We start from the raw sequence: 109,807 nt of genomic DNA, 5'->3' as shown, positions 1-109,807 counted from the left end.
TCTGGGACAAAAGGATATCCACATGCCAAAAAAAAAAAAAGAAAAGAAAAGAAAAAGAAAAGAATTTGGACCCCACTCACTCCATATTAAAAAAAAAACAAACAAAACTCAAAAGTGAATCATGTACCTAAATTTGGGAGCTAAAACTATAAAATTCTTTTTTTAAAATATTTTATTTATTTATTTGACAGAGAGAGAGAATACAAGCAGTCAGAGCAGCAGACAGAGGGAGAGGGATAAGCAGGCTCTCCATGGAGCAAGGAGCCTAATGCGGGGCTCAATCCCAGGACCCCAGGATCATGACCCGAGGTGAAGACAGCCGCTCTACCAACTAAGCCACCCGGGCACCCCTAAAATGAAAAAATTCTTAAAAGGGGATATATGAGTAAATCTTTCTATCTTTTTTAAAGATTATATTTATTATTTGAGAGAAGGAGAATGAGAGAGAGAGAGAGAGCACGCACCAGCAGAGGGAGAAGGAGGAGCAGTATCCCTGTCAAGCATGGAGCCAGACATGGACATGGGGCTTGATCCCGGGGCTCTGGGACCATAACCCAAGCCGAAGGCAGATGCTTAACCCACTGAGCCACCCAAGGGTCTTACAAGTAAATCTTCTTGACTTTGTATTAGGCAATGGTTTTTAAGACATCGGGGTGCCTGGAAGTCCTAGTCAGAAGAGTGTGTGACTCTGATCTTGGGGTTGTTAAGTTTAAGCTACCCACATGGCTTGTGGATTACTTTAGAGATTACTTTAAAAGAAGAAGAAGAAGAAGGGGGAGGAGGAAGGGGAAGGGAAAGGGAGGAGAAAGACAAGGATATAACAAAAGTAGGAGTGAGAGAAAAAACAAAAGATAAATTAGACTGTCAAAATTTAAAGCTTTTGGACTTTAGGAGACACTGTCAGGCAAGTGAGAAGAAAAGCCACAGAAGGGGAGAAAGTATTTGCAGATCATATATCTGATAAGAGACTTGTATCCAGAACATAAGTAACCTTGGCAAATTAAAAAGACAACCTGAAGTGCCTGGGTGGCTCAGTGGGTTAAGCCTCTGCCTTTGGCTCAGGTCATGATCTCAGGGTCCTAGGGTCGAGCCCTGCATCAGGCTCTCTGCTTGGCGGGGAGCCTGCTTTCCCCTCTGTCTCTCTGCCTGCTGCTCTAACTGCTTGTGATCTCTCTCTCTGTAAAATAAATAAATAAATAAATTTTAAAAATTAAAAAAAATAAAGACAACCCAAGGGTGGGGTACCTGGGTAGCTCAGTCAGTTAAGTGTCTGCCTTCAGCTCAGGTCACAATCCCAGGGTCCTGGGATTGAGCCCCGTATCGGGCTCCTTGCTCAGTGGGGAGCCTGCTTCTCTCTCTTGCTCTCCCCCATCTGCTCCCCTGCATGTGCTCTCTCACTCTCTCTGTCAAATAAATAAATAAAATTCTTAAAAAAAAAAAAAAAAAAAAAGATAACCCAAGGGTTCCTGGAGGGTCCAGTGGGTTCAGCATGTGACTCTTGATCTCAAAGTCCTGAGTTCAAGCCCCATGTTAGGTGTATAGCTTACATAAAATGAAGTGAAATGAAATGAAATGAAACAGACCACCCAATTCTAAACTGGGCAAACGATTTGAATATGCATTTTTCCAGAGAAGCTATAGGAATGGCCAATAAGCACGTGAAAAGATGCTCAACATTTTTAGTCATTAGGGAAATGCAAATCAAAACTACAATGAGATACCATTTCACCCCCTACTAGGATAGCTAAAATTAAAAAAAAAAAAAAGACAATAGTATGTATTGTTGAGGATGTAGAGTAACTAGAAGTCTTAGACATTGCTAGTAGGAATTTAATATGGCTCATTCAGCTACTCTGAAAAAATACTTTAGCAATTCCTCAAAAAGTTAAACATGAAGTTACTATATGGTTCAGCAATTCCATTCCTGGCTGTGTACCCAAGAGAACTGAAACATACATCCACGCAAAAACTTGTACATAAATGTTCATAGCAGCATAATTCATAATAACCCCAAAGTAGAAACAACACAAATGTATCATCATTGGTGAATGTATAAGCAAAACATGATGTATCCATAGCATGAAATATTATTTATCCATAAAAGGAATAAAGCACTGGTTCATGCTTCGACATGCATGAAGCTTGAAAACATTATGCTAAGTGAAAGAGGTCATTCACAAAAGGTCACATATTGTATGATTTCATTTATGTTAAATGTCTAGAATAGGCACGTTTGTAGAGACAGAAAATAGGTGAGTGATCAGTAGGGGTTGAAGGAATGTTGGGAGGTGGGTGTTGGGGACTCATTGCTAATGGATACAGTTTCTTTTGGGAGTGATGAAAATATTCTAAAATATAATTTTAGAAGTTGCACAACTCTGTGATTATACTAGAAATCATTGGATTGTATACTTTAATAGGTGGGTTTTATGGTATGTGAATTATTTCTCAGTAAAGTAGTTATAAAAATAATGTTGCATACACAATCTGATCATACAAAAATTCTATAAAGCACAACCTTTTAGGGGCACCTGAGTGGCTCAGTCAGTTGAGCATCTGACTCTTGATCTCAGTTCAGGTCTTTTTTTTTTTTTTTTTTTTTAAAGATTTTATTTATTTATTTGACAGAGAGAGAGGGATCACAAGACAGAGAGGCAGGCAGAGAGAGAAAGGGGGAAGCAGGCTTCCCGCAGAGCAGAGAGCCCTGTGCAGTGGCTCAATCCCAGGACCCTGAGATCATGACCTGAGCCAAAGGCAGAGGCTTAACCCACTGAGCCACCCAGGCACCCCTCAGCTCAGGTCTTGATCTCAGGGTTATGAGTTCAAGCCCTGTGTTGGGCTCCATGCTAGGTGTGGAGCCTATTAAAAAAAAATTAAGAACTTTAAAACACAACATTTTAGATGATATATTCTATTGCTCAACCAATGACACTCATACTGTATTAGTCAGGACTTCTTTTGCAAGCAACAGAAATCCAGCTTAAACCAGTTTATAAAAAGAATACAGTGTACTGGCTCACATAGCTAAAAATTACAGGGGTTGGTTGGCTTTAGGCAAAGCTAAGTCTAGAGGCTCAAATGATGTCATCCAAGAACCCCTTTCTTTCCATCTCTGTGTTGGTTTCATTCTCAGGCAGACTCTCCCTAAGTGGTGTCAAATGGCCACCAATTTCTACAGAATTACAACCTTCCAAGTTAGCAAGTTTTGCCTTTCCAACTAAAATTCAGAATTAGATTTTGACTGTCACGGCCTGAGTCACTTGTGTGGCCATGGAGTGTGATTGGCCCAGCTTTCTGGTAGGGGACAGACTATAGTGAGTTATTGCTGATGCTATATATTTTTAAATTGGGTTATTTAAATTAAATGACCATTGGGTATTTGGAGAAAAAGAAGATGATTCCTTGAAACCAACATTAATTGACATGGACAAGTGGATCAAAACTCTTAATTTAAGAAAATAATGCTCGGAATTTTGCATTTTGGTGATCAGAAACAGCTGGCCTATGTGGGAATCCATGGGAAGGTAGGTGTAAATGTCCAGAAGGAAGACAGGAGAGCAGTGCTTGATCTTGGGCCTGAAACCTTTGCTATTGGTCCAACTTGAGCAGGAAAGGCAAGGGGAAGGCAATCTCAGGGCTGGGTGAAGGAAACCAGTGTGTGCTGTGTACCTACTAAATGCTTTACACACTCTACTTTGTTTGACCTTCATAACGAAACTGCAAGGTAGGTATTGTATTCCTATTTTACTGCTGACAAAAACTGAGGCTCAGAGAGGTGAGCCATTATCCTAGGGTCACACATGCCTAAGTGGCAGGGCCAGGATTCAGAGCAGGCTGGCCTGGAGGCCTGAGGTATGGAGCTGACATCAGGGAGAAGGCCAACTCTGGTGACTTAGTGGGGTTGGTGTCCGCATTGTCCAGTCGCCCAGTGCCAGGCATAATGAGCAACGCCACCAGTGGAGTGTGTCCTGTGAGCACTTACCATGCCTTTATATCTCGACCAAGAAAAGGGAGTGATGAGAGGACCCACTGAAGTTTCTGCACAGAAACACAGATCAAAAACTACAGTCTCCGTATTTCCCCAGACCCAGTTTCTTCTGGGCTTTAGCCTAGGGGTGGAATCCTCCTCTACAGGAGAGAATCAGTGTCTTTATTTATTTATTGTTTTTGCCTTTCTCCTGAAGCTAATCCTAAGAATCACTCCGAGGAGGAAGACTTGCTTTGCAGATGCTGGCTCTGGGTTCATTTTTTTCTGTCCAAGGACAAATTCCAGGGTCCTGTCCTTGTCCCCAACATCTGGGAGGTGGTCTTTTGGCTCACTTGGGGGGAATTCAAGTTTCAGGCATGAGTTTGCTGCTTTGGATGACAAGAGAGGTGCAGAGGTGGGAACCCCAGGAGAGAGGAAGGGAGGAAGAAGCCACCCAGTGAGGAGGATCCTGGGACAGGGCAGGGCTGGCTGGCTCAACCGGTTCAGGAAAGGGCAAGTCAGATCTGGCTCAGCAGTGGCGGGCTGGGCTGGGGGAGTGGCGCTGACTCAGGGCCTGGCAAGTCAGGTGACAGTCCAAGGACAGCTGTTGCCTGGGTGTTTTTAGAAAACTTTGGCTGCCAAAGACTCATGGGCTGCTTCTGCATCTCTTCAGAAACAGGCAGAGGAAATGAGGACATCTTCTTCATAATAAACTCCAGGCATGGGGAATTAATATCTGGCCGTACTCTGTTGATCCTTGCCAAAATTTGCCTGGAAGACAGGGCAGATATTAGCCAAGAGGCCTCCGAATCCCCTTTGGATCCTCTGAAAATCACTAAGCTTTTCATCTTAGATCTTTTTAGGTACTTGTCAAGAATCCAGTGCAGAGGTTAAGAGAGCAGGTGTTGGAAGTCTGGAGGGTCTGGAATCAAAACCCAACTTTCTCACTTATTATTTTATAACTTTGATCAAGTTTCTTAACTTAAAACAACATATATTAAAATTTCCAATATAGAGAAATTAGACATAATACTATGACGAATTCCTGTATATCTGTTATCCAGCTTCAACAATTACCAACCCGTGGCCAATCTTGTTTCATCTCTCCTTGCTTCATCTCCCCTCCCTCCAATTATTTTGAAGGAGATCCCAGGCATCATCTATTACATCCCTCTTCTTCAGACTTTTTTTCTCTAAGTAAGCTCTACACCCAACGTGGGTCTCAAACTTAAGACCCCATGATCGAGAGTCTCACACTTCACCCAATGAGTCAGACAGGTGCCCCAACTTCTTCAAATTCTTGTTTTCTGTTCTGAAAATGGGCATTATAATAGTCCCTATCTTAATGTATTAATGTGAGAACATGCCTGTAAAGGGCCAGCATGGTGCAGGAACTGAATAAATGACAACTTGTATTTTTAAACCAAATAATAAAAACAGGAAAACTCTTGCTACCCTCCCATCTCTCTGCCTGCGCCCCTCTTTCTTCCTAGAGGCCCCTCCTTGTAGCATCCAAGGACTCTGTCCCCTGTCAGCACTAGGTCCAGTGATGACATTGCAACAGGGTTAGGATGATCGCCCAGCTATCCAGGCCTCAGGATGCCTGAGTCCTGGGGAGAGGGTTTAGAGGGAGTCCATGGAGTCCTGGGAAAGATACAGCTACAGCAGCCGTATGAGGGAGACTGGCAGACGGGGGCCAAGTGTGAGCAGAGGTACGGCAGGTCCACGCAGCAAGGTCAGCAGAAAATGAGAACGGCAAAGTGAACGTGGTGGGAACGTCAGGCGTAATGGGAGTCTCTGTAGGAGTTCTACCAGAAGTAAGTGTGATAGTCAGGGATCTCGGTCGCAACACAAACTGATTTTGGCAAAAAGAAGCAGAAAATAATGTCTATTGAGAGGTTATTGGGATGCTCTCAGAATTACTGAGGCTGGAGAAGCAGATGAGGAATTTCGGCACAAGCAGGCCGCATGTGCAGAGGTTGCGTGAGGCCCTCGCCACCCCTCGCACACCACAGACATGCAGCCTGCCGCGCCAGGGGGGCAGCACTGGGTCTGGGATGCCATCCAGCTCTGGGGCTCACAGGTGCCCTGGGAACCACGTACTGCTGCTGTACCCCACTGCCTCCTCGGGACGTGCTCCACGGTGCCTGCTGCTCTGTGTGGTCAGCGCCTGTACTGAAGCTTTAGGCTGGTGCTTCGGGCTGGTAGAGCCCGGCTCACGTGGCCACAGCCTGGATGTGTGTTTGGAGGAGGAGGGCAGGTGCCGGGGAAGGGAAATACAGTGGGAGGAGGGCTGTGCATCCTGGCAGCTTGCAAGGGAGCATTTGCTTGTCAAAGGAAGGGGATTCAACCAGGCAACCCATCTGCTCCACAAGGAAGGGAGTGTGCTATGGGTGAGGGCTGGGGGACGGCTGTGGTGCGAATCCACGTAGGACTTCCACGGGGCTGGCATGGACACCATGGCCTGGAGCAGGGAAAAAGGTAGTGGAATGCTGGATGAACAAGCTACGTGGCAAAGACTGGTGTCCTCTCCGAGTAGTTTGGACAGTCAGCATGGCTGCCCTCAGATAACATCTCAGCAGTGTCTGACTCAACTGGTTTGTAGCGTGGAGGCTTCTGGTACCCCATGCTTCCGCCCTCTTTTGGGCTCCAGGAAAGAGGTGGGATAGCCTGCAAGTAACTGGGCGCTTAGTCCAAAGTGCTGGAAGCAGGACTGGGTGAGGGCTGACAGGTGACAGCTGAGCGCTGAGCTCCCGGCTTCACGAACGGACACGTCTAGGACGTCTGCGTTTCTGTAATCAATCAATGTGATCAAATAAATCTGTCCTAAATTTTAAAATTTGCACAACTATTGTTATGTTATGTGGTAATTAGGCATAAAAAAACACCCAGAATCTATTCTTTTTTTCAAGCCAAACTAAATACTTAGGTTTTTTTTCCCTCCCTTTGCTATCACTCATATCTACGAGGATTATCAGTACTGATTTCCTCTATCTTCAGGTACGATTTTTTTTTGAGATTTTATTTATTTTTTTGAGAGAGAGAGAGAGAGAGAGAGTGCAAGCATGTGAGCACAAGCAGGGGGAAGGGCAGAGGGCAGAGCACATTCCCCGCTGAGCAGGGAGCCGGTTGTAGGGCTCTATCTAAGGACCGCAGGATCATGACCTGAGCCGAAGGCAGGCGCTTAACCGACTGAGCCACCCAGGCAATCCTATCGTCAGGTACAAATGAATCCCCTCCTCACTTGTTTTGTTTAAAAATTTAGATCTGGTTCTCTACTTCCCTCTTCTTCAGTTTCCCCCTCTCTAAAAATAGGTAAATAAAAATAAAAATTTAGATCTGGGAGGCAGAGTACTGAGTTAACCATCTTCCCCACTTATTTGCCCACTGACTAATGACATTTTTTTTTAAAAGATTTTATTTATTTATTTGACAGATCACAAGTAGGCAGAGAGGCAGGCAGAGAGAGAGAGGGAAGCAGGTTCCCCATGGAGCGGAGAGCCTGACGCCGGGCTCGATCCCAGGATCCTGGGATCATGACCTGAGCTGAAGGCAGAGGCATTAACTCACTGAGCCACCCAGGCGCCCCGACTAATGACATTTTTAATCTGTGCATGGTCCTTCTCATTTTATTTTATTTCATATTTTTCCCTTCTTCCCCCTCATTGCTCATTCTTCCCGCAGGTTCCCACTGTAATGTGGTAATGATATACATTATTAAATATGTGCGAAACCTCATGCAATATAATTTTGTATGTTTTTAATTTATAGGAATGGTTTTGTACTAGAAATCATTTTGTTTCCTTTGTTCCAGTTGCTGAACATGCAGCTTGTTACTAGCTTAATATTGCTACACAGTATTCTATAGTGTGTGGGATAGGCCATGGACAGACCTGCTATTGGCCCAATAGTACAATGAAGAATTTTCTTACATGGTAGATGATAGGCCTTTGAATGCTGGCCTAGCCTCTCACCAAGCCTAATTCTGTAAAAACTTAGTCCGCACTCTGAACTCATGAGAACCCTCTTTCTCCTAAATGGTCTGCATTGATCATCAGAATTTGGGCATGTGTATGCGAGGAACTTGGAAGGCCTATGTTCTTTGCTTTACTTGGTTGTTAGTGATAAACAACACTTGATTGTTAGTGGTAACAAGGTAGCCTTTGGTCTGAATTGTCATGTTAGTCAATTTTCTTTCTTTCTTATTTTTAAGATTTTATTTATTTAGAGAGCGTGTGAGCACGGGCAGGAGCAGAGGGAAGGTATAAGCAGATCTGTGCTGAGCCTGGAGCCCAATGAGGGGCTCGATTCCATGACACTGAGATCATGACCTGAGTCAAAATGAAGAGTCAGATGCTTAACTTATTGAGCCACTCAGCACCCTAATATTAGCCAATTAAAAAAATTATGTATTTATTTGAGAGAGAGCATGAAAGAGAGAGAGCATAAGCTGGGGGAGGGGCAGAGAGCGAGAGAGAGGAGCAGACTCTCCGCTGAGCAGGGAGCCCGATAGTGGGGCTCGATCCCAGAACCCTGGGATCATGACCTGAGCTGAAGGTGGACACTTAACCAACTGAGCTACCCAGGTGCCCAGTATTAGCCCATTTTCAACCCCAAGCCAACCCTCTATGGTCTGAACTAACTCAATATGCATCCTTAACATTTTATTTACTCATTCCACTAGTAACAGATGCTTAGATTGATTCCATCTAGCTGCCACAAATAAGGAACCTTTGTGAGGATTTCTTATGCACATACCCTGCATGGTACTATTTTGTCATAGGCATGTACATCGTTTATTATACATTGCCTCATTGCTTTCCAGAACGGCTGGACCGGACTGCACTCCTACCAGGTATGGATGAGAATTCATGTCCCTCCATATCCTCACCAACACTTGGTATTATCCATCTTTTTAATTTTTGTCATCCTGATGGGCAGAAAATACTATCTTGTTTGAATTTCTCTGATTAAAAGTGAATTTGAACATTTCTTCATGAATTCTTTTTTTTAAAAAGATTTTATTTATTTATTTGACAGACAGAGATCACAAGTAGGCAGAGAGGCAGGCAGAGAGAGAGGAAGGGGAGCAGACTCCCTGCTGAGCAGGGAGCCCGATGCAGGGCTCGATCCCAGGACCCTGAGAATCATGACCTGAGCCGAAGGCAGAGGCTTTAACCCACTGAGCCACCCAGGTGCCCCATTCATGCATTCTTCTTATACTCCTGTGACTTACCATTTCTTTCCTTCATTTATTTAAAATTTGCATACATAAGAGGTAATTTTTATGTAATTTACTGAATAGGTTTGGTAATTTAAAGAATGGTTATAAGGCAAGGTTCATCTGGAAGGGGGTTTCTTCTTAATCAAGTACCAAATCACTTCAGTCTTAGGGAGCATCTCAGATGGTCCTGATTTCTTTTTTTTTTTTTTTTTTTTAAAGATTTTATTTATTTATTTGATAGAGATCACAAGTAGGCACAGAGGCAGGCAGAGAGAGAGAGGAGGAAGGAGGCTCCCCGCTAAGCAGAGAGCCCAATGCTGGGCTTGATCCCAGGACTCTGGGATTATGACCTGAGCCAAAGGCAGAGGCTTTAACCCACTGAGCCACTCAAGCACCCCTAGATGGTCCTGATTTCTATAACCTGCCAGTGGTAGCCTGATCTGGGCATTTCCATAGGGTTAGATCCTCAACTCAAATAGTGTTCTGTTATAGGTGCCACATTCCATTGGAGGGACGTATGCAAACCAAAATGGTAGCACTGATAGTTATCTGAGAGTCATCTTACTGAAGAGAGTTAGTTTGGAACAGCTTCAAGGAAAGTACCAATGCTATATCTTCAAAGAGCTGAAGAGCCGTCCCATGAATGTGAGGAAAAGTTCAATTTCATTCTGTGTTGCTCCAGGGCACAGAACTAAACAAATGGATGATGTTCCAGGAGAGCACACTTAGATTCAGTACATGGAACCCTTTTCTGTTAGAAATACTCAGCACTGGAGTCAGTCCTCTTGGCATCAGCAAACTCACTGGAAGTATTCAGAGACTGGGCAGGTGGTTGGTTCTTTAGGGCATTGCTGCATGGAGCAGGAAATTAGTTTAGATGCCTTCCAAGATTTCCTCTAATGCAGATGTGATTCAGTCTCATTTATATGTATTGAGCTCATACTGCATGCAAGACGCTGGTCTAGGTATTCTAGGAGTTAGAACAGTTGTTGCTTAGATGGTATACATCTTTTAGGGGGAGAGTATCATGTTTAAGGGACTGCTAGTCCCACCGCAGGTTCTTTACATGGATTATTTTAATCTTCACAATTGCTTGGTTTGGCAGCTGATAACCCCATTTTCCAGGTGAAGAAACTAAAGTTTAGGATGACTAGTAATTGTCTAAGATGACCCAGCTAAATGAGATGGAACAGGAATTCAGTATCAGATCTCTGTATTTCCATTGTATTATGCCATGAATCTATGAATTTGTAAGTCACAAGTGTAGCTTCAAATGTCTTGGCTTGGAAAAGGGTTAAAACATTCCTGCACACTGGCTCTGCCACTCAAAAGTGCCTTTTCTCTCTAAATGTTCTCTTCTGATTTTTCGTGCTTCTGTGAGTTTTCCAACCATCTCATGCAGGCCAAGTTACCATACCCAGTGCTCTCCCTTCCTGTCTCTGGGTTTATCTAAAGCCTTCTTTGCTTTTCAGAGCTTTGACTTTTGGTGCTGTAAAAATTCTAGTTCCTGTGATGGACCAAGTGTGCATTATAGCCCTGTTTTGCACTGATACCCACAGGGGGTTTTGCTGCACATCTTCATGTTAAAAGAGAACCACTATGTTTGTTTATTTCTTGCTGCTCTCATTTTCTAAGTAGTGTTAATTGAGCAGTTACTACCTTTTTTTTTTTTTTTTTTTAAGATTTTTATTCATTTATTTGACAGACAGAAATCACAAGTAGGCAGAGAGAGAGATTGGAGGAATCAGGCTCCCCCTGAGCAGAGAGCCCGATACGGGCCTCGACCCCAGGACCCTGAGATCATGACCTGAGCCGAAGGCAGAGGCTTTAACCCACCGAACCACCCAGGCGCCCCACTGAGCAGTTACTACTTTAATACCTAGTTGAATAGCCAATTATTTGAAAATCATCATTTGTCTTGGATTTTTTTTTGTTTTCTTTAAATATTTAAAAAAGGTTAACTTACATATTCACATTTTTATATGTAAATATACAACCCCTAGGCTGGTTAGGGTTCCCACTCCATCCATAATCACATTGGAATGGCATAAAGTTGCAAAGATGGATTTAGGGGAAGTTCCTTCCCATCTAGGATGTCCCCATGGATTAACAGAACTCATTTTATGTCTCAAAATATGTGATTTGTTAAGATTTATTTTCCTCTAGGTTTGCTTTTTTCTTCAAGGCAATGGTCCTTAAATGAAAAAAGCTTTCTCAGTTCTTGTGGTAATAACATTGCTGAGGCTTAACTGAGGGCGGAACACTGCGTCATTTAATCCTCACACAACCTTATGGTAGTTTCTGTCTTATTTTCACTTTATACATGAGACAACAGGTTTAAAGATGATAAATAACTTACCCAAGGTCTTTTTAAATTTTTAAAAAAGATTTTATTTTATTTATTTATTTGATAGAGACAGGCACAGTGAGAGAGGGAACAGAAGCAGGGGGAATGGGAGAGGGAGAAGCAGGCTTCCCGCCAAGCAGGGAACCTGATGCGGAGCTCCATCCCAGGACCCTGGGATCATGACCTGAGCTAAAGGCAGCCGCTTAAGGACTTAGCCATCCAGGTGCCCCACAAGGTCTCTTTTTAACAAAGGGACAGATATAGAACCTTTGATTTACCAACTCAGGGTCCATTTTTAATTTTTATTTACTTATTTTCTTAAAGATTTTTATTTATTTGACAGAGAGAGGCAGTGAGAGAGGGAACACAAGCAGAGGGAATAGGAAAGGGAGAAGCAGGCTTCTGGCTGAACAGGGAGCCTGATGCGGGGCTGGATCCAATCACCCTGGGATCCTGATCTGAGCCTAAGGGAGACAACCTAATGACTGAGCCCTCCAGGCGCCCCTCAAGGTCCATGTAAAAATTTTTATTTTATTTCATTTTTTAAAAAAGATTTTATTTATTTATTTGACAGAGAGAGAGAGAGAGAGAGAGATTACGAGTAGGCAGAGAAGCAGTCAGAGAGAGGGGGAAGCAGGCTCCTTGCTGAGCAGAGAGCCTGATTCAGGGCTCCATCCCAGGACCCTGAGATCATGACCTAAGCTGAAGGTAGAGGCTTAACCCACTGAGCCACCCAAGCGCCCCAATGTCTATTTTTAAAAATCACCATGCAGGACCAATTGTTCCAGCACAGATGGGTTTGCGTTCATCTCCTGGAATCGATGGTGTGTTTTTTTTAGCTGGGGTGGAGAGAGAGGGGAATCTGCTGCCTGCAGCCATTAGATTTTCTTTCTTTCTTCCTTCCTTTCTCCCCCCTTCCTTTCCCTGCCCTTCCTTTTGATCCCATTATTCCTTTTGATGATATCATTAAAACTTCGCAAGTCTAGTCATTTCTGATTCTTGCTTCTTCCAATTTTAATCCTTCATTTTCCTCTCTTCTGATCAACTTCTGTTCTTAGTTCAGTTTCTTTTCGCACCATGTTTCTCCCATGATGGCTTATTTGCTTTGCTCATTTCTAAGTATTTGAACCTTACCTGTAATTTTTCTTTCTTTTTCCTTATTGTGCAATTCATTACCCCAGCTCTTATGAATAATAGTAATAATTACATTTACAGAGTGTTTTACACCATACAAAGTGCATTTACTTGCATTCTCTTATTTAATTTTTGAAACAATCTCATGAAGTACCACACCCTTTTGACCTATGGGGAAAATAGGCATGAGGTTAAATGAATCCATTGTCACAGAGCTAGCTAGTCGGTAGCTGAGCTGCCTGAGTGTACATTATCTAACTCCAAGGTTAGTGTTCATTCCACTGTTCACATTACAGTTGCTCTATTAGCCTTAATAGCATTTGTTTACTGAAATAAGTTCTGTAATGGAGTTAGATGAGTTTTTCGTGTATTTCCTAATATTGATAAAATCTGCCACAAAGGTATTATCTTCGCATTTGCTTCTTTTGAGTATTCAATTTTTTCCCAACACTGAAAATTTCTCTAAAATAGTATTGTTTTCTAGGGGGAAAAAAAAGTGAACCTCTGAGTTTCATTTTCTTTTTCCTTCAATAAACATGATTTGACTTTCTGATATATTTAAGACTATAGGCAAAATGATGTATATAATAGTCACAGCTCTCAAGGAGAGTTTAATTGAGGAAAATAAGATATGTACATAAATACCCCTATGAAATGTGGAAAATGTATCATAAATGTTTAAATTAAGAGCTATGGGAAGAAGACATGGTTATTCACCAAAATACTAATAGTGGTGATCTCTGGGGGTAGATTTTTTTTTTTTTTTAATTTTAAAGATGTTTATTTTTAACTAATCTCCATACGGAATGTGGGACTTGAACTTACAGTCCTGAAATCAAGGGTCACATGTTCTACCGACTGAGCCAGACAAGCATTCCAGATTTTTTTCTTTTTAAGTAAACTTTATGCCCTATATGGGGCTCAAGCTCACAACCGTGAGATCAAGAGTCACATGTTCTATGAATGGAGCCATCCAGGCACCCCTGGAGGCAGAATTTTAAATGATTAATATTTTTTGTTTTGCTTACCTGCAGGTTCTAAGTTTCTAAAAATAAATATATACTACTTGTGAAATAAGAAAGGGGAAACAACTGATTTTTAAAAGTGCTATGGGAGGGATGCCTGGATGGCTCTGTGGGTTAAGCATCTGCCTTCAGCTCCGGTCAGGATCCCAGGGTCCTGGGACTGCTCCTTGCTTAGCAGGGAGCCTGCTTCTCCCTCTGCCTGCTGCTTCCCCTGCTTGTACTTTCTCTCTCCCTCTCTCTTTCTCTGGCAAATAAATAAAATATAAAAAAGAATAAAAGTGCTATGGGAGTTCAAAAGCGAAACAAATTCCTCCCAGCAAGACTGTTGGGGAAGACAGGCTATGGTGAGGACATTTAAGCTGAATCCTGAAGTGATACTGGTGGGCCGGTGGTGAGGAGGGGGTGCATTTCACATGGAGAGAACCACATTAAACCAAGCATGAAATCAAGAAGATGCGTAGGAACTGCAGGAAAGATGACTTGTTCAGTTTGTCTTGAGACCAGTCCTTGGAAGCTGGGATAGGAAATAAAGTTCACTGGCTAGGGCTGAGGTATTCCCAGAGAAGATTAGAACAAACACACCTAGTGGGCTGGGGAAGGCTCATGGGGCAGTCATTCTCTAACATGAAGTAGGGCTAAGTCAAGATATGTAGGCAGGGCAGAATATTGGCAGGTGATGATAAGACAGCTGCAGCCTCTGGGCAACCCGTGCTCAGCATCAAGGATGTTTAACAAAGACCTTCCTCATGGATGTCCCTGCTGAAAATTGGGAGTGTGAACAAAGGAAACAGGCAGTAGCAAATGGACAAAATCCCTGAGACTGGAGTGGTAGGTTTGACAGCAAGGTGATGATAGGACTGCCATTCAAGGGAAGAACTCCCACTTTTCAGGAGAACAGAGGGAGCAAGGGACAGAGAAATTAGAGGAACTAATCAGGTATAGAGAATGGAAAATAAATGCAGGAAGAGGAGTAAAGATGATCCGGAGTAAGTATCTTTGGAAGCAGAGATTTTTTTCCTTAAGTTTATGTATTTAGTATTCAAGTAATCTCTACCTTCAACATGGGGCTCAAACTCATGATTCCAAGACAAAGAGTCGCACGTTCCTTAGACTGAACGAGCCTGGTGCCCCAAGGTTGGTCCTGAAAGTTGAAGCTGAAGACTGGAAACATGCTTTCGGTCAGCTCTGTGTTCTCTAAATAAATATACCTGTTTTCTTTCTTGGCTTTGCAAATATTTGGACTAGAGTCTTTACAGAGCAATGCTTTAAAAGGCATAAATTCTGAGCTGGTGCTAAATTGGCATTTTCTTTCAATAGGTTTTAGCATTTATCAAATATTATTTCATGATATCAATAGTAACAAATATTATTACCTTTTAGGCCTACATAGACCCCCATTTTATTCTTTTTTTAAAAAAAAAAAGATTTTATTTATTTATTTATTTGACAGAGATCAGAAGTAGGCAGAGAAGCAGGCAGAGAGAGAGGGGAGGAAGTAAGCTCCCTGCTGAGCAGAGAGCTCGATGTGGGGCTCTATCCCAAGACCCTAGGATTATGATCTGAGCTGAAGGCAGAGGCTTTAACCCATGAGCCACCCAGGCACCCCCCGCCCCCATTTTATTCTTTCTTTTTTTCTAGAGTCAGAGATCTTTCATGCCTTGATCATTCCAGCCACCTTCAGTGGTAGATACAGCTTGATGCTTATGTCTTACTCCAGCAAAAGTTTTAATTAACTTCAGGGAAGCCAAACATTAAGTACTGGCTGAGCCTCTCAATTCCCACCTCCATGCAGTGTGATGTCCTGTGGAGGTTTCCTTCCCTTTTCCCTTGCACATAGTGCTAGCTGTATTAACGGTGTGACTTCTGGCCAAGTCCCTAACCTCTCTAAGCGTTAGACTTATCTGTAAATTACATGCAGGAGTTGAATTATGATTTAAAGATATGAAAGCTTGGGGCACCTGGATGGCACAGCTGGTTGGGTATTTCACTCTTGGTTTGAGGTCAGATCATGATCTCAGGGTTGTGGGATCCTGTTGGGCTGTGCTCTGAGCTCAGCGCAGGGTCTGTCTGGGATTTTCTCCACGCACACCCCACCCCCCAATGTGCTCTCTTTTTCTCTCTCAAATAAATCTTCCAAAAAAAAAAAAAAAAAAAAAAGATGAGGGGCGCCTGGGTGGCTAAGTGGGTTAAGCTGCTGCCTTTGGCTCAGGTCATGATCTCAGGGTCCTGGGATTGAGTCCTGCATCGGGCTCTCTGCTCAGCAGGGAGCCTGCTTCCCTTTCTCTCTGCCTGCCTCTATGTCTACTTGTGATCTCTGTCAAATAAAAAAATAAAATCTTTAAAAAAAAAGATGATAGCTCTAAAATTCTATGATTCTGACCCAATAATAAATAAAATTTGTTAATAGGTGTAATTAACTCCTAAGTTTTCAGAATATGGAGCACATGAAGGAAAGGTTCTAATTGATAGAACTGCTGGAAACAATTGGGATAAAGCATAGTTTTTAAAATTTATTTTCCATATTTAGCTGCCCTAATTCCCAAAATTTATGTAGTAGAATTAATCAGGCTTCCTACATTTAAAAATCATGACATCTGAAAATGCTTTACCATATTGGGGCTTGAGTTAACAAACTTCTTTTTTTTTTTTGCTTTAAATTTTTTTTTTTTTTTTTTTAAACTTGAGGGGCGCCTGAATGGCTCAGTGGGTTAAGGCCTCTGTCTTCAGCTCAGGTCATGATCCCAAGGACCTAGGATCGAGCTCCACATCGGGCTCTCTGCTTGGCAGGGAGCCTGCTTCCTCCTCTCTCTCTGCCTACTTGTGATCTCTCTCTCTCTGTCAAATAAATAAAATCTTAATTTTTTTTTTTTTTTTAAATTTGAGAGAGAGTGAGCAAGAGAGAGCAGGAGCAGGGGCAGAGGACGAGGGAGAAGCAGACCTGGGGCTCCACCGTAGGACTGTGGGATCATGACCTGAGCTGAAGGCAGACACTTAAACATTGAGCTACCCAGGTGCCCCACAAACTTATTTCGAAAGGAAAAATCACGCTAACACTGAGGATTCCCTGAGGTACTCAATGTAATGCCTCAACTGATGACAAACCTGTGTAGCACTGACCATAGCTCATTTTGATTTGCATAGCTAGCTTGTATTAAAGTTGCTGGTGTTAAGACACTCCCAACTGGGGCGCCTGGGTGGCTCAGTGGATTAAGCCGCTGCCTTTGGCTTAGGTCATGATCTCAGTGTCCTGGGATCAAGCCCCGAATAGGGCTCTCTGCTCAGCAGGGAGCCTGCTTCCCCCCTCTGTCTCTGCCTGCCTCTCTGTCTACTTGTGATCAATCTCCCTTGTCAAATAAAATAAATAAAACCTTAAAAAAAAAAAAAAAAAGACACTCCCAACTGGAGGAAGAATGATCCACAGAGGTTAAGGATTAAGAGACCAGAGCAATCATAGAAACAAACTGAAGGGAGAAGTGTATTAGCGAAGACAAGCATTTTCAGTAGGGAAGCTTAGGGGGTGGTTGGGGAGGAAGAACATAAGCCAAGGCTTTAAAAAAATGGAAGACTGAAGGCGCCTGGGTGGCTCAGTGGGTTGTTAAAGCCCCTGCGTTTGGCTCAAGTCATGATCCTGGAGCCTGCTTCCCCTTCTCTCTCTGCCTGCCTCTCTGCCTACTTGTGATCTCTGTCTGTCAAATAAATAAATAAAATCTTAAAAAAAAAAAAAAGACTGAAATATGATTACCCTATCTCAAAGGTCTATTTTAATCACATATTACATACCCAAACATTTTGGGTGTGGTGATGGCAGGGTGTAAAAATGTAATTTTTACTTCTCTCTCCATCCCTGTTTCCAGATGTCTCAGAGTTTTCTCCTGTATTAGGTTGAACCAGTCTACCAACTATTCAGCCATGACATCCTAGGTGTGCTTTGCCGCGGTGAAACACACTGAGAATGGCAAGGCAGGAGGAGGACTACTTCACTACAGAAAAGGAGAGTGAGAGGGAAGTATAAAGACTGATGGGGAGTCACAGAAGGAAAGGTGTAAGGCATACGAAAAGAAAGTGCAAAGAACAGGCAGTGTAGGGCTGGGGTTGGCTTCACTGTCCTTCAATTTTGGACATGGGTGGTTTGATTTTGGCGGCAGCAGGGGCCCTGCTTCTGCATGGAGCTCTGGGCTCTCCCGTATTCCAAAAGGATCGCAAGGCCTGCAGTGGATTCTCGCTGTAGAGCACAGCCCCGAAGCTTCCACTTTGCGGGGGGATTCTCCCTGCGCCCAGGTGTTCCTCAATCCTCTCCTCGCCCTGAAAGGCGGATTACATCATCTCAACCTGAGCAGCACAGCCAGTTTTTCCATGTCAAACTCCTGTTCTCTGGAACGTCAACTCTCGCTCCTTAAGTAAACCGGGATGGAGCTCTAATGTTTCTCCTGACACGATTAGCCAGGGCACTCCAGGATGCGAGTCATTTTAGCAAAGAGCCTATTAATGACCCCAGGGCGCCACTTTTTCTCGCATTTACGAGCTACAGCTATACAGGAACACACGGCCATCCAAGCCTGTCACTGCGCCAAGACCTTCAGCTCGACGCACGCGACAAACGCGACCGAGGACAGCCTCAGCGCAGCTCGGAGGGCTACCCCGGAACGAAAGGAGGGGGTGCCAAGAGCCTACTCCAGCGTGCGGCGCCTGCGCAGTCACCAGGCTGCGCCTCCCCGCGGGGCGTGCTCGTAAAGCTGTGCACCCTATCAGACGGCCGCAGGGAGCGCGCCCGCGGCCTCGCCCTCTCCCGCCCCTCCCCTCTCTCGTCTCCACCCGGCCTTAGACTGGGGCTCGGAGACCAGGCACTTCACTCTCCACCCCCGCTTGCCCCCACACCCTCTGATGCGCGTGCGCAGAGGCGATCCGCAGGGCGAGGGCGCGAGGGAAGGGCGGGCGTACGTCCTTGCGTGCGTCTCAGGCAGCGCGCACGCCGGCGTGAGAGGGCACGGGGAAAAGGTGGCTCTGGCCGGGGCGGCTCGGCTTCCTGTGGCTATGTAGCTGAGCTCGTCGGCTCCGAGTCCTCCTTCGCTGCCACCGCCGCGTCCTGGCGCGGAGTTCCTGCTCGGGAGAGAGACTGTCCTCACGTCCGTCGCGCTCCCTCGACGGCAGAGCTTGCTCGGTCGCCCGTGGGAGCGTCCCGGCCGAGCAGCCCTGAAGGGGGAGGGGAGGCCATTTTGTCCCGACCGACTCCCCGGAACCGGGCGGAGCGGCTGGGAGAGGCTGCGGAGCCGCCGTCGCCGCCCTCGGAGGCACCGGACGCCGCCACCGTCGGGGCTTCCTCGACGAGGCCGTTCGTAGGTCTCCCCCGCCCTCTCGAGCCCTCGTTTTTCCCACGCTTCCCCGGTACTCCGGCCTGAGAACGCCCAAGTGAGGAGTTGGCCGTAGTGAGAGGGACCGATCCCTTGGGGCCGCCGGCGGCGAGAGCCTGAGCCGCTCCTCCCAATGGCGAAGAAGACGTACGACCTGCTTTTCAAGCTGCTCCTGATCGGAGACTCGGGAGTAGGGAAGACCTGCGTCCTTTTTCGTTTTTCGGATGATGCCTTTAATACCACCTTTATTTCCACCATAGGTAAGACCTGTGGGAAGATGGTGTACGGTGTGGGTAGCTGCAAACTGTTTTTTTTTTTTTTTTTTTTTTCTCCAGACATCTTGCTTCCCGTAATAAACGCCTTTGTTTCAGTGATTCCGATTCCAAGCGACAGACCCAAGTTAGTGTTTGAATCGACATCGAGCTTACTGGGGCGGGGTCTTCCCATGCTTTCCATCCGGTCTTTTGCTTTCAAGTCTCCTACTCTGTTCATTGCCTCTGTTGCAAAATATGCAGCATTAACCGCGTCCCAGAATGCTGTTTCTTTCAGCGACTGGACTGGCTTTTTCCATATCTGTGTGGCGTTACTAGATGTACGATACTTGTAAGGGCTTTATTTTAGTGGTTGGGATTGAAGCCGTGGTAGTCCTTTGGTAAAGGCCCGAATTTATACTTCAGGGCAAGGAGAAGATTCCATATGGTCATAACTTAGAGTAAACTTGAGGGTTTGTGTGAGGAATAATTAAAGCAAATTAGAGGGGAAAAGTGAGTTCCCCCGCGTTGACTAATCCATTGATGTGTCAAACAATCGGAGGCTCTTCGTGCTTGGGGTGGGACTCAATGGCATGTTTGCCTCACAGTGCTTTTCCAGACATCAACAGAAGCAGTAATCTAAAAGGGATGATCAGTTTCTGTCCTCAAACCCGAAAGAATGAAGTTCTCGCTTCTATTTGACTTTGCGCTACAATTTACAGGAAAACATTTGGCCAGCCCTAGCCCTAGAACTTCTCATGTACTTTCACCTCATGTTTCAGAATTACTTACTGTGGAAGTTAAGAACCGAAGATTGACCTTTTTAGTCGGTTTCCCATTTTGGAAAAGAAAAGGGAAGGCTCTAGGAAAGTCCCTTTGGACTCTGGTTAGAAAATTTAGTGGAACTAACACGACTTGGTTAAATGAATTCTATGTGAACTCCCCCCTTCCCCCACCCCGTAAATATCTTAAAGGACACATGGTTGCTCCTGTCATTTGGAGCCCAGCACTGAGCATTGGAGGAGTGCAGTGAAACCCAATTGTAAGTGTAACCAGTTTTTTTTTCTTTTCTTTCTTTCTGTTTTTTTTTTTTTTTTAAGATTTTATTTATTTGTTTGATAGGCAGAGATCACAAGTAGGCAGAGAGGCAGGCAGAGAGAAAGAGAGGAGGAAGCAGGCTCCCGGCCCAACAGAGAGCCCGATGTGGGGCTCAATCCCAGGACGCTGGGATCATGACCTGAGCCACCCAGGCGCCCCTAAGTGTAACTAGTTTTATGTTTGAGATGATTTTAGAAAGCAACTGCAGTCTTTTCTGAACTCTTGAGAATTGTCAAAATTAAGCTGATTTCAATTGATATCATTACTGGAATGGTTGATTTGGATTTCTTATGACAGAATTTTTGTCAGCTACTTAATTCTTACAAATTGTGCAGAAACTAAATTGGGCAAATATTCATTTCAAATAGATTTTAATTTTACTCTTACTTTTTTTGGGAGTGGGTAAGAGTCATCGCAATCATTATTTCATGTGTATGATCCTATTCTTTTGACTTGTCATAAATTTTATGAAATTTAGGATTTGTTCTCTGCTCGTGGATTAGCCCCTCCTATTCCCAAGTTTGCTTTTAATATTCCACTTTTAGCTGTAGCTGGGTGGGTCAGGTGATTAGATAGTTCAGCAAATATTTATTGAGCACCTAATGTTAGGCACGGTTTTAGGTAAGTGGTGAGTGAACACAGTAGATCCCTTGAGCCATTTAGTGAGGACAGAGTGTGGGAGACACTACAATAGGGATGAGCAGAGGGAGGAGGAGTGACTAGCCTAAATCATGGGGAATCTTGAGTAGTTTTGCATGGAGATGATGTCTGAAATGAAGTCTGAAGGACATAGGAATTGGACCAGAGAGGTGAGATAGGATCTAGAAATTCTGGAAAAGGGAGCACAGTATAAACTTGTAGTCAGATCAAGGATTTAGGGGTGCCTGGGTGGCTCAATGGGTTAAAGCCTCTGCCTTCGACTCAGGTCATGATCCCAGGGTCCTGGGATCGAGCCCCACATCAGGCTGTCTGCTCAGCAGGGAGCCTGCTTCCTCCTCTCTCTGCCCGCCTCTCTGCCTACTTGTAATCTCTGTCTGTGAAATAAATGAATAAATAAAATCTTTAAAAAAAAAAAGATCAAGGATTTAATTCGTGTGGGCAGCTTTAACCCGCCATTGAGAAGGGTGGAGTAGAGAGTGGGACGCAATGTGTTAAGCCCCATCTATTACAGTTTTTTTTAAATGGGTACATAACACACAACTAGAACTCAGTCCTATAAGGTAATGACAGTCTTGTGTAGTCCTTTTTTTTTTTTTTTTTTTTAAGTTTTATTTTTTTTTAGTAATCTTTACACCCATCATGGGGCTTGAACTCAAAAATCCTGAGATCAGGAGTCTCATGCTCTTCCAGCTGAGCCAGCCAGACACCCCTTGTGTAGTCCTTTTATTAGGGAAAAGTGCGTGGTGGTTTTGGTTTGAACCTGCGGGTTAGAATCCTACTTCCACAGGCTGTGGACTTTGGCAAGTTACTTAATTTCTGTATGCTTCAGTTTCCTCTTTAAATAGGACCTACTACATAGGGTAGTTGTGAGAATTTTATGGGTCAGTGAAAGTAAAGTATCAAGCATGGTACTAGGCGCACTGTAGAAGCAGAATGCATGTTAGCTAGATACAGAAGAACCACTTGCAGCAGAACAAGTTACTGTATGGATTGAATGCCCTGTGCACAGTGGGTACTTGTCTGTGCTCTGCTAAACAATTTCATGTTAGACTCCGAAACTTTCATATTTTGATATAAAAATATTTGATGTTTGCCATTTTGATATAGAAGACAGGTTGAAGAATGTGAACTGAGAAATGAATAAATATCTAAGTATAAAATTCTGAGCATAGTTTCAATATATATAGCATGTATTATTCTGTATGCAGCTTTAGAAGTCTGTTCTCTTAACCAGTGCTGTTTAAAACAAATACAACGTGAGCCAAATGGGTGATATTTTTTGGTATTAAAAAATGGGGCGCCTGGGTGGCTCAGTGGGTTAAGCCTCTGCCTTGGCTCAGGTCATGATCTCAGGGTCCTGGGATCAAACCCTGAATCATTGGGTTCTCTGCTGAGCGGGGAGCCTGCTTCCCCCTCTCTGCCTGTCTCTCTGCCTACTTGTGATTTCTGTTAAATAAATAAAATCTTTTAAAATAAAAAGTAAAAAATACGTTTTACATTAACAAAATTAAAAGAATGGGGCACCAGGGTGGCTTAGTTGGTTGAGCCTGAGTCTTGATTTTAGCTCAGGTCATGATCTTGGGGTTGTGGGATTGAACCCTACTTTGGACTCTGCTTAGCGGGAAGTCAGCTTGAGATCTTCTCCCTCTGCTGCAACCCCCCACCCCCACCCCCCGTGTGTGCCTGCGTGTGCTTTCTCTTTATATATGAATAAATAAATAAATAAGTCAGTCTTGGGGTGCCTGGGTGGCTCAGTCGTTTAAGCATTTGACTCTTGGTTTTGACTCAGGTTGGTTGTGAGATTGGGTGGTGTTAGGCTCTGAGCACCACCCCCCAACATGGAATTTACTTGAGATTCTCTCTCTCCTTCTGCCCCTCCCTCTGTGGTCTCAGCGTTTGTGCATGCTCTCTCTCAAAATCATAAATTTTTTTTCTTAAAAGATTCTATTTTTGTAGAGGGGCATAGAATAAGGGGTGGAGAAGGGAGGGGCAGAGGGAGAAGCAGACTCCATGCTGAGCTGGGAGCCTGATGCAGGGCTTGATCCCAGGACTCTGGGATTATGACCTGAGCTGAAGATAGGTGCTTAACCCAGGTGCCCAAAATAAATAAAATCTTTAAGAAAAATAAATATATATTTTTAAGATTTTATTTATTTATTTGAGGGAAGGAGGCAGGGGGAGGGCAGAGGGTGAGGAAGAAGCAGATTCCTCACTAACAGGAAGCCTGATGCAGGGCTTGATCCCAGGACCCTGAGATCATGGCCTGAGAAAAAGGTAGACACCCAGCTGACTGAGCCACCGAGGTGCCCCAGACAAAATAAATTAAAAAAAAAAAAGTTAAAGAAGAATTTTTTAAAAAATATTATATATATTTATTGGACAGAGAAATCACAAGTAGGCAGAGATGGGGGGCGGGAAGCAGGCTTCCTGTTGAGCAGAGAGCCTGCTGTGGGGCTCAGACCCAGGACCCTGAGATCATGACTTGAGCCAAAGGCAGAGGCTTAAACCACTGAGCCATCCAGGTGCCCCATGTTTTTAATTTTTTTTTTAAAGATTTATATTTTAGAGAGAGCATGTGTATGTGGGGAGGGGTAGAGGGTGAGAGGGAATCTGAAACAGACTCCTTGCCGAGGGTGGGGATCAATCTCACAAACCTGAGATCAGACCCTGAGCTGAAATCAGGAGTCAGACTCACACTTACATGACTGAGCCACCTAGGCACCCCAAAGATTGATTGATTGATTGATTTCAAAGATTTAAAAAAAAAATTATTTGACAGAGACCTAGCAAGAGCGGGAACACAGCAGGGGGAGTGGGAGAGGGAGAAGCAGGCTTCCTGCTGAGTTGGGAGCCTGATGTGGGGCTCAGTCCCAGGTCCCTGGGATCATGACCTGTACTGAAGGCAGATGCTTAGCAACCGAGCCACCCATCCACCTCCAAAGAAGAATTTAATGATAAATTTTAACTCATTTTTATCCCAAATGTTATCATTTTAATATGTAATCAAAATTAAAATGACATTTTATATTTTTTTTCAGTGTGTATGTTATACTTACAGCTAATTTCGATTTGTATTGGGCATGTTTAAAGTGCTCAATAGTCATATGTTGGTTACCATATTGGACAGTGCATGTCTAAACAGTCTGAACTAGCTAGTCGTCTAACGAACAGATGACTAGAAGTGCCTTTGGATGTGTACTCTTTACTTTTTAAAAAAATTTTAAAAGTATTTTTTTTCTTTGGTGTTTTAAAAAATCTGGAGCATTCTCTAATTATGAATGATAGTAAAATTTGAGTTGTTACTTGATTGTTAAAACCTCCTGAGGTTTGAATAGTTACCTTGCTAGGTGAGTATTCAGAAATAAATAGAAGTGGTACTCAGAAGGGCCAAACTCTGGGTACTAGGTAGGCCCTTATTATTTCAGGCAGAATCATTTTAGTTGCTCATTGGTCATTGATTCTTTGAAGAGTTTTTATAGGCTTATTGTGCTTATAGTACCCTCAAAGACTGCTGTATTTACATTTTTCTGTGTACTTTTAATTCCCACACATTTATACTAGAAATTATGTATGATATTTATAGTCAGGTTTATTGCAGATAGAATTGCAAAAATAAATTACTGGTATGTTTCACACTCAACATTCTCAAAGAGGATCCAGGGGCACTAGTCTATAAGCTACACAAGGGCAGAGGTGGGCTGTTTTTTTGTTTTTTTGTTTTGCTGATAGATGCTAAGTATCTAGAAGAATATCTTCCTTTAATGGGTACATGATAAATAATGAATGAAGGAGGAGAGGCAGACAAGTAGTACAGAGTCAGGAGCCTCTAACATAGAATAGGGCTCAGTTTTATTTTAATATTTCCCTTTCTACCTCCTTTCTGAGCATAATATATGTGAAGTAGATTGAGATCTCTCCTTAAGAATATTAGCTGGTTTGGGTGCCTGCCTGGCTCAAGCGACTGCGTTCAGCTCATGTCATGATTCTGGAGTCCTGCATCCAGCTCCCAGCTCCCTGCTTAGTGGAAAGTCTGCTTCTCCCTCTACCCACCCCACCCCGCCCCCGCCCCGTCATGCTCTCTCGCTCTATCTCTCAAAGAAATAAAATCTTAAAAAAAAAAAAAAGAATACTAGCTGTTTGTCTAATAGAATAATTTTAGGGTAAAACTGGCCTTGGAAATTCAAAGATTGTTAGAGAAATATTTGCTAAAAGACAGTTAATTGGTTTTGGATGAGCAAATTTTAGTGGTTGATTTGGTTATAACCCCTTTGGCAGTGCAAGGTCAGGAAAGCATTACCCTTTAGTGATAAAAGTTACATGGACTTGTCCCAAGGCAGAAATTTTTAGTAGGCTGTCTAACTGAATGTGCTACTTTTTGGTGTTTTAATCCCTCCCTCCATGCCTAGAGGGAGGGATTATTACCTTTTCCATAGGGAATTTCTTTCATTGGGAAATGGAGCATCTGGGCTTCATGCAAGAAGCTAAATTGGTAGAGTCTTGACCCTGGGAGAGGTATAATGAATGCACCCTTTTGTTTTCTTTGAGTATTCTTGCTAAGCTTTGGAAGAGTATGATGCTTCCACTAGCCTGCATTTAAGAGTTGGTTGATTAAATTGAACTGAGCTCATTTATATGGGGAGGTTGCTTTTTAGAGAAATGAAAAAAACCTCTGCCACATTAAACGTGTCTGGATTTTGCTGTGATTCAGTCAGCAGTTTATGCTGCAGGAATTCCAGAATGCCTAACGAATCACTCATTTGAGCACATATTTTTAGGACTGATTAAAAACTATCTAGACATTTTTCCCAAGGAGGATATACAAACAGCCACTAAGCACATGAAAAGATGTTCGACATTACTAATCATTAGGGAAATGCCAATCAAAACCACCCATTTGGATGACTCACTTATATCACTTTGTTATACAATTACCTGTTCAAGTTCTTTTCGTTCTTTTGGGTATAGACCCAGAAGTGAAATTGCTGGATTATGAGGTAATTCTATTTTTAAGTTTTTGAGAAACTACCATATTTTCCACAGTGGCTGCACTGTTTTATATTTCCACACAGCAGCGTTCCAGTTTCTCCACATCCTCACCAACACTTACCTGTTTAGCTGCATTATTCGTAATAGCGAAATGGTGGAAACAACCCAAATAGCCACATGAATGGCCACACAAAATATGTAGTGTTCTATATGTAGAGTGGAATATCACTCAGCCTTAAAAAGGAGTGAAATTCTGGTATATGCTACAACATGGGTGGACCTTAAAAACACTGTGCTAAGTGAAACAGGCCAGCCCCCCGCCCCAAAAAAGACAATGCTGTGTGAAATTATTTATATGAGGTACCTAGAGTAGGCAAATTCGTAGGGAAAGTAGAATAGTGGTTACTGGGGATGGGGTAATGGGGAGTTATTACTTAATGTGTATAGATTTTCAGTTAATGGAATTACTGTTTAATGGGTACAGAGTTTCAGTTTGGGGAGATGGGTAGTGGTGGTGGTTGTATGACAGTAAGAATATAATGCCACTGAATTGTATGCTTAAAAATGGTTTCACTGTATGATTGCACTTACATGAGCTATCTAAATTCAGATTCATAGAAACAGAAAGTAGAATAGTGAAGGGTAGCATGACAGTCCCCCAGGGGGTGGGGGAAGGGGGGAATAGGGAGTAGTCTAATGGGTATAGAGTTTCAGTTTTGTAAGATGAAAAAGTACTGGAGATCTGTTGCACAACAGTGTGAATATATTTAACGCAACTGCGTTATGCACTTGAAACTTTTTCACGTGGTAAGTCTTATGTGTATTTTTACCACAGTTTAAAAAGGCAAATTTTATGTTATGTATATTTTCCTGAGAATCCAGAAAACAAACAAAACTACCCAACACTTGACCCAGTTCCACGTTAGGAGCATTTGATCACAGATAGCCCCTCACTGTTCCATGTGATAGCTACTGTTAACCAGTGGTCACTGAGTTGAGAGGATCCTTTATGGTATTTACCACACTTTAGTGTCATTGGTCTGTACTTTTAGATACTGAAGACAGGTTTGGTTTTTTTGTTGTGTGTGTCTTCCTAGAATGTTAGAATCATGAAATATTAATGCAGGAAAGAGCTCTGCAATTCATTTAAAGAGTCAGGAAACAGACTGGTGAAAAGGAAGTTCCAACAGATTGTATGGCTAATTTGTGAGAGAGTTCTTTTTTGTTTTTGTTTTGTAAGATTCATGCACAAGGGTTGCGGGGAGGAGCAAGGAGAGAGGAACAAGCAGATTCACCTGCTGAGCATGGCGCACAAGGCAGGGCTCTATTCCACCACCACAAGATCATGACCTGAGCCATAGAGTTTTCACTAGACTCTAGATCATTTCTGCTGTGGCCATGTTTCTCATTCAGAGAATTTCATTGTTTTGTTTGAAAAAAAAAATTAATGATGGATAATTCTTTCTACTCATCACTTTCTATTTGAAAAATGGAGTTACGGTGATTTTTCTGTTTTGTTTCTGTTTTGGCAGGCATGAGGAAGAGCACCAAATACCAAAAGTTTGTTCAGGTTACTTGTCCTTTGCAGACTTAAGAGCATAACAGAGCAGAGCTAAGCAGATAATGCCAGGAGTAATTACTTTATTTCCAGAATCATGGAGTATAAAATGTGGTGAAGGAAATACCAGTACTCCTGTTTGGTTTGTAAAAGAGAAAGAGTGATAGGAGAAATACTGGTAATCTGTGTCAATTTTGAACAGTACCAGTTTCCCCAGTCAGTGCTGTGGTAGGAGCTGTGATTAGTAGAGAAATATAAGGGCTGCTTGTGTTGATTTACAAATTGGAATCTGCTATTTAGCATAAAATAAAAATTCTGTGATTAAAGAGATGTAGTTGGGAAAATTGCTTATGGAGATGGTTTAGTCATAAATGAACAGTTTAAAGCTACAGAGCATGTTAATAGAAGATTTTCTGAAACCGAAAAGACTCATAAAAGTTTTGTAAAGTCATAAACTTACTTCCTTCAAGTAGATGAATATTGGGGGTTAATAGAATACTTTTTTTAAGGTTTTATTTTTAGGTAATCTCTACACCCAATTGCTTGAATTTACAATCCTGAGATCAAGAGTTCCATTTCCGTGTTCTGTCTGCTGAGCCAACCAGGTACCCCTGGACTAGGTGGGTTTTGTTTTTGTTTTTGTTTTTGTTTTTAAAGATTTTATTTATTTATTTATTTGACAGAGATCACAAGCAGGCAGAGAGGCAGGCAGAGAGACGGAGGAAGTAGGCTCCCTGCCAAGTTGATCCCAGGACCCTGAGATCATGACCCGATCTGAATGCAGAAGAAGCTCAACCCACTGAGCCACCAAGGCGCCCCTGGAATAGTTTTTAAAATTTGGATTATAAGATAAAGGAATTTGAAAAAATGATTAGAATAAAATTTTGGTAAAGAAAACTTACCTGAAGGAAATCTGAAATGAGGAAAGACTTTCCTTGAAAACAGTATTTTGGGGCGCCTGGGTGGCTCAGTGGGTTAAGCCGCTGCCTTCGGCTCGGGTCGTGATCTCAGGGTGCTGGGATCGAGTCCCGCATCGGGCTCTCTGCTCAGCAGGGAGCCTGCTTCCCTTCCTCTCTCTCTGCCTGCCTCTCTGCCTACTTGTGATCTCTCTGTCAAATAAATAAATAAAATCTTTAAAAAAAAAAAAAAAAGAAAACAGTATTTTGGATTATAAGCAAAAGTGATTACTTGATGTTTATCCTTCTTTCTTGAGATAAAAAATAATTTGTTTTTTGAGGAAAACAGCAACTCGTGATGGAACACCGAGTTTCCAGTATGACCCAGAAACGGAGCATCCAAGGTTGTAAATCATTAGAAAATGGAAAAACCGGTATTCTGGAGATCCAAAAAGTACAGTGTATCAAAATCAGAACAGAAGGGACAGTGTTGATTTGTTTCTTTCATATCAATAGCAGTGCTTGTGCAGAAACTTTTTAGAAGATTTTATTTCTTTTTTTGACAGAGAGAGACAGTGAGAGAGGGAACACAAGCAGGGGGAGTGGGAGAGGGAGAATAGGCTTACCAATGAGCAGGGAGCCTGATGAGGCTCCTCCCAGGACCCTGGGATCATGACGGTTGCCGAAGGCAGACACCCAACGACTGAGCCACCCAGGCACTCCATGCAGACTTTTTTAATTGAAATTTTTATTAAGGCAATTGTAGATTCACATGCAGTTACAATACAGGGAGATCCCTTGTACACTTTACCCAGTTTCTCCTAGCAAAAACTTTTTTTTTTAAAGATTTTATTTATTTATTTGACAGAGATCACAAGTAGGCAGAGAGGCAGGCAGAGAGAGAGGAGGAAGCAGGCTCCCTGCTGAGCAAAGAGCCCAATGTGGGGCTCCATCCCACGATGATGAGATCATGACAGCCGAAGGCAGAGGCTTTAACACACTGAGCCACCCAGGCGCCCTGCAAAAACATTTTTTGAAGCTCTAGTAAAATATCACAACCAGTATATTGACATCTGGCGTGGTACATCAGTCTTTTTTACATTTCCTAGTTTGGTTTTCATTTGTGTTTGTATGTATTAAATTCTCTGCAGTTTTATCACTTGTGTAGGTTAATGTCACCATCGCTGTCGAGATACTGAACTGTTCCAAGGTTCAGGGATCTCTAGTGTTCTTTTTAGACTCCTACCCCCAATTATCTCCTCCAGAAGGTTGTTCTTCACTTATAAAGTTAGTCATTTCATAAATGTTATGTAAATGGAATCATATAGGATGTAACCTTTGGGATGGCCTTTATTCACTTAGCATAATTCTCTGGAGATTCATCCAAGTTTTGTACTATCAGTAGTTCTTTTTTCTTGCGTAGTACTCCATGGTATGCATTCACCACAGTTTGTTTAACCGTTCACCTGTTGAGGAACATCACAGCTGACTCCAGCTTTTGGCTGTTATAAATAAAGCTGCTATGAATATTTGTGTATAGGTTTTTATATGATCATAAGTTTTCATTTCTCTGGGATAAATGCCCAATAGTATAATTAGTGGATCATATGGTAATTGCATGTTTAGTTTTATAAGAAACTACCAAACTGCTTCTAGAGTGGCTGTATTATTTTACATTCCCACCAGCAGTGTGTCAGTGATCTAGTTCTCTGCATCCTTACCAGCATTTGGTGGTGTTACTATTTTGTATTTTGCTATTCTGGTATGTGTGCAGTGATACTCTCATTGTGGTTTTAACTTGCATTTCCCTGCAGGCCAGAGGTGTTGAAAAAATTTTTATGTCCTTATTTACCATCTATATATCTTCGATGAAATGTCTGTTCATGTCAGTTGCCCATTTTCTTGGATTGTTTTACTGTTGAGTTTTGAGAGATACTAGTCCTTTTTTGGATATATGCTTTACAAATATTTTCTCCTAGTCTACGGCTTGTTTCTTCTTCATGTGAACATTTATAGAGCAAACAATTATAATTTTGATGAAGTCTAATTTTTCTTTTTATGGATCATGCTTTTGGTGTCTAAGAACTTTGTTTAGTCTTAGATCCTGAAGATTTTCTTCCATTTTTTAAAAATTTTATTTATTTGAGAGAGGGGGGGAGAGGCAGAGGAGAAGCAGGCTCCCAGCTGAGCAAGCAGGGAGCCCGATGCGGGGCTCAATCCCAGGACCCTATGATCATAACCTGAGCCAAAGTCAGATGCTTAGCCTTCTGAACCACCCAGGCGCCTAATTAACTTTATAACAGCAATTTGCTTTCTGAAAAGTTTCTGAAATTAATTTTTATGAGTGGTATTTAATCTTTGAAATAAAATTCTTCCTCTCTCTGTGCCTTTCCCCCACCCTGCTTGTGCACAGGTGCATGCATGTGTGTGTGTGCTCTTTCTCTCAAATAAAATCTTTTAAAAAAGATTTAAAAATAATAAAAGATTTATAGTAACAAAAAAAAGAATCTCTTGTCCTATCCCTCTCTATCCCCTGACCTATTATCGAGAGGCATCCTCTGGCTCTTCTGTTACCTACCTCTGTTTTCTTTTTACATATTTATATATTATTATTTTTTAAGTAAGGTTGACTCCCAATGTGGCGCTCAGACTCATGACCCTAGCAGGATCAAGAGTCTCATACTCTACTGACTGAGCCAGCCAGCTGCCCCTACATCTCTTTTCAAATGATATGTATATATAGCCATTTCTTGAGTCATTAATATTAAATGAGAATTTTAACGTTTTATAATCTTATCCCACGCTTTCTCCTTTTTGTTAAATTGGTTTCTAGGGGTTCCATTAATATGGCCATGTAAATATTCCTTGTCAAGCACAAGCAGTTTGACTCTCCTTTCCTCTGAAGTTAAAAGTTCTCTTTATTTGATTAATTTCCTTTTATCCATTGTCTTCTTACATTCTCCAACAACCTCTCAGAATGATTATGTATATATACAGTCAGATCATTAGACAGATAATCCTTTTGTTTTTTTTCTTCCTGGGCACACCTCTTCTACATCTTTTCCTGCTTCAGTAGTGGATTGGTCATTAACTAGGCCTGTTGTACAGCTTTTGCCTTGGGAATTTTCTTAGTTGCCTCTTCTGTGTAATACTGTTTTTGTTTGTTTGTTTGTTTTTTTGGATTGGTGTATGGCCTTGGATTGTTTCATGGTTTAGTAGGTTCTTGAAAAAGGGGTGCATGGCGAAGGAAATTTTTTGAGACTTTCCACATTTGACTATGTCTTAATTCTTTTTCACTCAATGAAGTTTTGGCAGGAATTAGGATTCTAGGTTGAAAATAATTTTTTCTTGATTTTGAAAGTATTAGTCTATGGCTATGTAGCTTCTGATATTACTAGCAAGACCAGTACCACTCTGATACTTTACCCATTATTTGTGGCTTAGATTGTCTCTGGAAATTATTAGGTTTAAAAAGATTTTGAGGGACCCCTGGGTGGCTCAGTTGGTTGGGCATCTGCCTTCTGCTCAGGTCATGATCCCTGGGTGCTGATATTTAGTCCCACATTGGGTTCCCTGCTCAGCTGGGTGCCTGCTTCTCCCTCTGCCTGCCATTCTCCCTGCTTGTGTTCTCTCTCTCTGTGACAAATAAATGAATAAAATTAAAAAACAATTTTTTTTTTAAAATTCCTGGTAACTAATTGCACAATGATATATCTTAGTGTGTGGGATCTTAACCCATTTTTCCAAATATTTGGTGGGTCTTTCCTGGTTTTTCTTGCATTTTTACCCCCTATAATTTTCTTCCCCTTTTTCTGTTTTTAATTGGCTTTTGGACTTCCTGGGTTGATTGGGTAGTTTCTTGTTTGCCAGCTTTTTTCATTTGTTTTACTTTACAGAAGATTTCCTCGATTTTATCTTCTGACTTTCCTATTGAAGGTTTTATTTCAGCTGTCATATTTTTTTTTTTTTTTAAAGATTTTATTTATTTATTTGACAGAGAGAGATCACAAGTAGGCAGAGAGGCAGGCAGAGAGAGAGAGGAGGAAGCAGACTCCCTGCTGAGCAGAGAGCCCGATGCGGGACTCGATCCCAGGACCCTGAGATCACGACCTGAGCCGAAGGCAGCGGCTTAACCCACTGAGCCACCCAGGCGCCCCTCAGCTGTCATATTTTAAAATTTCTAGTAGTTTTTTCTTGTTTATTCCTTGAAATTTTCTCTTAAAGTGTTCTCTTTTCATGAATACAGTATTTTTTTCTTGGAAGATAGCTTGTTTGACATTTTCCTTTATTCACTGATTTTTTTTCCTTCGAGTTTTCTATGCTCCCCTCATGTTTGTTTTATTCTGCATTTTATTTTTTAATTTAATTTAAAAAATTATTTATTTATTTGAGAAAGAGAGCACAAGGAGGGCGGGGTTAGCAGAGGGAGAGGGAGAAGCAGGCTCCCCACTGAGCAGGGAGCCTGTGTGGGGCTTGATTCCAGGACCCTGTGTTGATCTGAGCCAAAGGCAGATACTTAACCCACTGAGCCACTGAGACACCCCTACTTTTTAAATTTTTAATTTATTTTTTATTTGCAGCAGATAAGGTGATCATAAGGTTTATTCTGTATTTAGAGGCCCTTCTCAAATGATTGGTAATTTCAGGGTGCATGTTCATAATTAAGAATGAAGAATGGGTCATTAAAAAGGTGTTTGCAAGTTCTGTAAGCATGCGTGAGGCTTTTTAATCTCTCTGTTTTTAGTCTCCTCTCCACACTACATTGAGCCTCTTGTTCTTGAATTTAGAGAATAAATGTTTAGATTCCTGCTTTAGCCTAGTGGAGTGGTAAAATCTGGCTAGGTGAGATGGAGACTAGGTCTTAGGGGTGTCCTTATGTAAACCTAAATCAGGCCTTCCCTTTCTGCCTGGTGCCTGATACCTCCTATTGCAAAACCTTTCCAGGGTTCTGAGACATGAATTGGCTTGCTCCTCAGTGTCTTCGGTGGACCCTGAGGTCATAAGATTTTTTTCTCTTCATGTATTGTGATTAGAGTTACAGTGTCTGTCTATTTAATATTTCTTGTTTTCCTTACTTTTTTGGTGTGACTCTGGAGAGAATGGGTCGAAAGATCTTTTTATACTCCTTTAATGGAATTTGAAGTAATTTTTCCAAAAAAATACTAACTTATTTAACCTCTACTGCCCAGTGTGGGGCTAAACTCATGACTCTCAGATCCAGAGTTGCATGCTTTTCTAACTGAGCCAGCTAGGCACCCCTGGAATTTGAAGTAATTTTTTTTTTTTTTTTTTTTTTTTAAAGATTTTATTTATTTATTTGACAGAGATCACGAGTAGGCAGAGAGGCAGGCAGAGAGAGAGAGGAGGAAGCAGGCTCCCGCTGAGCAGACAGCCCGATGCGGGACTCGATCCCAGGACCCCGAGATCATGACCCGAGCCGAAGGCAGCGGCCCAACCCACTGAGCCACCCAGGCGCCCTGAAGTAATTTTTGACTCAAAATGAAACTGACTCCACTTTTTAACTCTGAATGTCCAGTAGAGTTAGGATGAATAATATTTTGCTACTGTTTCTTTAAATATTCAGCCCATCCTCAAAATATTGAAGTTTTTGTTTCTTAGGATAATCAGATGAATGTGATAGAGAATCAGACTAGTTCAGTTCAGAAACAGTGTTATTTAAAGGAAACCGTTTTAGTTTAGATGTATAATTCTTGGCTGATTTACTTGGGAGAAAAAGGAGTGTTTTTGCTTTTTGAAACAAAGTATGACTGAGTCTTTCAATCAGTCTTCTGCTTTTGGTGTATACTATTTTATAAAATACTGAACATCAGATGATTCAGCAAATTCATAGTCTGTTAGAAGATTGCAGTGTGTCCCATATATTACAGCACTTGGCATTGAATGATAACAGTATCTTCACTCATGATTTTGCTGGTTTGAGACTTCCTAGTAAACATTTGTTCTTACAAAGTTTAAGTATTAAGTTATTCTGCCTCTTTATATATTCTTATAAAAAATGCCTTTGCTTTCCTTAAATCAGAAGTTATCAGATAAATATGAATTTTTAAAAATTCAGTAAATTTTTGTATATATTTGTGGGGATATATTCTCATCATAGTAAAGGGGAAAGAGTTATAGAAGGTAAATATAATATCAAAAGAACTGTTCAAACATTAGCCCTTTGCCTAAGTAAGAGTTTTAAAAACTTCTTGAAAAATTAAAAACCTACAGAAAAGTTAAGTCACTTATTAAAATGAATCCCCTAGTATACTTCTTCTAGATTTGCCAGTAGCCCATATTTTGCTACATTTCCTTTTATGTCTCTTAAGAGAGTTTATTTTGTGTATGATGATGTGTCTGATTCAAAATAGTTTAAAGATACCTATTTCAAAGGGAACATAGTGTTTAATTTTTAAAAAAAATATTTATTTGACAGAGCAAGTTGACAGAGCGAGGACACAAGCAGGGGAGCAGCAGGCAAAAGGAGAGAGAGAAGCAGACTCCCCACTGAGCAAGGAGCCCAATGTGGGGCTCAATCTCCGAACCCTGGGATCATGACCCCAGCTGAAGACAGGCATTTAACCAACTGATCCACCCAGATGGCCCCGTAGTCATTTTTTAAAAAATAAACTAGGAAATTATGCCTTTATACTTACTGTTTATTTAAAAAAATTGAGATTTTATAAAATGTATTAGGTATCTTGTATTGAGTACCAGGGATGTGGAGGTTAGTAAAGACTTGGTAACAGCTCATGTGGAGTTTAGCTCTGTGGGGGAGGGAGTGGTTGAAAAGTACCAAAATACCACTACTTTCTCAGTTCCTGAAGTTAGAATCTAATTCACAGTACCTTTGCTGTTCTTTTTTTTTTCTTCCTTTGCTCTTCTTCTAAGATGTTTTGTGTTGTGAGAAATACAAGCTTTATACCTTTTAAGATACCTTATTTTTCTATTTTATTTTTTTATATTATTATAGTTGCTCTACCTTAAGAAAGATGTAGAGTTTATTTAAGATGGAGAATTTTATCTTTTATTTATTTATTTTTGTAAGATTTTTATTTATTTATTTGACATAGACACAGTGAGAGAGGGAACACAGCAGGGGGAGTAGAAGAGCAAGAAGCAGGCTCCCTGTCAAGTAGAGAGCCTGATGTGGGACTCTATCCCAGGACCCTAGGATCATGACCTGAGCTTAAGGCAGACACTTAATGACTGAACCACCAGGTACCCCTAAATGGAGAATTTTAACAACCAACTAGTTAACAGTACATTTATCTAGGGAGTTAGTCTTCCAACACTGCAGTATTTGATGTTTTCTCAGTGTCTTACTGACTTTGATTTTTAACCCCAAATATTAAGCCCACAAGCAGGAGACATTTGCTGTTATGTAGGTAACATGTCTAGCCAGAAAAAAAAGAGACCAAGTAGACAATTAGGGAGGAACCTGAAAACTAAAATGAAGTTTTAAGATTGTATTACTATACCATACAGTTACAGATTTGTGAACTGATGATATCAGTGAGAAGAAATTCTTTATCTTTAGTAGTTTCTGTAAAGGTAGAAAGTTTGGTGTGTTTTGGAGACATAAAAAGTGATTAAGGGGGCCCCTGAGTGGCTCAGTGGGTTAAAGCCTCTGCCTTTGGCTCAGGTCATGATGCTGGGATCCTGGGATCGAGCCCCACATTGGTCTTTCTGTTCAGCGGGGAGCCTGCTTCCTCCTCTCTCTCTGCCTGCTTCTCTGCCTACTTGTGATCTCCGTGTGTCAAAATCTTAAAAAAAAGTGATTAAGTTTTGATACTTTACATATAATCAGAGTTTAACTTTTGTGGGCTTTTTTTCTACAAGATGCTGAATAAATGATTTATCATAAAATAATAAAAGATTTCTTATATTCGAAAAGATTACAGATATTGGGATGATCAGTGGAAAAGTGAGTCGTGAGGGTACATATAATCCAAAGATAAAATTATGAGCCTGGCCAAGGCACACTTAAGATTTATTTACTACTTCTCAAGTTCTAAGATTTGTAACATGTGAGTTCTAAGTTCTTTGACATGTGAGTGAAACAGTTTGGGGGGTAAATGTAAGGATTTTTTACATATTGAATGATATATTAAGAGAAATAATTTCTCTGTTTTAAGAGAAATAATTTCTCAGAGATAGTCTGCATAGATGTGTGAATGAATGTCAGAGCCATAAATAGCAACTTGATGAAACTAGCTTATATGTAACCTTTAAGATGCATTTCCAGGAGGTCAGCTATGCTCTTGATATGCCTCCCTCAAGAATAGTGGACTTTTGGATCATAAGTCAGAGAGGATTTGATAGTTTGTATTTCTCTGTTGAATAAAATACTCTTTTTAAAAAGATTTTATTTATTTATTTGACAGAGAGTACAAGTAGGCAGAGAGGCAGGCAGAGAGAGAGGGAGGGAAGCAGGCTCCTTGCTGAGCAGAGAGCCTGATGCGGGGCTGGATCTCAGGGCCCTGAGATCATGACCTGAGCTGAAGGCAGAGACTTTAACCCACTGAGCCACCCAGGCGCCCCTAAAATATTCTTATAAAAATAATAAATAGTAATACCTAATGTAACACAGGGAACTGTAAGTTAAGCAATATGTGGACTGTACTTCTGAGGGCTTTGTTACTGTTGGTTAATGTATACTTAAGGGAATAAAAATAAATTCAATATTAACCTGATAAACTCCAGTATAACTAAGTTTTATACTATAGTATGAGTTTCCCTCACTTTTTCTTTATCTTCTGAAAAACTTTTCCTTATTAAGGCTTTTTATATTTAGGTACCACAACTTACAGGATTGTTTTTTTTTTTTTTTTTCTTTTTTTAACGCAAGACATTTTAAACTTTCTTTAGCTCTCCCAACACATATTTTCTTTTTTTTTTTTTTTTTAAGATTTTATTTATTTATTTGACAGACAGAGATCACAAGTAGGCAGAAAGGCAGGCAGAGAGAGAGAGGAAGGGAAGCAGGCTCCCTGCTGAGCAGAGAGCCTGATGTAGGGCTCGATCCCAGGACCCTGAGACGATGACCTGAGCCGAAGGCAGAGGCTTAACCACTGAGCCACCCAGGCGCCCTAACACATATTTTCTTGATCTGATTGCAACTTTCTTTTTAGGTTATGGTTTGTAACAGGCATTATTTATTAAGTTCTTGGTCACAAGGCAGTATATTTATATGAATTCTCTTACCCTTTGCCGTAGGTTGTGAACTTCTATTTAATGACAATTTCCAACTCTGATAGTGATCTAGATAGACAGTTTGCTCTTCCAACATTTTCTTCGTCTCGGGGACCATCTCCATGCTTTACATTCTGTCTACCCTTGGAATACTTGAGCTCCATAGAAACATTCTTGCTGAAGGGATTCTTTTAACATTTTTTTCCTGATCTTTTAATGAATTTTAGTAAATTACTGAGTTTGAAACTGCTCAGTTGAGTGAGAATTTTTTAGGGAACCATATTCTCAAATACAGTTTTTTTCATCTGTTAAGTGAATTTGTTGATTGATGGGAATGAGTGGCTATAAGGAAAGAATTGGAAGTCTTAAACATTAATTTTAAAGAACACATTAGAGCTAACAATTTCAAGAGAAAATACGCTTTTTGTTAATTTGTTCTTTACTCTTTTACTGTAAAATTCATATTCCTGAAAGCAGTGCTATGTGCTTGGTATTGGATGATTGTTGTTTTGTAGATGTTGACATGCACCATGAAATAGTATCATAGCTTGACTCAATCTTTCTTGCTATTTGGCAGTTAAATTTTAACATACAGTTGCCATGAATCTCCTTCAGTGGATGATTTGCTTTTAGGCAGCATTTGGCCTTCCTTTACCATTGTAAAATTTGGACAGTCCATGGTGGTTTGATCCTTTAAAGATGATAAAAATCATAATTTTTTTTTTTTTTAATGTGCAGTGTCTGTGAAGACAGTGGTTCTAGAGTGTGGCTCCCTTAATAGCAGCACCAGCATCACCAGGAAACTTGCTGGAAATGGGAATTCTCATGTTCCACCTCAGATGATAGGGTACACGCTAGTTTGGGAACCAAGGCTGTATAGTTGACCCTTCAACAATGTGAGGGTTAGGGACACCAGCCTCCCTGTGCTGTTGAAAATGTGTATAATTCTTGACTCTGCCAAAACTCAACTGCTAATAGTCTACTGCTGACTAGAAGTGTTAACAACAGTATAAACAATTAATACATATTTTAAAAGATTTATTGAGAAAATCCTAAGGAAGAGAAAGAACACTTGCAGCATATATTTATCAAAAAAAAAAAAAATTCTGCGTGTAGTGGACCAGTGCAGTTCAAACCCATTGTTGTTCAGGGGTCAGCTGTACTATTAAATAAATACATCTTAGAAATAGTTGTATTTCCCCCCTTCTCCTCTAATGGATCTTGAAGATCATTTGTCATCATTGTTAGTTTCATTTTTTAAACTGCTAAATAGTGTTCCATTAAATGTATCCCAGTTAGTTAGCCTGTCTGTCCTGTATTTATTGGCGTCTTGAGTCTGGGTTGTCAGGTGTTTAGAAACGTGGTGCCAACTGTGAAGGGCCCTTGTTTGATCTGGCAGTGAGCTTACACTTCAGCCTGTGGATGGGATACTGAGTGACAGGACTAAAGCGGTGTCACATATTTATTTCTTTAGTTTTAAAAAATTTTTAAGTAATCTCTAAACCCAGCATGGATCTCAGACCCATAATCCTGAGATCAAGAGTTGCATGTTCCACCGGCTGAGCCAGTGAGATGCCCATGTGCCACTTTTTTTTTTTTTTTTTTTTTTTGAGAGTATACAGTGGAGTGAGGACGGGGGAGAGAGAGGGAGAGAGAATCTTTTATTTATTTATTTTTAATATTTTATTTATTTGCCAGAGAGAGAGAGAGAGTACACATAAGCAGGCAAAGAGGCAGGCAGAGGCAGCGACAGAAGCAGGCTCCCTGCCGAGCAAGGAGCCTGATGTGGGACTTGATCCCAGGACCCCTGGGTCATGACCTGAGCCCAAGGCAGTGGCTTAACCAACTGAGCCACCTAGGCGTCCGGAGGGAGAGAGAATCTTAAGCAGACTCCATGCTCAGTGCAGAGGCTGATGAGACCCTGAGATCATGACCTGAGCCAAAATTAGGAGTTGGATGCTTAACCAGCTGAGACACCCAGATGTCCTGTGCCCACATATTTTTGATGATGCCATTGGTTGGGTGAATTGGTGTCATTAACAGGAAATATGTGAGAAAGAGCAGGTTGGAGGCATGATAAGATTTTGAGTTCGTTTATGCGCCTATAGGGAATCTAGTGGACAGTAGATACTTGTATATCATGTCTGGGAGGTAAGGAGGAGACTCTGGTCTGGAGAAATAAAAGCTGTTGAAGTCACGGTGGAATAAGAAGACAAGACCTCCAAAAATTGCGAAGAATACCAACATTCAGGTGTCGGCTGGATAGGAATTCAGCGAGGAAATGAAGTCGTGGTTAGAGTGGTAAGGGAGGGATGGTGTAATGAAAAGAACATGGATTAATTAATAGCTTTGTTGCCACTGTTTAATTTCAGACAGGTTTTAAAATCTTTTGGAATTCTTTTTAGACTGGGGCTAATAATGCTTGCCTTGTAAACCTGTTTGGATTAAATGGAATGATAAGACAGTACCGGGCTGGACCATTCTATATGACTCAAAAAAGACTTACTGGAAAATATCTTTTAGGGGCACCTGGGTGGCTCAGTGGGTTGAATGTTTGATTCGGTTTTAACTCAGGTCCTGGGATTGAGCCCTGCCTTGGGCTCTGCGCTCAGCCCAGAGGCTGCTTCAGATTCTCTGCCTCTCACTCAGCTCCTACTCCCACTTGCAGGCATGCTCTCTATCTATAAAATAAATAAATTTTAAAAACCCACAAAAAACTGTCTTACATTAGTGATTTCTTTGGATATGTAGTTTGGGGATGGTTATAAACAGATGAGATATAGTTAGGACAATTCCATTTGCTACTCATATTTTCAGGTTGAAAGAAATGATACTTTGTGGAAAAAAATTTTTTTTTGTCATTTATCACTTCTGTTGTTAATTTTAAGCAGCCATGTTTCTTCTCTACATCAAGCATCATACCTCTTTAAATGGAACCCACTGAAACCCCCAAATCTCTAACCACCAACAGTTACAGTTCTAGGAGCTTTCAGAAAAGGGGTGGAGTTGGCGTTTCTGTATGTGATGTTTTTTTGGTTTAGAATATTTTTATTTTGTGGTAAATTACTGTAGTCAGTGCCCTTAGCCCAGGGTCAGGAAAATGATTTCCAGTAATAGTTGCCTTTGTTTTTATTTGAATTACATTCATTGAAAATTTAATTTTAAAAAATAATATCTATTGTTTTAAAAATTTAGTTTCCTTTAAAATAGGATTGGGGCGCCTGGGTGGCTCAGTGGGTTAAAGCCTCTGCCTTCAGCTCAGGTCATGATCCTAGGGTCCTGGGATAGAGCCCCACGTTGGGCTCTCTGCTCGGCAGGGAGCCTGCTTCCCTCTCTCTCTGCCTGCCTCTCTGCCTGCTTGTGATCTCTTGTCTGTCAAATAAATAAATAAAATCTTAAAAAAATAAAATAGAAAGATAATAAGTACTGTGGTACCTCTCTTGCTGCCTATCCTTGGCTCTACATCCTCAGTGTCTTTTTTGGTGGCAGTAGTTCTTTTCAATATATTTGTGTATTAGGAATGATAACCCCTGACTTCCCAAGAAATCCCACAGACTAGCTTTAACAGTGAGTTTGAAGCTGTGCCATTTTGAGGGTCCTTCTACTAAGTGACTTACTAAGTGGCAGTCTCAACAAGAGCCCAAGTTATTTTCCATCTTGCCACTCAGTCAGTCAGTGGTGTTTCCCTAGCTAGCTTTCTTCATCGTGTGGAGACAGCTGCAGCAATTTTAGGCTCCAGACATACTGAGACATAACATCATCCTAAAGAAAAAGGACCATTACTTCCTTGTGTCTCTCTTTTCCCTTCCAGCTTTTTATTTTGAAAACTTTCAAACCTACTGAAAATTTGGAGGAATAGTACCACTGTTCACATACATAGCCTTCATGTGGGTTTTCTAATAATGTACGTTGCTACATTTGTGCACTCATACACTCTGTGTTTGTATTTCTTTTACTTGCTAGGCCATTTGAAAAATTTTTAAGATTTTATTTATTTGAGAGAGACACAGTGAGAGAGGGAACACAAGCGGGGGGAGTGGGAGGGGAGAAGTGGGCTTCCTGCCGAGCAGGGTGCTCAATGTGGGGCTCAGTCCCAGGACCCTGGGATCATGACCTGAGCCAAAGGCAGATGCTTAACAACTAAGCCACCCAGGAGTCCCAGCCATTTGAAAATTTGAAAGTAAGCTGCGGATAAGACACTTCATCCCCAGATACTCCAGTGTATATCAGTTGAAGACAAGAATGTTCTCTTATATAACTACTTTAACAATATTATAATTATACTCAAGAAATTTGATATTTGTCATTTATATGTTTTGTAGTCCTTATTTAAACTTCCTCAGCTGCTTTGGCTTTTTTGGAGGGTAGTTGTCACTGGAGGGTCCACGGTCCAGTTCAGGGTATTGCATTGAATTTAGTTGTCCTGTCTTTTTACTTTCCTTAATTGAGAACAAAACAGATCATGACACTGACATTTTTTGAATGAGTATAATTTTTTGAATGAGTATAATCTGTTGGTTAATATAATGCCCCACATTTTGGATTTGTTCTTCATGATTCAAATTTTAACATTTTTGGCAAATGTACTAACTAGGTGATCTGTCATTTTCAACTCATTGCATCAGGAAGTGTGCATAATGTCATTTTGTCTGTTATTGGAATATAAATTTGCGCCCTTGTGTAAGATGTAATCTGCAAAATTGTTGAGGTTTTTTCTCCATTTGTAATTAATAAGTAATAGGTATGGTGATACTTTGAGACTGTATGACTATTGTATTCTCTAATAACATTTTACCCAGGGGTTTGATCCATGAATGACTCAGTGATTGCATTTGGGGTTTCTTTTTCTTTTCTTCTTCTTTTTTTTTTTTTTTAAAGATTTTATTTATTTATTTGACAGAGAGAGAGCACAAGTAGGCAGAGCGGCAGGCAGAGGGAGAGGGAGAAGCAAGCTCTCCGTTGAGCAGGGAGCCTGATGTGGGGCTCAATCCCAGGACCCTGGGATAATGACCCAGGCAGCCACTTAACCGACGAAGCCACCCAGGCACCCCTACATTTGGGGTCTCAAAAACAGTTTTTATGTTTCTCTGATTCCTTTTTATTTTCTTTTAAGAGCATAAAAACTCTGACCAGATCCTTTGGCCAGCTTACTTTCACTTTTCATTAGCCAGAATTGTGTTAACATGGACATAATATAAATGAGCATTTTCCTGACTTTAAAAACAACAACAACAACAACAACAACAACACAGCTTTATACACAGCCATAATAGGTTTTTTTTTTTTTTTAATTTTTTAAAAATTTATTTATTTGACAGAGAGACATCGCAAGTAGGCAGAGAGGCAGGCAGAGAGAGAGAGGAGGAAGCAGGCTCCCTGCTGAGCAGAGAGCCCAATGTGGGACTCAAATAAATAAAATTTATTTATTTGACAGAGAGACATCACAAGTAGGCAGAGGCAGGCAGAGACAGAGGAAGGGAAGCAGGCTCTCCGCTGAGCAGAGAGCCCAATGTGGGACTCAAATAAATAAAATTTATTTATTTGACAGAGAGACATCACAAGTAGGCAGAGAGGCAGGCAGAGAGAGAGAGAGGAGGAAGCAGGCTCCCCGCTGAGCAGAGAGCCCGACGCGGGACTCGATCCCAGGACCCTGAGATCATGACCTGAGCCGAAGGCAGCGGCTTAACCCACTGAGCCACCCAGGCACCCCTACCATCATATTTCTAAATAATTATATATTTCTGTTTATCAATTTTAGACATTATTTGTTGATTTCCTTCTGTGGAATATGAGTTTCAGCCCAGACATAATGGCTCCAGAATCCATGCTGCTGATTTTTCTTATAAGAGGTGAATATTCTGGGATGCATGGATGCTCAGGTCCAAGGGTCCTGGATCGAGCCCTGCATCTGGCTCTCTGCTCAGCAGGGAGCCTGCTTCCCCCTTTCTCTCTGCCTGCCTCTTGCCTATTTGTGATCTCATTGTGTCAAGTAAATAAATAAAATCTTAAAAAAAAAAAAGAGAGGTGAATGTTCTGTTTTAGAGATGTAGCTGTGTCTTTTAGTTGCCGTGTATGTCTCCTCAAATCTTTTTTTTTTTTTTTTTTTTTTGAGAGAATGAGTTGGAGGGGTGCAAAGGGAGATGGAGAGAGATCTCAAGCGAACTCCACTGCTGAGCACAGAGCCTGATGCAGGGCTGAATCTCATGACTCCTGAGATTGTGACCTGAGCTGAAACCATCATGTGGTCAAACCACTGTGCCACCAAGGTGCCCCTAACTGATATCTAAGTGAAATAGTTAATGGTATGTGACAGAGGCAGGGCCCCTAACTGATACTATCTTTAAGTGACATAGTTAATAGTAGGTGACAGAATCAGGAGAGGAATGGGCATTCTCATTCCCTCTTATTTGTGAGTTCATTTATGTGAGGTCTCTATCAATCTATCTAAGCCCCATTGGAAAGGATTTTCTTTTAGTGATGATGAGAATACAAATTTGGGTGGAGCGTAAGTTATTGCAAACATGTTCCTATTAGTATTATGCTAAGTAAAATAAGTCAATCAGAAAAAGGAAATTATATGGTATCTCTGATACGAGGAATTTGAGAGTCAGGGCCGGGGGTTGTGAGGGGTAAGGAAGGAAAAAATGAAACAAGGTGGGGCTGGGGAGGGAGACAAATCATGAGACTCTTAAATTCAGGAAACAAACTGAGGGTTGCTGGGGGTGGGGGAGGAGGGAGAGGGTGGCTGGGTTATGGACACTGGGGAGGGTATGTGCTATGGTGAATGCTGTGAAATGTGTAAGACTGATAATTCACAGAGCTGTACTCCTGAAGCAAGTAATAGATTATGTGTTAATTTAAAAAAATGTTCCTATTAAACTAAAAGGTACTATAGAACAAAATATATACCTGGAATGACTGTGGAATACACATTGTTCTAACTGTATACAGAAGGGCTACTGTTGGGGATGGGAAGGTGAGGAAAATGGATTAAGGGGAGTGGGCGATAACAGACTTCCAGTTATGTAATGAATAAGTCATGGGAATAAAAGATGAGCAAGATAGGGAATATAGGCATTGGTATTGTTGAGTGACAGATGGTAGCTCTACTTGTGAGCATAGCATAAGGTAGAGTTGTTGAATCTATGTTGTATACCTGGAACTGATGTCATATCCTATGCCAGCTATACTCAGATAAAACAATAAATAGAGAAGGGGGATAGCGGGCTGCAATATTATACCGTTTGAAAAAAAATGTGTGTGTGTGTGTATTTTTTTTTTTTTTTTTTTAGGTTTTTAAAATTAGAATGAGTGGTGGGAGGAGTAGAGAGAGAGAGAGAGAGAGAGAGAGAAACACAAACTCCCTCCTGAGCAGGAATCCTCATGTGGGGCTCAACACCAGGATTCCAGGACCCAGAGATCCTGACCTGAGCTGAAAAGGCAGACAGACACTTAACCAACTGAGCCACCCAGGCACCCCAATTTAAATGTTAAAATTTAGAAACACACACGGTGACTGTAGTATACAATTTGTGATCAAGCTGTTATGCTGATTTCTGTTTACATAGATATTAATGGCAAAATGTGATTCTGCTCTGTTACATGTCATCATTCATATTTTAGAAATGTTTGAGTTCTTATTTTTTAAAACTTTAAAAAAATTGTATTTATTTGTCAGAGAGAGAGTGTGTGCACAAGCAGAGGAAGCGGCAGGCAGAGCAGACAGAGGGAGAAGCAGTCTCCCCACTGAGCAAGGAGCCCAATGTGGGACTCCCTGAGCTGAAGGCAGATTCTTAACTGACTGAGCCACCCAGGCGTCCCAAAAGTGTTTGAGCTTTGAAAGAACTACTTCTAAATCTACCTGAGTGTCCTGCAGTAGCAGGATAATTTTTTATAAATGAGTCTTAGAAATTTTGGTTGTATTTATTTATATATTCGTGTGTGTGTGTGTGTTTGTGTGTATATAGGTTCCTTGCCCAACGTGGGGCTTGAACTCACCACCCTGAGATCGAGTCATATGCTCCATTGAGCTAGTCAGGTTCCCCTTGGTTGCAGTTTTTTAATCAATGAATTGAAGTGCCAAAAGATTTAGGTTTTGAAGATTTGGTGGCAAATTGCAGTTATTGAAAATAAAACCTCGCACACAGGTAAATGCCAAATGAAAGTGTCAACAATTTTCAGTGTATTGAACTTTAAATACAACTTAGGTGACTACAGAAAACTATTAAAAAATATTTAAAAAAAAACCCACATTCTTGAGAGGAATACAAGGGATATGACATTAGATGTAGCTAATAAAGAAATAAAGATATATAAATATGACACAAAGAATTTCTTTTGGAATGATCTGATTTTTGGAAATTGTCTTTTTAGTGCCAAATGTATTAAAATAATAATTGGAGGAGATAAGGTTAATAATAACCAGGAGATAAGGTTCTATTAATCATTTATTTGCTTTGTGAGTTTGAGCAAGTCATCTAACCTCTGAGCCTTTTTTATTTGTAAATTGGGCATGTTAGAGAAATAGGTGTTTAACTTAATTGTGTTAATCACTTAACTATAGTTAACATATGGGCTGAGTCTTGCTGAGTCATTTTCTTAGACTATGTGGGCAAGGCTTAATTAAAGCCAGCTAAGCCAACTTCATGACATTTCAATCTGTTCTGTAGAAGTCAGAGGAAAGAAGTTGTTTTATGGACTTTTTTTTTTTAAATAAGTTTTTTGCATAGCAGTTAGTGTATTCACACAGATTCTTCATTTAGGAGTGAGAATATAGTACACAGTAGTTAGGGGACAGGACTGATAGACTTTCTTGTGTTTTGGTGGCAGTTTGAATTTAAGAATTTTAAAAAAAATACTTATTTGAGAGAGAATGAGCATGAGGTGGGGGAGGTCAGAGGGAGAAGCAGACTCCCTGCTGAGCAGGGAGCCTGATGCCCAATTCCATCCTGGGATTCCATCCTGGGACTCCAGGATCATGACCTGAGCTGAAGACAGCCGCTTAACCAACTGAGTCAGTCACACAGTTGCCCTGAATTTAAGAATTTTTAAATTTGCGTTATGCCTCTGTAGTTTCATATGTTTTATTTATTTATTTATTTGAGAGAGAGGGAGATCGATCACAGGTAGGGGGAGAGGCAGGTGGCAGGGGGGGGAGGGGAGCAGGCTCCCTGCTGAGTAGAGAGCCTGATGTGGGGCTCAATCCCAGGACCCTGAGATCATGACCTGAACGGAAGGCAGAGGCTTAACCCACTGAGTCCCCCACGCACCCCATATATTTTAATTTTTTAAGAAATTTGTTTTTAGAGAGAGCACAGGAGATAGAGGCTGAAGGAGAGGCAGAGAGAATCTCAAGCATATTCCATGCTGAGCATGGAGCCGCACATTGGTCTCTGTCTCTTGATTATGAGATTGCAACCGGAATAGGAACCAAGAGTCAGATGCGCAACCACCTGTGCCAGCCAGGAGCCCCTATTTACTTACTATTTATTTAAAAAAATAAAAAAAGGATTTTATCTGTTTATTTGACACAGAGAGATCACAAGTAGGTGGGGGGGGCAGGCTCCCTGCTGAGCAGAGAGCCTGATGCGGGGCTCGATCCCAGGACCCAGGATCATGACCTGAGCTGAAGGCAGAGGCGCAATCCACTGAGCCACCAGGTGCCCCAGGAAATTTGAAATTCTCAGCAAATGGTAGATTTACCTTTGGGGTTTTCAAAATTTGGATCTCCACAGACCCCACCTGGGGATATTTTATGACCAGAAAGTCAGAACTGTTTAATATTCTAAGATGTTTCCCATTTTTCACCCTGTTCATGCTTAAACTGATTGTATAGAAGCAATGGTGTGTAAAATTGCTGGCCTTATCATTAACCAAGACGGTAGCTTCAAGCTGGACTAATTAGTCATTGTTTTCTTCACTACCATGGACTCAAGCTTAATTTCCTTGAGGAAGCAGAAAAAATTTTTATTTTATTTTTACTTATTTTATTTTTACTTAAACTTGACCCTCAGCACCCATCTTTTTTTCTGTGTGATAAAATGAGAAGTAACTGTAAAATACTTCTGCCTTATTCTGAAGCAGTGATGGTTGTCTCAAGGAAAAGGATCAGTGAAATTGTTCAAATTGGCCACCTTTTTCATGGAACCCCATTTATCCTTGAAAGAATAACTACCACACTATGGTTATTCCACCTTGAATATTTGACAGACACTTTCTCAAATGTAATGATAGTATTTGTTGCTGATGATGAAATTCATGCTTTTAAATGAAAATTAGGATTTTGTGGGGGTTTTTTCTTCCATAATTACACCTGGAATTTTTCCAGATGAAATGAGTGGACTGTAGTGGCAATTTTATTTATTTATTTATTTAATTTTTAAAGATTTTATTTTATTTGACAGAGAGAGAGAGTGTGTGTGTGTGTGTGTGTATAAGCAGGGGGAGCAGCAGTAAGAGAGAGAAACAGGCTTCCTGCTGAGCAAGGAGCCTGGTATGGGGCTTGATCCCAGAACCCTGGGATCCTGATCTCAGCCGAAGATAGTTGCTTAACTGACTGAGCCATCTAGGTGCCCCTGAAAATTAGAATTTTGGAAAACTTGTGTCTACCTTCATGAGCTTGACAGTTTTCCAGTACTTAGAGATTTTTCTGATGAGGTCCAAGGTGATGTTATCAAACATGATTTTTTTTTTCCATATTGTATACTGAGATATGTCATACAATTGGAAGAACTGTATAGCTTAGTGAACCTGTATTTTCCAAATGACCAATATAAGATGTTATAAAATCATGCATGTATAAAAGGATCCACTCAAGGGGCATCTGGGTGGATCCGAAGCCTCTGCCTTCGGCTCCAGTCTTGGTCTCAGGGTCCTGGGATTGAGCCCCACTTTGGGCTCTCCGTTCAGCGGGGAGCCTGCTTCCCCCTCTCTCTGCCTGCCTGCCTCTCTGCCTACTTGTGATCTCTCTCTCTCTCTCTCTCAAATAAATAAATAAAATATTTTTAAAAATCCACTCTAAATATAAAAGTAACTGATTGATTTAATGTAATTCAATATGAAAAATTTGTTGATAGGATTTCTGATTCCATATTGCAACTAATCTTTGAGAGAAAGTACCACTTGTTGAGTTTTTAGTGTCAAAGAATATTTCGAATTATCTGAATATGCTCTTAAAATACAGGTTCCTTTTTCAGCTGTATATCTTTATGCAACTAGACTTCATATATACTTCAGTCTTCATATGTTTCAACCTAACAGCGTATTGTAACAGATTGAATGCAGAAGCAGGTTGAAAATCCATTTGTTGCCCATTAAGCTGGACATTAAAGTTACAAAACTGTAATTCATGCCACTCATCTCACCAAGTTTACTTTTGTTTTTAAAAAACAGGGTTATTTTCATAAAAACTTATTTATGGGTTTGCTTTTTTAAAGATTTTTATTCATTTGCCAGAGTGAGTGAGAGTGAGAGAGCGCGTGCACACAAGCAAGGGGAGAAGCGGGCTTCTAGCTGAGCAGGGAGGCCTGCGTGGGGCTTGATCCCAGGAGCCTGAGATCATGACCCAAACTGAAAGCAGATGCTTAACTGACTGAGCCACCCAGCCGTCCCTGGGTTTATTATTTTAAAATATATTGATAGTTAAAGATTTTCTTAGTTTTAATTTCTAGTATGGTAAATATAAATTGACGTTACCTACATAAACTAAAGACTTTTGGGATCCTCAGTAATTTTAAAGACATAAAGGAGTTCTCAGAACAAAAAGTTTGAGAGCTGGTGGTGTACCTCTTTCATTGCTTCTGCAGTCCTTCCTAATTGTGTTTATAATCTAGTACAGGAAACTGACATAAAATGAAAAGTGAAATGATAAAATAATTTATGAAACAATGGTTACTGAGAAAAGTTACTTAGAAGGAGTCCATGCAGAACAGTAAACAAATCTTCCTAGCAAACAGTGGAAAATCAAAATATTGATAACTTGAGAAATGAAATTAAAACTTATGAAAGCAAGTTTGTTTTATCTTGTGTTTGACAAAATTGGATTATAATTTTAATTCTTTTTTTTTTTTATATAAAGATTTTATTTATTTACTTGAGAGAGAGAGACAGTGAGAGAGAGCACGAGCGAGGAGAAGGTCAGAGAGAGAAGCAGACTCCCCATGGAGCTGGGAGCCCGATGCGGGACTCGATCCCAGGACTCCAAGATCATGACCTGAGCCGAAGGCAGTCGTCCAACCAACTGAGCCACCCAGGCGTCCCTATAATTTTAATTCTTGATTACTGTTTAGCACCAAGATAAAGAATTTATTGTTGGAAAGGTTGGGCATGCCTTTTCGGACAAAATTGTTAAGTAAGATCTTCAATCTTTTGCCTTTTATATTATGAACATAAAAGTTATTTAAAATATGTTTAAGGGGTCTCTGTGTGGCTCAGTTGTTAAGCGTCTGCCTTCGGCTCAGGTCATGATCCCAGGGTTCTGGGATCAAGCCCCACATCAAGCTTCCTGCTCACTGGGAAGCCTGCTTCTCCCTCTCCCACTCCCCCTGCTTATATTCCCTTTCTCGCTGTGTGTGTCTCTCTCTCAAATAAAATCTTAAAAAAAAAATGTGTGTGTGTATATATATATACACACACACATTTGTGTGTGTATATATATATATATATATATACACACATACACACACACACACATTTGTGTATATATATATATATACACACACACACACACACACACATTTTTTTTTTCCCCAAAGTCTTAACCTGTTTCCTTAAGGGGCTCTTTTAGTCCTTCTCATATAATTTTAAGTCCACTTGTGCTGTCATCCTTAACTATTTCTGTTCATCTGTTAACTCCATTCCTCATTTGTCAGCAGCTTAACAGTTCTAGTGTAACATTTTTCATTGCATTCACAGTCTCTTTGTAGTTAAGTTTACACTGTGTTATTGGACCATCTGATAAGAGACATTCTAACAATGTCCGTGTGACAGGTGAGGGATTGATGACAATGTGTATTTACTAGTATTTTCATGTTGTTGTAACTTTTACTTCTTTTTGCAAACTTGAGACTTGGGAGTAAGGATAAGGAAATTTAGGGGGGCTATGGAATCACTAAGTACAAGCATTTAGTGCAATAGGTTGCGTAGATTGAAGGTGGAGTTTTTCAGGAAATATAAAGGGCAGATGAGGGTACTCTTTTCAGGCTATCTGGAATTAATGCTTTCTGTATTGTTAGAGCAATTGTTAATTTCTCTTTGATTTAGGAAAGAATTAATTTTAAACATATATGAGTAGAATGCTTTGTTTTTAGCAGTCTAGGACCCCTCGAGTGGAAAAACAATTCTTTATTTTTTCTAGGTTTGCAGTGAAAGAAAATGGGGATAACCAGTTAGTGGGAGGTTTTGTTTTAAGATTTTGTTTTTAAGTAATCTCTATACCCAACATCAGGCTCAAACGTAAAACCTGGAGATCAAGAGTTGCATGCTTTACTGACTAAGCCAGTCATGGAATCCTAATGGGAGGTTGATGTAAACCAATGTAAATTAGAAATGGGTTTGAACTTACTAGATTTGTGCCTTCCATCATCATTTTATAGCACAAAAAGTAGAAGAAAGAGCACTTGGGGAAGGTTATAAATGGGGAGATTGAGCATTGAAGGATTGAATGAATCACTATAATTTTAGTTTTTATTTTATATTTTTTAAAGAGTTTACTTTATTTGGGGGAGAGAGTGTGCACAGATGAGCATGAGCAGGGGGAGGAACAAAGGGAGAGGGAGAAGCAGACTCCCTGCTGACCCTGAGATCATAAGCCAAAGTCAGACACTTAACTAAGTGAGCCACCCAGATACCCTAAATCATTGGATTTTTAAAGGAGTCCCAGAGACTATAAACTGGAATACTTTCTTTGTTCTGTTCTGTAGTAATCTTTTGGAATTGTAGGTAGTAGATGGAACCTTGTATTGGAGACTGAAAACTAGCTTTGACAATAATTTTCTTTTTTAAAGATTTTATTTATTTATTTGACAGAGAGAGAGAGAGATCACAAGTAGATAGAGAGGCAGACAGAGAGAGAGAAGGAGGCTCCATGCTGAGCAGAGAGCCCAATGAGGGGCTCAGTCCTAGGACTTTGAGATCATGACCTGAGCAGAGGCTTAACCCACTGAGCTATTCAGGTGCCCCTGACAATAATTTTTTTAAAAAATAGGCAAGTGATTTAATCTCTTGACCTTAGTTTTCTGTTTATAATAAAAGTAATATGATCTAACACTTAGGCTAACTATGTGCCAGGAACTGTACCAGTAGTTTATATGGATTGTATTTATAGTTATTAGCATAGTTGAAGAGATGGTTTGTAGAGTCCTATGTATGGGGAAATAGCAATGTACCAGCAGTAAGGCCTTTTGCAGAAAAAGAAGCAGCATTACATTGAGATATTTGGAAGAATAGTGACTTAAATGATGTACAAAATAACATACTACTTTAGAAGGGCAGAGTAGGGAATAGTAGAGCCCTTTGGAAGGGAATATAAAGGGAAGGGCTGTGGTACCACTGGTAAGATATTACTTTGGGTTCTGAGGACTCCCTTGCCCCTTCCTTTAAATCTTTTCACCTTTTTCTTTCTCATCTGGCATCTGTGGATAAAACCAAGTTTGAATTATAAAGGAGGGAAGAACTCTTGTTTGCTCTAATTTCTTGTGTGAGCATTCTATAAGTTACAGGGCTTTTTTGTTGTTGTTGTTTTTGTTTTTTAAGTTTAGAAAAGGTAGGTTTCAAAGAGCCATGGACTTTGGAGTCAAACTGATGAAGTTGAAATGCCAGTCTTGCCCTTTAGTAGCCATGTACCTGTAGGTAAATTACTTAGCTCCCATGTGCCTTTGATTTTCTCATCCCCAAAACCCAGAGTTAATGTTTGTAAAATGCTTAGAACATGTCTGGCACATAGTAAGCACTGTATAAATGCTTATTAAAACAAAACAAAACAAAAAACCGTAACAAAAGCTGAGGACCACAGAGAGGGATAAAAATTCTGGAGAAAAGGAAATGATGTTCTTTTCTCATTTGTTTAGAGTAGGGATTGAGCTTAATTTGGAGCTCTTGAGGAGAGCAGTCTGGTTGTAAATTTTAGAGCAGCTAGATACAACAGTATGAGAGTATAGGCTTCCTGGAGAATTGAAGAAAATGTCAAGATTGAAGTAATTGAAGGTTGGAATATTATTAAGAAATTAGGGAGTATTATACTCAAATTTTATTAGGATCTCCTTTTTTCCCCTCCTTTTTTCCTTTTTTAACAAATAAGTGTCTCCTAAATTCTTTAGTGCCAAAAGAAAAAAGAACTGTCCTTCATTTTCCAGCCGGGGGTGGGGGGTGGGATGGTCCTCATTTCCTCCATTAAGTCATTTATTGCCTAATCGCATTTGAAGATCCTCCCCACCACCTCCTCCCACTTCTCTGTGGAATGAAATGGGTTTGTGCTTTGACTTACTGGTGTCCTAAATGGTTCAGTGCAGATATAACTTATTTATTAAACAGATGTTTTGTCTCTGTTATAAATAAGCCTGGGAAGAGGCTGTTTTTTTTTTTTTTAAGATTGATTTATTTGAGAGAGAGAGGGAAAGTACACATGTGTGTGTGAGAGTGGGGTGGGGGGGGCAGAGGGACAGAGAGAGGTAGAGGCAGAGAGAGAAACTTAAACAGACTTCCCACTGAGCACAGGGCCTGACGTGGGGCTTGATTTCTTGACCTTGAGTTCTCCACCCTAGCCAAAACCCAGAGTTGGACACCTAACTTATTGTGCCACCCAGGCACCTCAGCTTTGTTTTTTGTTTTTTCTGTCCCTCTCTTTCTTTTGACCAAAAAAGAAACAAAATATTAAAACCTCAGCTTGAAAGTAAGAGGAGAAGAGAGGAGATAGTCAAGTAAATTAGCAGGAATTTAAAGTGGTAATGTTTTATTAAAATGTTCTATTTTTTAAAAAAGATTTTTATTTATTTATTGACAGAGGTCACAAGTATGCAGAGAGGCAGGCAGAGAGAGAGGAAAGGAAGCAGGCTCCCCACCGAGCAGAGAGCCTGATATGGGGCTTGATCCCAGGACCCCAGGACCCCAGGATCATGACCTGAGCTGAAGGCAGAGGCTTTAACCCACCATGCCGCCCAGGCGTCCCTATTAAAACTTTTTAAACAGATGCCATTGCAAAGTATTATTCTGATGTGGAAGTACAATGGCCAAGTGACAAGTTGTCATGATACTATGTGGAGATCAGCATTATTCATTAATAAATTTGAAACTGTTAATCAAGTCCTAGATTCTGAAGATTTGGTGGCTTTTGGAGATCATATATAAACTCATTTTATAATAATCCAGAAAAACTTTCAGTGTATGCGAGTTTTAAATATATACAAAAAAGGATTGAAGGTGGAAATTTGAGCAAGTGTTAGGAGATAAGTGAGCAAGTTCTGGGAAAGTTGAGAAGAGTTACTACCCTAAGGGTCGTGCTGCTGCCTGGGATACAGTTTGGGCTGGATCAAGGACATGTGTCAAAAGAGTAAGATAAGGGCAGGCCAAAAAGAGGATAGACAGGTTGACTCAGTAGTGGCAAAGCATTGGACTGGGATAACCCTGAAATCAAGTAGTTAGAACAGCATTCAGGAGCACCTTCAGAATAGCTTAATTGAAAACTTGTTTGTACCCTCCTAGGCTTTCTGCACATGATCTTATTTAATCCTTATGACACCTTGTAGATGTAATTCCTCCTGTAGGTGGGGAGGCAACAAAAGAGGTCTAGAGAGTTTCAAGTTTTACCCAATGCCACATAGCTAGTGTGTGGTAGAGCCAGAAGACCATGTTTATCTGCATATTCTTTTTTTTTTTTTTTTTTTAAAGATTTTATTTATTTATTTGACAGACAGAGACCACAAGTAGGCAGAGAGGCAGGCAGAGAGAGAGAGAGGAGGAAACAGGCTCCCTGCTGAGCAGAGAGCCCGATGCGGGGCTCGATCCCAGGACCCTGAGAACATGACCTGAGCCGAAGGCAGCGGCTTAACCCACTGAGCCACCCAGGCGCCCCATATCTGCATATTCTTAATCATTGCTACATACAGCCTTTCTTAATTCCCTGTCAACATCATACTTGTATTTGCTTGTTGAGGTGTAGTTTATAACATAATAGATCATGAAAATATGATTGGAGTAGCTTTGTGTAGGGATCAAAATAGATATTTGAGGCAGGGTTACTTTTGATGCTGTGGTACCTATTTAAGAAAATAAGATACTGCCATATTCTGAAGAACACCTTCTGGAAGGTGCCTCCAAAGTTTTCAGTAGTGGAAGTGACAGCAAAAGCAAAACAATTTTTATCACAGAATTTACTTGCTCAGTGGTTTGACATGAGAAAGCCTCTCCTTTTTAAGAAAAGTATCAAAGGAGCATATAAATATAAAGAGCTTAGGAATAAAGGGAATGAAGGAAATTCATTAGGGACTTGAGGAATTAACTACACCTACCAAATTTAAAACTACGTTTGGAACTATATGACTCCAGTGAAATAAATCTTATGGCTTTTGTGAAACAAAGCAACAAAACTCATTAATTTCTGTTGTACTAATTTTGAATTCAAAATAATTGAGAGTGTGGTTGTGTTTTACTTTTTCAGAGCTTTTGATTTTTCAAAAATCTTCTAAGATACAAGTGTAAATTGGTTATTTTTCATTTTTGCCAAATTAGGTAGGTGGTGAAAGGCAAAATGCTAGATAATACTTAAAATGCTACATGAATATTATAAATATAGATATTAGGGGTGCCTGGCTGGCCCCGGTCAGTAGACCATGTGACTCTTGATCTCTAGATTGTGAGTTCGTGCCCCACATTGGGTTTAGAGAGTACTTAAAATCTTTAAATAAAGAAAACCCCATACATATAAGAGTGTATGTATATATATGTTTGTGTTTATACATATTATATTTATTAAATAAAATTTAAAATTTTCAAATAAGATGTAACTTATTTTAGCAGAGTGAATTAAGAGGACATAGCTTTTGTGCATAGATAAATACATTAATTTCCTCTTTTTGAAATGTTGCTTCTCTTTAATTTTATGCTCTGTTAACTGGTATTGTGGAATTTATTAGATTTTCCAGTTGTCTTAACTATATTACTTCTGAGAATATTAATGAATTAGGAGAGTGTCTCTAAAATTAGTGCATAACAAATAAGACTTTTTCTTCATCTTAACTTACACCTGTAGATTTGGCAGTTCTTGGGCTTATTATATACTACTTTGCAATGTCAGCTGCTTTTGTTAGGTGAAATTATTTTTTGTTAGAATGACTTTTATTATTTGCAATATAATTTTGATGTAATACAATGTACAGGTACTTTAAAATAGCTACTTTGCTTTTTAAAAGTCTAATTAGAATACAACAACAATATACAGAAATTGAATGTATCTCTATACATTAGTAATGAAACATCTAAAAAGGAAATTAAGGCATTCTATTTATACTAGCATAAAAAAGAATCATCATTTAGGAACAAATTTAATAGAAGTATAAGACTTGTACACTGAAAACTCTCTTGAAAGAGACTAAAGAAGATCTAAATAAATGGAAAGATACCTATTGTTCATGGATCAGAAAATAATATTAAGGTGACAGTACTACCCAAATTAGTCTACAGATTGAGTTCAGTTCTTGTCAGAATGCTAGCAAGATGGTTGCAGAAGTTGACTGGTGGCTAAGATTCAGAGAGAAATGCAGAGGACCCAGAATAGTCAAAATAATCTTGAAAACGAAGTACAATGTTGGGAGACACACTACCTGATTTCAACTTAGAGCAAAGCTGCAGTAATCAAGACAGTGTGGTTCTCGCATAAAGGTAAGCATTACAGATCAGTGGAATAGCACTGAGAGTCCAGAAATAAACCCTTACATTCTGATCAGCTGAGTTTTGATAATTAAATACCAAGCACTCTTATTATGGTATTCTATTTACCTTTTTGTCTGTCTTTTTCAACTTCCTTCCATTACTTAAATCAGTAGGAACTTAGAGCTGAATATATAGGATTAGGGTGAATTCTTAGGTGTATTTATTCACATCCATCTGGCCTAACAGAGTTGGCTTGCTACTACTATAGGACTAGTAACCTAAGAGAATGCCATTTTTTAACAGCAGTTAATGAAGAATGAATATGTATATGAACTGTATATATTTATAATTCAGTATCCGTGGTGGTGGTGGCTAGATCGTAGTAAAAAAAAAATGCTTTTTAATAATTATATAACAGGGGATGCCTGGGGGGCTCAGTCGGTTAAACAGCTGCCTTCAGCCTGGTTCATGATCTCAGGGTCCTGACATCGGGCCCTACATTGGCTTTCCTGCTCCTTCCTCTCCCTCTGCCTGCCACTCTGCCTGCTTGTGTTCTGTCTCTGTCAAGTAAACGAATAAAATCTTCAAAAAAAATTATATAACAAAAGAAAACTAATTAGGTACAAAATCCAGGTTACTTCAGTTTTGTTTTTTCAGTCTGTAATATCAAACTGCCAGCATATCATCATGAAGATATGTGAGAAATATTATGTCACACATGAAGAAACAAAAATAGCTATATTATTTCTGAACTTTGAATTATACTTTTTAAAATGTGTCTTCTTTTGTGGCGCCCGGGTGGCTCATTTGTTAAGTGTCTGCCTTCAGCTCTGGTTGTGATCCCCCTGGGAACGAGCCCCACTTTGGGCTCTGTGCTTGGCGGGAAGTCTGCTTCTTCTTCTCCCACCCCCCCCTTCCTGTGTTCCCTCTCTCGCTGTGTCTCTCTCTGTCAAATAAATAAATAAAATCTTTTTTTTTTTTAAGATTTTATTTATTTATTTGACAGAGAGAGATCACAAGTAGGCAGAGAGGCAAGCGGAGAGAGAGAGAAGCAGGCTCCCTGCCGAGCAGAGAGCTCGATGTGGGGCTCGATCCCAGGACCCTGGGATCACGACGTGAGCCGTAGGCAGAGGCTTTTAACCCTTGGAGCCATCTAGGCGCCCCTAAATAAATAAAATCTTAAAAAAAAAAAAAGCGTCTTCTTTGATTAAAAAAAAAATCTTCACCTACTTTTTTTTTTTAATTGTAGCCTTAGCAAGTTTTTAGTGAACAAAAATTGGCTCTAAAGCTTTGAAAGAATGATAGTGCACTAATATGTAAACCACAACCCTCTGGAACTATAGAAGGTGGGGCACTTGGGCTAAAGTTGTGAAGTCCCTGAAATTGTGCTCCAGAGTTTGTGTATATCCAGTTTGGTATAGGGTACGGGCAAAGGATCCATGTTTTCTTTACGTCCTCGAGTGAATTGAAACATTCCCCCAAAGATGAAAGATTACTACTTAATCTTTAAAAGATAATAAAGCTGTTGAGAACTTCCATTTCTGGACATTACGGAGTAAAAGATACCAGACTAACCTTCTGGCTATAAACTGCTAGAAAGCCGGACAAAACACAAGAAACAACTGCTTTTAAATATTTGGTAATAGCTGGGGCAGAACTGCAATCCTTAAGAAAAGGAGAACAAAGAAATTGAACCCAGTGATCACCCTGGCTTTCTGTCTGAAACTAGATTCCAGTGCAGGATCTAAGCAGGGCAAGGCGGTCTTGTTGGGCCAAGGAGATAGAAATCAGAGTAGAGAGAGACTGGAGAGGCTGGAATTTGCAGGATTGTTTAACGTAGAAGACGGAGTTATGGGGGCGCCTGGCAGGCTCAGTCGTAGAGTATGCAACTCTTGATCTCAGGGTCATGAGTTCAAGCCACACTTTGAGTGTGGTGCCTACTTAAAAAAATTTTCTTGTAAAAATAAAAAATAAAGAAGATGGGGATATATAGACAGTAAGATCCAGAAAGGAGTCCCTTTGAATCTTTGCCTGTATACTAAGATGTGTGGGACTCCATGGGATGGGCAGAAAACTGTTAGAAGAAGAGCAGCTAACAGATAGCTGGTAGACGAGAGTTAAAAGGGGTTGGGAGACATTTGAGTTCCGACCACCCTTAATAGAGAGATCTTACCGACTATGAGGGCCATTTGGGGGAGACCCCAGAAATGGTACTCATTAAGAGTAGGGTTAAAGTAATTCTGGAGCAAAGGGTGCTCTCGCCCCACCTTAAAACTGTACTGAAACGGGTGCCTGGGTGGCTCAGTCAGTTAAGGGTTTTCCTTTGCCGCAGGTCATGATCCTGGAGATCCAGGATTGATCCCTCGTTGGACTCCTTGCTTGGTGGTGAGGATTCTTCTCCCTCTGCCTCTCGCCCTGCTTGAGGGTTCTCTCTCACTGTCTCACTCATTCTCAAATAAATAAATAAATAAAATCTTAAAAACAACAACAGTTGTGCTCAAAAGCGGCTCTCCAAAGGTTTAAGCTGATTCTCTACTAATTTAGTTGCCCATCTGAACAAAACTCAGCATTTAAAAATTTTATATATTAGGGATGTCTCAGTGGCTCATTCAGTTAAGTGTCTGCCTTTGGCTCAGGTCTTGATCCCATAGTCCTGGGACTGAGTCCGCATCTGGGTCCCTGCTCAGCCGACAGCCTGCTTCTGCTTGCCTCTGCCCCTGCTCGTGCTCGCTCTCTTAAATAAGTAAAATCTTAAAAAAAATAAAAAAATAAAAATTTTATACATTAACAAAATAAATAAGATGCTCAGCACCTAATCTGAAATTATTAGGTGTATGAAGAAAAAAGAAAATGTAATCTTTAACCAGGAGAAAAATCAGTTGATGGAAATGGACCCAGAAATGACAGAGATGATAGATTTAAAAGACAGAGATATGTTGAAACAGTTAAAGGAAAGCATGAACAGGAAAAAAAAAATAGTAAGATGTAAAACAGACCCACTGGAAAAAAGCAAAACAAAACAAAAAAAACCAGACCCACTTGAACTTCTAGAACTGAAAAATACAGTTTCTGAAATGAAAAATCCAGTCTGTGGGCTTAATAGCAGATTAGATATGCAGAAGAAAAGATCAGTGATAGGGTAATAGAAACTGTCCAAAATGAAGCACAAGGGGGAAAAGGCTGGGGGGAAAAAAAGAGAGTCTTGGTGATGTGTGGGACATTATCAGATAGTCTAAGGCATTTGCATTTGGAATTCGGGAGGGGCTGGAGTTGCCAAAGTATTTGAAAAAATAATAGCTGAAAAATTTCTGGATATGATGAAAGCTATAATCCCTTACACATAATGAACCTAGATAGGATAAACAAAAAGAGTCACACCAAGGCACATCTAATCCAGTTGCTGAAAACCAGTTACTAAGAGAAATCTTAGGAGAAGCTGGAGGAAAGAAAGACCACATTATATAAACAGAGGGTATCCCCTGTTGACTTTTCAGGAATAATAATGTAATCCATCAAATGAACCTCCCTTTTTTACAACTGAATAACATAACTACACTGAGGGGGAGGAACAGGATAATCAAAGTAACTTTTTTAGAAAAGTATTTTGTGGGGCGCCTGGATGGCTTTGTTGGTTGTGTCTAGCTCTTGATTTTGGCTCAGGTCATAATCTCAGGATGGTGAGATCGAGCTCCTCCTCAGGCTCTGCCCTCAGTGTGAAGCCTGCTTAAGATTCTCTCTCATCCCCTCTTCCCCTCCTCCTCTCCCCGGCTCTCAGAACAAAACAAAAAGCCATGGTATTTTGACTAGATACGCTGTAAGACTAAAGATAAAAAGAACTATATACAAATACTCTAGTTAGTAAATCTACCCTTTCTCATAAGGGTATGGGTTGATATGAAACTGCTTTGTGTATAAACTACTTTATGTATATACAGGGATTGCATATATAAGTAAACATATTTTAGATAATAATGATAGCCAGGTACCTAATTGTTCAATGAAGAGTTTACAGGTAAGGAAAGGAAAAAGACTAGAATGAACTTTCTGGTGTTGAGTTGGAGGTGTCAGAGGTATCAATATTAACTCATGGTTTTATATATGTTATACGTACAGATAGATAGTTACAGAAATGTAGATGTATGTGTATGCATGGGTTATTTTACATAAATATATTTCCTTGCTCTCTCTTCTGGAAGTGCTTAGAAGTAGTGACATCCCTGTAGCAATGAGCATACCTTGTGCTTAGATCTTGGACTCTTTAATTCTTCAGTAAGAGGAACCAGGGCTCTTGGAACAAAGAGCTGGGATGGGACAGTAGAAGATGATCTTAGGATATCTTTGGTGCCAGAAAACAAAGTGCTGGAAGAGGGTGGAACATGTCAAAAGGACCTAGGAGCCAACCTGAGAGAGCTTCTAATGACCAAAGCTGGAATCACATAATTACAGTATTGCATTATAAGCAGAATAAAATATCTATGAGTCCATATTGGCAATAATAAATAATGGAATTCCAGTTTTTAAGTGTAAAGCAGTGACTGAAACATAACATCACCATCAGGCAAATTTTATAGTAACAGTTGTCACAGGAACAAATTGATAATGGAAGGTAAATTCAGTGGGTGAGGGTATGATGAGAAACATATTTGCATGGTCTTAAAGTATTTTCTCGAAAAACCTTATAGTTTCAAAGGGGGAAGCAGTGAATTTGTAGTGGAGAGAAACCATAGCTAACCACCATAACCAAGTTATCAAGGTTAATGTCACAGCAATATGACATTTGCAGTATATACTCCCTGATAATGAGCTAAGAAAAGGAAAACATTTTGTCTGTGGTGTTGCTACCCAAAACTGTGAAGCTTTACTCTAAATATGAGAAGACCTCAGACAAACCCAAATGGAGGGAGATTCTACAAAATACCTGACTAGTATTCTTTAAAACTAGCAAGGTCATTCTAGACAAGAACATACTGAGTAGCTGTTACAGATTGCAGGAGACTTGTCAACTAAATGCAGTGTGGGAATTAGGTTGGATCCTGAAATAGAAAAAGACATTAGTGAAAAACTGGTAGATTAAGTCTATAGTTAATTGCATCGTACCAGTGTTACTTTCTTGTTTCTGATAAATGGTTACGTAAGTGTTAGCATTAGGAGAAGCTGAATGAAAGGTGTATGTGGACTCTGTTTTTGCAACTTTTCTTTAAAATCATTTCATAATAATGATTTTCGTAAACCTACATTTCAAAAAAAAAAAAATCTGCATTTCTACCGAAAGGGGTGTGTGTTGCAGGGGGACAGTGCAAGTCAGAAGACAATGAAGTAATACATTTAAAATTCTGAAGGGGGTGTACCTGGCTGGCTCCATCAGTAGGGCATGCAAGACATTGATCTCAGGGTTGTTAAGTTCGAGCTTCATGTTGGGTGTAGAGATTATTTAAAAATAAAATATTAAACAAAAAGTTCAAAGGCAGAAGAAGACTATCAAGTTAGAATTTAATCCTAACAAGACTACCTTTCAAAAATGAAGGCAAAATAAAGATATTTTCCAGGCAAAAGCTGAGAGAATTTCTTGCCGTCAGTCTTGCACTATCAAAAATGTTGATGGCGGGGGTGCTGCCTGGATGGCTCAGTGAGTTAAGCCTGTGCTCTCTTGTTCAGGTCATGATCTCAGGGTCCTCGGGTCCAGCCCTCCATCTGGCTCTCTGCTTAGCAGGGAGCCTGCTTCCCCTCCTCCCTCTGCCTGCCTCTCTGCCTACTTGTGATATCTCTCTCTGTCAAATCTTAAAAAAAAAATTTTTTTTAAAGGGCTTCTGGGTGGCTCAGTCATTGAGCATTTGCCTTTGGCTCAATCATGATTGCTGGGTCCAGGGATCAGGCCCCGCATGGGGCCCCCTGCTCAACGGGAAGCCTGCTTCTCCCTCTCCCATTCCCCCTGCTTGTGTGTTCTCTCTCTCACTGTGTCTCTGTGTCGAATAAATAAATAAAATCTTTAAAAAATTAAAGGAAGTTATGTAGGCTGAAGAAAGTCATTCTAGGTGGAAACTCAGATATACATAGAGGAATGAAGAGGATAAAAGGTACATGTGGGAAAATATAAAAGACTCTTCTCAGATTTAAATTTATTTCAAAGACAATTGACAAGTAAAATACAGAAGTACAACTAGAGGTAAGAAAAGTGGGAGTTTACTGCTGTAATGTTCTTATATTAATATGAGAAATGGTATAATGCTGTTTGAAGGTGAATTGTGCTAAATTAAAAGTGTATATTATAAACTCTAGTGCGACCATTAAAAATATATTAGGACTATCTAATTGACTAATTATAGCAAAAGCTCAAGTGGCTGTGTTAACATTAGACAAAGTAGATTTCAGAGCAAAGGATATAGTTCCAGGAATAAAGAGAACTTTTTTGTAATGATAAAGGTATCCGTTTATCATATTTATATGCCTAAAGACAGGGTTTCAAAATACTTGAAGCAGAAATCAACAGAAGTGGAAGAAGTAGAAATCTACAGTTACATAATTGTATATTCAACATTCCTCTGTAGTGATTGATAGAATAAATAGACCTATATTAAAGAAATAGAATCTTTTTTTTTTTTTTAAGATTTTATTTATTTATTTTGCAGACAGAGATCACAAGAAGGCAGAGAGGCAGGCAGAGAGAGAGGAAGAAGCAGGCTCCCTGCAAAGCAGAGAGGCTGATGCGGGCCTCAATCCCAGGACCCTGGGACCATGACCTGAGCCGAAGGCAGAGTCTTTAACCCACTGAGCCACCTAGGTGCCCCAAAGAAATAGAATCTTAATTTATGTTTTTCTGAAAGAAACTTTAAGGCCCCGATAGCTTCACTGCTGAGTTTTGTCAAATGTTTAAGGAGGAAAATTCTATTTTAGTAAATGGAGGAAGAGGGCACACTTTCATGTCATTTATTGGACCAGCCTTATCCTCTATACTAAAACCAAAGATATCAGGGTGCCTGGGTGGCTCTGTGGGTTAAGCCTCTGCCTTTGACTCAGGTCATGATCTCAGGGTCCTGGAATCTAGCCACACATTAGGCTGTCTGCTCAGCGAGCAGCCTGCTTCCCACCCCCCCTCTGCCTTCCTCTCTGCCTTCTTGTGATCTCTCTGTCAAATAAATAAATAAAATATTTTTTAAAAACCACACAGATATCTCTAATGGACATTGACATGTCCTTCACTTCATGAACATATACGTAAGAGTCCTTATCTAAATAACTGCAGAGCATTTCTGGGAACTTATAAAAAAGAATAATAAATCGTGACCAACTAGACTTTATTTCCAGAATCCAATGTTGATTTCACATTCAAAATCAATTTTAATTAGCTGACTTAATGGGATAAAGAAGAAAAGTCATAATCATCTTAATAGGTATAGAAAAAGCATTTGACAGAATGCAACCTTATTTGCATCATGATAGCTCAGCAAACTAGGAATAGAAGGACATTTTCTCAACCTACTAAATGATGTACAGTTAACATGATACTTTAATGGTGAAGCTTTCAGTCTAAGCTTTCTCTTAAGGTTCGAGTACAAAACAACATTTTATTAGAGGTCCTAACTGGTAACAATAAGGCAAGAGAAAGAAAGAAATCAGAGGTTCAAAAGGAAGTTGGTAAAAAAAAAAAAAAAGTGCTAAAAAAAGTGCTGTTTATAGACTACCTGATTATGATTACATTCATAGAAAACTCTAAGCACCATCTCCTTCCCCCCAGAAAAGAGCAGCTGGAATTAGGAAGTGACTGTCGTAAAACTGCAGGATACAGGTCCATATACAAAAATAGAGTAGGAAGAGGTTGGTTGGGTGATGGACACTGGGGAGGGTATGTGCTATGGTGAGCGCTATGAAATGTGTAAGCCTGATGATTCACAGACCTGTACCTCTGGGGCAAATAGTATATTATATGTTAATAAAAATAATAAAAAGGAAAACAACAAAAAAATTATATTCTACAGTTAGCAACAAACAATTGGAAAAATGGAACTTTTAAAATATTATTACAATAACATCCTAAAAATGAAATAGGAATAAATTTAACAAAATAATGTGTAAGACCTAGGCACTGAAGACTACAAAATACTGTTGCAAGAACTTAAAGAGGAGCCAAAAAACCCGAGAACTTTATCATCTTCATGGTTTAGAAGGCTTATATCACTACATTCAAACCCCCATCTATGTTTCTTGAACACACCAAGTCTATTACTTCAGATCCTTTGCTCTTAAGTGTTTCCTCTGCCTGCACCACTGTTTTTAGATACTCACTTTGTTTCCAGACCTCCTTGAGGTCTTTGCTCAAATGTCTTTCAGTAAAGCATTCCCTGATTTTTTTTTTTTTTTTTTTTTGTATAAAATAGCTCTCTCCCCATCCCTGTTTATAGCATTTGTGGTTACTAACATTTTTTTTTTTTTTTTAAAGATTTTATTTATTTGACAGACAGAGATCACAAATAGGCAGGGAGGCAGGCAGAGAGAAGGGAGAAGCAGGCTCCCTGCTGAGCAGAGAGCCCGATGTGGGGCTTGATCCCAGGACCCTGAGATCATGACCCGAGCTGAAGGCAGAGGCTTTAACCCACTGAGCCACCCAGGCGCCCCTGTGGTTACTAACATTAAAAAATTTTATTTTAGGGGTGCCTGGGTAGCTCAGTAGGTTAAAACCTCTGCCTTCAGCTCAGGTCATGATCTCAGGGTCTTGGGATTGAGCCCCACATCAGGCTCTCTGCTCAGCGGGGAGCCTGCTTCCCCTTCTCTCTCTGCCTGTCTCTCTGCCAACTTGTAATCTCTGTCAAATAAATAAACAAAATCTTTAAAGAAAAAAAAAATTTATTTTAGGGGCACCTGGGTGGCTCAGTGGGTTAAGGCCTCTGCCTTTGGCTCAGGTCATGATCCCAGACTCCTCAGTGAGTATGGAGCCTGACATGGGGCTCGATCCCAGGACCCTGGACTCATGATCTGAGCTGAAGGCAGATAGTTAACTAACTGAGCCACCTAGGCATCCCACAAATAAATCTTAAAGCAATTTTTAAAAATTTCATTGTTTGCTCTCTCAGGAGTGTAAATTTCCTGTCAGTAATTTTTTTTTAATTTCCAGGAACTTCTATCTCATGCATTTCAAAAATTAAAATCAGTGAAGTTATATAGCATGCAACAAAATAAAAAATAGATAATTTAATTGGACATCAGAAAAATTAAAAGCTTTTGTAACATCAGTGGAATTTAAAGTGAAAAGATAGCCTACAGAATGTAGGAAATAGTTGCAAGTCATATATCTGATGAGGGTCTGGTACCCAAAATATAAAAGAATCCTACAACTCAACAAGAAGCTTGATTAAGAAATGGGCAAAGGGGGTGCCTGGTGGCTCAGTGGGTTAAAGCCTCTGCCTTTGGCTCAGGTCATGATCTCAGGGTCCTGGGATTGAGCCCCACATCGGGCTCTCTGCTCAGCGGAGAGCCTCCTTCCTCCTCCCTCTCTCTCTGCCTGCCTCTTTGCCTACTTGTGATCTCTGTCTGCCAAATAAAACGAAATCTTTAAAAAAAAAAATGGGCAAAGGACTTGAATACATATTTCTTCAAAGAAGGTATACGGATGGCCAGGAAGCAGATGCACTGATGCTCACCATCATTAGTACTTTGGGAAATGCAAATCAAAACCACAGTGAGGTACTTCTTAATACCCAAACACTATGATGACTTAAAATTTAAAAAAGAAAAAATAAACATTGGCAAGGATGTAGAAAATTGAACCCTCACGTGTTGCTAGTGGGAATGTAAAATCGTGTGTCTGATGTGGAGAACAGTGGTTCCTCAAGCAGTTAAACATTATGTTAAAAATTTGACCATATAATCTAGCAATTCTATTCTTTGCATTCCCCAAAGAATTGAAAAAACACATGCTCACATAAATACCTGTATGTGTGTGTTCATAGCAGTCCTATTCACAAAAGCCAAAAGGTGGAAACATCCCAAATTTTCATCAAGAAAGAAGTGGAGGGGCGCCTGGGTGGCTCAGTGGGTTAAGCCGCTGCTTTCGGCTCAGGTCATGATCCCAGGGTCCTGGGATTGAGCCCTGCATTGGGCTCTCTGCTCAGCGGGGAGCCTGCTTCCTCCTCTCTCTGCCTGCTTCTCTGCCTGCTTGTGATCTCTGACTGTCAAATAAATAAATTTTTTTTTTTAAGATTTTATTTATTTATTTGACAGAGAGAGATCACAAGCAGGCAGAGAGGCAGGCAGAGAGAGAGGAGGAAGCAGGCTCCCTGCTGAGCAGAGAGCCTGATGTGGGGCTCGATCCCAGGACCCTGAGATCATGACCTGAGCCGAAGGCAGCGGCTTAACCCACTGAGCCACCCAGTCGCCCTCAAATAAATAAATTTTTTAAAAAGTGTATGTGGCACCTGGGTGGCTAAGTCGGTTGCGTGGCTTTCTTTGGCTTGGGTCCTGAGATCAAGTCCTGTGTGGGCTCCCTGTTCAGCGAGGAGTCTGTGTCTCCCTCTGACTTCCCCCCCAACTCCTGCTTGTTCTCTCTCCCTCTCTCTTTTAATAAAAGCTTAAAAAAATAAGCAGATAAACAAATTGTATATATACATATTAGGGTATATATATACATATAAGTGTATATACATTCATAAAAGAATGAAGTACTGATAAATGCTGCAGTGTGGATAGACCTTGAAAACATGCTGAATAAAAGAAGCTAGAGACAAAAGGTCACATGTTATGTGCATCTATTTATATAAAATATCCAGAATAGGTATATCTGTAGGACAGAATGCAGACATGTTTCTGGGGAGTCATGGGAGGGGATAATGGAAAGCAACTGCTTCGTGGGTATGGAATTTCCTTTTGAGGTGATGAAAACATTTTGGAACTAGGTAGAGGTGCTGGTAACACAACATTGAGTGTACTGAATTGTTCATTTTAAAATGGTACACCTTATGTGGATTTTCCTCAGTATTAAATAGGTAAATTAAAAAATGGAGTTAAGGGGGGCACTTGGATGGCTCCATTGGTTAAGCGTCCAACCCCTGATTTTGGCCTAGGTCATGATCTCTGATTGTGAGATTGAGCCTCGCATTAGACACCACGCTGGATGTGGAGCCTGCTTAATTAAGATTCTCTCCTCCTCTCCCCCAGTCCCTGCACACCCATGTGTTCTCTCTTTCAAAGGTAATAAAAATAAATTTTAAAAATGGAGTTCTGGAACTTAATGTAGGTTAAGGGCCTGTATGGTCTGAAAAAACACATGGAATTAATTTCTGGTTCTGTCACCTGTTAGTTCTCTGACCTTGGGTAGATTAAAGTTTCCTCTCTGGAAAGGGGAACCATCTTGCACTGTTGGTGGGAATGCAAACTGGCACAGCCACTCTGGAGGACAGTATGGAGGTTTCTCAAAACATTAAAAAGAGAACTACACTACGATCCAGCAATTTGCATTACTAGGGATTTACCCAAAGGACACAAAAATACAGATTTGAAGGGGTACCTGCATCCCAATGTTTATGGCAGCATTATTAACAAAGCCAAACTGAGGAGAGAGCGAAATGTCCATCAACTGATGAATGGGTAAAGAAGATGTAGTGTGCGTGTGTGTATAAGTACACACACACAGTGGGATGTTACTCATCAAGAAGAATGAAAATCTTGCCATTTGCAATGACGTGGATAGAGCTAGAGTGTATTATGCTAAGTGAAGTAAGAGAAGGACAAACAGTATGATCTCACTCATGTGAAATTTAAGAAAGAAAACAGATGAACATATGGGAAGGGAAAAGCAAAAGAGAGAAACAAACCATAAGAGACTCTTAATGATAGAGAACAAACTGAAGGTTGATGGAGGGAGGGAGGTAGAGGATCGGCCAGATCCGTGATGGGTATTAAAGAGAGCAATTGTGATGATCACTGGGTGTTGTATGTAAGTGATGAATCACTGAATTCTACTCCTGAAACCAATATTACACTGTATGTTAACCAAAATTTAAATTAAAAAAAATTTTTTCCTCTTCTGTAGATAGGCATATTAGTTCTTTTGCAGAGGATATTTTTGAATATTAAATGAGATAGTATATGTGAAGTGCTTAGAACACTTAGTAGTTACCCAGTAAATATTAGTGTTACTGCCTTTTTTTTTTCTCCTGCTATTGGCTTTTATTTTATTTTTCATTTGTAGAATGGAAATAAAAGTATGGGTTAGGATTGTTCTGAGGATTTAGTACATTAATTCACTCAAAGGACTTAAAACAGTGCCAAGCACATAGTACATTCTCGAAGTGTTTAGTAAACTACTACTGTTACGTGAAAGAATCTTTACAGTAAACTTTTGTATTCTCCATTTTCACTTCTGCATCAAGATGGAGAAACTAATGTCTGTATTGAAAAGTGATCTTTTCAAAATTTATGCTGTTATGACAGAGCTAGAGCTAGGATTAGAATCATGTTTCTTAAATTCCAGACAAAACTGCATTCAAAGGATTGTAGGTATAGGATTCTTATTTCCTTTCCTCATGTGGTGAAAACACATTATTTTCACTTACTAAAAATCACAGATATTGGGGCACCTAGGTGGCTCAGTCATTAAGCATCTGCCTTCTGCTCAGCTCAGGTCATGATCCCAGAGTCCTGGGTTAGGCTCCCTGCTCAGCAGGAGGCCTGCTTCTCCCTCTCCCACTCCCGCTGCTTGTGTTCCCTCTCTCGCTGTGTCTCTCTGTCAAATAAATAAAAAAATCTTCTAAAAAATCACAGATATTATTTACTTATGAGTTGTTAAACCTTGGCTGTCTGGAGTTTATTTCTGATTGCATTAAATACTAAGCGTTGGTGTGTCATCAGAGCTGAACTGCTCTCTGTAGTGGCTAGAAGTTGCAGTTACTCCTCTTGCCACTGGATGGTGCTTCTGCAACATCATTAAGGCAGGTATTTTGGCTGATGTTGTTTCTTATTTTCCTGAGCAGCTGAAAATTGGTAAAAGTTAGATTACAGTAAATTGAAATACTTGTGAGCTGGGTCCCAGGAATCTGTAAAAAACAGAGATTTCCTTTAGAGTGTTTTTACATAAGCAAAACCTAAAAGAGAACCGCTGGTTGGATCAAACGCTATGATTGCTCTAGTCTGTGGTAATTCAGGAAGTGATAGTGTTGCAGGAGAATCTGGTTATTTCTCCTGGCAGAATCTTAAAAGGTGATAGATTTTCCTAGCTTCTCTTGAGCAGTTGAGCTATTGATTTTGCTCTTATTCCAAAATTTTATCAAAAGCTTTTCCACTCTATCGTAACTTTTCCCATACTTAGTTAGATGTGTGTGTTTTGGGGATTGTAGAAAATACATGCTGGTGTGACAAAGGTATTTACTTGGAAAAAGCAGACCACTGCAAAAGTTGTGTTTGAAGGTGACTGTAAGATGAAGACTGGAGGGAATGAGACTGCAGGGGTGGCTTAGAGCCATGCTAAAATATGATGGTCAAATTGAAGTGTTTAAATAGTGGAGAAAACATACTTGTAAACCCACCTCTTCTTTTGTTAACCCCCTTTTTTTTGGTAAAGATTTTATTTATTTATTTGAGTGAGAGAGAGCATGAGAGGGGAGAAGGTCAGAGGGAGAAGCAGACTTCCCGCAGAGCTGGGAGCCCATCTCGGGAGTGGATCCCGGGAGTCCGGGATCATGACCTGAGCCCAAGGCAGTGCTTAACTGACTGCGCCACCCAGGCATCTGTTCATCCAATATTTATTTCTGTTAATGAAATAGACCATAATTTTCGAAGTCATATAGTATTTCAAGGCCTGTGAGGACAGCAGCAACAACAAGTCTTTGCCCTGTGCCTACTTGCGTGTTTCCTTTTCCAAACACTTTTTGGCCTTTTTCTCTGTTCTTCAACACCATATTCTTTTAGTCATAGCTTTTAACTTAAACCCCAAAAACTTAACTTCGAAAGTTCTCTTTTGTTATGGGAAATGAGAATCATTCACTTGGGTAACACTGGACACTCCTGGTGCCTTTCTTTTCATCTTCTCAAATAGTTACAACACGTTTTTATTAGCTGTTAAACCAAGTGGTGTACTATAATCACTTTTCCTTTCTTGGATCTCTTTCTGTTTTTATTGTAATTACAGTTCCTTTATTGATACATTCACTTAGTGTTCAAGACACTATCCATACTTTATCCCAGACTGCAATAGAATTGCCGGATCCTCTGAATTTCTTTTTCTTTTCTTTTTTAAAATTTTGTTTATTTATTCATGAGAGACACAGAGATAGGCAGAGGCACAAGGAGAAGCAAGCTCTGCGTAGAGCAGGGAGCCCAACTCGGGACTCAATCCTTGGACACCCCTCAATCCCTGGACCTCAACTCCAGGGATTGAGTTCTATGACCTGAACTGAAGGCACATGCTTAACTAACTGAACCACCCAGGTGCTCCTGAATTTCTTTTTTCACACAAATTACATTAATACCATTTTTTCCTCTCCCTCTCTTAGCAGGCATACTTTTTGGAAATTACTTCTCATTTTGTTCTGCCCATTTCTATCTGCTTTCACTTTTGAACTGGTTGCTCTCTAGGCCAGTTTGAACTGCCATTTACCTCACTCTTGGCTGAATTTCTTCTTGTTTTCAGCAAAGCAGTCTCCTGGTAGTTGCCTTAAAAAAGATGCATGGGAGCAAACTATTTTGAGATTTTTCACGTCTTGAAATGCATTTTACTTAACTTTCATTTGATTTGAGGCTGGATATGGGTTGCAAATCACCTTTTTTTTTTTTAAAGATTTGATTTATTTATTTGACAGAGCAAGATCAGGAATGCAAGCAGGGTGAGTTGGAGAGGGAGAAGCAGGCTTCCCACCGAAGAGGGAGCCGGATTCGGGGCTTGATCCTAGGACTCTTAGGATCATGACCTGAGCCAAATGCAAGATGCTTGATGACAGCCTCCCAGGTGCCCCCCCCCCTTCTTTAAAGTAAATTGCTGCACTCAGTATGGGGCTTAAACTCATGTGTGTGAGATTGAGTCTCATACTCTCTACTGGCTGAGGCAGCCAGGTGCCCCAGGTTGAAAAAGACATTTTAAAAGACATTATCTTATTGGGGCACCTGCGTGGCTCAGTCAGTTAGGTGTCTGCCTTCAGCTTGGGTCACGATCCCAGAGTCGTGGGATCGAGCCCTGCATCAGTCCTTTGTCTCCCTCTCCTTCCCCTGCTTGTGCTCTCTTGAGGTCTCTCTCTGTCAAATAAAATCTTTTTTTTTTTTTTTTTAAGATTTTACTTATTTATTTGACAGAGAGAAATCACAAGTAGGCAGAGAGGCAGGCAGAGAGAGAAGGGGAAGCAGGCTCCCTACTGAGCAGAGAGCCCGATGTGGGGTTCAATCCCCAGCCTGAGCCGAAGGCAGAGACCTTAACCCACTGAGCCACCCAGGTGCCCCAAATAAATAAAATCTTAAAAACAAAACCATTATCTTACTGTATTCTAGTGTTGCTGTTGAAGAGTACAAGTTCAGAGTTGTCACTTTCGATTTTTCATATGACCTAGTTTCTGTAAGCTTTTATAATATTATCTTTATTCCTGGTGTCTTGGAATGTCATGGTGCTACAACTTGGTATAGACCTTATTTTATTCATTATGCCAGGCATTTGGTAAGTTGGTATAAAATAATATTCCTTTGGTTCTGTTAAGTTTTCTTGCACAGTTTTTTTGTTTTTTTGTTTTTACAGTTTTAAATTCTGGTTAGTTAGCACATAGTATAATACTAGTTTCAGGTGTACAATGTAGTGCTTCAACACTTCCATACACCAGGTGCTCATCACAAGTGCACTCCTTACTCCTCATCACCTGTTTAACCCATCTCCCCACCCATCTTCTTTCTGGTAACCATCGGGTAGTTCTCTGTAGTTAAGTTTTGTTTCTTGGTTTGCCGCTGTCTGTCCCTTTGCTCATTTGTTTTGTTTCTTAAATTCCACATATGAGTGGAAGCATATGGTATTTACTTTGTTTGACCAACTTGTTTGGCTTAACATAATAATACTCTCTAGCTCCATCCATGTGGTTGCAAGATTTCATTCTTTTTTATGGCCAAGAAATATTCCAGTGTATGGGTGTCTTTATCTTCTTCTTCTTCTTCTTTTTTTTTTTTTTAAGAATGTACTTATTTATAAGAGAGCGTAAGAGTAAGTGGTTGTGAAGGCCAGAGATTGAGGGAGCAGTACGGCTCAATCCTAGGAACCTGGGATCAGGATCTGAGCCAAAGGAGATGTTTAACCGACTGAGCCATCCAGGTGCTGTCTTTATCTTCTTGTTTTTTTTCCTCCCAAAGATTTTACTTATTTATTTGACAGAGAGAGAGAGAGAAAGAGAGAGAGAGACCGTGAGAGAGGGAACACAAGCAGGTGGTGGTGGGGAGAGGGAAAAGCAGGCATGATTCAAGCCTTGATCCCAGGACCCTGGGATCATGACCTGAGCTGAAGACAGATGCTCAACAACTGACTGGGCCACTTAGGTGCCCTTATCTTCTTTATCCATTCCTGAATCAGTTGGCACTTGGGCTGTTTTCACAATTTGGCTATTGTAGTTAATGATGCTGTAAACATTGGGGTGCAGTTTTCGTTTGAATTAGCGTTTTTGTATTTTTGGGGTAAATACCTAGAAGTGCAGTTGCTGGATTGTAGGGCAGTTCTTTAACTTTTTGAGGAACCTCCATATTAGGCTGAGTGGCTGCACAGTTTACATTCCCACCCACAGTGTAAGAGGGTTCTCCCTTCTCCACATCCTAACCAACACCTGTTGTTTCTTGTGTTACTGATTTTAGCCATTCTGACATGTGTAAAGTGATCATTTCATTATAGTTTCAATTTGTGTTTCCCTGATGGTAGGTATGTTGAGAATCTTTTCATGTGTCTCTTGGCCATCTCTGTATCTTCTTTGAAAAATGTCTGTTCGTGTCTTCCGCCCATTTTTAAATTGGATTATTAGTTTTTTGGGGTGTTGAGCTTTAAAAGTTCTTTATTTTATTTTTATTTGTTTTATTTAGGATACTAACCCTTTATCAGATATGTCATTTGCAGATTATCTTCTCCTTTTCTGTAGGTTGCCTTTTAGTTTTATTATTTCTCTTGATGTGAGGGTTTCTTTTACAGTTTTTAAATTATTATTATTATTATTATTTTTAAAGATTTTATTTATTTACTTGACAGAGAGAAATCACAAGTAGATGGAGAGGCAGGCAGAGAGAGAGAGAGAGGGAAGCAGGCTCCCTGCCGAGCAGAGAGCCCGATGCGGGCCTCGATCCCAGGACCCTGAGATCATGACCTGAGCCGAAGGCAGCGGCTTAACCCACTGAGCCACCCAGGCGCCCAGTTTTTAAATTATTATTTTCGTGATATCATTCTCTGCCCTTTCTTGAGCTTGTTAGTTAGATGTCAGACTTCCCAGTTTGAAATTTTTTTTTTTAGTAGATCTTATTTATTTATTTGACAGACAGAGATCACAAGCAGGCAGAGGCAGGCAGAGAGAGAGGAGGAAACAGGCTCCCTGTGGAGCGGAGTGCCCAATGTGGGGCTCAATCCCAGGACCCCGGGATCATGACCTGAGCCGAAGGCAGAGGCCTTAACCCACTGAGCAACTCAGGCGCCCCCCCCCCCCGGTTTGAACTTCTAATGTGTCATATATCACATAAATTCCATTTTTTGTCATTTTGCTATATTTCCTGGGAGATCTGTTTTCTCTTACAGTCTTTCTGTTGAATATATTGATCTTCCTCCCCCCCCTTTTGTTTTTAGTTTCCAAGAGTTTTCTGATTCAGGTTAATTTTCCTTACTCCCTTTCTCTCCCCCCCCCCCCCCCGTCTTGTTCTGAGAAGATAAAAGGAGCTGTCTTTTCTCTTTTTCTGCATTGCTCCTGTTTCCTGCAGGTTCTCTTTTTTGATTCGTTTCAGTTTTGGTATCTCATCAGAACTTTTGTTGTTCATATTTTGGCCTGAGGTTCTAAAAATATGATTGGATACGAAGTGGACAAGTGTGGAACTTGTCAAGTAGTGAGTTTCACCCTAAGGGTGAAATATTTCTGTATCTTTTCTCAGGTACCATTTCACTTTCTCTAGAAAACATCAATTATCTGTTCATTCAAATACTTTTTGAAAGTCTGTTTTTTTTGTTAGGCATAGCTCTAGGTGCTGGGAATTTAAATGAATTAAACATAAATGATCCTACCCTTGTGGATCTTATATTTTGGCATAGGGAGACAGACAATAAATATCAGGGATCAGTAGATATATACAGTATATTTGAAGGATGTTAAAGATGAAAAGTAAAGAGGGAGGGTAGGGATTATTAACAGACAGTGGACATGGGATGTGGGACATGGGATGTGGGACATGGGGAAATGTTGCCACTTAGAAAAGGATAGTGAGGGGAGGGAGCCATAAGAGGTATTCCAAGTTGGGAGAACAGTTGTATGCAAAGGCCTTGAGGTGGGAATCTTGCGCATGTGTGTGGAACAATAAAGAGGTTGATACTCTTAGCTAGATCAAAGAAAGATATTATGTGAGAATTATGTGGACAGGGTGGAAAATAGGTGGACAGAATGTGTAGGGCCTTATGAACCATTTTAAGAACTTTTGTTTTAATCTATATGAAACATGGATTTGCAAATAGACAATGGTTATCTTAAGTTTGGGGTTCAAGAGAGAGGTCTGGTCTTTGTTATAAAATTTGAGAGTTATCAGTGTATATGGGGAATTTGAAACCATGGAATTAAGGAAAATCACCAAGGGAATGAGTAGAGAGAAAAGTTCACTCCAGTTTTTAGGAAAGTTCAGAGAGATAAGGAGAAACCAGTAATGAAGATTGAAGAATAAATGGCTGAGGTAGACAGTGGGAGTTTTTGTGCAGAAAAGAATAAAGAACTGCTTTAATCACTGCTAATTAGTTTGAGGATAGACAACATTGATTGAGGGAGAAACTCAAGGAGTCTAGGATGGAGGTAGGTGGCTTCAAAAAGCCTAAAATGTAAATTTTCCAGTTGTACCCAGTTTCTGTCTCAAAAGGTGGGAGCTTACAGAGCGTGTCCTAATTTCACCTCTCGTCAGGGAAGTTTTCTGGAATAGTATTGGTTGTCAGGTTTGTCATTAAGATTAATTAACAAATTGTACGCTTAATTGGAATGGTTAGTTTTGTTCAGAATTGGTCTTGACAACTAGGTCACTGTAGGACAGTTTTCTCAGTAATTCCTAGAGAAACAAAACTATGGGCTGTAGATAAAGTCTGAGGTTTATAAATGCCAGGCACAAGACCCTTCTCTCCTTTTAATTTGGGTATGGGGAACTCAACCCAAGCTGAAGATTTTGGTTGGTTAGGGAGCAGACAGAGCTGGGCAATCCACAATACATCTCTTCATGTCTTTGGAAGCTCTGTGTTCTTAGATGAATAAACATTTAGTCTTTTTATGCCTTCTGAATGAATTCATCCTTTTATCATCACGAAATGACTCTCTTGGGTGCCTGGGTGGCTCAGTTAAGTGTCTGCCTTTGGTTTGGGTTATGATTCCAGGGTCCAGAAATCAGATTCTGCATCGTGCTCCCTCTCCTCTTTCCCCTTTCGAGAGCATGGGAGCGCGGCCTCTCTCTCTTTCTCACTTGTTCTCGCTCTCAAATAAATAAAATCTTAAAAAAGAAAAGAAATAACCCTCTTTATCCCTGGTAGTAGTCTTTTACTTTGCAAGCTAGTAAAGGCTATATATTTTTCCTACTAGGAAACATATTTTTATTTTTTTGCATTAAAATATTAGCTATGCTAGGGGCGACTGGCTGGCTCCGTTGGTGGAGCATGCGACTCTTGATCATGGGGTCATGAGTTCAAGCTCATTGCGTGTGGAGCCTACTTTAAAAAAAATTAGATATTGGGCGCCTGGGTGGCTCAGTTGGTTAAGCAACTGCCTTCGGCTCAGGTCACGGTCCTGGAGTCCCGGGATCGAGTCCTGCATCAGGCTTCCAACTCCATGGGGAGTCTGCTTCTCTCTCTGACCTTCTCGCCTCTCATGCTCTCTCTCACTGTCTCTCTCTCAAATAAATAAATAAATAAATCTTAAAAAATTTTTTTAGATATTTTAAAGTTTACCTTTTAATTTCCTAATTGTAAAAACTCTTCCTATATAGCTGTTTCTTCTGCCATGTTGGATCTTCTATTACTCAAGTTTGAAATTGGATAATTTGCTCAGAATGTTCTTACTTAGTGACTAACAAGAGCCAAACAAACACAGATACCCAGATTTTAAAAAGTGTGTTTTTATGTTCACTCCATTTAATTTTAGGAGAGCTAAGTTCAAAGCCATAGATACCATTTACCTTTTTTTTTTTTCTGTGTTGTAGGAATAGACTTTAAGATCAAAACAGTTGAATTGCAAGGGAAGAAGATCAAGCTACAGATATGGTAAGTGATGCTGATTTACCAACTTTATATAATCGATTGCCAAGTTCCTGAAGGTTTGGCAGTGAACTCTTTGCTTGTCACCTGTTTAGATTCTGTGAGACTCCTTTGTAAAGCCAGCAGTCAGGTCACCTTCTTTCAGTGAAGAGAAAAAATTACGGACATGGAGCTTCTGATGGCATCAGGAGCACCTGATGGCTCGGTTGGTGGAACATGTGACTCTTGGTCTTGGGGTTGTGAGTTCGAGCCCCATGTTGGGTGGAGAGATTACTTGAAAAATAAATAAATAAATATTAGTTCATGAGATATGAGTGTTTTACCTTTTCTGCTTATTCTAAGAACTTGAGCAAGTTATATAACACTGTAAGGCTGTTGTATCTTCATATGTAAAATAAAGATAATACCACTTATCTCAAAAGATTTTTGTTCTAAGGATTACATGAAATAATCTGTATAGAGCCTTTAGCACCATACTTTGCTCACGCTCAGTATCAAAAAGTTGTTTCTTTGAGAGTCTTAAGCTAAAATACTTGTTTCCTTTAATATGTTTATAATTTTTTATGGATTTTTTTTTATTAGTTTGTATAGGATTTGTCCCATAGAAGTAAAATGAAAATCTTTCAATTTGTATTCAAGTATGAATCATAGACTTTAAAATTAGAATAGCAGTATTTGATAGTAAATATTAAGTGTTTTACATATATGTATATTAACCTATTAAATACTCAGATATGTTATTCCTGTTTTTTAACAGCCTTGTTGAGGTATAACTGACATAATAACTGTACATATTTCAGGTATACAGTTTGATGAGTTTGACTATGAAACCATCACCACAGTCAAGATAATGAGCATATCCATCCTTGAGGTCTCTGTAATCTCTCCTTCTTTCCTATTCCTGGGTCCCAAGCATCCATTCTGCTTTCTGTCACTGGAGACTAGTTTCCATTTTCTAGTGTCTTCTTTTGTCTTTTTTTCATGTAGTGTCTTCTTTTGTCTTTTTTTCAGGGGAGGGGATCTGGCTTCTTTCAGTGTAATTGTTTTTGAAAATTCTCACTGATTTCTGTGTGTATCAGTAAGTTCATTACTTTTTATTGCTGGGTAATATTCCATCGTTAAGATATATCACACCCCAGAGCTCCAGGGTGGCTCAGTGGGTTAAGCTTCTGCCTTCTGCTTAGGTCATGATCCTGGGGTCTTGGGATCAAGCCCCACATCGGGCTCTCTGGTCGGCAGGGAGCCTGCTTTTCCCTCTGCCTCTGCCTCCCTCTCCGCCTACTTGTGATCTCTGTCTGTCAAATAAATAAATAAAATCTTAAAAAAAAAACCAAAAACTCTGACACCTCGGTTATTCACCGTAAATCTTTGCTATAAATCTTTGTGTAAGTGTGTATTTTCCGAAATGGATACATTTTGAAATATCTAAGATCTTCAACATGTAGTTGGTAGAGCCAGGGATGCATTAAATGCTCAGACTGTAGAGTTGAGAGTAACACTGTTAATTATTATACTGCATCCTATAAATAGTACAGTTTGATTGTTGATTTTGCTGCTCTTTCCAGTCCTGTCATTTCTTTATTACTAGTCAGTAATTGTGCTAAATTTGAATTCATTGTTATCTTGGGTTTCACTGTAAAAGGACTTGCCATAGAATGGTTATGAGAATGAGTGGTGCATGTAAAGCACTAAGAGCAGTGTCTGATATGTGATTAATGTTTAATAATAAATCATAACTATTACTATTTGGCTATCTCCCATTAAGAGGCTAGAACCCTAAGAATAATAACCTTTTATTTTAGGTTATGAACAGAGGTGGAAGTTAGCAAACGAGATTGCAGAGGAGAGTTAGAAAATTAGGAGAGAATAATGGGGGACACCTGGGTGGCTCAGTAGTTAGGTGTCTGCCTTCAGCTCAGATCACGATCCCAGGGTCCTGGGGGCCCACATCACGCTCCCTGCTCTGTGAGCCGGCTCCTCCCTCTCCCTCTGCCTGCTGTGCTTTCTTTTTCTCTGTCAAATAAATAAATAAAATCTTAAAAAGAAAAAAATGTGGAGAGAACAATGTCCCAGAATCCAAAGACAGTTTCAAAAAGTTAGGTATTCTCATTGAAAGGGAGCTGCTAATAATAATAATAATTTATATTATTAATATATTGTTATTTTAGAGAGTGCATGTGGGCAGAGGGAGGGAGAATCTTTTTTTCTTTGTTAAGATTATATATATTACATATATATAATGTATATATGTAAAGATTTTATTTATTTACTTGAGAGAGGGAGAGGGAGAAGCAGACCTGCCCACTGAGCAGGGAGCCCAACACAGGGCTTGATCTGCAGGATCCTATGATCATGACCGGACACTTAACCCACAGAACCACCCAGGAACTCTGAGAGAGAGAATCTTAAGCCGGCTCCGTGCCCAGGGCAGAGCCCAACATGGGCTGTAATCTCACAACCCTGGAATTATGACATGAGCTGAAACCAGGAGTTGGGTGCTTGACTGACTGAGCCACCCCAGTGCCAAAGGGAGCTAAGAATTAGATGAGTAGGATATGTTTAACCAGAATGTCATTGAGGTATAATCTTTATAACATCTTCAAAATTTAATGCAAATTTAAATAAAATGTAGACATTTTAAAGTATTTACATTTAATGATTCCCTTTGAAACAAAGTCCACTTGATGATCTTTTTTTTTTCCTTACTTTAACTGGGAAATAACTCAGCAAATGAACTGTACCTCATATTCTGCTTCATTATAATTAAAGCTGATCTCAAGGGAATGGATGTCAATTATTTATTCTGAATTTCAACCAGCACTCCCCCCCTGCCCTTTTTTAGCTCCATTCCTTAATCCAGGGTTGGCCCTACAAGTTAGTCTGTGTTCCAAGCCCCTCTTAGGCTCTGCCATACTGATTGGCTTTTCTCTCAACTGCATTCCCCCTGTGCACACTTTAAACCAATAATGTTCAAGCCTCTTGATGGTAAGAGACAATATTTTACATTGTGACTCCATGACTCAGTATACATGTACATTTATATGTGTGTATTCAACAGAAATAAAAGCGCCAAAAAACTTTTTTTAAGATACATTTTTCTTTATATTAGCATGTAAAACATTTGCCCTACTAAATTTGTCCTGTTCTTCCACAAACTCCCCCTCCTCCCTTTTTAGAGAGGAATAGAGGGACAGAGGGAAGGGGAGAGAGAAAATCTTAAGCAGTCTCCTTGCCCAGTGCGTGAGCAGGACCAGGAGCTTGATCTCACAACGCTGAGATGGTGACCTGAACCAAAATCAAGAGTCACGTACGCTTAACCCACTGAGCCACCCAGGTGCCCCACAGACTTTCCCTTTTATTTCTTGTCCTGTGGCTTTAAGTATTTTTTTCTCCCTCTCATTTTAGTTTCTGTAGCTTCTGGAAGTAAACAGTAATAACTAACACTTGTTTTTGAAAAAGGGAGCCTTCCTAGAAGATGTTCTTTTGCAACAGTAAGTCCTCCAGTATGGCCTTCAAGATTAATCTAGAAAAGATTTCTGCTGTACCTATAAATCTCAAGTATAGCACAGAAATGGTAAAACTTCCAATTTAGAATTGTTTGATTTTTAAACATTAATATAACCTCTTTTGGGTAAAAACACTTTAGAAGGAAAATTTCATTTAGTCTAGGTTTTCATATATAAAACTGCTTTTAATTTGAAATACCCATTTTCCTATAAAGATTGGAATGAGATGTGAAAATTAGTGATTGATAGTTTATATGAGGTTAGCATTGTGCCAGCTGATTTTCTTTCTTTGCTTTTCAAAGTTCACATGCTTAAAATCCAGGGAGAAGGAAACCATGCAGCTCCCAAGTTAAGACATATAAAACATGCCACAATAATGGAAAAAGGCTTTTAGCATTGAAAAACCCGTTACTCAAAAAACAAAAACAAAACAAAAAAAAAAACCCGTTACTCATAATCAAAATGCTATCCTTACTCAACATTAGATGTTTTGCTTCCAATTGTTACTAAAGCAGTGATTTTTTTTTTTTTAAATCTGTCTCTAGTTTGAATGAATATATTCAGATTTTTGTTTCAGCATGAAAAATTCCATTCTGCGATTGGATATTGAAAAGTGTCTGTTAAAGATCTGTGTTACTTTTCTTTACTTGAATGATCTTCATTTCTTGTCTTTTTTCCAAGGGTCTTGTAGGCTATTTGTTGAAGAAGGGTGGAGACAGGTCTCACCCTGGCCAGTGAACATGTGTGTAGGCCGAAAATTAACTCGTTGGGCTGATAGAGAAGCAGCTATGGCTTTTTAAATCCCAGATCTCTAGAAGTTTCCTTCACAGTATCTGTCTACATTTTCCATAGTGTTGTGGGTCCTGCCAGGAAAAAAGCCATAGTGAGTTACTTCCAAGTTTGCTTTTTTTTTGTGTTTTGTTTTGTTTTTAAGGGAGGGGGTCAGAAATGTTTGTTACTGTTGGCATCTGTATCTTGTACCACAGCAATTTTTTTTTTTAAGAGATTTTATTTATTTGAGAGAGCAAGAGAGCATAAGCGGGGGTGAATCAGACTCCCCACTGAGCAAGGAACCTGACGTGGGGCTGGATCCCAGGACTCTGGGATCATGACCTGAACCAAAGGTAGCCGCTTAACCACCTGTGCTACCCAGGCACCCCAACCAGCAGCAACTTTAACATCAGCACAGTCAACCAGAAATCAGTAATGTCACATTGTGGAGGAATTAACCATTTACCTACGTAAGGTGTGAAATTCTTGGGAAGTTATCTTTGATTCTTCCCATTCCCTTGATCCCAGCGTCCTCTTAGGTAATCCCTGTTGATTGAATCTTACCTGTCTAGAATCCATATATAATTTGCTGTCTCCTTTGTTGCCCACCTCCCCCCGCCCCCAGTCAAAGCCACCAGTACCGTTTCTTTGAGCCCTGCAGTAGGTAGGCTCTTAATATCCTAACAGGTCCTTATTTCCCCTTTTGCCTTCTTCCTTTTTGCCTTTTCCCTCATAATAGCCAGAGGAATCTTTTTTCAAATATAAATCAAGTATAGATCATGGTTGTCATTCCTTCCCCATTTATAACCATTTGAATTTCTTTGCATTTTAAATTAAAGTCCAAATTCCAAATCCGGATTCCTTACCTGAGTTAACAGAGTGGCCTCAACCTCATCTTGTGGGCTTTTGTGCAGCTGATCTTCTTTTAATTCCATGAACATGGTCTGCTCTTTTCCAATGTGGGACCTCTGTACACGCTCCGTAGACCTCCCTCAAACACCCCTACCTACCCTCACGCCCAGCAATGGCTAGCTTGAACATTTTGAAGTACCACTTCATTCCAGAAACTTCCTATTTCACCAGAAATAAAATTTGAAAATGTCAGGTTGTGGCTTCTGACCTCCTCTCTCGCCAGTTTTGCTCCAATGATTGTGGCCATTTTCTCTCCCTTGAGCATGCCAAGCATGTTCCCATCTCAGGGCCTTTGTACTTCAGCTGTTACTCTGCTTGGGATGCTTTTCATCAGATCTTTGTCCTGCTGCCTTCTCATTCAGATCTTAATTCCTCATTATCATCTGAGGGAGGCTTTGGACGATTTCAGGTTAAAGCAGCCCAGTCCTTCAGGCACTGTCACATTTATCCTGGTTGATCTTTATCATAGTATTTTTTAGTATCTAAAGTTACTTTAGTATCTAAGTTACCATATTTTGGGAGTGCCTGGGTGACTCGGTTGAGCGTCCAACTCTTGATTTCTGCTCAGGTCGTGATCTCAAGGTTGTGGGATTGAGCTCCACATAAGGCTCCCTGCTCAAGGGGGTCTGTTTCTCTCCCAGTGCCCCTCCCCCTGCTCACACACATGGTCTTTCTCTCTATCTCTTTTAAATAAATACACTTAAAAAAAAAAAAAAGTTAACCATATATTTTTTTTTAAAGTGCCCATTATTCCTCCCCATCTTAGGTTGGGGATCCTGTCTGTCTGATACATGGTTATTATGACCATCTAGAAAGAACCTGGCAAGTACAGACGCTTAGTAAATATTTGTTGGTTAAATGACCTTGTTTGGTTGATTTCTGTTCATATTTCTTGCCATAAGTATCAGGGACCTCCCTGAACACCCTATCTAGATTGTCTTCCCTTCCCCTTATCCCATTCTTCATCACTCCATACTGTTTCCCTTTTTAGCCTTGATCACAGTTTGGGATTATGTATTTACTTATTTGCTTGTTCCTTTATCCATTGGAATATAAGCTCTACAAGAGTGGGTTTCAGGTTTTGTGGTTTTTTTTTTTTTTTTAATGAAGATAAACATAGCTAAATGACATTTTGAACTAGAGAAACTGCATATCTACAAGGAAATCAAGGTCTTGTTAAAATAAAATTCAGTGTGGGGCACCCTGGCTGGCTCAGTTGGTGGAGTGTGACTATTGATCTCCAGGTTATAAGTTCGAGCCCCATGTTGGGTGTAGAGATTACTTTAAAATAAAATCTTTTTTTTTTTTTTTTAAGATTATTTATTTATTTGTCAGAGAGAGAGAGAGCGCGCGCGCTCGAGTAAGCACAGGCAGACCCAATGGCAGGCAGAGGCAGAGGGAGAAGCAGGCTCCCTGCTGAGCAAGGAGCCCGATGTGGGACTGGATCCCAAGACCCTGGGATCACGACCTGAGCCAAAGGCAGCCGCTTAACCAGCTGAGCCACCCAGGCATCCCTAAAATAAAATCTTTAAAACAAGACAAAAAACCACCTCAGTGTGAAATTTGACATCCTAATTTATAAAGGAGGAAAAAACTTCATTATGTTAACAAAAACACAAAGGTGTAAAATTTGGGATCTCTACTTTGCAGAGCAGATTGATGCTGTCTCTGGACTGTTCTAATGCTATCAGTGCCCAGACTAAAAATAACATCATAATAGCAGCCAGAGCACACAGCTTCCTTGACCCTGCACATGGGACTGACAAGTAAGGAAATAAGATACTTTCGTTCCTAGGAACATATCGCTCCTTTTATAATATGTCAGGGGGCGGGGAGGGAAGAGGATTTCACAAAATTCTCTTTGCTGTGTGTCTATTATTTTATGTAAGGAAAGTTCTTTTGCCACTGGGTTGTAATTTCAGAAACCTTTAATGTAGTCTGAGAAGGAAAAAAAAATACAAGAAAGGAAAACCGAGTTGAGTTATTTATACCAACTTTATTACTAGCTTAAAACCAGTATTATGGTGGGACGCTTGGGTGGCTCAGTTGGTTAAGCAGCTGCCTTCGGCTCAGGTCATGATCCCAGCGTCCTGGGATCGAGTCCCACATCGGGCTCCTTGCTCCGCAGGGAGCCTGCTTCTCCCTCTGCCTCTGCCTTCCACTCTGTCTGCCTGTGCTCGCTCTCACTCGCTCGCTCGCTCTCTCTGACAAATAAATAAATAAATTCTTTAAAAAAAAAAAACCAGTATTATGGTACGTAGAAATACATTGTGAGTATGTACAGTGTTTAATTGCTCTTCAGATACTTAATACCTGGTTTTGTTCATTGGGGTTAACCCTCTGTCTTTAATATGGGGTGTATGTGTGCATGCAAACCTAAAAATAATTTGGGCAGTAAATAAGCAGCTGTGGCTATTTTTAGCCCTGGGCAAAGGATCATCAATTAGCTTAGAGGTACTGAGCAAGAACTTCTGTTTCTGGTTCCAAATAAATGGTTGATGGTCTTAACAATTGGTAGGGGCTGATACAAGTATCTACACAGGACTCAGGAAAAGGGTAATTTGAGATCAAGGAGTCAAGGGAAACAGGTCCCCTTGTGGGGTGGAGACAGTCCTGTTGGAAGGTGTTAATGTATGACATGTGTAAATGAAAATAGGATGTAGAAAGACTTTTAAAAACTTAGCAGGAAAAGCATATAAAAAGAAGGAAGGTAGTTGGGTGTAAGAGATTTTGGAAGATGGAGGAGACAGAAAGAACAGATAGAACGTCATGGATCAAAACAGGAATTTAAATCTGAATCTGAATAGTGATTACCTTCCTTTCAGAGAGGCCATTAATCTTTCAGTATCTTTTATTTTGACGTTTCATATCTAACCAGTATTATAAAACCTAAGTGCTGTTGATTTGGTTTTAACTGAGTAGTTTCTTCTGCAGTGTATTCTTTGTTGGTAGAGAATTTAGTCATAGATTTGACACTGAAATGGGGACGTAATTTGCTAATTTTGTAATGTGAATGAATGGGGATAAAGGAAGCATATCTTTTTATTAAAATAAATTCTTTTTAAGATTTTTACTTGTTTGACAGAGAGAGAGAAAGCACAAGCAGGGGGAGCGGCAGGGAGAGGGAGAAGCAGGCTCTCCACAAAGCAGGATGCTGTACTCGATCCCAGAACCCTGGGATCATGACCTGAGCCAAATGCAGAGGCTTAACCATCTAAGCCACCCAGGCACCCTGAAGAAAACATATCATAGCTAGACAGTGTTGGGGGTGGTTGCACATAGTGAAGTGCTGTGGAAGATCTCTTTAAATTATTATTGCAAATGACAAAAAATGAAGTAGAAGTTTTGTTTGCCTCCTACACTATAATCAATAGGCGTTTCTGTCTTGAGTAGATACATTTCCATCCTGGATTTTAGCTAGGAAACTAACCCCTCTCTAAGGGTATAGAATTATTAGTTGATTTATACTTTTTACTAATTCAGAAAAGAACTAAAGTATTTTACTGTGATGAGGCAAAATTTTTGTTGTTCTTTCATGGATTCATAAATTACACGTGCTTACAAATATCTTGTGACTAAATAAAGACTAATAAAAGATAAAACAAGAATTTGGAATTGAGAATGGAGGATATAAATATACTATCTCTGAAGGACAACTTATGTGCTATGCTTAATTTGTAAAACTTACCTAGAAATTTCTTTGGGGGCCAAGGTACAAAAAGAACCAAGAAGGAAGTCTACCTAAATTGATTACATTATTCTTTTCAGAAATAATGTAAAGAATGGGAGAGAAAATAGATCATAACAAATATAGAATACATTTTCATAAGGCTCATTCTTTTGATTTAAAAAAAAAATTATTTATTTGAGTGAGAGAGGGAATACAAGTACGGGGAGCGGGAGAGGAAGAAGCAGGCTTCCCGCTGAGCAGGGAGCCCGATGTGGGGCTTGATCCCAGGACTCTGGAATCATGACCTGAGCCGAAGGCAGAGGCTTAATGACTGAGCCACCCAGGTGCCCCTCTTCTTGTGATTTTCAATAAATTAACCTATTAAAGGTAATGATGATAAAAATTCTGGTCTAAGAATGTAAATAAGTATATAGATAGAAATATGTGTGTGTAGCCTTTAGTAATCTAATTTATCTTAAGGATACAACCTGGAAGAACTGATAGCATGTCTCTTAGATAGTTTTTCTTTTCTTTTCTTTTTATTAAAGATTTTATTTCTTTATTTGACAGAGAGAAAGACTTCGAGAGAGGAAACACAAGCAGGAAGAGTGGGAGAGGGAGAAGCAGGCTTCCTGCTGAGCAGGGAGCCCAAAGTAGGACTTGATCCCAGGACCGTTTGATCATGACCTGAGCGGAAGGCAGATGCTTAACCACTGAGCCAGGTCCCTTAGATGGTTTTTCCTAAATGACAGTTCTGGGGGCTCCTGGGTGGCTCAGTGGGTTTAAGCCTCTGCCTTCAGCTTTGGTCATGGTCTCAGGGTCCTGGGATCAAGCCCTGCATCAGGCTCCCTGCTCAGCTTCTCCCCAGTCCCCCGACCTGCCTCTCTGCCTACTTGTGATCTCTCTGTCAAATAAATAAATAAAATCTTAAAAAAAAAAAAAAAAAAAGAGAGAGAGAGAGAGAGATGAAAAAAGAAAAAAAAATGACAGTTCTGGTGGTAGTTTTTTGGTATTGTATTACCGCCTAACTCTTCTCCACACCCATTTTCAACAGTAAATAGAGTGATTCTTTTGAAGCCCAGGTTAAGTTACTTCTTTTTGTAAAACCCTTTAGTAGACTTCTCATCTTACTCAGAAGGAAAGTTGAAGTCCTGCTGACCTCGTTATTATTCCTCAACCATGGGTCAGGACCTTTACACTAGTTCTTCCCTCTTCTCGGAACATTGTTACTCCCAAGGACTTCCGTATTGCCTTCACCTTCTCACTGAGGTCTTCCCTCACCACTCAGTTTACAATTTTCCTTGTTTGCACAATCCCCTACATCAGCCCCTAGTCTCTTTACTTTTTGTGTTCTTGGTACTTTTCACCCTCTGAAGATACGTAGTTCTAGAAATTACGATTTTTTTGTTGTTGTTGTTTTATCCCTAGTAGGATATAAAACTTCGTTGAGGCAGGAGGTTTTTTTTTTTTTTTTTTTTTTCTGTTTACAGCTTTCTCTCTGGTGCCTAGAATAGTGTCTGGCATGTACTGTTGGTTCAATAAATAGTTACAGAATGAATAAATAGGACTCTACATTATTGTAAAGGACAGATCCGTGTACTTTGAGATGAGACAGGCAAGTGACAAGGCTGAAGTTCTCTTACAAAAGTTGAAAAATCCAACCAGATCATCTTTTAACTTGGCTAAATAAAAAAATCATTTTATTTTATATTTATTTGGATATAGGCTTCAGGCAAAGCCAGGGATTTCTTGTGAAACAGCTTTGAGTACAGCTTAAACACCAGCAGGTACTAACTTGAAAGAGCATCTGCAGAGATGGTTTTTGACTTAGGACATCTTGAAAACACAAATTTTGAATCTCAAAATGACATTATTGCATCTTTGCATATTTTTATACTACAGATTGCTTTGAGCTTATTTATAACACACACAAATAAATTATGGAATTTTACTTTAGTTATTTCTTCAAGCTGTGAATGAAGAAGATTCAGAGAGGTTACATACCTTTAAGGTCACCCACCAGGAAGGATTGGAATCTGAGGATAAACTTGGATCTGACTCCAAACCCATGTTCTGTATTTTTTCTTATATAATGCCTAGCACAGTATTTGAATTGATGGACAGATGGATAGAGGGCAGATGTATGAACATGGTGATTGTACACCAGGATTGAATGTAGAGAATATTGATGTATTGGTAGTTCTTTTATTTCTGGCTACATATATATTTAGGCATAGAATCCTAATTTTTTTTTTTTAAGATTTTAAGAATTTTTTTAAAAGATTTTATTTATTTATTTATTTATTTATTTCTCAGAGAGAGAGAGAGCACGCACAAGCAGGCAGAGTGGCAGGCAGAGGCAGAGAGAGAAGCAGGCTCCCTGCTGAGCAAAGAGCCCGATGCAGGACTCTATCCTAGGACCCTGGGATCATGACCTGAGCAGAAGGCAGCAGCTTAACCAACTGAGCCTCCCAGGTGTCCCAGAAGCATTGTTTTTAAAACATGTTTTTAAGGGTCATTTAATGAATTGAAGCTCCTTGCTATATAAAATAATATAGAATCTGCAAGGTAATATTCTGAAATACTGACTTATTAACATTTGAATGCTTATTAGACTTGTAGATAAAATGGGTTTTGCAGTAAACAAGACAGATAGATCTTTGATGGAACTTTAATTTTGGAGGACATGGGAGATAAACAGTAAATAAATCTATAGTAAGTGTTATACAGAGAATTGGGGATATGGAACAGAGAGAGACTGGATGACTATTTAAATTGGGTGGTCAGAGAAGTCTTCATTGTTAAGGTGATGGTTAAAACGTGAACATGAGGAGCCAGTCATGTACAGGCAGGCTATGGCAACAGCTAGTGGAGAGGCTGTCAAGTGAAAACAAATTTGCAAATTTGGGGACATTAAAAAAAAAAAACATGAATTTAGTTGTCAGGGAAAGGACTGCCTCAAAATTTGGGGGGCTGGAGTAAAGAACAAGTCCTATAGCACTTGTAAACCTCAAGGTAAGGATTTTGGAATTGGTTCTGGTTATAATGAATTGGAAATTTTGTGCTTTTTTTTTTTTTTAAGCCTAGTAATCTCTGTTTTGTGGTGAGATCTAATTCATACACTGTAATTCAGCCGTTTAAAGTATAAAGCTAGTTCTTTAGTGTATTTACAAGGTATATATATTTACCATCATCATAATTTTTGAACATGTTTATATTCCCAAAAAGAAACTCCATACTCTTTTTTTTTTTTTTGAGACTCTACTCTAGCAACCCCTCCCCGTCCTGACCAAACGCCTTAGCCAGGGCAGCCACTAATATACTTTATGCCTATGTAGATTTTCCTATTCTGGGCATTTCATATAAATGGAATCATACATTATTTGATCTTTTGTGTCTTATTTTTCTCACTTAACATTATCAGGGCTCACCAAGGTTGTAGCAGATATCAGTACTTCATTCTGTTTTATCGCTGAATAATATTCTGTCATATGACAATACCACATTTTATTTATCCATCCGTCAGTTGATGGGCATTTAAGTGGTTTCTACTTTTTGGCTATCGTGAATAATGTTGTTATGAGCATTCATGTATGAATCTCTGTATTGGGCATATGTTTTCATTTCTCTTGGTTATATACCAGGAAGTAGAATTGCAGGATCATATGGTAGCTGTATGTTTAACATTTTGAGGAACTGCCAGACTATTTCCACAGTGGCAGCATCAGTTTACATTTATACTAACTATGCTTGAAGATTCCAATTTCTCTACATCCTTTATTGTTTGGTTTTTTGCTTATAGCCATCCTAGGGTGTATGAAGTGATTTTGACTTACAGTTCCCTAATGACTAATGATGTTGAGCATCCTTCTCATATTTTCTTCTAAGAGTTTTATAGTTTTGACTCTTATATTCTGGCCTTAGATCTGTTTTGAATTAATTTTTATTTATTTCTGCGGTATGAGGGTAGGGGTCCAACTTCATCATTTGCATGGAGATAACCAGTTGTTTTAGCACTGTTTGTTAGAAAAAACCTTAATCTTTCCCCATTGAAGCTATTGGAAGGTTTAAGCAGAAGACGTTATGATCAGACACATATTTAAAGAAGAACACTCTGGCTACTGTGTAGAGAATGTCATTTCCTATATATATGAATGTTAGAATGCCAGCCAAAGTTACTGAAAATGACCAGTCAGTGCCATAGAACTAAGAGCAGAAACATGTGGTTTCAGAAAATCCATGAGAATAAAATGTTTCAAGAAGAGAAAGTGGTCAATTTTATGGCATCCTGATGAATGATTAAAATATATAAAAAGGAACTAAATCCTGGATTTAGCTATCAGAAGTTATTGGAGACCCTTTGAAGAAGAGCAGTCTTGGTAGAATAGTAGTAGCAGTAGTCAGATTAGAATTGGTTGAGAAATGAATTTGGGAAGACAGAAATTAGAGAACTCTTTAAAGAAGTTTGCTGGGGAGATTTTATTGTAGATACAGACAAGGTGGTTTTAAACTTTATATTGAGGGTTGCTTGAGTAGCTCAGCTGGTTAGACATCTGACTCTTGATCTCAGCTCGGGTCTTGATCTGAGGACTTCAAGCCCCACATTGGACTCCACAGTGGGCATGGAGCCTACATAAAAACAGCAACAACAACTTATATGCAAAGGCTACATAGCTTAAAAAAAACTGATAAAAATATGTGGGAGGAAGCTCTCTGGTTTTAAGACTTTATTTAGCTATAGTAATCAACACAGTATGGTTTTGGGAGAGACATAGACACATAGATCATTGGAACAGAAAGAAAAACCCAGAATTAGATTGGGTTATGGTTGATTAATTTTTATCAAAGGTGCAAAAGCAACTCCTCGAAGAAAGGGTATTTCTTCAACATTTTCAACAAATGATGCTAGAGTAGTTGGACTTCCATAAGTAAAAACATGAACCTCTCAAAATTCACACCCTGTACAAAAATTAACTCAGAATGTATTATCAGTTCATTTGTTCATTCATTCATCCTTTATTTTTTAAAGATTTTATTTATTTATTTGACAGAGAGAAAGCACAAGCAGGGGTAGTGGCAGGCAGAGGGAGAGGGAGAAACAGGCTTCTAGCTGAGCAGGGAGCCTGGTGTGGGGCTGGAGCCTGGTGTGGGGCTCGATCCCAGAACCCTGGGATCATGACCTGAGCCAGAGGCAGATGGTTGACCAATTGAGCCACCCAGGTGCCCTGTATCATCAGTTTAAATATAAAATGTAAAATCAGGGGCGCCTGGGTGGCTCAGTGGGTTAAAGCCTCTGCCTTCGGCTCAGGTCATGATCCCAGGGTCCTGGGATCGAGCCCCGCATCAGGCTCTCTGCTCAGCAGGGAGCCTGCTTCCTCCTCTCTCGGCCTGCCTTTCTGCCTACTTGTGATCTCTGTCTGTCAAATAAATAAATAAAATCTAAGCTCTAGTTCCATCCATGTTGTCGCAAATGGCAAGATTTCATTTCTTTTGATGGCTGCACAGTATTCCATTGTGTATATATACCACATCTTCTTGATCCATTCATCTGTTGATGGACATCTAGGTTCTTTCCATAGTTTGGCTATTGTGAACGTTGCTGCTATAAACATTCGGGTGCAAGTGCCCCTTTGGATCACTACATTTGTATCTTTAGGGTAAATACCCAGTAGTGCAATTGCTGGGTCATAGGGCAGTTCTATTTTCAACATTTTGAGGAACCTCCATGTTGTTTTCCAGAGTGGTTGCACCAGCTTGCATTCCCATGCCTTGTTTCTTATAAATGTAAACATACCATGTGGGTCAGCAGTAAGATTCCTGGATATTCATCCAGAAGAAATGAAAACTTAGGTACACACAGGAACTTGTACATAAATATTCATAGCAACTTTATTTGTGATGGCCAAAAACTGGAAACAATCCAGTCTCTTTCCACAGGTGAGTGAATAAACAGATTGTGGTATGTCCATACAATGGAATACTATTCAGCAATAAAATGGAACAGACTAGTATTAGGTGCAGCAACTTAGATGGATCTCAGGAAGTCATGGTGAAAGAAGTGAAAGATGACCATTTCAAAAGGTTGTATATAATATAACATGATTCCATTATATAGCATTCTGAAAATGGCAAAATCATAGATGTGGAGAACAGATTATTGACCAGGGTATAGGGACTAAAGAAGATGAGTTTTCTATCGTGTTTGTGGTGGTTATTATACAGGCCAGTACATCTGATAAAATTGCAGAGAACTACATACATGTGTGCGTGTGTACCCACAAACACATACAAATGTATGTTTAAAAAAAAAAAGTAGACTTTAAATAAGTTCCTCAATTGTACCAATGTAAATTTCCTGGTTTTGCTTTTGTAAGATGGTGTAAGATGTTACCATTGGGGAGAACTGGGTGAAGGATACAAAGACTTTGTACTATTTTTGTAGCTTCCTGTGAGGCTATAATTATTTTAAAATAAAGTTTTAAAAAAGAAAGCTTGCTGGGGAGGTGAACATAGAAATGGGATGTTAGTTGGAGGGGTATAGTGTTGAGAATGGGATTTTTTTGTTTTAATTTTGCTCTTTTAGAATAGGGGATACTAAAACATGTATGTATCCTGATGAGAATGATTCATAAAAGGACGAAATTAGTGATGCAAACAAGGGGGAAATTACAGGAGCAAAATCTATATCTTAGATCTTTGGCATGAAGAAATTAAAAAAATACTATTTACATATTTCCATCTTGTTACCTAAAAATGAGGTTATCTTTACAACATTTTGTAAGTGATCCTAAAGGTAAATGTAGCTGTACTATGGCTTAATCCTTTAATGTTCTAAACATTCCGCAGACTTTTGTGATATGTTATAGAACAAGATCACTGAATAAAATGAATTTTAAGAGTTTTTATCACACTTGCTGGTGTTCATTCTAAAATAACTGCCAAGACTTTTCTGTGTCATTTTTCTGTGGTTTTCCCTTCCAGATTTTCACCCACTATAGGTAGTCATGAATTTCCTTCGACTAAAAAAAGTTACACACACATATATATATTCTTATGAATAAACTATAATTATTTACCATTTAAGAATTAAATGGGTGATGGTACTGTTTTGCTTTGTAGTGTATAGTGGATTTAATGTTAATCTTACCAAACCATTTGACTGTTTTGCCCTTCATTTATCTAGAATGTCGTAATATCAAAATGCTCAATATAAATTATTGCTGTTTATTTCAGGGATACGGCAGGCCAGGAACGATTTCATACCATCACAACCTCCTACTACAGAGGAGCAATGGGTATCATGCTAGTATATGACATCACCAATGGTAAAAGTTTTGAAAACATCAGCAAATGGCTTAGAAACATAGATGAGGTAAGACTAGAAATTGTATAAACTCTTTATAAAGACACATTTTTGAGTTTAGTTAAGAATAATTCTAAAGGATGTTTAGGGTATAATGTACTATCATTATTACTGTGTTATTTCTACTTCTTAAAGGTTAATGTTAATCTGCCTTTCTCTTAAATATGTGGGTAAGTCTATCTAGAACGCCATCCAAGGCAATTACTAACTTACCCAAAAACTTTATACATCCATCTTTTATTTATTTATTTATTTATTTATTTATTTTTAAAGATTTATTTATTTATTTGATAGACAGAAATCACAAGGAGGCAGAGAGGCAGGCAGAGAGAGGAGGAAGCAGGCTCCCTGCCAAGCAGAGAGCCCGATGCGGGACTCGATCCCAGGACCCTGGATCACGACCTGAGCCGAAGGCAGAGGCTTTAACCCACTGAGCCACCCAGGCGTCCCTACATCCATCTTTTAAAGATGGCCCCATGTAGAAGCTACTAGTGGTTTTACACACCTCTCTGTAAACAAATACTTTCTCAATGAATTTTTATTGAATGAATAAATTACTAAATTTTTCAGTAGTAATTTAAAACAACAGAAACGTTATATTACTTCTAGAAATTTTGAAAGATACAGAGTAGTAATGTGGTAAAAACCTAACGAAAATAGTGTTGTATCATTGCCTGAGAAGATGTCAGTTTTTATAAGGTAAAATATGTGTCAAAGCCAGTCTTTTTCTGTTCTGCAGTATAGGTGGCTTCTTGTTGAAATTATTTTTCATGTCTTATTGCAGCCTTCTGGGCATTGATTTCCTTAAGACTAACTAACTCCTTAAAGCACTTTTGGCTAGAAGATCAAGTATTAGATGCAAGATAATGATATCTCAGTGGTAGCAGTCTTGACAGCTTATTACTGACTTTTCCGTCACTGCAATAAATCTTCAAAGAGAAGCCTGTTGGGGCGCCTGGGTGGCTCAGTGGGTTGGGCCGCTGCCTTCGGCTCAGGTCATGATCTCAGGGTCCTGGGATCGAGCCCCGCATCGGGCTCTCTGCTCAGCAGGGAGCCTGCTTCCTCCTCTCTCTCTGCCTGCCTCTCTGCCTACTTGTGATCTCTCTCTGTCAAATAAATAAATAAAATCTTAAAAAAAAAAAAAAAAAAAGAGAGAAGCCTGTTAATATCTAATAATCAGTTAATAATACACAGATTTTTTTAAACAAGGCGCCATTTTGGATTTCCTTAGCCTTTATTTTATGATTCAGCTAAGTAGCACATGTAGTAGGAGCAATTGATAGACTGTGCATTGTTGTTTCAACAACAGCAGTTTTCCAAATTCTCTGACATGTACTGGATGTCCTACAATTCAGTCCTATTCTGATGCTAACTGCCCAACCTTAGTGTCAGACTCTCCCAAGTTGAAGGACTGCCCTTCCTTCAGATGTTAAGTCCTGGTTCCCTTCAGTTACCTTCACTTCTCTCTGACTTCGCTACAAATTTGAGGGGGTCCCAGGGCCCCCAGGACTTTCAGGTTCAGTTGTTGGCTGTAATGACTCCTAGAACTCAGGAAAGTGTTTTATTTACATTTATAATTTTATTATAAAGGATGCAGGAACAGCTAAATGGAAGAGATGTACAGGGAAGGTATGGGGGTTGGGGAACACAGAACTTCCATGCCATCTCTAGACATAATCACCCTCTGGGCATTTTGATATGTTCACCAACCTGGAAGAGGTCCCCTAACTTCATTGTTTCGGAGTTTTGATTCAGGTTTTACTGCATATGTATGGTTAGTTAAATCATTGGCCTCTGGTGATTTAACTTCATCTCTAGCCCTCTTTACCTCATGGGAGGTAGGGGAGTGGCTGAAAGTTCCAAATCTTTTTTTATTTTTTATTTGAGGTGGGGTAGAGAAAGAGAGTGAGCAAGAGATCACAAGCAGGGGTAGGAGAAGCAGACTTCCCTCTGAGCAGGAAGCCTGACGTTGGGCTTGATCCCAGGACCTGGAGATCATGACTTGAGCCAAAGGCAGATCCTTAACAATCTGAGCCACCCAGGTGCCCCTTGAAAGTTTCAATTCTTTAATCACATGTTTGGATTTTCTAGTGACTGATTTCCATTGTGAAACTCTATCGGCCACCACTCTGCCCAAGTCTTCATTAGCATAAACTTAGGTAGGTAGAAAGGGCTCTGTTACAAACAACAAAAGACAGTCTTTCACTCAGGAAATTAGGAGTACTGTGCCAGGGCACCAAGGCCAAATTCGTTCTTTATTTCTGTTACAGCCTTATGCACGTCATAGGTGGATGGCTTTAGTTTCCCAACATGAGAATTAAGATACATAAAACTCAGCCACTAAAAAGAAAATATGTGGGGTGCCTGGGTGGCTCAGTGGGTTAAGCCTTTGGCTCAGGTCATGATCTTGGTCCTGGGATCAAGCCCCACGTCTGACCTTTTCTCAGCGGGGAGCCTGCTTCCCTCACGCCTCTCTGCCTGCCTCTCTGCCTACTTGTGATCTGTCAAATAAATAAATAAAATCTTAAAAAAAAAAAAGAAAGAAAATGTGTTTTTCTGGCATACAAGAGATTGGTGTTGCCTAATTTTCACTTTGTTTTTGAAGTTAAAGCTTGAACAAAATGAAAAAAAGCCAAATTAATCCAGCAACATTTTAAAAGGATTATATATTGTTGATCAAGAGGAATTTACCTAGGAATGCAAGGGTAGTTCAATATAAGAAATCAATCAGTGTAATACACCATCTTTTAATGTTTTTGGTTTTTTTTTTTTAAGATTTTATTTATTTATTTGAGAGAGGGAGAATGACCCAAGTGGGGAAGGGCAGAGGGAGAGGGGAGAAGCAGACTCCTTGCTGGGTGGGGAGCTTGAGTCGGGGCTGGATCCCAGGCTGCTGAGATCCAACCAGAGTGAAAGGCAGACACTTAACCAACTGAGCCATCCAGGCATCCCTGTAATACATGGTTTTTTTTAATTGAATATTTTATGTTAATTTGACAGAGAGTGTGTACATAAGCACAAGCAGGCAAAGGAAGAGGGAGAAGCAGACTTCCTGCTGAGCAGGGAGCCCGACTTGGGGCTCCATCCCAGGACGCTGGGATCGTGACCTGAGCTGAAGGCAGACACTTAACCAACTGAGCCGCCCAGGCACCCTGTGTAATACACCATCTTGATAAAAGATAGAAACTGTATGATCTTGCCATCAGACACAGGAAAAATTTTGACAAACCCAACACCCTTTCAAACTAGAAATAGAACATCCTTAGCCTAGCAAAGGACATCTGTGAAAATCCTACAGCTAACAAGCATACCTGTCTCTGTGATCAAGAAAATGAGAAGTATGCCATTACTGTTCAGAATTTTAGTAGAAGTTCTAGCCAGGGCATTTAGGCAAAGAAAAGGAGGAAACCCAGATTGAGAGGGAAAACTGTATTTGTAAATAATGAGATTTTGTATATAGAAAATCCTAAGGAGTGGTTCCTGGGTGGCTTGGTTGATTAAACATCTGCCTATGGTTTAGGTCAAGATCATGGAGTCCTAGGATCAAGCCCCACATTGGGTGACTTCCAGCTTGGCGGGAGCCTGCTTTCCTCTGCCTGACCCCCTGCTTGTGCTCTTTGCCCCACCCCTCAATAAAATCTTTCTTTTAAGATCTTATTTATTTATTAGCACAAGTAGGGGGAGTAGCATGCAGAGAGAGAAGGAGAAGCACATTCCCCACTGAGTAGGGACCCCAATCTGGGGCTTAATCCCAGGACTCTGGGATCATGACCTGAGCTGAAGACAGATGCTTAACTGACTAAGCCACCCAGGCACCCCGTCAAAGAAATAAAATCTTAAAAAAAATAGAGAGAGAGAGAAAAAAAAAATTCTAAGGAACATACACACACACACACAAAAAAAAAACTGTTAGAACTGGTGAACAAGTTCAGTAAACTTGGAGGATACAAGATCAATACACATAAATCACTTGTATTTCTATATACTAGCAGCAAATAATCAAAAAATGAAATTAAGAAAAAGTTCCAGGGGCGCCTGGGTGGCTCAGTCGTTAAGCAGCTGCCTTCAGCTCAAGTCATGATCCCAGTATCCTGGGATCGAGCCCTGCATCAGGCTCCTTGCTCAGCGGGAAGCCTGCTTCTCCCTCTCCCACTCCCCCTACTTGTATTCTTTCTCTTGCTGTCTCTCTGTCAAATAAACAATTTCTTTTTTAAAAATTGTGTGTGTGTGTGTATATATATATTTCCATTTGTAGTAGCATCAAAAAGAAGAAAAACTAGTTATGAAAAATTTAGCCAAAGATATTCAGAACTTACATACTAATAACCACAAAATGTCAAAAGACATTAAAGATCAATGTAATTGAAAAGACATCCCATGTTTATTAATTGAAGTTTTCATATTTTTAAAATGGCAGCATTAGCCAAAGTGATCTGCAGTTTCAGTGTAATCCTATTAAAATCCCAGCTGCTGGCTTGGGGCTTGTGGGGGAGGTGAGGGCGTGGCTGGGAGAAATTGACAGGCTGATCTTAAAATTCATATGGAGGTGCAGGCATGGGACCCAGAATAGTCAAACAGGTTTTGATATGAGGAATGACTTTTAAGCTGAGATCTGAAGAAATGAGTGAGTAAAAGATACTCAGAAAAGGATAGGGCTAGTGGAAAGAATGTAATCGATTCAAATCTAAGACAAATCTCAAAGTACTTTGTTCTCTAGAGAATTTAACTACCTTGGCTTAGAGACATTCAGGGAAAGGAGTGTTGGGCCAAAGATGGATGATTTTTCTTATTCCAGGGGTTGGTTGTCTTTTCACTCTGATGGTGACCTTTGACACATAAAAGTTTTTTAATTTTGATGAAGTATAATTTGCCTTTTTTTCTTTTGTTGCCTGTACTTTTGGTATCATATCCAAGATACCATTGCCAAATCGGATGTCATAAAATTTTTCTCCTGTATTTTCTGAGTTTTTTAGTTTTAAGTCTTATATTTAGGCTTTTTATCCATTTTGAGTTCATTTTTTTATATGGTGGTAAGTTAAGAGTCCAGCTTCATTCTTTCCCATGTTAAAATCTGGTATGCCCAATACCACTTTTATTTATTTATTTATTTAAAGATTTTTACTTATTTGACAGTTTGATATAGAGAAAGTGCAAGTAGACAGAGCAGTAAGCAGTAAGCTCTCCACTGCGCTGGGAGCCTGATGTAAGGCTGGATCCCAGGATCCTGGGATCATGACCTGAGCCAAAGGCAGCCGCTTAACCCACTGAGCCACCCAGGCACCCCCAGCACCCATTTTTTGAAAAGACTAGTCTTTCCTCCATTGAATGGACTTGGCCCTCTTGTTGAAAATCATTTGATCATACATGCAAGGGATTATTTCTTGGCTCTGTATGCGGTGTATTCATGTATATGTCTTTATGCCAGTAGCACACTGTTTTGATTATTGCAGCTTTGTAGTAAGTTTTGAAATCAGGAAATAAGTATGAATCTTCTAACTTTGTACTTCTTTTTCAAGATCGTTTTTACTGTTCAGGGTCCCTCAAAGCTATAAATGAATTTTAGGGAGGGATTTTTCTGTTTGTGCAGATGATGTTGTTAGGATTTCAGTGGGGCAAACATTTATTTTTAACTAATTATTCTGCATGGGATCTTCCTGTGCCCTAGCAGATAGCCTCTTGAGATTTTAAGAGCTCTGTAGAATTTTTTTTTTTTTTTTTATACTCTGTAGAATTTTTTATTCAGGCTTCTGTAGGGTAATACTCATGATCTGAACTCATGGTCCAGCTTGGATTTCGATTATGCCTAAGAGATTGCTGTTTCAGGTCTTTTGCCCGTATCTTCCAGTTTTGATGAGAATATCTAGAAACTAGACAGCCTCGTGTTGGGGTAAGATAATATTTGACAGTGTTATGTCTTAGGAATTGTGTTTTTTTTTCCTAAGTAATTTCCTAAGTAACAGTGTTATGTCTTAGGAATTGTGTTTTTTTTCCTAAGTAATTTGGGAGTTTGTATAAGCTTTTTGCATGGGGTGATTTCAGGGTGATGGTATAAAACTTCCAGATTATAAAAATAGCACTGAAAATTGAGAATAATAAAGCCATTTTTAGAGAATATTAAGCTATAAGTCATGATAAAATGTCAATTAAATCTCCCTTCCATTGTAGCATGCCAATGAAGATGTGGAAAGAATGTTACTAGGAAACAAATGTGATATGGATGATAAAAGAGTTGTACCTAAAGGAAAAGGAGAACAGGTAAAAGCTATGAATGAAACTAATACACTATCCTTTCTTTGTGAAGATGGCATGACATTTGATTTTTAGTAGTGGTAATGAATGTGCTGAGCTCTTCACATTGTTTTAGAAGTGCTGTGGGAAACAAGTTATCATGTGAGTGAGTTTTTTCAGTGCCTATCTAACAGGTGTAGGAGAATCAGACCTTTGGTAGTAGTACCTTTAGCTGTATTTAAACTACAAAGAGGAAAAATAACAAATCAGTGATCCCCAGTTTTGTAATTTAAGACTTTAAGCACCTCACTTAGAGTATTTGACATAAACTCCTGAAGTGAGGAGAGGATTCTTTTATTATTACTTTTGTTTGCTTATTTATTTTTGAAAGAACTTGACCATTTGAATTGTGACCCATTGAAGTACTTTGCTTTATATAACCTAGTAGGGACTGTGCCTTTAGAATAATATTATTTCCTCCAGGATGCTAAAGTCAACAATTGGCACCCTGTGCTTGATAATTTTATGATGACATTTTGCTTCTATTTTAGATTGCAAGGGAGCATGGTATTAGATTTTTTGAGACTAGTGCAAAAGCGAATATAAACATCGAAAAGGCTTTCCTCACATTAGCTGAAGATATCCTTCGAAAGGTAAGATCCAATGTGCCCAGTGTCACAATTCTTTTTTGAAGTACTGGATTAACATATAAAAATTAGATTTGGGTGGTATTATTCCTAAATGTTTACTCATCACCAGTATCTGACCCTCCTAAAGTGGAGTAGGGACTTGGGGAAGCAGTGAGCCATTAGAAATCTGGAACATCTGGTCAGTGGTAACACTGTCCTGAGCTCCCACACAGGTCCCCACACAGGTCCCCAGTTGCATTCTCCTTTTTTTCAGCTTTTTGTCGGGTCTCTGCTCTTGTGGCTCTTCTGTTTACTTTTGGACTCATTTCTCTTAGACATTCTTTGTATTTCCATAGATAATTTCTTAAAATTTAAGATAATAGTTACTGTTACAGAATCACTTTCTTCTATCTATGTAGTCATTTCTCAGATATGCCAGTAAAGAACCTGTCTATATTATATAGTGAATAAATGCAATAAATCCATCCCTATTTTTCATTTAGCCAATCATTTCACTCTGTGATATTTTAAAAATTGCTAAAATATGGTCCCAGGGAATTCATTTTACTTCAGGGTTAGTTTTCTGAATTTAACTTGGGAATCCCCATACTTACCAATATGAGTTGCTTGTAGCAAAATTGGGAATTGATTTTCGTAGTTCTCCTCAAATGAGTAGATATAATATCCAGATTTGGTTCTAAATCCTGAGTTGTCCACTCAGTCGATGGTATCTTTAAATGCACATAAAAACAGAAAAAATCTGACACAACTCCTAATGGAGAAGCAGTTATTGTATAGGAGAAAATTATTTGCTTCTGGCAACCTTTCTATTTTTATAATTGAAATAACAGTATTTTTTCAAAAACCAGTCCCCAAATTAAAAACTACATGTATCTGTAAAATATACGCTGTAATAGAGATGGTATCTCAAATATAAATCTAGTGATATTTCAGAGAAATCAAACTTCATTTTTTATAGTGAAATGTAGTCATCCGCTAACTCTAAGTGTGTGTTCAAACCAGAAAAAAGTCATCAGTTATACTGCTATTCACAGTGACTACAAAAGTTGTACCCTTCCATGTCTGCCAGCATCCCGGTATCTATAATATATTGAGTAATAAAAAGCAAGTTAGGATGTAATACGTGTAGTCTGATCTTATTTTTTAAATTATGTATGGTACCAAACACACGTGTATTAACATGTGCACACAGGTGTTTGGTTATGTCCAGCAAATAAAGATCTGGAAGGATCTATATCAAATGTAAATAGTGAGTATTCCAAGTGGGTGACGGAGGTAAGGAGGAGACATAGAACGGAATTACTCAATGACTCTGACATTTATATAGTTTTGTTTAGAAAACTTAGCGTATCTTTTTAGTTAAAAAAGAAAAAAACGTAAAAATTTTAAAATATTCTTCACAGTATGTAAAGGTAAAACCCCTTGGAAAGTCTTGAGGAATTTTTATATTTTTATATTTGAAAATATTCCTGTGAAAAATAAAAATCGAAGCATAGAAAAGTAAAGTACTAGATGGACAAGGAAAAACGTTCATATTTTTAATTAAATGAAGGGAATAACAAGAATAGAAAAATGCTCTTTTAATTAATGGAATACTTTGTATTTCAGAGTTTGGTAGGTCACAGTGAAAGATTATTCCAGTACCCACAGAATTTACCACAACACTTGTTGAAATCCCCTTGTCTCTTGTGTTTTTTCTCTTTCTGGATTTTTTTGTTTTCTCCATTGTTTTTGATTTTTTTTTCTGTCCACACTGTATCCCTTGATTTTTTTCACTAATCTTGGCATTTTAAAAAAAGGATGCTTATATAGTCTTAAAATTTGCTTCCAGATATGACAGATCTTCCTTGTTACCATATTAAAGGTTAAAAAGTACACATTCACTGATAAAGATCTCAGTCTGGTCTGCGTCTTCCCCATGTAGGCATGCCCCAATGTGGGATCCCATTTTTTTCTCAATACACATACATAAACTTTTTGATGTGGTAAAATTAGAAGTTAAACAGCAAACAGTGGGAAATATAGGAGTGTTTCCTGACCAGCAGCTTCCTGTGCCATGATTTCTCTCCTGACTTAGTAAAAGAAAATTAAACTTTAGAATGAAAGCAATTCAAAACATTTTTAACTTAATTATTTGAATAGGTAATTCATTCTCATGGTTCAGACCTTTAAAATAGAGAGAGTGCAAGTGCAGAGAAGTTTCCCACCACATTCCCCCAACTCCTCATTCATTCCCCACAGGTAACCAGTGTAATTAACTAAGCTCTTAATTTTTAATATACAAGTAAATATAAATATATATTTTTATTCCCACCAATTTCCCCCCCCCCCCACCAACTTCTTTAAAAACAGATAAGGCAACTTGCTGTACTCTGTTTGTAAAGTAAAATAATTCCACTTTTTAAATAATTGAATGCTACTCCTATGAGTAGATGTGTCATAATTAAACCCTTTTTCTCAGTGAGGAACATGCAGGTGAGTTTTAGCCTTATGATCTCATAAATTGCACTGCAGTGAATAATCTTATATTTAAATCATTTTGCAATCATAGGATTATGTGCAAATATATGAAGGACAGATTCCTAGAAGTGGCCAAAGAGCATGTATGTACATTTTTATTCTGATACATCTTGCCACATGCTGGCATGAGGGTTTTACCCATTTACATTCCTACTAGCAGTGGATGAGAATGTCTGTTTCCTCACACTCTGGCCACGTAATTGATTCTAAGACTTTCAGATCTTTCCCAACCTGACAGGTTAAAAAAAAAAAGTAGATTTAATTTGCAGCTCTTTAAAAATGGTGAGCATTTTTAAAGATAGTTTTAAGAACCACTTTTGTATTTTCTTTTCTGTAAACTTGTTTTATTCCTTTGCTTATTTTTTTAGTTATTGGCCCTTTTCTTATTCTTAGCTATGGCTTATATTTATATTGAAATAAACTTGATTAATACTTTGGCTTTAAAATGTTTTACTTTGCATGAGAGAATTCCTTTTTTCAGAGAGTCTCTTTCAAGGATCTAAGTTAAATTGTAGAAGGATAGACAGTGAGTGAGGTGTTAAGGAATATAGTGACCTCCCTGGTTACAAGTACCCTTTTCTTTTTTTTTTTTTTCCCCTCAACATCCATGTACTTTGAACTGACCCACACCTAGAAGTTACCAGAGGAGGACTGTTTCCTGGTAACCATATTCTTTTGCTGTGGGATAGATGCTGAGGGGCTCTTTCTCTTCTGTTATTTTTCTCAAGATCTGCAGTAGGAATAAAGTTGGTTGCTCAGGAAAACCCAAAGTTTTTTTAATGCAAAACTTACAGCGTTAACATGCAGTAAGGAAAAGAATCCCATCAGGCAGTGCGGGAAGATAGGTGAGCTAAAAGTGCAAGTTGAAATTTCACCCATATGAGTTAAAGTAGGACTTCTCTTGAGCTATGTGAGTTTCTAAAATATTTTAAGTTGTTCCCCCCTGGGTTACCTTAACTTTATCTTGTTTCATTGAGAGAATACATTCCCAGTTACATCTTAGCTTTTAAAATTTTATTTTTGGTGACCCACTGTTAACACAACAGCCTGGATGAATTTCACAGATTGATACTGAGTAAAGGGAATAATACATAAAAGAAGACATAAAACATGGTTCCCTGTATTTGAAGGTCAAGAAGAGAAAAAGAAACTACTCTCTGGTGACCAAAATGAGAGTACTATTTACCTTTAGGAGGGTAGTACTGGCTGGAAAGGGACACAGGGGAGCCTCCCAGGGTATTATGTTCTATGTTTGATCTGATAGTTTCACTTTATATACTCTAAATCCATCAAGCACAATTAAGATTTGTATACTTCACTGAATGTAAGTGGTTTTAAAAAAAAAAAAGTTCCTTTCCTATATACCATATGGGTTATCCATTGAAAATAGTATATTCTTTTGATTTTAAAAGTAATATTTAGGTTACTGGGGAAATACAGGATTGTTCATAGAAAAAAATAAAATCACTCGTAAACCCACCATCTAAGGGTTTTCTGCTGTTAACATTTGGTGTCTCTCCTTTTGATTTTTTTTTCTATATCCATTTTTACCATGAATTACACAATTTACATTGTGCCCTACCCTTTTTCTTCCACTTAATGTTGGCATATCACTGTTGAGCTTGCCTTTTTAAATCTGTGGCAGAGCGTTACAAACTTCAGTCTCAGAAGGCAAGTAACTAGACAGAAAGGGCAGTTTCACTTCTCTGGGGTTAGACTTGACCCAACATTGGTTTTATACAGATACCTTTTGATAATGCTTTTTAAGTACTAGATACTAGACCCCTGGGGGTCAGGGCTAAGTGATAGCAAGGGAGAGCAGAAAAGATACTGGAAGCTTTATTCAAGGGATGCCTAGAGGCCTCTAGACATTTCACAGCTTGGAGTCAGCAGGCAAAATGTAGATGGAAAACAAAGCTTCCAGATCTTTACTTTGCATGGGAGAGAGAACCTACCTGTGTGACTGGAGTTACTTTTTGTTGCCTTTATGAGAATATTTCTGCTGAATCTTGATTTCGCCATAGCAGTGCTTTTCATGGGTTGCTTTCCTTGTGTGTTTGTTCCAGACCCCTGTAAAAGAGCCCAACAGTGAAAATGTAGATATCAGCAGTGGAGGCGGCGTGACAGGCTGGAAGAGCAAATGTTGCTGAGCGTCCTCCCGTCAGTTGCCATCCACCACCCTGTTTCTCCTCTTGCTGCAAAATAAACCACTCTGTCCATTTTTAACTCTAAACAGATATTTTTGTTCCTCATCTTAACTCTCCAGTCCCCCCGTTTCATTTGTTCTTTCATCCGTGACTGCTTGCTGACTTTATAATTTTCTTCAAACAAGAAAATGTATAGAAAAATCATGTCTGTGACTTCATTTTTAAATGTACTTGCTCAGCTCACCACTGCATTTCAGTTGTATTATAGTCCAGTTCTTCTTATCAACATTAAAACCTATAGCAATCATTTCAACTTTATTCTGCAAATTGTATAAGAATAAAAGTTAGAATTAACAATTTTATTTTGTACAACAGTGGAATTTTCTGTCCTGGATAATGTGCTTGAGTCCCTATAATCTATAGACATGTGATAGCAAAAGAAACAAAAGCCAGGAAAACACTCATTTTCGCCTTGAATATGTAAATGGGATTAATTTTGTCCTGTGCCTTATGTGGAAAGGAATTTCTTTGGTTTTTCCTTTGTTTGTTTGTTTGTTTTGGTGGAAGCATGTGCAGGAGACATACATATCATCCAGACATAAACCATTAAAATGTTTGTGGTTTGCTTGGCTGTAATTTTCAAAGTAGTTACTTGAGGACAAAGGGTAATGCAGAAATGATAGCTTTGGTTTGCTGAGTCTTAATTTTAAGTGGCCTTGATATTTAAAACTATTCCTGCCACCAGTTCTTCTCTTGGGCCACTTTTTCCTTGTGTCTGTCTGCCTGCATGCTGCTTTCTTTGCTTCTCCCTCCCCCACCACCCAATGGTATGAGTTATTTAAAAACAAAAGGGGCAAACTAGTAGGTTTTTCAAGTTTAACATAAAGTACTGACTTAACTCGCTAAGTAAACTGAAAGATAAATTCTAACTGCCTCCTACTATCAAACGTCTTCCCCTCATTTTCTCTCTCTCCTCAAACTTCGGCCCCAGATTCCTCCATTCGCTCTTTTACTTCATGCTCTTCTCCTTCCCTCTTTGTTCCCTTTCTATCCACTGAGTTTATGAAATGGAAGAGTTAATTGCATGCACTAGTGTTTGGAGGGTGTTGTGGTTTGTCTTTCTAATTAGGTGTATAGCCTGTTCACTTTCCTAGAATAAATCTCGTAACCGAAATTTGAGTAGTCTCCATTCTGGCAACTCCTCTAGCAGCTTGGTAGCCCAGTAAAGGTTTGGTTGTTTTTGATTTTGGTTTTGTTTTAAATGGTGGGAAGGAGGAGTAAAATTTATTAACATGTTTGCCAAATATACTGAGATTTGGCCTTTGAAGAACACTTTTTCAGTGTTAGGTTGTCTTTACCTTAAGATTAGAAATACTTTAGAATATTATTAATTTTAAGTCCTGACTTCACATCCCTTTGGAAAATGTGTATTACCATGGATTTGGGAAAAGGACAACAAAAGGCTTTTCGTGTACAGATAAGATCTCCAGCTGTCTCTAACCCTGTCCTTTTTTCACTTCATTTTCCTAGTTTTGCTTCATGGCTTATCATCAGGATAGGGTAAGTTAAGTTTGCTACGCTGCTAGCATCCTAAGATGATACCTTTGTTGAAATAATTGTGAATAGCATGATTCATTTCTCACAGAGGCTGAGTTTAGGACAGCAGCTTCCATTGAAAAGTCTCTGTGTGTCGTGGATAGCATTTTAATGCCCTCTTGGCTCACATTAACAGCATAGGGACGTATCTGCTGTAAACATCCATGAATTTTTCAGATAGTGCCCTGAAAATTTTATATGCCTCACTGGTTGTTGTTCTTAGGTTTTTCCTTCACTTGACTTTATCATTGTTTACTAGTAAAAGCAGCATTGCCAAATAATCCCTAATTTTCCACTAAAAATAATAATGAAATGATGTTAAGCTTCTTGAAAAGTTATAGGTTAAACCTACTATTGTTAGATTAATTTTAATGTACGTGTTGCTTTCCTCCGTCTGGAATGTGGCAATAGCTTTTTTATTTTTAACCCTCTTTAATCCTTATTCAATTCAGTGACTTAAGGTTTGAGAGCTAAACACTGGGATTTTTGGGTAAAAAAAAAAAGACTGACAGTTTTGTTTGCATAATTATAATCGGCATTGTACATAGAAAGGATATGGCTACCTTTTGTTAAATCTGCACTTTCTAAATATCAAAGAAAAAAGGGAAATGGAGTATAAATCAATTTTTGTATAACCTGTTTGAAACATGAGTTTTATTTGCTTAATATTAGGGCTTTGCCCCTTTTTCTGTAAGTCTCTTGGGATCCTGTGTAGAAGCTGTTCTCATTAAACACCAAACAGTTAAGTCCATTCTCTGGTACTAGCTACAAATTCGGTTTCATATTCTACTTAACAATTTAAATAAACTGAAATATTTCTAGATGGTCTACTTCTGTTCATATAAAAACAAAACTTGATTTCCAACTGTGTGGCTTGGTTTTCATTTATTTATGGAGTTGAAGATGGAGGATCACCTCTGAAGACCATGCAAAATAGCAAGCTGGACATTAGAGGAGCAGAAATAGAAGGGAAGTAACTTTCTCAGCATAGGGGAAACAGAAAGGAGTGTCAAGAACTATCTTTGGTAAGAAACTATATAAAAAATGGAAATCTAAGCAGAATCATCTTGGTGTCAAAAGAGACACCAGTCAGTCATTCCCCAGCCCACAATGCTAGAATGTGCCAAAGGCCAGCTGCTCTGAACACAGCTGATGACCCTGGGGCACCAAGGCAGGCTCCCAGCCCGGAGGTGAATGCTTGTTTTAGCAGTGACCATCCGCTTATCTGAAAAAAGTATTTCCAGATTTGTTTGTTTTTTTGTCTTTTTTTGGAAAGATTTTATTTATTTGCGAGAGATTGAAAGAGAGCATGAATGGGGAGCAGAGGGAGAACCAGACTCCCCCCCCCCCCCCGCCCGCCCTGAGCAGGGAGCCCGATTAGGGGCTCGATTCCAGGACCCCCCTGGATCATGACCTGAGCCTAAGGCAGAGGCTTAACCTACTGAGCCACCCCTTTGCCCCAAAATCTTTGTTTTATATAAAGAAACTTCATATATAAAGTTTTATAATAAAACAGCTTTGTTTTATATAAAGAAAAGCTTAATCCCATGTGAGGACATTATTAGTCAATAGAGATAAAAATTTTTTAAAGCTTTTATTTATTTGACAGGGAACACAAGCAGGGGGAGTGAGCGAGGGAGAAGCAGGCCTCCTGCTGAGCAGGGAGCTTGATGTGGGGCTCAGTCCCGGACTCTGGACTCTGAGCTGAAGGCAGACGCTTAATGACTGAGCCACCCAGGCACCCCTAAAGATAAATATTTGTTGACAAGGTTATCTCTGCGGAAAGGAGAATGTGGAAGTTTTCTCATCCTGCAGTGTTGATAGCAATCACCTGGAGTGCTTTTACTGCTTCCCCATTCACTCTCCCAACTTTTACTGTTTTGTGTGTCTAGGGCGAGGCCCATGATTCTCATTTTGTGACTGGTATAGGAAAATAGAACATGATCTCTGCCCTTAAATCTGCGATCTAGTTTAGAAAGCAAAACCAGTCATTAGCTAAGCGTATGTAAGAGCCAACAAGGTGCGCCTGGCTGGCTGGGTCAGTAGAACATGTAGCTCTTGATCCCAGGATCCTGAGTTTAAGCCCTGCGTTGGGCATAGAGCTTACTCTTTAAAAAAAAATCAACTAGATGTGATTCAGATTTTAAGTACTGTATTAATAGTTAAGAGCAAGTTCAGTTGATGGGAGTAGTTGGGTTGGCTTTTTGAGGGAATAGGAACATGAACTGATTCTTAGGTAAATAGATTGGCTAATGCTAATGGGTAGGGGAAGAAGGGACCACTCGTAAATGTGAAACCAGCTTTGCTTATGTGAGAAACCAGAAGGCCAGCTGAACGATGATGGGTAGTGGGGGAATCCTGTTGAGCCCTCCAGAGTAATGAGAGCAGTGTGTGTGAGGAAACCAGTTCTAAATGTGTTGGAAGAGGAAGAACTGGAAGGTTCTGGAATCACATAGGAAGTTAGTAGGTTAATTGAGATTTTAATAGGACCAGGCTAAAATGATGGCAAAGGGCAATGCAGGGTTTAAGTTCAAGCATGTGAAAGGGAAAGAATACTTTTTGCTTACTAGGGAGCCCACCAGGTACTTGGGACACTTTTCTATGTTCTTTGGGTTATGTACCCAATGACCTGGTGAGACGGTGTAGAAAATACCGTTTATTTACAAAATAAACAGTGTCAGATTAAGTACTTTGGCTAAGGTTGCACATCCCATTGGTGCTGGAGTTAGATTTTGAAACCAAGCCTGAAGCCAGTGCTCATTGTTTTTACCTTCACCTTACCACAGTTTTTCAGAATAGGGTCTTAAGGTTTGGTTAAAAATATTTTAATGAAGGTAATATGGGCTCTGTGCCAGCGCTAACAGGAAGAATTCTAGAGTGTAGTCTTACCTAGTTAATGTAACCATTGAGCCTGACCTTGGTCACTTCTAACAGAGTCATGCCCTTGAAAGTACTTATACCATTTAACTACTGTTTTTAGTTTAGACCCATATTTCACCCCTACCACCCTGCCAATTTATGTTTCCTCCTACTCCAAACCATCTTTGGGCTGAAAGTAAACAGACAGTTGCTTTTTACATTTCTCTTAATTGACTTTCTAAGACTTTAAGGGGCACCTGTGTTGTTAATTAATCACTACCACGAGTAATGGTGGAAGAACTCAAAATACAGGGGAGGGGAAAGAAGGCAGAGTTTATGCCAAATTCTTAGGTGGATTTGAGATTGTTTGTAATAAATGACTAGCAGAGTATAACTTGGTACAAGACTTAAGAGTACTCTAGGGGGATTGAGGGCTTCAGGCTTTTCCGGGACACTGAATTTGGGTCTGGGATTTCCAGCACTGAAATAAAGAGGTATAGTCCTGTTGCATCTTCAAGAGAGTGGTTGCTAAGAATAAATCTAGCACAAAATTCAGAAATTTCTACCATTAAGGTTTATTGGCCTCCAAAGTGAAGATGTCTCCAATGCAAGTTCATAAAATGCATAAATT

The 109,807-nt window shown here is 39.6% G+C and overlaps 1 protein-coding gene across 1 annotated transcript; it reads left to right on the top strand.

Moving 5' to 3' along the window:
- Nucleotides 1–19,172: 19,172 nt before the first annotated feature.
- Nucleotides 19,173–107,138, top strand: RAB10 (RAB10, member RAS oncogene family). The gene is made up of 6 exons (XM_059132445.1): nucleotides 19,173–19,305; nucleotides 76,900–76,960; nucleotides 93,047–93,185; nucleotides 99,342–99,431; nucleotides 99,956–100,057; nucleotides 104,641–107,138. The coding sequence occupies exons 1-6, from the start codon at nucleotides 19,179–19,181 to the stop codon at nucleotides 104,722–104,724; spliced, it is 603 nt and encodes a 200-aa protein (XP_058988428.1). The 5' UTR covers nucleotides 19,173–19,178; the 3' UTR covers nucleotides 104,725–107,138.
- The last annotated feature ends 2,669 nt before the right edge of the window (nucleotides 107,139–109,807 follow it).

Source organism: Mustela lutreola, chromosome 9 (assembly GCF_030435805.1).
Source record: "Mustela lutreola isolate mMusLut2 chromosome 9, mMusLut2.pri, whole genome shotgun sequence".
Classification (NCBI taxonomy): domain Eukaryota; kingdom Metazoa; phylum Chordata; class Mammalia; order Carnivora; family Mustelidae; genus Mustela; species Mustela lutreola.
The sequence above is the reverse complement of the archived record's forward strand: the minus strand, read 5'-3'. Positions and strand labels throughout refer to the sequence as shown.

Coding starts and splice junctions, on each gene's coding strand:
- RAB10 (XM_059132445.1), top strand. CDS start 19,179: ATGGCGAAGAAGACGTACGACCTGCTTTTCAAGCTGCTCCTGATCGGA. Junction 93,186..99,341: donor GGCTTAGAAACATAGATGAG/GTAAGACTAGAA, acceptor CTTCCATTGTAG/CATGCCAATGAAGATGTGGA. Junction 99,432..99,955: donor CTAAAGGAAAAGGAGAACAG/GTAAAAGCTATG, acceptor CTTCTATTTTAG/ATTGCAAGGGAGCATGGTAT.